The sequence below is a fragment of the Mauremys reevesii genome, linkage group 5 (assembly GCF_016161935.1).
Source record: "Mauremys reevesii isolate NIE-2019 linkage group 5, ASM1616193v1, whole genome shotgun sequence".
In the NCBI taxonomy this organism is placed as follows: Eukaryota; Metazoa; Chordata; order Testudines; family Geoemydidae; genus Mauremys; species Mauremys reevesii.
Window position 1 is genome coordinate 13,468,389 of NC_052627.1, and position 122,362 is coordinate 13,590,750.

The 122,362-nt window shown below is 42.3% G+C and overlaps 1 protein-coding gene and 3 long non-coding RNA genes across 4 annotated transcripts; 1 reads left to right on the forward strand and 3 right to left on the reverse strand.

Annotated features, from left to right (window-relative positions):
- Window positions 1–15,028: 15,028 nt before the first annotated feature.
- Window positions 15,029–76,386, forward strand: LOC120406530. The gene is made up of 4 exons (XR_005599336.1): window positions 15,029–15,156; window positions 43,228–43,285; window positions 58,283–58,345; window positions 76,174–76,386. It is a non-coding gene; the product is annotated as an uncharacterized LOC120406530 (long non-coding RNA).
- LOC120406527 (CAAX prenyl protease 2-like) lies at window positions 49,539–50,084 on the reverse strand. Its single transcript, XM_039541438.1, has one exon. The coding sequence runs from the start codon at window positions 50,076–50,078 to the stop codon at window positions 49,539–49,541; it is 540 nt and encodes a 179-aa protein (XP_039397372.1). The 5' UTR covers window positions 50,079–50,084.
- LOC120406528 lies at window positions 70,933–73,396 on the reverse strand. The gene is made up of 3 exons (XR_005599334.1): window positions 73,382–73,396; window positions 72,388–72,680; window positions 70,933–71,161 (listed from the first exon to the last, which is right to left on the reverse strand). It is a non-coding gene; the product is annotated as an uncharacterized LOC120406528 (long non-coding RNA).
- Window positions 76,387–76,462: 76 nt separating the features above from the next.
- On the reverse strand, window positions 76,463–78,287 carry LOC120406529. Its single transcript, XR_005599335.1, has 3 exons — window positions 77,848–78,287; window positions 77,068–77,238; window positions 76,463–76,870 (listed from the first exon to the last, which is right to left on the reverse strand). It is a non-coding gene; the product is annotated as an uncharacterized LOC120406529 (long non-coding RNA).
- Between the last annotated feature and the right edge of the window lie 44,075 nt (window positions 78,288–122,362).

Sequence of the window (122,362 nt, forward strand, 5' to 3'; positions counted from 1 at the left end):
TTGAGTGGCATTTGGCCATATGGTGGAAAGGTACGCTTAAATGGAAAATTCCATATGGTGGATTATAATGACCTTAGCTGCAGGGTGAATACTGGTCAATTTTCAACTCGGTGGGCAATAGTTTTCCACCATGAGGCAGGTTTATTAAAACTTCTAAAAAGCCTGCCAAAGATCACACTCTGGCACAAAGACTAAACTTGCCTGTGTGTAGCTCAGAGAGGCAGCTGCAATCGGCAGCAGGAAAGTGGGCACAAGGATTTAAAATGTAATTAATTTCATGGAGCAGCTGGATGTTTGAGTAGCATGCCATTAATTTTGCAGTAACTGTTACACATTTTACAGCTGAACTAAAAAGGGATCATGGTGGTGGTGGTAGGCAAATGATCAAGGGTGGGAAACGTGGTGTTGGCCTAACTCAGCTCCCACTGCAATCACTGGTAAAATTCCCATTGCGACTTCCATAGAAGAAGAGTTGGACCAGTGCTGAGCACTTTTGAAAATCCCTCCCCACTTGTCTTTAACTGCTGCTCAGTGGATGGTGGTGAAGTCTCAAGGCAATTTGGCAAAGTTCTGGAGGGCAGGAAGTTAAACAGTCCTGTTCACACCAATTGGATCATGAGTTTCAAGCGAAAGGTTCCCCCCCTAATTTAAATACATTGTAAAAACTACAACCATTTGTAGCTGAAACATATTAAGTTAAATGTCAAAATAGCATACAGTAGTAAAGCCAAATATACGCAAAAGCATTCCTTTCAATACCATCTTGGTCTCATTCCCAGAGCGATAAGCTTAGGGCCATAAATGCTGAAGAGTTGTCCTGTAGACACTTTCTACAGAAGGGTTTTTTCCATCACTGTAGGTAACTCATGTCCTCAAGAGGAGGCAGCTAGCTAGACTGATGGAAGAATTCTGCCATTGATTTAGCTACATCTACAACTGGGGTTAGGTCAACCTAAATACAGTATTGAGGGTACAATTTTTTTCACCGCGTTGAGTGATGTAGCTAAGTCAATCTAATTTTTAAGCATAGACGAGGTCTTATTATGCATGTACTCCTTACTCACAAGTGTATTCCCATTAAACTCAGTAAGATTAGATGCTTGATTGAGGATTACTTATGTGAGTAATGGCTTGCAGAACTGGGCTCTATAAACTGAATTTATACAAGAACTATACCGTGGCTCTATGTAGGCTGACTTGCAGTAATTCAATAGTATAGTACTCCAGATGGCCAGTGTATTGGTGGTGGTGGGGGGGGAGAAAAGCAAAGAATTATAGGAAGCCTGGTTATTTTAGGCATTTCAGAGTATTTCTCTAAATAATGAGCAGGAATAATTTATCCGGAACCATTCCATAAATTATTCTGTAGAGGACATCTCTTTACAAACAGATTCAAAAAGTAACATGGTTCCATCTCAATGATAAAAATTCCATTAAATGGTAGAACTCATTTTTATGTTCTATTACGAATTTATGGAATCTGAATTTCTACTAGAACTGTACCTCAGTAAGGTTGCAGCCTTACTTGCAATAATTCAATGGCATAATACCCCACATGGCCAAGGTGCCTGGGAGATAGAAAGAGAATGAAAAGAATTAAAGGTTACTTTAGGAATTTCAAAGTCGTTCTCTGAATGATGAGAGGGATTGATTTATTTTGAATCATTTTACAAATAAGTCTGTAGAAGGCATCCCTCAACGATGGCTTCATAGAGTAACAGTCTCAATTAGTGACACATCAAAATGTCCCATTAAAAAGATCTCATTTATTATGATATATTGAGAGTTAATGAAGAGGTATCTGAAGGAAGCCACTGTATTTTCACTGTCACTGTTAACAAAGTTCATGTGTGAACAGACTCTTTTATGACTTGCAGTGTCATTGTAGCTGTGTTGGTAGCAGGATATTACAGAGACAAAGTGGGTGAAGTAATATCTTTTATTGGACCAAGTTCTGTTGGTGAGAGAAACACGGTTCAGAAGAAGAGCTCTCTGTAAGCTCAAGAACTTGTCTCTCTCACCAACTGAAGCTAGTCCAATAAATGATATTACCTCACCCATCTGGTCAGAGGCGGCTCTAGGTATTTTGCCACCCCAAGCACGGCAGGCAGGCTTCCTTTGGCGGCTTGCCTGTGGGAGGTCCCTGGTCCCATGGATTCGGCAGCACGCCTACAGGAGGTCCACCAAAGCCGCGGGACCAGCGGACCCTCCGCAGGCAAGCCGCCAAAGGCAACCTGCCTGCCGCCCTCACAGAGACCAGCAGAGCGCCCCCCGTGGCTTGCCGCCCCAGGCACACACTTGGCGTGCTGGTGCCTGGAGCCGCTCCTGCATCTGGTCTCTCTAATATTCTGTGACCAGCCTGGCTGCAACAACAATGCATACAGAATATGGTAAGGGATCATTCAAGGTGAATTGGCGAGTTAACAACTCTGCAGTCACAGGACAAAAACAGGAGATTAGTGGGTTATTGATTGTTGTAATAAGCCATAAATCAAGTGTCTTTATTAAGCCCATGATTTTTAGTGTTTAGCATAGTTATGAATTTAAGCTCCAGGTTCATCTTTTGAAGGTGGTGCAGATTTCCTTTGAGAATGAGGACTGAGAGATCTGGTATAGAGCGATTCCTTTGTGAAAAGCATTCGCCAGCAATTTTGATAGGATGGTTTCGTCTTGTATCATTTTTCTATCTGAGTTCATTCAAAAAAGCATAGTGACTGTTTTGTTTCATCCACATAGTTGTTACTGGGCCATTTAGTGCACTGGGTGAGATACACAACATGTTGTGATAGATGTGTAGAATCCTTGGATCGTGACAGGTGCGTTATGGGGGGTATTGATCATCAGAGCATTGGAGATAAGCAGAACCTTATTCCACAGGTAGTTCCACTGGAATCAGTGGACCACCTATTTGTTGCACAGTGTGCTACTTAGTAGGAATTATGATGGAAGTGTCAGCTCCAATTTGAGGTCAGCTGAAGAATAAGCAGTAGGAGTAGATGATGTGTTAGGGGAAAACAAGCAGTCTTGTTCTTTTGTTAATGCCTTCAGTATCAATGGGCTAAGGTCCTCTTTCAATTATGCCATTTATCAGAGGGGTAGCCGTGTTAGTTTGGATCTGTAAAAGCAACAAAGAATCCTGTGGCACCTTATAGACTAACAGACGTTAGTTAGGTTGAACTGGACAGTCTCTAAGGAAAAGGATAAATGGACACAAATCAGATATTAGGAATGGCAATATACAAAAACCTGTAGGAGAACACTTCAACCTCCCTGGCCACACAATAGCAGATCTTAAGGTGGCCATCCTGCAGCAAAAAAACTTCAGGACCAGACTTCAAAGAGAAACTGCTGAGCTCCAGTTCATCTGCAAATTTGACACCATCAGCTCAGGATTAAACAAAGACTGTGAATGGCTTGCCAATTACAGAACCAGTTTCTCCTCCCTTGGTTTTCACACCTCAACTGCTAGAACAGGGCCTCATCCTCCCTGATTGAACTAACCTCGTTATCTCTAGCTTGCTTCTTGCTTGCATATATAAACCTGCCCCTGGAAATTTCCACCACTTGCATCCGAAGAAGTGGGTATTCACCCATGAAAGCTCATGCTGCTAAAACGTCTGTTAGTCTATAAGGTGCCACAGGATTCTTTGTTGCAATTATGCCATTGTGAATCTGGAGTAACTCTACTGACTTCAGTGGAGGTACTGGTGTAATTGAGAACAGAATCTGTTCCAAGATAAAAGGAAAAGAGAAATCCAAAAGATTTGCAGTAAAAAAACTTCCAGCTAGCGGGACCAATCCTGCTCCTTTTGCAATCAGCACATTTTCCACAAGACTCCAGGATCTGTATGTCACAATTCAAGGTATTACTGATATGAATACCAAAGGAAAAGATAATAAATCACTCTTTATTGTGAAGTAGTCTGTTCCCATTGTAAATTTATAACTGGAATCCTGAGGGACACTGGCTGTGCTCATTCAACAATCTACTTCACTCTAGCTTGAATTGATCCCCAGGTGACACAGGAAATCAGTGATTGTGTTTTATAATGAAATACATGAAAGCATATAATGAAATACAGGAAAATAACAATGGAGAAGAGCCCAGTTGTAGCTCCAGCTGCGTGGTGTAGTGGACAAAGTTGACACAGAGACAGTTTTGTTCCACTGAACCATGAACAGACTGCAATTATTGATACATTTCTAATAGAATTATATAGTACAGCTGTATTCCTTCCAGAACAGCATGCTAGAATTAATTTTGTTAAATGAGCATCACCATCAGCGTTACCTGAAATAAGCAGTAATTACGTTCCTCAGGCTTCGACAAACTAGCAAACTGGGGGAAGGTGAGCAAATGAGGCTTAACTCAGCTGCTCTCAAACATACGTACGTTTTACTCTCAAGCCACATACACACCAGGTTCAGGTAGCCTGACCTGAGATTCGATTTTGAGAGCAACAGTGGTAAGATCTACATTCACTGGTATGCAGCATATCACTGTATATTAATCTCTGTGTAATAAGATGTAAAATACTACAGAGAACATATTTTACTCCTATCAAGTAGCCTCTTTTGACCCTTATATTTTCCAAAATTGCTTTATTGCAGGATCCTTTGGGTGAGGGGGGGCGAACATTATCTAGTGGAAATAAACAGAAGACTAAGCACCAGGAATTCCTGAGTTCCAGTGCTGGAGGCGATACTCAGCATGTGAACGTTAACAGGGCAAGTAATTAACCACTGGAACAACTTACCAGGGTCACTCACACATTTTAAATCAAGATTGGATGGTTTTCTAAAAGATCTGCATTAGGAATTATTTTGGGGAAATTCTGTGGCCTCTGTTATACAGCAGGTCAGACTAGATGATCACGGGGTCTTTCTGGGCTTGGAATCTATGAATCTGAGAAAGTCACTTAACCTCACCTCTTCATTTCCTCCATCTGTACAATGGGGATAACAGTCAAACTTACTTACATACCTCAGATGGCATTCATGAGTCAACGAACCAATAGAGCCACAGATATAAAACCCTAAGGCAGTTGATTGTGGGCACCAATTTATTCTTGTTACTTTAGTTCTCTATGCTAACTAATGCAAAGAGATTTCTACAGCCTCCTACTTACAGTTGCCTGGTAGTAGCAGGACATTAGTGACCTCTACCTACACATCGGATGTACTGCCAAGTCCCAAACAGTAACGTTTTAGAAGCCCACTCAACCCATGAGAAATAAGCATCCAGCTGCTCTTGATTCTCTGTTTAAATAGACCAACAACTTTGCCAGCTTTTTTACATTGACTAAAAGAGAAGCTAATGTGATCTCTGTAGTCGAAGGAGTTAAACAACAGTAGCTGACAAATGTTAATTTGTTTCCCCTCATAGACTCAAAATTGTACTCCTGGTGAGCCCAAACCTCTCTTGAAGTCCATGAAGTCAGTAGGAGTTTTGGGTGCATACGCAATGCAGAATTGAACCCTCTAATTCCTGTATATCCTGATTGTCCCTTATTGCTTGAACAAATGGAAAAAATGAAGAGGTTTTGAAGTCACCCCTTTAGTGTCTCTTTGCAGAAAAAAGTGACCCTCTAATTTCACTGCTTTGAGTTAGAATCATAGAATCATAGAATCTCAGGGTTGGAAGGGACCTCAGGAGGTCATCTAGTCCAACCCCCTGCTCAAAGCAGGACCAAACCCAACTAAATCATCCCAGCCAGGGCTTTGTCAAGCCTGACCTTAAAAACCTCTAAGGAAGGAGATTCCACCACCTCCCTAGGTAACCCATTCCAGTGCTTCACCACCCTACTAGTGAAAAAGTTTTTCCTAATGTCCAACCTAAACCTCCCCCTCTGCAACTTGAGACCGTTACTCCTTGTTCTGTCATCTTCTACCACTAAGAACAGTCTAGATCCATCCTCTTTGGAACCCCCTTTCAGGTAGTTGAAAGCAGCTATCAAATCCCCCCTCATTCTTCTCTTCTGCAGACTAAACAATCCCAGTTCCCTCAGCCTCTCCTCATAAGTCATGTGCTCCAGCCCCCTAATCATTTTTGTTGCCCTCCGCTGGACTCTCTCCAATTTTTCCACATCCTTCTTGTAGTGTGGGGCCCAAAACTGGACACAGTACTCCAAATGAGGCCTCACCAGTGCTGAATAGAGGGGAATGATCACATCCCTCGATTTGCTGGAAATGCCCCTACTTATACAACCCAAAATGCCGTTAGCCTTCTTGGCAACAAGGGCACACTGTTGACTCATATTCAGCTTTTCGTCCACCGTAGGTCCTTTTCTGCAGAACTGCTGCCCAGCCATTCGGTCCCTAGTCTGTAGCAGCGCATGGGATTCTTCCGTCCTAAGTGCAGGACTCTGCACTTGTCCTTGTTGAACCTCATCATATTTCTTTTGGCCCAATCCTCTAATTTGTCTAGGTCCCTCTGTATCCTAGCCCTACCCTCCAGCGTATCAACCACTCCTCCCAGTTTAGTGTCATCTGCAAACTTGCTAAGGGTGCAGTCCACACCATCCTCCAGATCGTTAATGAAGATATTGAACAAAACCGGCCCCAGCACCGATCCTTGGGGCACTCCACTTGATACCGGCTGCCAACTAGACATGAAACCATTGATCACTACCCATTGAGCCTGACCATCTAGCCAGTTTTCTATCCACCTTACCGTCCATTCATCCAGCCCATACTTCTTTAACTTGCTGGCAAGAATACTGTGGGAGACTGTATCAAAAGCTTTGCTAAAGTCCAGAAATAGCACATCCACTGCTTTCCCCTCATCCACAGAGCCGGTTATCTCATCATAGAAGGCAATTAGGTTAGTCAGGCATGACTTGCCCTTGGTGAATCCATGCTGACTGTTCCTGATCACTTTCCCCTCCTTTAAGTGGTTCAGAATTGATTCCTTGAGGACCTGTTCCATGATTTTTCCAGGGACTGAGGTGAGACTGACTGGCCTGTAGTTCCCTGGATCTTCCTTCTTCCCTTTTTTAAAGATGGGCACTACATTAGCTTTTTTCCAGTCATCCGGGACCTCCCCCGATTGCCATGATTTTTCAAAGATAATGGCCAATGGCTCTGCAATCTCATCGGCCAACTCCTTTAGCACCCTCGGATGCAGCGCATCCAGCCCCATGGACTTGTGCTCGTCCAGCTTTTCTAAATAGTCCCGAACTACTTCTTTCTCCACAGAGAGCTGGTCACCTCCTCCCCATACCGTGCTGCAGAGTGCAGCTGTCTGGGAGCTGACCTTGTCTGTGAAGACAGAGGCAAAAAAAGCGTTGAGTACACTAGCTTTCTCCACATCCTCTGTCACTAGGTTCCCTCCCTCATTCAGCAAGGGGCCCACACTTTCCTTGACTTTCTTCTTGTTGCTAACATACCTGAAGAAACCCTTCTTGTTACTCCCTAACATCTCTGGCTAGCTGCAACTCCAAGTGTGATTTGGCCTTCCTAATTTCACTCCTGCATGCCTGAGCAATACTTTTATACTCCTCCCTGGTTATTTGTCCAATCTTCCACTTCTTGTAAGCTGTTTTTTTGTGTTTAAGACGAGCAAGGATTTCACTGTTAAGCCAAGCTGGTCGCCTGCCATATTTACTTTTCTTCCTACACATCGGGATGGTTTGTTCCTGCAACCTCAATAAGGATTCTTTAAAATACAGCCAGCTTTCCTCGACTCCTTTCCCCGTCATGTTATTCTCCCAGGGGACCTTGCCCATCAGTTCCCTGAGGGAGTCGAAGTCTGCTTTTCTGAAGTCCAGGGTCTCTGTTCTACTGCTCTCTTTTCTTCCTTGTGTCAGGATCCTGAACTCGACCATCTCATGGTCACTGCCTCCCAGGTTCCCATCCACTATTGCTTCCTCTACTATTTCTTCCCTGTTTGTGAGCAGCAGGTCAAGAAGAGCTTTTCCCCTAGTTGGTTCCTCCAGCACTTGCACCAGGAAATTGTCCCCTACACTTTCCAGAAACTTCCTGGATTGTCTGTGCACTGCTGTATTGCTCTCCCAGCAGATATCGGGGCAGGTTCTAATGTGTGATCCAAATCCAGGTGATAAAGAAACACATGAACATGATAAAGATACTCAGAAAGTCAATTTCTTTTAACACTGAACAAGGGACTGTATTAGAATAAGGAAGATAGCATTTTTCTCTAATTCTACTCTGTCTCTGCTTTACTGTAGAGCTTCCGCCTAGAACCTGTCCCATTTTCTCCTGCTTAGCTTCCTGCTACAGATTTAAGTATGCTCATAAAGCAAACTTAAAGTCTCCCTTCATTTACCTGTAAACCTCTTCTGCATACAAGGCTCTTACAAACTGAAATCTGCTTCACTCATTCCAAGAGGTAATACTGAACACATGTCCACTATTAACTGGCAAAATGACTGATGGGATGTGATAATACCTTTCTTGTCTTTATCAGTTTAATTCTTAATAATATGATGGGACTTACTGGTCATACTCTGGACACAGTTTCAACATAACTGTTTAATCACACTATTGGCTCATGTGATTACAAGGCACAGTTATTCCTTGCTCTGCACTCCCTGGGAAGCAAGGTAATATTTTTTTTTCAAATTACATGGAATCTGGGACCCTATTACATAACAATGCTGTGTGGTTGAAGATACTTGTACCTCCATGGTCGTATAAAATTAATATGTGTTCCTTTCTCATTTTCTAAAATCTTAAATACATACTTCTAATCCAGTTACACTTCTTCTAATAACATTTCAAATACTGATTTAATTTTGTCTTCCCTTAGGATTCTGGAGAATACAGATTCCTATAAGAAAAGGTAAATGTATTTTTAATTAGACTGTATTAATTTTCTTCTAACCTTATCTCTTCCATTATTTTCCTCTGTCCTCTAATATGCTAAGCAATATTGTATGTGGTTCATTAATTTCAGCAAAGAATTTGCTCTCCATTAGCTTAATCAAGTATTCAGTTTTCCACACACTAAATAGTTTAGCTGATTTCTGTCCACTATTAACTTCCTATAAGTATGCCCAGTAGGGATGCAACTAGGGTGACCAGATGTCCCGATTGTATAGGGACAATCCTGATTTTGGGGTCTTTTTCTTATATAGGCTCCTATTACCCCCTACCCCCATCCCGATTTTTAACACTTGCTGTCTGGTCACCCTAGATGCAACATGATGAGAAGGATGAGGGGGACAGGTAACAGTAGTCAAATATGTAAAAGGTTGTTCTAAAGAGCATGGTGATCAGTTGTTCTCCATGTCCACGGTGGGTAGGACAAGGAGTAATCAGTTTAGTTTGCAGCAAGGGAGATCTAGGCTGGGTATTAGGGAAACCTTTCTAACTATAAGGATAGCTATGTATTGGAATGGATTACCTAGGGAAGTTGCGGAATCCCTATCATTGGTTGTTTTTAAGGACAGGTTAGACAAACAACTGTCAGGAATGGTCTAGGTATACTTGGTCCTGCCACAGCAGAGGGGGATGGACTTGACTAGATGACCTCTTGAGGTCCTTTCAAGACCTACTTTTTTATGATTCAGTAACATGATTATAATATAGTTTGGTCTTGACCAAACCAATGCAGTCCCACTTCCATACGGATGACAGGTTCTACTCAATAACGTTCCAAAGCAGTGCGGACCGACACATGTTCATTTTCATCATCTGAGTCAGATGTCACCAACAGAAGGTTGATTTTCTTTTTGGGGGGGTTCGGGTTCTGTATTTTCTGCACGGTAGTAATTCCCATGCGTCTGACAAAGTGGGTATTCACCCATGAAAGCTTCTGCTCCAATACTTCTGTTAGTCTATAAGGTGCCACAGGACTCTTTGTCGCTTTTTCCAGATCCAGACTAACACGGCTCCCCCTGATACTTGGCTGAATGGTAGTGTTGCTCTTTTAAGACTTCTGACAGCATATTCCACGTCTCATCCCTCTCAGATTTTGGAAGGCCCTTCAGATTCTAAAACCTTGGGTTGAGTGCTGTAGCTATCTTTAGAAATCTCACATTGGTACCTTCTTTACATTTTGTCAAATCTGCAGTGAAAGTGTTCTTAAAATGAACAACATGTGCTGCGTCATCATCCGAGATTGCTATAACATGAAATATATGGCAGAATGTGGGTAGAACACAGAGCAGGAAACATACAATTCTCCCCAAGGAGTTCAGTCACAAATTTAATTAATGCATGTCCTCTGGAATGGTGGCCGAAGCTTGAAGGGGCATATGAATGTTTAGCATATCTGGCACATAAATACCTTGCAATGCCGCTACAAAAGTGCCATGTGAACGCCTATTCTCACTTTCTGGTGACATTGTAAATAAGAAGAAGGGAGCATTATCTCCTGTAAATTTAAACAAACTTGTTTGTCTTAGTGACTGGCTGAACAAGAGATAGGACTGAGTGGACTTGTAGGCTCTGAAGTTTTACATTGTTTTGTTTTTGAGTTCAGTTATGTAACCAAAAAAAAATCTACATTTGTAAGTTGCACTTTCACAATAAAGAGATTGCACTTCAGTATCTGTATGAGGTGAACTGAAAAATACTATTTCTTTTATCATTTTACAGTGCAAATATTTGTAATAAAAATAATATAAAGTGAGCACTGTACACTTTGTATTCTGTGTTGTATTGAAATCAATATATTTGAAAATGTAGAGAAACATCCAAAAATATGTATAATACATTTCAGTTGGTATTCTATTATTGTTTAACAGCATGATTAAAACTGCAATTAATTTTTTAATCTTGCGATTAATCATGATTCATTTTTTAATCGTTTGACAGCCCTAGAAAAAAAGAAAAGAAAAAGAAAATCTAACAAAACAGCGCATGGTCTGTCGAGGGAAGATGCTCAGACACCTGTAGCAAAACGGGCTAACTGAGAACAGTGGCCTTTTGAGTCAAAGATTTCACACGCCCTCTTCCAGGCTCAGCCTATATCACTGAGGACATCAATTATTATGACTAAACAAATCAAACTCAGAATTTCCCCAATCAAAGGACACAAGTGAGCTCTCCCTGGTCTATCTCTGCATACAAGGTTCAGGTGATGAAATCTTTCCCCCAAGCAGCCTGGGGATGAAATGTTGCACAATGAAATGCTCACCGTGGAAAGATGTGCTACAGGCAGGTGACGTCTGCCCCAGCGTCTGCCTGGGAATGATGATAAACGCCCTCTCGGGCTGATTCACTGTTGCCCTACACTTTGCGTAGTCATTTACACCTGCACAATAGGCATAAAACACTATTGATTATCATCATTATTATGTATTTGTAGGGCTGTCAATTAATTGCAGTTAACTCACGAGATTAACTCAAAAATTGATCGTGATTTTAAAAATGTATCGCAATTAATCACACTGTTAAACAATAGATTACCAATTGAAATTTATTAAATATTTGTGCATGTTCTTCTACATTTTCAAATATATTGATTTTTATTGCAACACAGAATACAAAGTGTACAGTGCTCACTTTATATTATTATTTTTTATTACAAATATTTGCACTGTAAAAATGATAAACAAAACATAAGAACATAAGAACGGCCATATTGGGTCAGACCAATGGACTATCTAGCCCAGTATCCTGTCTTCTGACAATGGCCAGTGCCAAGTGCCCCAGAGGGAATGAACAGAACAGGTAAATCATCAAGTGATCCATCCCCTGTCGCCCATTCCCAGCTTCTGGCAAACAGAGGCAAGGGACACCATTATCTCCTGCAAATTGTAACTAAACTTGTTTGTCTAAGCAATTGGCTGAACAAGAAGTAGGACTGGTGGACTTCTAGGCTCTAAAGTTTTACATTGTTTTAATTTTGAAGGCAGTTATTTTTAGTACATAATTCTACATTTGTAAGTTCAACTTTCATGATAAAGAGATCGCACTACAGCACTTGTATGAGATGATTTGAAAAATACTATTTCTTTTGTTTTTTACAGTGCAAATACTTGTAATAAAAATAAATATAAAGTGAGCACTGTACACTTTGTGTTCTGTGTTGTAGTTGAAATCAATATATTTGAAAATGTAGAAAACATCCAAAAATATTTAAATAAATGGTATTCTATTATTGTTTAACAGCGCAATTAATCATGCAATTAATCATGATTATTTTTTTAATTGTGTGATTAATCATGATTAATTTTTTTAATCACTTGAAAGCCCTATATATTTGTGTTGTGCTAGTACCTAGGTGCCCCAGTCATGGACCACGGCCCCATTAGGGGTGCTGAAACAATGTGTATAGTGGTGCTGCTGAGAGCCATTGAAGCAAACTGTAACCCTGTATATAATGGAAACCACTTCAAGCCAGGGGTGTGGCAGCACCCCCAGAGCCCCTAGTTCTAGCATCTATGGACCCCATTGTAGTAGATACTTGTAAGAGGTTGCTTGGCCCATGGGCTGGAGAGCCTGTGACTAAGCCAGCCTGATTACAGAATGAGCCCCATTGAGAGGAATCAGGCCATTCCCCAAGAAGAGCAGAAGGTGGCTGCAGTAAAGAGGGAGTGGCTAGGTCAGGTGAGGAAAGAGCTGGAGGGAGAGGTAGAAAGCTCAGAGCAGGAAAGATTCAAGCGCTGAGAGTGAGGAGAGAGACCAGGCTGGGAGAGACCCTGGCTAAGCAGGGAAGAGACTGGGAGAGACAGAAGGGGAACAAGAAGCCTCAGAGTAGGAGCACAGAGGGTAGAGGAGCAGCCCAAGAAGCTTTGAGCTGGGAAGTGGCCCAGAGAAAATGGCAGCACAGGAGAAGGAGCAGGCCTAGGTGCCCAGTGCAGAATCCCTGGCTGGAACCCAGAGTAGATGATGGGATTAGGTTCCCCCTGCTAGCCCCAGGGAAGGGGGCCATAAGCTGGCTTCAAGGACTATTATCTAGGGTGACAAAGGGGCTGCAGAATAAGGTCTGAAAGAGTCCCATGACAGAAGGATTTTTTTCTGTTAAGGACACGTGCCCACCTGGAAGGGTTGGACTTAAGATGGTGACCTGGCCAGAAGGCTGAGTTACTGGCAGAGAAACCACCTCAGCTTTGGAGCAGCTGTTGGCCTGAGGTTCTGGTGAAAGGAGAGAGCTGCTGTGCTGTTCCTGGCCATGAGGGGGGCCTAGCGGTTAGTGAACCTGTTTTCACTGCTGTAACAAACAGACCATTCCTGCCCTAATCTAAAACTATTGTTCTGGTCTGGTAGCATGTTACAGGTGTAAATTACTGCCCAATTCGCAGGGCAATAGTGACTAGGATCCCACATATTTATTGGGGTTAGCTAGATGCTGGGTGACGTGGGACGGCAAAGATGGTTGTGTCTCTTTGAAAACAAACACATTTTATTTATTGCCTGGCTAATTTTGTATACAGCCCCTAGAACGGTACCTTTTTTTTTTTTTGCCTTTTCATGCATCTCATCAATAAAACCTGTTTAGCTGGCATTCAAGAACCAGACGGTTAGCTCTGTCTTACTACTGTCTTCCCTTGGCTCGACCTCACTATGTGTGATGGTGCCAGTGGGAGGCAGAACTGGCAGGCATGCTGTGATGCCAATCACAAAGCAGACAAGGCATTAGGAGCTAGGTTTTCAAAAGAGCTCTGCAGCCATTTGGTACCTGAAAGAAGTGAGTGACCAGCCTTTCAGAATTGCTCAGCACCCACTGAGAACAATGAGAGCTGCTGAGCCTTTCTCCGAGGCTGGCTATTTCTATGAGCCTAATTACAGTGTCGCTGACTCTTGTAATGGGACACCAGCTGAGCCGGGAGTCAGACTGATGATAGTCTGAGTCTGAGATACTCCAGCCCTCTAACAAATTTCAACCCTGGCTGGGGGAAAAGCCCCTTCTGATTGGCCTTCCTCGGCTCCTGAGGTGGAGCAGCTAATCAGAGGTGCTTCAAGAAGCTGGCAGAGTTCCTCTTAGAAGCTGAGGCTGTTCTCACAGGAAGGGAGGAGGCAGAAAGAGCCTGGTAGCTGGGGAAGGGGGCCTCTGCTGCATGTCCTGTCCTGTCCTGAGAGCAATGGGAAGACTCCTCTGGTCCTCTCTCATTCCCTCCAACACCTGGGAAGGGAGCAAAGGGGTGAAGGACACCTGGAGTCCCTCCCCCTGCAATGGGGAGAGGAGATGCAGCTGCAGCCCTCAGGCCTGGGAGAGAGGGGTGGGGAGCCCCAGGAGGGGTAGAGAGGGGGTGGGGTGGGCAGAACTGATGCAGGGGTCAAGTGGGCAGAGGACAGAATTAGTTGCTGGGCAGAGGGAGGGGCAGATGTGAAGGTGAATGCTCCTGCAGTGGGAGCCCAAATGACCTTACCCAGTAAATTTGGGAGTGTTCGCAAGCATGTGCATGGACACGCACAATGAGCAGGGGGAGTTCAAAAATCAAGATAGGCCAAAAAACCCACAGCCCAATGCTTGAAAAAATAAGTCTCAGGACTTTAGGGGTCTGATTTGTTTCTGAGCCTTTGGGCTGGCAATGCTGTAGTTGGCAAGGGAAAATGCTGTCACCGTGTCAAAAAAAAGCTTCAGTAAAGCTGTTCAAAACACTCTCTGGGAAATGTACCGCAGGTAGAATTTGCAGAGTGTTGGTTGAAATGCAGCAGGTTGTACAGAGCTTTCCACAAAAGTGATCACTTCATCAGAAACCTCTCACGCTATGTGGGTGTCCTTGAAAAGGTCATTGCTGGCTTTAATATTCTTTTTGTGGGCAGATCTACTTTTTTTTTAATCCCCTGTCAGTTCTTGTGGGCTGTAGGTCAGCAGACTGGGTTCCTTCTCCTAGTCAATCGTGCATGGAGGTGTGGCATCCTTTAAAAGGACCTGTTCCATGATGGAGCTTGTTATCTCTCTGGCATGGCATGTGTGATAAATGAAATGGGGAGGGGGGGAAGGTAGCTCCCTTTGATGGACACCCAGTTAGCTGTAAAATCCCTCTTGGTAGCTGTTCTCTACTTGCTTTACCTGTAAAGGGTTAAAAAGTCCCCCAGGTAAGGAAAAAAAAAGTGGGCACCTGACCAAAAGAGCCAATGGGAAGGCTAGAACTTTTTCAAACTTGGGAAAGAAATTTTCCCTTTGTCTGTTGTTCTCTCTGGGCTGAAGAGACAGGCAGCAGGAATCCTCTGTAAAGTTTGAACCAGCTATGAAAACCATCAGATCATATCTACAACTACTTTTAACAACCCAAATATGTAAGTAAATTAGGAATGTTTAGGAAGATGCGATTAGGTTTATTTTTTAAGGCTTGTGGACTCCTTTGTGCTAACCCCAGATGCTTTTGTTTGCTTGTAACCTTTAAGCTAACTCCAAAAAGGCTATTTTAGGTGCTTAATTTTTGGAATTGCTAGCAAACATCTAGCCAAAGCCTAAGTTCCAGATGTATTTTCTTCCTTTTTGTTTTTAATAAAATTTACCTTTTTTAAGAACAGGATTGGATTTTTGGTATCCTAAGAGGTTTGTGCATGTTGTTTGATTAGCTGGTGGCAACAGCTAATTTCCTTTGTTTTCTTTCTCAGCTCTTCCCCAGAGGGGGTGGTAAAAGGGCTTGAGGGGAACCCACAGGGAGGGATTCCCAAGTGCTCCTTCCTGGGTCCAAGGGTGGTTGTTGGTTTTTGTTGTTGTTGTTTTTTCTTTTTGCATTTGGTGGTGGCAGCATTTACCAAGCCAAGGTCAGAGAAAAGCTGTAACCTTGGGAGTTTAATACAAGCCTGGAGTGGCCAGTATTAATTTTTAAAATCCTTGTGGGTCCCCACCTTCTGCACTTGAAGTGACAGAGTAGGGAATCAGCCCTGACAGCGTGGTGCAGCAGCATCAACAACAACCAGGCTCTACTAGGTGGGGTCTAACAGAAGATACAGCATACAGGTCTGAACAGAAGCGGATGACGGGACAGGGGCTGTGCAACTAGGAAGCTGAATAGAGGGATCTTGAGTGCATTGGCTGCAGCAGCTTATCTTGTATTAAGAGCACTAGAGGGCTGCTGCCCCCATGCATCCCAGACACTGGGGATTATTGTGGGAAAGGGGTCAGTGTGATCTGATCAGGTGTTAGGTCTGAAGAGATTGGGTTGCTGCACCCAAGAAGAGCAGATAGGAGGCAGAGATATTGGGTGGGGCTTGCTGCTTAATTATAGCCTGGCAACCTGCAATCTGGAGAATTAAGCAGAAAGGCTTCCAAAACAACACCCCAGGAGATGGGCCTGAATCTTGGCCAGTGAGATCTACAGGCCAATACCTAACTGCCCTCAAATGTAGAGAGAAACTAGAATGGGGTACCCCAGGTGCTAGGCCTGAATAGTCCCAGGAAGCCAGATTGCTCCAGGGGGACAAGTTGGGCATGATGCATTTAGCTTTGGCTGTGCCTGGGTAAACCTTCATCCCTAGGGTATTTTGCAGCCTTTCCTTTCTGTCCTCTCTTGTGACAAATCCTTCCACTTGAGCCATGCATGTGCGTGCTTATTGGGAACCCAGCAGATGTTAGTGCAGTCTGGCAGGCAAAGAGTCTTCCGTGCTGATTGCTGACACTGTGCTGCACCTGAGGCATTACAGAGCACCCACAGCTCTCCACTGTCCCCCTTTGGGTGGAGGGAACATACGTTGAGTTCTGGATTCCTTGTTGACTGGCGCCACATGGTGGTTGGTGAAGAGGTCTAGCAGAAGGCATTTTGACTCGCGTAGTCTTGGGCGGGGGGAACATCAGGCCAAATTCAGAGGTGATGTGTAAAGTCACCTCCCCTTACGCTGACTCTTAATTAACTAAACTCTTAATTACTCTCCCTCAGCAGTGTTGTGTGTTCTCACTTCTCAAATCACTATTCCATGTGGACTGTAGTAGAATCCCAGGAACACTACCATGAAGATTGCAGGAGGGAACCAGAAGTGGTTTTCTGTGTGTCCTGGGAGCATCCTAAGGCATCTCTCAAATTCTCCCATAAATGCTAAGCTCCAGCCATTGCCACTCAAATTCCGAGGGAGACAAAGCAATGTGCCAGTCAGCATTTATATGACTATTGCAATTACCAGGTGGTGCCTTCCATCCATATCTGCCTTCGGATGCTTCATGCCTGTGACTTATTCGTGAGGCTGACCAATTTCATGTGGCTAGATGTTTGTGTCATCCTCCTTGAAGGAATGATTCCTGCCAATATACCTGGATGAATTTTGTTCATGTGTCAATTATGGCTAGTCCAGGGGGAAATTTGCACCTTCCTACTAAGGCCAGGGCTATCCTGGATGACCGTTGCTATTGACAAAAAAAAAAATTAAAGCTCATATGAATGTTTTTCACGTCTACTTTCCCCTGAGCTGAATAGGCTAAGTGTTAAAAACATTGTTAGAGAAGACAGTTAACATCTCTTCTGTTCTCTGTCTAGTGTCAAACTTGCAGCCTTGCTTAACAGTTCCAGTGTTGCTCTCATTGGCTGGTCCCTGGTACAGATGGTGTCTGCCTTAACCTACCCCAGCGGAGTGGAAAAGTAAATGCCATTATGCCTTTTGTGTCGGATGCCTGCCTCCTGCAGAGTTTTAGTTTGAAGATGATTGACCTAATAGAGCTACTATTGTGTACTCTAGCTTGTTAGTGCATCAGCAAAATCCCACAGCGTTCAGGCTAGCGCTGCGGTAAGTGGTGGTAATAACTAGTGATTGAGTGCTTGAGTCTCTTCTCATGGTAGTTTTACACCATTGTAGTTTCCTTGATTTCAGTGATAAGAACCGGGTGCTGAATGTTTACAACAAAATTAATTGAGAGCAGGGGCGGCTCCAGGCACCAGCACGCCAAGCGCGTGCCTGGGGCGGCAAGCAATGGGGGCGCTCTGCCGGTTGCAGCAAAGGTGGCAGCATGCCTGCGGAGTGTCCGCTGGTGCCACGGCTTCGGCAGACCTCCCACAGGTGTGCCGCCGAATCCAGGGGACCGGGGACCTCCCGCGGGCAAGCCACCGAAGGCAGCCTGCCTGCCGTGCTTGGGGCGGCAAAATACCGAGAGCCGCCCCTGACTGAGAGTGTAGTATCCTGAAAAGAGAGCATTTTTCAGAGTTCTCTCTCCTACAAACAGCCACGTTAATTTCTGTGGCAGTTTGGAGGTGGACAGTGTGTCTAAAACTGATATCCGGTTGGTTTCATTGGTAGCTGGTTGAATAGTGCCAAACCTGATTCATTAACGGGCTACACTTACACTTCAAAGCGCTGCCGCGGCAGCGCTTTGAAGCGCTAAGTGTAGTCAAAGCGCCAGCGCTGGGAGAGAGCTCTCCCAGCGCTGTCCGTACTCCACCTCCGTGTGGGGAATAACGTACAGCGCTGGGAGCCGCACTCCCAGCGCTGGGGCTTTGACCACACTGGCGCTTTGCAGCGCCGCAATTTGCAGCGCTGGAGAGGGTGTGTTTTCACACCCTGCTGCAGCGCTGCAAATTTGTAAGTGTAGCCAAGCCCTCAGTGAGTTGAAGCCCCGTGTCATACCCCTACTATTCCTGGGGCCGTCTTGTTCATTATTTGCAAATGTTTGGACAAAAAAATGTGTGTGAATCCTGAAAGCTTCCTGAATTCTAGCAGAAAGGATTAATTCATCTGAGTATTCCTAGCGGAAGTTCATTTTCTATTTGTTGTTTGTTCTCTTATGTAAAACTTTCCAGTCATCCAAGCAGAAATATCACCATATGATTTAGATCAGTGGTTTTCAAACTTTTTTTCTGGGGACCCAGTTGAAGAAAATTCATGATGCCAATGACCCAACGGAGATGGGGATGAGGAGTTTGGGGTGTGGGAGGGGCAGAGGGTTGGGATGAGGGCTGCAGGGTGGTGGTCAGGGCTGGGGGTGCAGGCTCTGGGGTGGGGCTAGGGATGAGGCGTTTGGGGTGCAGGAAGGGGTTCCAGGTTGGGGGGGCTCAGGTCTGGGGCAGGGGATTGGGGCATGGACTTACCTCTGGTGGCTTCCGGTCAGCGGTGCAGCCAGAATGCAGAGGATGACTTCCCACCTGTCCTGACACTGCGAACCATGCTGTGCCCCAGTAGCAGCCAGCAGCAGGTCCGTCTCCTAGGTAGAGGTGCGCAAGCAGCTCTGCATGGCTCTTGCCTGCAGGCACCGCCCAGCCAATGGGAGCGTGGAGCCGGTGCTCAGGGCGGGGGCAGCGTGTGGAGCCCTGTGACTCCCCTGCCTAGAAGCCAGATCCACTGCTGGCCACTTCTGGTGCTGACTAGGGTCCTTGGGTGCTGAGCAAGGCAACCCAGTGCCTTTCATGCTGCTACCCAGTACTGGGTCACAACCCGAACTTTGAAAAACATGGATTTAGATGACTAGTCACAGAAGAAAAATGTGACATAAATGACTCTCATATTGTTTTCTGCGACTACTCAAATAATTCTGAAATAACAAGTATATCCACAGAAATAGGATTGGTTCATGAATGACAAGCAAATGGGAAAAAAAGCTCCATTCTTAACTTATATACCTTGCAATGACTAATGTGATATGCTCCATAAGAATGGACAAACTATGGTCCATCTAGCCCAATTTCCTGTCTTCTGACAGTGGCTTGTGCCAGAAGCTTCAGAGGGAGTGAACAGAACAGGGCAATTTACCAAATGATCCACCCTCTGTCATCCAGTGCCAGTTTCTAGCAGTCAGAGATTCAGTACTCCAATTACTCTTTCCAGTACCTAGGGGTGTTCCGCTGTGTGAAATGCAAGTCCCTTGGATAGCAATTATTGACTGTGATTCAGTATATCAGTTTTCCTAAACAATAGTGAAAATGTCAATTATAGTCATATCCTGGAATCATTGAATCAGTTCTTAATGGAGCCATTCAGAACCCATTAAATTGGGTTCTGTCCATGTTTATAGGTCGGTTGTTTTTTAAAAACACTTTTGCAGATTACAGAATAGGAACTAACATAATTAACAAGGCAAGCAAGCTAGATCTAAGAGTCAAAGTCTCTTTCTGAGTGTACTTTATACGATTCTAATGCATCACTGCTTCCTCTTGCCAAACATGTTTCACTATTCAGGCTAAAAAAATCTCTTCTGACTACAATGAGCCAAAATACTTCGTGCTGAACAGCTTAGAAAGAGTGGTCTGATGGGTAATTTTAATGGGCTCTGAGGATGAAGTGCTAACGGATTAGTTGCATCCTGAATATTAATTCCTTTCTTTCATCGGCTGCATTTGTACTTGTGCGTATAGCTTGTGGTATTTGCTATCAGCGCAAGATATTTTTGCTAGCTGTTATTTGCATATCAGTCCATCTATTTTTACTATTTAGGCCCTGATGATGCAAGTGAATCTTCAGTGGCAGACCCCTGTGCCTGTGCAGAGCCCCAATCACTTCGCTGGGGCTCAGTGTGGGCGGAAGGCTCTGTGAGGCAATATGGAAGGCTTGTGGCCAAGCTGTCAGTGGGTGGAGGCAGAGCACTAGCTCTGCTCTTCAGGGCCTTGGCTAGTAGAACTGAGCAGGGGTGGAGTTGGTAACGTGTTGGTATAGACCATCAGCAAATTACTCCCTTCATGGAGGAAGTGGGGAGCCGGGAGAGAACGATGCTCCATGAGCCTGAGATACTTCTGGGGTGGTGGTGTGACATATTCCCCACTGCCCCTTGGGCTCAATCTAGCCCTTATTAATACAATTTTTGGAAAGTTCCTCTTCTCAATGTAGTCGAAGCTGCCAGTCCATGCTTAAACCTTTTCTCTTCTTTATTCTTTTCTAAAGGACCATTTGGTTGATAAGATCTAAACTGCATTCTGGTTTACTGTAACATGTACATGTTGCAATGTCAAAAGCAGCTGGAAAATCTGCCAGACTTTCTCTTTTTATGTGCTAGAAGGGAAGATGTGTATGTAATGCAATAAGGTAGTTCAGGCTGGCGTAAGTATCTCCTGAGTAGGAGAGTTGCTTTTCTCAATAGTCTATTCAGGGACAGTTGCATTGTACCTCAGGCACAAATGGTCCTGTAATCTGCTTGTAATCAAATTGGCATTTGTTTCAGATTCGCTAGCTTTTCTTGTCAATGCATCTTAGTTATAACAGACATATAGATGACATAAACACTTTGTTAGATGGACTACATGGCCGATAGGATACATCCAACATGCAGACAAGGCCTCTTGGGCTTGCTGTAAGCCATGAGGACACATTTTCAGCCTCATAACTATATTCATGAAATTACAGCCTATAACATTACTATAACAACGATTACTATAACATTACCATAGCAACAATGCTCAGTACATCATGAGCCTTCCAAAGACACCCGACATGACAATCATATTATAAGGATGAACATGGGGGTGCTGGGTGTTCCCCCGAGATACACAAATATGTAGTTGGAAATGTTACCTGTTGATACAACATCACAACAGGAAAAATGCCAGAATCCGCATGGCAGTCTTTATTTTAATTTTCTTTACTGCTTTAAAAATGTTTAATAAAACAAAGATTTTTGAAATCTAAATGTCTAAGGACTACATTTTGCTACTCAGAATGAGTAATGTATTATTCTAGGCAAAACCCCACTGATCTAAATGGGAATACCCCGGGGCGGCTCTAGGATTTCCGCTGCCCCAAGCAGGGCGGCACGCCACAGGGGGCACTTTAGCGGTCGCCGGTCCCGCGGCTCCGATGGACCTCCCACAGGCACGCCTGCGGATGCTCCACCAGAGCCGCGGGACCAGCGGCCCCTCCGCAGGCACGCCTGCGGGAGGTCCGCCGGAGCCGCCTGCCGCCCTCCTGCTGGGACGCCGCCCCAAGCGCGCACTTGGCGCGCTGGGGTCTGGAGCCGGCCCTGGGAATACCCAACTGTGGTGGGGCAGATGACCCCACCCGCAGCAGTCAAGAAGGGGTTAAAGAGCTCCTGTGGTCATAACCACCTGCTACAGGCCAGAGAATGGGCTCTGTCAGCCTGAGCCCTCTGAGGAAAGAACAAGGCCCAGTTTGTTTCTTTTGTGGAAACCTCTGGGACTAAATCCTGAGAGCGGAGACTTCCTGGAAGACGGCCTCCCCTCTGCTGTGTGGGGGAGGGGGCTGGCCCTTGGGGGCTCTGAAAGTATTTTCCTTTTTGTGTGGATTCGCTCAGGGCAGGACCGCATGACTGCTATTCCCCAGGGCTTGCTCTATCAGGTCTGTGGCCTGCCTTCACGCTGACAATGTGACCCTGAGACATAACCATTGACATCAGTATTTCTCAGCGTAAGGGTGGCTGAACCGGGCCCTGTATTAGTAAACAGTATTATTTTTAAATGATAATGTACAAAACAGAGCATAATACAAAGCACAGGGAGGTATAGGAGGGTACACATTACTTCACTTTATCTGCAACTAGATGGTAAACGTAATCTGTTAGTAGCTAGTGACTAAAGTAAAATCCTCTGCAGAGAAGCCATATACATGACTATAAATGAAAACATCTCAGCTTTGAAGTGAGGTTAGGGAACGAGGCCAAGAAAACCTTGTAAATGTCCACCCCACTATTCTGTTGTAGTTAAAAGCAGGTACATGCAGGGGATTGTTTCACTAGAAGAATAATGCTGGATAAATAGACGAAGAGCAATGTTCTGGTGAACATACCATGGCATGTCCAAGCCTGATTCTCCTCTCAACAGTCTTATACCGATGTAACTCCATTGACTTTGGTGGAGCTACCTCTGATTCAAAGTGATATGAGAGGAGAATCGAGCCAAGGGAATATGTGGCTCTGTTTAGATATTTTGGGGTGGGAAGAACTGTTAAGCTACCTTTTTTTGGATATGACACCCAGAAATGGAGACCATACAGAAATGGTCAATAGTTAGATTGGGGGAAACATTCACAAATCATTTTTCTGACTATCCAGCCCTAAACAAAGCACCAAGCTGAGTTTGCTATGAGTTCTGGGTCATGTTTTTCATTACTCTTTAATGTTTAGACAACCACCAGCTTTGCACGACAGTGGCTGCAAGTCCCCCAAATCGCTCAAGTTTTGCATTAATTAATCTGAAATCCTTTGTTCGCCTGTTTTAAAAAGTTCTAATCAGGGAGTAGAAATACTGCCATATGACTTAGGGGATCGATTGCATGACATAAATAATGAAAATGGAATATTACAGGAGAACAGTTTGGTAATTTTTACCCTATTGATCGTTTGCAATCAGAAGTATTGAGTCCTTGTGAATAACAGATACGTTCAAAAAAGTCAAGATTGGTTTGCAGACAGGGGAAAAAAGGGCTGAATTCCCAACAAATACTCATAACATAGAATTCAACCAGGCCTACTTGTTTCCAAGTGGTAATCACTGTTCATTTCCTGCAAACGTGTAGAAATGGTCCACACTAGAAAACTAGATCAACCCAGCTACGCCGCTCATGGGGAGTGAAAAATTCACACCCCTGAGTGACATAATTAAGCCAGCCTAAATCCTTGTGTAGACAGCACTAGGTAAATGGAAGAATTATTCTGTTGACATAGCTACCACCTCTTGGGGACGTGAATTAACTACACCAACGGGAGAATCCCTTCTGTCGGTGCAGGTAGTGTCTACACTGAAGCGCTGCGGGCTGTGCAGCTGTAGTGTTTCAAGTGTAGACAAGCCTGTAGTATTACAGGGACAAATCCTGGAGCATTTATAGCTAATCCCAAGGATTTGGAATCCTTGGCAGAATAAGCACGGCATCATTTGGCAGAGAGAGAGAGAGAGAGAAGTTCAGTTACAGTAGGTTCTTGGCAAAAATATGTTTATCTGTTGCAGCTGTTACTGAGTCAGATACAAGAGTGTAAGAAAACAGTTTGTAACTTTCTCTTTCAATGGACCTTCATCACCTCCCATGTGAAAATCCTAACTTCTCATCTGAGACACGCATTTCACAGCTTTCCTGGGCCACTGAGAAATTGTTACATTACTTGTACTCGGATGTCAGCGCAGTGTGCTGTGCAGTTATTCACAAATGTACAGTGGCTCTTTCCTCCCATGTGAACTGTACAGCAATTAGTCTAAAGTCGCTACACTGACAAAACAGTAAAGCCAAACAGCTATTTGTGTCCTTAGAATGAATCCATGAGAAACATGAGATTACATTTTGCTGATGAAGTGCACTGTGATTACCTGGATCAACAGAAACAAAATTAGCGGTCACAAGGAAGTGAAACTTTACAGAAAACTAAATCATTCCTATGTATAGAACAACATTCTCCTAGAATTTCCATAGGAGGACAGATTTAGCAGTACAAATTATTTAGGATTGGCTTCTAATACACTTATTCACATTGACGAGTACCTTACTCAACATAGTCCCATTGACTTTGTTAGGATTATTCAACATGAGGAAGAGGATCTGGTGGGAGGGTTTGTTCTGTTTTTGTTTTATGTGGGGGGTGAGGTGCATGGGTTGTGCTTTCTAAACAGTGATGGAAATTAAAATATACAGGCTGAACATCTTAGAAGCACTGAAAAGTTTTATTAGGAATGAAATGTAAAAAAAAATAACCTGTATGTTTGTCAGCCTTAGATAAATGAAAGTACAATATTTCTTTCCCAAGAAATTATTATCTTGTCATATTAGGAGGATGGGGAGGAATAGCACATGCCTCATTAAACTTCTTTTGGTTTATAATACTGTCAGACTCATGGACAATTCCTTCATTTAAAAAAAAATGAAAGCATGAGAATGCCTCTTCCGTTTATTTCTTCAATATATCATTTGATCTTTTATTCCTAATGCAATATTTCCTCAGATATATGGTTCTGCAAACTCTCTTACATTTGATTTTGATTTGTGATGTTTCTGCCACGTCTTTTAAGAATTTGTTGTTTGGTTTGTTGGTTTTATATTCTTTGTCTTCAAGGGTTCCTGGATGACCATCGTCTAACAGTTTTTCTACCCTGAGCCCCAGGTATTAATGAGTTATGATTAATCTTAAGAATATTCATTTGAACAGTAAATTATAGCACGTTTCGAGTGAAAGGGGAACATTGGTAACACACACACGGAGCTTGATTCTTGTCCAACGCACGCTGGTGAAAAAGCAGTAAAACACCACTGACTTAATGGAGTTAGTCCTGATTTACACCTGTAAAATTGAGATCTGGATTAGGCCAAAGGGGATTGGGTAAACTGCAACAGCCACAGTCATGCCATCTAAATATAATAAGTCGGCTACATTGGTGCAAGCCAGCTGCTTTGCACCACTCCAGGGACTCGAATCAGCCAAGCCAAGATTGTGGCTGCTTTTCCTTGCCAGAATGGTGCACCGGAATGATGGTGTGTACCAGTCAAACTGGCCCGTTGTATTAGCTGGCCATGAACTATTCATTTTATTGAAACAAAAAATGCAAAATGGAAACTCTCTGTATATGCCCTGTTGGTTCACACGTGCAGTCAGATATTTCTTACATTAAGAGTCAGTGTTTATAGTGAATCTGTTGGCATTGCTGGAATTTACTATACACAGTAATAGTAAATACAGCGATATAGCATGTTAGATCAAAAGTGAGACCTTACAGTCACAATCATATCAACTGAATATTGTAAGGTACAAAAAAACTTGTAATGATTTCTAGCTGGATAACACTGTTACATCAGTGGTTTTAAAGAACACAATAGGTGTAAATAAGGATTAATTTCTTGTAGCCTGCACAATCTTTTTTAAAAAAAGGTTTTACTGGTTATTTAAAAAAAAAAACTCACTTCCTTAGTATCATCAGTTCCTCTCTGATTTACTGGTCTGGCTCGCTCTGTAAACTAGTCCATTGGAGGAAATTCTGCACAGAAATTACAAATACAGAAATGCTTGAAAACTTTTAATTGTTCCCAATAACTGACTATAATTGTTTCTCCTAAAATAGCTATTGAAAAAAGTTGGTGGAAAAAACAAAAGACATAAGACACACACATGAGGCACAATCAAAAGAAGCAGGAAAGTGTTCAGAGAACAACATGCACTGTGCAGGATGTGGAAATAAAGGAGACGCAATAGAGAAATGCCAGTGAAACAGGCAGGAACCTGAGGTGAAACAAAGAATATGAAATAAGGAGGAGCTAAAAGGAGGAACATATTGTTCTCATTTCTCTGAGTTTAAAGATAGATCAAGCATTCCAGAGATATTGAGATGTCCACTTCAAGTTCTCAGCTTTATTTTATTTAAGGTCCCAGCTCCTACCAAAAAATCCTCAAGGGAGACTACCATATTCATGGGAATGAGATATGGAGCCTTTAATCTCTGGGTCACCAATTTGTGCCTCTGTGAAGTGCATTGTTGGTCTTGGTTAATTTCATACCAAACCACCCTAACAAATTTAAATAATTGCCCCCTTGGTTGGCAGTCTGAGCAGAGCGGCCAAGCACTGAGTGGGCATAGGATGATTCAGCCCATTGCTCTTAGATGGTCTGTCTAGGGAGAATGGAGCATGATGGTAGGACAAGGAAGGGAAGTTTGGCCCCTTCCAGTAAATGGAAGTCTGTTCTATGCGATACAGGCACAGTGCAATCTGGCATTGTCTAAGTGTATAAAATTTACTAAAAATGAAAGTAAAAGAGAAAAATGTTTGGTACCAAACTATTTGCCTCTGCAGTCTGCTTTATTCATGTTTAGCTAGATTCCTGTTTTAATGAGGGATGGGCTGAGCCTTTTCAGAGAAGTTATGGATATTATCTAACCCAGGGGTTCTCAAACTGGGGGATGGCACCCCTCAGGGGGTCGCAAGGTTATTACATGGGGGGTCATGAGCTGTCAGCCTGCACCCAAACCCCGCTTTGCCTCCAGCATTTATAATGGTGTTCAATATATTTAAGTGTTTTTAATCTATAAGGGGGGGGGTCGCACTCAGAGGCTTGCTATGTGGAAGGGGTCACCAGTACAAAAGTTTGAGAACCACTGATCTAACCTAACACTGATAACGGGCTTACAGTGCCTGTCCTCTCGTGGTAACAATAGTGTATGAATATATTTTCTGTATTAAAATTTACATTTAAGAGAGCTGCCATAGGCTGTGGAAAAATTGCTGAAGTTTTATATAAGCACATAGCATCTGTGTAATGAAAACCAGAATGGAACCACTGAAAACATCAGCATGAAGGAAGTCACTAGCTTGCAGCTTTGAATGGCCAGATGAAAATGTGAGTGGATATAGCACAAAATTATAGTGACATCTATTGATGTCACTATAGCACATGGTCATCTTGCTAGTTTTGTTTTATCAGAATGTAAAGGAGTTTGATCTTGGAAGAAATGTTTATTACTAGATTCTATGCTGGGTATTGAGGGTGAGGGGCTGTTTGATCATGGGTGGGTTTTTTTGTTGTTGTTTAAAGCTGAGCATATCAGCAAAGTCTGTTCCAATGGTTGGGTCATTACACCAATTGATTCTATTTCTTCCACCTTTTCATGTTCTCTGTATGTATAAATATCTCCTGTCTGTGTGTTCCATTCTATGCATCGCTCATGCTACAATAAATTTGTTAGTCTTCCATTTGTTTCTCTGATAGACTTATTTCTTACATATAGCAGCTGCCTTTCATATTGTGAAAATGAGACTAGCTGATAGTTTTTAAATGTTAAAAGGCTTTCATTCCCATTCTGCACTTAAGCATCTGTTATACAATAAGAGGTTGTCTTTTCCTTTTATGGAACTTCAGCAATATGTAAGCAAGCGAGCATCTGCTTGACATCTGTCCCATGAGGGCAGGGTTTTTTTCATCCATTTTTTCCCCATCAGTTATCAATACAGAATCTTCCTTTGACAGTGTTGAAAACAATTGGATGCCTGTTTTGTTTTTTTTTGGTTTTTTTTTTTCCTACAAAATATTAATTGCATTTCTGTTTGTAGACATTTTATGCTCATGGAAAATCTCACTTTTGAGCTAGAGCTTTCTTATTGACTTAGACTGTAAGCTCTTCAGGGCCAGGGCCATTTTTGTTCTGTTTGTACAGTACCCGGCACAGTGAGGCTCTGATTCATGACTAGGGCTCCTAGGTGCTACTTCAATATAAATAGTAGTCCCATTGCGTTTCACTATCCGCATGACCAGTTGCTTATTTGGGGGTGAGGCTCAGGGGAAAGGTTAGCAAAAAGAACAGGAGGACTTGTGGCACCTTAGAGACTAACAAATGTATTTGGTCATAAGCTTTTGTGGGCTACAGCCCACTTCATCAGATGCGTGCAGTGGAAAATAAAGTAGGAAGATGTATATACAGAGAACATGGAAAAATGGGGGTTGCCATACCAACTCGAATGAGACTAATCAATTAAGGTGGGCTATTATCAGCAAGAGGAAAAAAACTTTTGTGTAGTGATCATCAGGATGGCCCATTTCGAACAGTTGACAAGAAGATGTGAGTAACAGAAGGGGAAAAATTAGCATGGGGAAATAGTTTTTAGTTTGTGTAGTGACCCATCCACTCCCAGTCTTTATTCAAGCCTAATTTAATGGTGTCCAGTTTGCAAATTAATTCCAGTTCTGCAGTTTCTCATTGGAGTCTGTTTTTGAAAATTATTTCGTTGAAGAATTGCGACTTTTAGGTCTGTAACTGAGTGTCCAGGGAGGTTTGAAGTGTTCTCCGAGTGGTTTTTGACTATTATAATTCTTGATGTCTGATTTGTGTCCATTTTTGCTGATGCAGACTAATTCGGCTACCACTCTGAAGGGAAAAGGTTATGTGTATGCACCCAGGAAGGTGCATGGCAAGTCATACGGTATATTTACTTGTACAACAAAGAAAGATACAAAAGGATGACCTGAAATATTTTGGGATTTTGCTATCTTTAAGCAACCCTAAGCATATTTTAATTTTTATTGCATAGTTACCAAATGTCCAGTCTCTCTTCACTTTCCTCATGCACACGCCAGTACTCCCCAGGGAAAATTCTCTTTAAAAGTATCTGATGCAGTCAGGGGTAATACTGATCAGGGCTGACCTTAAACCAAATGGCACCCCTGGCAAGGAGCGTCTTCGGCAGCACCCTCCCTCCATTTGTTAGACTTTTGAATGCCTTATTTTTATGGCATTTGTAGCCCATTTCACAGCTTTACATCGTTTATATGCATGATTTATCCCTTTATATGTCCTTTATTAGTTGCTACTTACTCTTCAAGTCTTAAAACACAAGTTTTACAATTACTCAATAAATTACCCAATAAAACAAGGTTCTCAATATCACAGCTGGGCTCTCACTTCACTTCGTCATTATGTCTCGTCCAGTGACTGGCAACACCCCACTCCTTATATACCCGCAAGGGTGTCGCTGACAACATTCTAAGAGGTTCAAGGAAAATGTAACTCTCAATCTGGAAGGTTCCACAAGATTCTACAAAGGTCCAGAATATTGTAGGAGGTTAGTGAAAAATGAATCCACATAAGAAAAATGTTTCAGGTATTCCTTCAAACACTCACTCAGGCAAAACAGACTGCATAAGGAGTGTATATTTTTTCCATTTCACATCAAGTAGAAGCTTCTCCTTGAACCCATCTCTATGGTTTGCTGGCAAGCTTATAGTCCCTGGGGGTCTTATTGTGATCACACATCTTAATACACTCCACCAGAAAGTGGTCAAAGAACTACTATTCAGTCTTTGTAAAAAGTACTGACCTTCTGGTACACAAAGGGGATAAATGGCAAGGAATGTCATAAATGGGAAGTAGCTGCTTATGACATAATGTGACTGTTTGGTTTTGTTTTTGTTTTTTTTAAAACTCCGGTGTTTCACTACTCTCTCCCATTGAACCCTCCATCCTCTGCACATGGCAGTTCCTCAGCCCATTTTTGCCTAGCAGGGAGCCGAATGAACTATCAGTGATGACTGTGGACTAAATACGGGTCCTTGTAGGATTCTACAAGTATTGTTCTCTAATTGGATTGATTTCCACTCCTGCTGAGGCTTACCTCTTTCATTCCCTAAACGGGATTTTTATTTTTATTTTTTGGGGTGGGGAGAGACATAAGAAGTTCATTTCGAAAGTAAGATAACTGGTACAACATTGTATGGGAGGTGTGCATGAGTCCTTTGTGCACAGAATATTATCACCTTTTAACCTTAAGTGAATGAATATCAGTTTTGCTGTACAATAATTGGAACAGCTGGGAGCACTAACACTCTGGCAATATTCCAACCTAAAGCACTTCCCGAAGAGAATAAGCCTCAGAGACAGAACTTTTCTATGAACTGGAATTCTAAAGTACCCATTTACACGAAATTCATGCAGGAATAGGACTCAAATTTACAGTCCTGAGACAAGGATGAGGGCTAAATCTTGGGAAAGAATTTACAAGTGACCGAGTGATGTAACATTAATGTAATTCAAAATCCTCCATTGTTTAAATTGGACTCCATCTAGGGTGACCGGATGTCCCGATTTTATAGGGACGGTCCTGATTTTTGGGGCTTTTTCTTATATAGGCACCTATTACCCCCCACCCCTGTCCCGATTTTTCACACTTGCTGTCTGGTCACCTTAACTCCATCTCACATGTACAGGCTTGGATTAAGAAGCAGCAATAAATTGTGGCAATGGCTTGCAATTTTTGGAGGCCCCCAAACACATGGGAAAGAGCGGTTGTTGAACTCCAGTGTGCTGTCAGTAGCTGCAAAAGTAATTGGAAAGTATGGCTGTAATCGTGCAAGCTGACCCATTCTATGCCTGTGTAGAGCTCTATTGATGTCAGTAGATGAATATTGATTAACGTATTTATTATAAATGCGGAAAAGTGAGTGAAGTGGGAAATCTTGCAGATATCACACAATCAAAACCAGGAGAATAAAAGAGGGAGGACAGTATTTATATAGGACCTTTCTTGAGCCCATGGAAGGCAATGGAAGTTTTGCCCTGGCTATAGTGGGAGCAGGGGTAGATGTAAATGGCTTATCCAGAACTGATATGCAGAGTACAGCATTATAAAGAGCTCATTGTGTCACATAACCTTTCCTTGTCCAGATAACCTTATTGTGGGTCCCCTATCATTCAACGACTGTATATACTTGTAATGAAGGCTAACCAATGGCCTGTGCCAGAATAGCAAACTTTTAATCCCCTGGAACCAATATCTAAGGATTTGGCTACTTGCAAGTTAGCACGGATTAAATCAGCCCCGGGTGCCCTAACTCCTGAGGCATCCACACTGGCAAGGCACTTAGAGCGCAGCTGGAGCACTCCTGGTAATCCACCTCCGTGAGAGGAATAGAGCTCGCTGCACCCTGGCTGAAATTCTCAGGTGTCAGTGTGGATGACATGTTGTATTACTGCACTGATTGGCCTCTGGATATGTCCCATAATCTCCTGAAGTCAAAGGGCCACTCTGGTCATTGTTTTGAACTCGGCTGCAGGCATGGGGCTATCCCCTTTCAAAGCTCCGTTTCTCCGGGATGAAGCAAACCATTACTGTGGAATACTGCTGCCAAAGGTGTGGGGGGGAGGGGAGGGAGGGAGAGAGAGACACACACCCACACCGGGCGGGTGGGGGGGTCTGCTGCTGTCTGAACTTACAAGACAGCATGCTGACACACTGTCTCTCCTCCCACATACACACAACACACTCCACCCCATTTGAAAAACACGCTGCAGCCACTTGCATGCTGGGATAGCTACCACAATGCACTGCTCTCTGTGGCATTGCAAGAGCTGCTAATGTGGCCACGCCAGTGCGCTTGCAGCTGGCAGTGTAAACACACAGCAACCCTTTCCCTGCTGCTGTCTCTGAAGGCTGGTTTAACTCCCAGCATTCTACATTTGCAAGTGTAGGCAAGCCCTAACGAAGGAGCACCTTATCTAGCTAGAGTGCGCCACATCACATCAGACATTAGGATTCCTCTCAGCTGAACTCCTGAGAATGCACGACCCAGCTCTGTATGAAAGGTGGCAATGTATTGTTCCAACAAGCTTTGTCACGCAGCTGGTGTAAAATGGCACCCTATCTGCATGGTAGCTTTTCTACACTCACTTTGCACTCCTCCAGTGGTATAAGTCTTTATAAGTGGTAAGACAGAGGAAAATCAGTCCCGCTCTCACTGTATCTATGTGCCCTATACACAGAAAAGCATCACTTCCATCTACAAGGATGCTGAACCTCCTCCGTTCATAATTTAATTTTTAATGAGGCAAGCTGATTTTGAACTCTCAGAAATAAACCAGAGACTGTTTGGGATATTATCAAGCTGCAAAGTAACCTAGATCTCCATGATGATAATTCTAGTTGTGGATAAGAATCTAGCTGTTTAGGGCAATTGTTTGGCTGCCTTCTCTCAAACTGCTTCGTTATATCATTCCATTGTACTATTAAACTTTTATTATTTCCTCTACCGGTAAAAGAGAAAGTTGTAGTGTTGTATTATTTTTTATTGACAATATGTCACATTGTCTCAGGAATTTTATACACTAGGGATAATAAAATGCCCTGGATGAAAATGGAAGGTTTACACAGATACCTTTAATGACCTGGATTTAGGATACCCATTTTGGGGTTTTATTAATCTTTAGAAAACTTTCTTCTCTAGATTTAGTCTCCAGGTAGAAAGAAATACTTGGGTTTATCTGTTCTAAGGGAAAAGAATCCATACCCGCCAGCTATAGCTCTTTATTTTGGATGACTTTCTGTTATTTCTATAGGGACAAAGTGATGCTGTTTAAAACTGTTGTTGTCTTCCTCAGAAACCCCAATCAGAATGGAGCCCATAGCGCTGGAAAATGTATGAATTACACAGGACGCTGTACACCCTGACCTGAAGGGCTTTGCCATTTTGTTTGAAACATGACACAAAAGGTGTAAGAATTAATGGGAGGCAAGTGAATAGGGAACAAAAGGTAACAGTAACTAGAGCACATAATTACTTAGGTTAGCGAAGGGTACAGCTTGGTGGTTCTGCATCACTTACATTCTTTTGTTTTTTATAAAGATATTTCAACCAGGGTACCACTGACTGCCCGTCAATCTAGCCAGCGCTGGTTGGTTTCAATTAACTGCATGCCCTAGATGCCCTTACTACTGATACTATCTCCTTCATGAGCATTCAATTGTTTAAACAAGGCTTTCTCAGATTATGGCCTGAAATTCTTCTCTGGCTTTATTTTCAAATGTGAAAATAAGAACATACTGCTGTGTAACCTGGCCATCTCCTTCTTGGTGGGTTAAGCAGGCCACATCCTCGCCATGTTCCTGTTTATCTGCACTATCCTGGCACTTATGGCCCAGGTGCTGAGATAGACACTCAGGATGTTTCAGAGTAGCAGCCGTGTTAGTCTGTATCCGCAAAAAGAACAGGAGTACTTGTGCCACCTTAAAGACTAACAAATTTATTTTAGCATGAGCTTTCGTGAGCTACAGCATCCAAAGAAGTGAGCTGTAGCTCACGAAAGCTCATGCTAAAATAAATTTGTTAGTCTTTAAGGTGCCACAAGTACTCCTGTTCTTTTTACTCAGGATGTTGGCACCAGCTCAGTAACAACAGACCATGTGTTGATTACTGGTAAGGGGGACGGAGGCAGCTTTTCACTTTGCCCCAGGCAGGAATCACCCCCTCTCCTGATTTTTCTCTCAGGGTTACTTCATGGGTCAGGGGCCCTCTCCTCTGGAAGGAACTATACCCTTCAGGAGCTGTCTAGGGCTTTGCAGCTGTCATGCATGCTGACCCAGCCACCTTGTTACAATACCATTGACTGCCTGGGATTGAGTCACTGGTGCTGTCGTTGAACATGAGGAGAATCTCCAAGCACTCCTCCTACAATTGCCCAGCTGGGGGAGGAGGTGCAAGAGGCAGCAGCTGGAAGCCTCCGGGCCCTTCTGACAAGGAAAGGTGACTGACAGAACAGGCGGGACGGGGACCCAAGAGGGAGCAGAGTGGCTTTGAGAAAGGAAAAAGCTGGAGGAATCCTAATGGGGACTCCCCTTAGCCATTGTCCCTGTGTTGTATCTCCTTTTCCTGGGAGACTTTCAGGTCACTCGCCGTCTCTGAAAAATTGCCACCAATTGAAGTTCAAGCTCAAAAAGCAGCTCCCTCATCACTGGTACATGCCACAGTAAAGTCCATGATAGCTGTTTCTATCTCAGTATCGTAGTGCTGTATTAATAACCGATATCTATGAATATTCCCCTAGCACAAATCAAGGTGGGGCCAGAGTTGATGTGCTTTGATAGAAGTGATGGAAAAATTTGAGAACAATTAGTTTATATCTTTTTGAGAACAAAACTCGCGTCTAAACAGCGCTCATTGGCTGTAAATACAGGTGGCTTCCCATTTTTGCTGTATGTGTGTTATGTTCCACAAATGGCATTAATGAAACTGACAAAATGCTGGTCCTAGGAGATTTCTCAAGGATTATGGAAGGCTGAAGTACTTGGCCTCTGATCTCTCAATGTTTTTGAGTGGAAATACATTAAATGAAACTGTTTGAGTATATATGAGCCTGTAAAAATAAGAGTCCCTGGACACAGAACACATTATAATATAATACAGAATTATTCACAGATATTTAGCAGGCAATTCACAAATTATTTCATTCACTTCCAGTTATGCTGTCAGCCAAATCCTTTCCAGCCAAATTTGTTAGATTGGCCTTCACATATCATATGTAAGGCTCTATTCATATCTGAGGCATTTCAAATGCTTTCTTCATGGAAAGCATTGTTAAAACTTTGCTTTTTCTGTAACTTGATTGTTTTGAAATTTCAGCCAGGGGCTCTGTGTGCAATTCTAGGTTTAAATGATATAACAACGCTCCTAACCATTGCCCTGACCCTGTTATAAAAAGAGTTGACTACTCAGGAACTAAAGTAAAAAAATATTTGTAATGCACCTCACAAGAATGTGCAGAATAACATTTGAATAATTTCATCATCATATATACGGCAGTGTAGTTTGTAAATAATAATAATTCATAATATAGTGTCTCAAAAATTTCTGGTTTACACACTTGCATCCTGATTCAGTAACGTACTTAAACACACGACAAACTCTAAAGTTACGCACATCGGTAAGAACCTTGCTGAACTGGAGCCTTAGTTTGACAATCCAACTAGATTTTTATAATTTCACGTATATGGAATTATAATTCCAACGTCACAGGGCAAATAAATGTATATTCAGTACCCTTGAATAAAACATGTACTGTGTTTCCAGTAATATAAGAATTATATTGCCAGTACAGTACAGTGTGCATTTTGAAATGGGGTATGGATGTAGCGATCTCTTATTCTAATTGGATTACCTTTCTTAGGGCAGTTGTCTGAAAATATCTGACACTTGGTGGTAAGTAGACCAGTAAAACCAATAATGGGAAAAGCATAGGAAATACCACGTTAAACGGCTGGCCTTGCTTAATTTAAACAAAAATGCATAACCTCCTATACAGAATAATGGCAGGCAAGTATTAGCAAGAAAAGCAATGCTATTGCTTTTCCGTCAATATATGTATCTTTTTGAGGTGCCGGACTTCTCTTAATAAATTTTTCAGTTTTTCTAATAGTTTGCAGGAACAGATCTCAAGAGAACCGAATTATGATGTTTTTCATCATCACATCTCTGCTCCAAAAAGAGCCAAAGGTCCCTACCCAAAGCTCACTGCAGTCAATAGACTCCTATTGGCTTCAATGGGCTTGGACCCAGCCCAAAATGCTGTACTGATGTTGAGCTGGTATAAAAGTCATAACATGAGAAAGATTCCAGGTTCTTGTTGATACCGTTTGTTCCTGAAAGGTCTATGGTTTGCCTGTCACTGTCTACTTTTATTCTAAGTAGGCAGCTATGCAATGTCTTTTAAAGGAGAAAAGGGTTTGTGTGATGTTGGCCCTGGAAGCTTTTGCCAAAACCGTCCCCATTATCTGTTTTGTCTTTATACTTGCCACTACTGAAGCTGCCATATCTTCTTGTAAATTGGCCCACAACAACATCCCAGAATCAAGCATTTCTGAACTTTAGAAATATTGGCCCTGCTTTTATGGCGAAATTCTCTAGAAGCTTAAAAGACTTTGACTTTGGAATGTTACAAAATGTAACATAATTCTGTTTCTATAGGTATTGAATTTCTCTAGTTCCAGCTTTCAGCCGCTGTATTTCATTCTCTGTCTACCAGATTAAAGAGCCCTCTAAATACAGAGAAGATACCTGATAGTAGGTACTTACATACCATGATCACATTGCCTCTTAACTACCCCTTCAAAAAAATAAATACATTACTGCCTTAAGCCATTTGAGGTCTGGAAAACCAGGCCGTGCTATCATTCTTTTATCTTTTTCCCTGCCGATTTCTCATCATCCTTTTTAAAGTGTAGACCCCAAAACTATACTTACTATTCCAGTCAGGGTCTCTTATTCCATATGCAGAGGCAATATCGCCTACTTGATATTCTCCTGTTTCTATGTATATGCATTGTGTTGTTTGTTGTTGTCACTCTGGAAGCTCATGTTCATTTGGTGATTTTTCTACATTTTCTTCTATTTGTTTTTTTCAGGCATCCCTTTTAATGTGTTACATTTATCAAAGGGCTTATCAAACACTCTAAGGGCTAGTCTACACTTACCAGCCGGGTCGACGCGGTGAGTTCGACTTCTTGGAGTTCGAACTATCGCGTCTAATCTGGACGCGATAGTTCGAACTCCGGAAGCGCCGCAGTCGACTCCGGTACTCCACCACTGCAAAAGGCGGTGGCGGAGTCGACCTTGGAGCCGCGGACTTCGATTCCGCGGCGTCTGGACGGGTGAGTAGTTCGAACTAGGGTACTTCGAATTCAGCTACGCTATTCACGTAGCTGAACTTGCGTACCCTAGTTCGACCCCCGCCCTTAGTGTAGACCTGCCCTAAGAGCAATGTCCTAGTAATTCTTTGTTAAGCTTTTCTGTGGTTGAGAATATAATGACATGCTTCTTCCACTCACCCCATTCTGTGGGTTTATTAAGCTGAAATTCTTGTGGAGGGTTGAACTTCAGGGTTTTGGGGTGTTTTTCCTCTTTCTTATGCCAGCTAAAAATGAGTCCACTTCTGACACTGTCATGTGACAATGAAAGAATCCTAGGAAAAAATAGTTTCTCCTAGCACTAAACAGGAAACTTTGTTAATATAAAGAAAACAGTAAGATCTCTAAAGCCTCTTTCCCTGCAGAGTTTCAGCCATTAAACTTCCCTGGCTCTCTGCTATAGATGTAAAAAAGTCCATATAGCCCGAGGCTACTAATGACCACAATAAGAGCACGTATACAGGCTGCTTTTGAAATCAATACGTATTTTAGCGGTGCATGTAAATGTTAGGACAGAATGTTTTAAATAAAATTTACAATTTTTTTTTCCATGAGTAGTTGTGCATTGGAAAAAACAAACATGCAGCCTAGATTTATGTCACTAGATCTATATCTTAAAAAGCTACAATCTTTTTTCTCTAGCAATCAGCATTTAGGAATAAAAGAACCCAACTGAAGAATAACTATATTTTTTACACATCCTTTTTAAAGAAAAGCTTCATCCTCAAATTGTCACAACCACTGGCATGTACGTTTTTGTTGTTGTTGTTCGTTTTTTTTTAATGCACCTTAACATTTCCAGGGAATGAATTTCTTGTCTATTTTAGTTTTATATGCAGACAAACTACAGCAAATCTTTCAATCAAAGTCTTAATTCTCTCCAAGTACACTTTGAGAGGGTAGGTGTATGCATGTCTTGGAAGAAATAAGACTAATCTGGTCTTGACAATTTGCAACAGCGTAGTGGAGTTATGCAACAGGAATACATTGGTAGTGATTGTCAGGCACTCTGGAGTGGTTCACGACCAACCGTGAGTGCCAACCTCAGGGCAGACTGTCAACAAACAGGACAGACCCCCCAAACTGGCTGTATGTTCTATAATTAGATTTCACCAATCCAGTAACAAATGTGAACTCCTGGATCACTATATGTCTTTCCATGGAGTCAGACCCCTTAGGCTCTCCAGTTTAACTTTACCAGTTTAGCCACCTTTTATACACACCTAGGGTGACCAGATGTCCCAATTTTATAGGGACAGTCTCAATTTTTGGGTCTTTTTCTTATATAGGATCCTATTACCCCGCACCCTCTGTCCTGATTTTTCACACTTGATGTCTGGTCACCCTATACACACCAATGGTCCCATTCTGTGATGGGAGTAAAGGGCCCAGCACCTCAGTCCCTAAGAGATGATAGGCCCTCTCACATTAGCCCATGTGCTGGAAATGAAGTACTGGGAAAAGGAATCTGGAAGAAACGTTATCCTTTCTAATCATTTTCACAGAGCATCAGTTTATATGGTGCTTTACAGCAATATACCAATGAAAAAGGAAAGTACATGACTGGGAAAAAACAGGTGCCAAATACATTTTTTTTGGACGGGGAGAGGAAATGATACTAAAGCTTGTAATTTAGGGTGGAAAATGTATAATTTAATGTAAGGGATAATAGAGCCCAGATTATCGCTATTATCCGCTTGGTTAATTACCACCCTGTGAGCGTTTCTCTCCAGTATAATAGATATTCACATAACCTTGTTGATGAGATAACTGATACTGGACTCTGCAGAGATTCCACCAGGCTCATTAAAGCATGAAATGGCATGTGGAATAATAGAGTTGAGAGCAATTACTACTTTTATCTGCTACTTTTCTAGCTGGCAATCTGCCAGAGCTGAAGGAAAATCTCCAGTACAAGACCTGGGACACTAGAATCAAATGGCAAATAATAACTTTTGGTTTTCTTTTTTCTTTTATGGATCTATTCTCTGGGGCCATCATTTGCTGTGGGGCAAGCAGGGCAGTTGCCCCCCCCCAAAAAAACTTGGTTTGTACCCCTGACTGTTCGTAGATCTAGATCTTTCATTATGTCTTCCACTTCATACTTCCCTCCCCAACTTTCCAGACTACAGTATAATCATATATAATGTTTAATATACTGACACAGCTTTGCCCACTCACTGAATATTTCTGAAATAATGCCCCTGCTATTCTCCCCTATGGATTCACATGCCTTAATGGTACTTGCATTGTTATGAATATCTGGAGGCATATATGAAATCAGGGATACTGGCTATGACAATCAGGGTCCAGACACCCCAAAGGGAGAACAGGGGATCAGAACCCTCTATGAATAAGCAATTTAATCATCTGGTTGTATACAATTCTATATCAAATATGGACGTGTATACAAGTTTGTAACGTTCTGAACTTGATGGTCGTTAGGAGATCTGTATATAGGTTACGATTACAAATGTCCGTGTGTAAAATGTTGTGATGGTACCTAAAATGCAACTGCAGCATCACCTCACAACATGGGGTGAAGAAATCAGGCAGGGAGGTTCACCTCCCAAATTAGTTTTTTTACACAAAACTAACTGCAAGCACCTAGCATTTAACAGCCCATGGAAAGACAAAGGTGAAACATTAAAGTAAATGGAAAGGGACTGAAAGTGAAAAGAGAACCCCAGTCTTGGAAAACTAAGGACGGGAGGCAATTTCTACTGCTCTGTGAAACCACTTGCAAACCCTGTTAAAAGGGAGAGGGTTTGAAGCGGCAGCTATCTAGAAACGGAAAGAGACAGATCTAAGTGGGCTGCAGTCAGTGAAGTGCGAGGACCCCTTTAAGACAGAGGGCACTCTGGGAAACTGTTTAGAAGCACTAGGTAGCTAAATTCCCTTTTCTAATACAAGTTCACATAGACGTGTAAAGCCTGAGTCCTGGTCTACACTAGAAAATAAGGTTGGCTTAACTACATCACTCAGGGGTATAACAAATCCACACTCCTGAGCAGTGTAGTGAAGCCAGCCTAAGTCCCTGTGTAGACAGTGCTAGGTCCATGGAAGAATTTTTTTGTTGATGTAGCTACCACCTCTTGGAGAGGTGGATTAACTACGCCAACGAGAGAGTCCCTCCTGTCAGCATAGCTAGAGGCTGCACTGAAGCATTGTAGCGTGTTAAGCGTAGCCAAGCCCTCAGACTGCATCCGTTTGTTTTCTGTGTAACTTGTCTGGGTTTTCTTTTCCTTACCACTTCATCTTTGAAGCTGTGTTCTTTCTAGTAAATAAACACTTTGTTTTTTTTCTCCCCAAGCACTTTCTCTGTTGTGCAAACTGTGAGCATGTGTGCTAAAGGGAACTGATTATTGGGGTCAGGTTTTACTCCTTCTGGGGTGATGAACCTGAGGGGGAACAGTCCATGGGTCTGGTAATTAAGAACTTGGAGAGATGGATGTGGAAGGAGTCAGGACCAGAAGGGCTAGTGAGGTCATTCTCCAGGAGTAACTGGGCTGCTGGAAGCCAGGGTTGAGACCTTTACTCTTCTAGACTGGTGTCAGAGCTCTGAGCCACAACAACCTAGCATTAAGGCACATACAGTTATAAGGCAGGTGGTGGCAGAACCCCTTATTGATCTGGGTAATCCCCAGAACATCACATCAACTAAATCACACAGGCAGTGTAAGAGAGAGACCTCAAATGTGTGCTCTGAAAGCACAGATCCTCCTCGTTTCCCTACTCGCCAACAGGCCCTTGGCTTCTCATTTTTAATCTCTAGACAGCTCCTAGATGAGGTCTGGTGGCTCCAGTGTCTTCAATGCACCTCTTCTCTTGGCCTTTCAGGAATGGCTCACTGGCCCAATTTCCCATCCTGATCCATTGAGGGGCCACATGGTAACCCTGATTCCTTTCTAAATCTTCCAGGAAGGATCTTTGTGGCAGGCAAGCCTGCCGCAGTCAAGCTCCCCGTCGCATCTCTTCTCTGTAGTGATAAGGTTCCTCCAATCCTGCAGCTGTTCCTTTACTACTAACTCTATTACTATGATGATGAGGTGTGCCAGAGTTCTCTGTTGATCCTGGAAAACTTTGTCCTTGTGTGGGAAAGGAATTTGCTTAGCCTAGGGCACTCCCGTGTATGTCTCAGCAGCAGAGTCAAAAGACCAGTTGTAATGGCAGCAGTGGACCAGAAAGGAGCCTATCTGGTCCTGCTACTGCAGAAAGGGGAAATGGGTTGACTTTGTCTTCCTTCAGAAGAAGCTGATGGGGAACTTGAGGGAGATGATGGGCGTGGGGGAGGCAGTTGGCTTCGCCTGACGACAGCTGAGGTGATGGTGAACAGAGAGAACACCACCTGGTTTCCTCTTCCACTAGTGATGGATCCCATCCCATGATCAAGGATGGTTAAAGTAAAATGTACAGGACCTGTTAGGAGAGCTGTCTTTGAGAATGCAGCTCCAGGTGAGTCTTGTCATATGAACACAAAGTTAAAGCAAAACTCTGGTGTCCTAAAATCGTGGTGGAATGGGAAGTCCAACAATGGTTATGGGTTTTTTGTTTTTGTCTTCAGTTGCTAAGCACAACGATCAGATTTTACAAAGATTTTATGTCTTTGTTGGCCAGAATGCTAATCGCATTAATTTCAGCAGGTCTGATATTCCAAGCAGCAGATGATAGAGAATCATAAAAAGAACCAATATTAGATGGGGCGATGACTGAGGGAAAATTGACAACTTAGGTCACAATTAAAGGGCAAAATCATCCATTTTCTGCATCCCATCTTCATCACAGATTTAAAAAACAATTTGTATTAGCGTAGTTGTGTTCGTGAATGCCAACCAGTGTGGACAGAGCAGTCATAATATTAAGTATAGTCTAATACAAATTTCCAAAGACCTGGCAAATAGCACACTTGAATCAGAATTCACTGCAGAAGTGGAACATCAACTGATGCCACTATCTTATTAAAGATTATACTCTACTGTGGGTATCAGCTAAAACAGCTGGTTTCAGAAAGCCCTTAAACAGTTCTGCCCATGCACGCTGATGAGGCAAGGACTACCAGTATACTTGTGATTACTTGCTGGAAATAGTTTCACAATTTATTCTACCTTTCAATAGAGCTGGAACCACAGACGATTTCTCATTTTTCAGCTAATGTACTGACACAACACACGCTGTTTCTGTATATCCTGCCATCATTGCTAGTGATGAGACAGCGGGCCCAAGAAATTAAATGGTTGGCTCTAAAATGACTGTGTACTAAACAAACAGTATTGATGAGCAGTGTTCATTCAGAGGCAACTTAATGCATGTTAATTAGCAGTTTAAATTGCTGCAAAAAAATAAAAAGGAGTCTGATCTTTTATTCAACAGTGGCATCAGTCTGTGTCATTTTTTCTGCAATGTATTATGAGCCATAAGCTAGCTGTTCAAACCACTGTGGAGACATTTAGTTTTGGTAGGTACCCATAAATCCATTATTTGTTTCTTACACATTAGAATTCACTGTAGGTTTCCTTTTCAGTGCAATATTATAGCAAATAGAGCTTAATGGAGTCTGTTGCTAAAGAAAGTATTATTTCTTTCTAAGTGTCTAAGTAGAGGGATTTTGAATGAAGATTATGTGTTTTGGTTTCCTGTTCTCCTGAACTACAGTTTAAATGACTAGTGGAGTGGTTCAGTCCTACTTATTAGCCTTTGTACTTTCTGTGGCTACACCTACATGAAACTTACCTTCATGACCGCAGGATAATACATGTGAAGTAAAATCATTCAGGTACTGCATGTGTGATGGATTGGACCTCCCTGAGAATCACTCCCTTCAAATGTTTTTAGTGAGAGTTACGATAAAATGCACATTCCTTTTTATGGATGATAGTAGCTCAGATTCTCTGGACTGACCAAGTTGTGCTCAGTCCAAGAATAGGAAAGGTCATTGGAGGCACCGAAGGTGGCTTTATGCTATACCTTTGTGATGCCCTGATACCGGGGATTTCCAGGGCCCAATTTGGACCACAACACAGCTAAGAGCTGCCAGTGGCCCCTACAGACTGTTTTGGAAATCATTCATCACTAGAGCAGAGTGGCACTTTGGCCACACGAACTAAGCTGCAGCATTGGTGGTTCAGTGGTAGAAGTCTCACCTCCCACACAGGAGGCCCCGGTTTGATTCCCAGCCTACAAGAGCAGGGTTTTATCGAGGGAGGGATAGCTCAGTGGTTTGAGCATTGGCCTGCTAAACCAGGGTTAGGAGTTCAATCCTTGAGGGGGCCATTTGGGGATCGAGCTGGGGATTGGTCCTGCTTTGAGTAGGTGGTTGGGACTAGATGACCTCCTGAGGTCCCTTCCAACCCTGATATTCTAACTCCCACCATGTCCTCACAGAGCCAGAACATCAGGCATATGCCACCTGTGCAGATTTCCCTTATACAAAGGAAATGCCCTTCAATTATTTCCTTGCTTTTAAGTAGGCTTTGTAAATAGTTGATTAAGGATTGCATTGTCACTTAACAACCTTAGCTATCTGAAACAAAGCTCTCTGTGCTAGAATTAGGACAGATGCATTTTTATCTCTTTCTGTTTGTATCCAAGGGATATTTAAAGCACCATTACTAAGGAGATGGACCCCAGAAGGTGCGCTAGAAACAAGGTGATGATCTCCTGTAAAATGATGAACACAGTAAAATATTTTAATTTGCAATATACCTTGTGCTTGTCCAGGCTCTTAGTACTGCACTTTAATTTAAACCTTTTAAGAACTCTGTTAAAAAGATTATTCAGTAGATGTGCAATAAACCGTTATGATATAATAAAGATGTCATGCTGCAATGAAGGAACTTTAAAAAAAAAAACATAATTGAAAGACACAGTAATTATGATAGATTATGATCTCCCTCCAGGAGATTATGATCTCTTGGAGAAAGATAGGGCCAATAACCTAATTATCTCTTGATCTTCTGACATATTTGCCCCGGGAGTCAATAAATGTTAGCAGTAAATGTCACTGGGGCAATTTAGGAAGATGAGTGTCATTATTTTCATTTATTTCTTCACAGTGTACAGCAGAGTTTTTCAGTATATAATCCTCTGATGGTCTTATATTAGTCAGCTTGTCCATTCAGAATGACTTTTGAATTTCCTAATGATAAATAAAAACAGATGAGTTCTGGCCTTCAAGTTATAAACATAATTTACCTGAATGATATAAAATGTGTGACTAAAAGAAGTTAGAGCTCATGCTTCAACCATTTCAGTGTTTAAAGCATGGGAACATATTTGTATAAAATAAGAAAACAGAACCCTAGTCAGAGTATAATTCTCATGTTATAACTAATTGGTAAAGATTTAAACTTCCCAGTGTTTCACTATCAAGTTATGTTACTTGCTTGAACACTTGTATAACCTTTATACAAAAAGAACTTACTTCTAGTTCCTTAGGTTCATTACATTTTTCATAAGGCCTCTGACTGGTAAACATGTATGTCTAAATTATTTTAGCCAAACAGGATTAGACATCATCGATGTATCTCTTTGCATAACAGATTAGAACTCACACAGGTGTTAAAGGAGACGAAAGTTTGTTTATTGCATCATAAACTTTATACCGCACTTTACAACCATAAAGACCAAGGGCCAGCATCCAAGTGTAAGTCCAGGGTTCGTGGTACTCAAGTCAGCTCACCCTGAGTTAGAGAACTGACGTCTTGAGAATCTACAGTGATTTTTTTCAAACCTGGGGATCTAGCATCCACACTTCAGCACGCAGGCCTGAGACAAACCAATCATATCCCAGACTCCCTAGTGCCCTCCTGAAATGTGGCTTCCCTTTGATTTTCATGCAGTGTGGGAAAACGTGACTGTCCACCCTGCATATTACAGGAAGTTTGTACAGCCCACTAACACATCCTGCTGAGCAGTCACTTTGGTCTGTATGCTCCCAGCAACTGGTGAAAGCAACATGGAGGTGGCGCCTTTTGAAGAACTTCTCTTGCTTGAGCTTTGTCTCCTGTGTCAGGAAACAGACAGAGCTTCCGTGAGACACTGGTGGAAATTTTGGCAGAGTTTTTGACCCTGACACAGGTTATGATGGACGAAGAGGAGGAGGAGGAGGACACAGACATGGCAGACTTGATCTAGCAGCTTGCCCCCACCCTCCAGCATAAAAAGTCAGACAAGGGCAACCTTGCCGGTCCAGTAGTGGGTTTGCTATAGCCGTCTGGAAGCTGGTTACCCCGGACAGCTACAGGTCCACTGCCAGCCAGTTTGGTGTTGGAAAGTCAATGGGGAAAGTGGGGATGGAGGTTTCTGAGGCAATCAGGCATGTGATTTACCCCAAGGTGGCAGGCATAAAAGATATTGCTGAGGTAACTGCTGGCTTTGAGAAAGTGGGCTTTCCAAACTTTGCCTGGGCCATTGATGGGACTCGTGCCCATAGGTTGCCCTCCTCGAGGAGCGCAGGAGCACATGTATCACAAAGGGTGCGACTTCACTGTGACGCAGGACTTCGTGGACTTTTTCTACTGAGCCAGTTGTCTGGGGTTTTCTATGGAGTTGGCATCATTACGTAGCTACTGAAGAGATGCTAATCTCTTGGAGTAGCGTATTAGGGTATGTCTGTACATGCAGTGCTGCAGCAGCACAGGTGTACCGATACAGCTGCACCGCTGAAGTGCATGTGGTGAAGACGTTCTATGCTGACAGGAGAGAGCTCTCTCCCATCAGCATAAAAAAACCCACCTCTGCAAGCGGCAGAAGCTATGTCAGCATTCCCGCCAACACCGTGTTGTGCACACGAGCACTTATGTCTGTGTAACTTATGTCACTCGGGCCGGGGGGGTGGAATAGTCACACCTCTGAATGACGTAAGTTTTGCCACCATAGGCTGTAGTGTAGACAGAGCCTTAGTTTAAAGACTTGTTTCCAACGGTGACCCTAAAGGCTTATCTACACTTGAAACACTACAGTGGCACATCTGCAGCCCTGGAGTTGTGCCGCTAGAGCACTTCAGTGTAGATCCTACCTCCACTGATGGGAGAGGTTCTCCTCTTGGCGTAGGTGATCCACCTCTCCAAAGGCAGTAGCTAGACTGATGCAAGAATTAGGTCGGCTTAATCATGTCACTCAGAGGGGTGGATTTTTCACACCCCTGAGCGACCGTAGCTGGATCAACCTTATTTTTTAGTGTAGACCAGGCCGCAGCGAGATTAAAATGCAGCTACTGAACAAGCTAAAGCAAATGTGTGTTGTAAAATGTAGACGGCAATTTTTACTTTGATGTTCCTCCCTTCAGGCAATTTTTATAAAGACCTAAAAGAGCAGACGAATCTGTTCAGCAAATATATCCAATTCAGGTTTAGCCAGGAACTTTATTATTTTGATTGATTTAAATGTATTACTTTGTATAATAGATGGTAACAGTGTGGCAGCTGTCTAAAGTAATGGATTTTTACCTATATTCCAGTCACATTGCAATACTGGTTGAGTGAAGGCTATATAGCAACATACTCATTATAAACTCTACCTGCAGGTTTACGACTTGACCATAATAGTTCAGTCAGAATCTTGCTGAGCCAGGCCTCATCTTTCTGAAGGAAGAAATGTTTGCTCAAGCAAACAATAGATAGGGAAAGAAAAGTATGTGTGATGGAATCGTAGGACATATTTGTAAGTGACAGAACAGGCTCCTGGAGTCATTCCAGTCTGTTAGCTACGCACAGCTATCTAGTCCATGGAGCAGAATGGCTACAGAGGAGCAGTTATTTGGGATGAATTAGTATGCCTTCATAGGTATATACAGCTTACTACATTTAAAAAAAATGTTACAAGAATGTGAGGGCTGCAAGCTCTCAGAAGTTAGGAAATTCCAGGCCTGGGTGGGACATTCCAGTTCCAAAGATTTATCCAGTCCTCTCCTGACTTGGAGGGGCAGTTCCCACAGTTCCTTTTCTACCCTCTTGCCAGGGTGGGTGTTGCAGCACTGGAGAGGCTTAAGCAGGGAGCAGAGCATCTGCCAAAATGCCACCGACAAGCTGCGTCATCCAGAGGTGGCGTCGCCAAAATGTTGCCAATTTTCAGCGGTATTTCGGCGGCAACGCCTCTGGATGACGCAGCTTGTCGGCAGCATTTCGGCAGCGATGCCTATTGATGTCGCCGCTTGTGAGCGGCTGCTCTTCCGCCGCCACAGTCCTCAGTGGCTTGTCGTCTGGCACCCGCCGGACGAAAAAGCTTGGGGACCACTGTTCTAACGCTTTCATCAGTGTCCACTAGGACCACTGTTCAAAGTCCACTTTAAACATAAGTGAGGGTGAGGAGGAGGGGAAGGAACTTTAAATAAAATGAGGGGTGAAATTACATATGTTGAAAGCAGCAATTGAACTGACCAAAAAACCCAAGTCCTACAGAAAAGGATTAAATAAATTCTAATTCAAATTGCACTTTAGTGAGATGATTAAGCACATGATTCTGTCACAGAGGTCCCTGATTCTGTGACTTATTTTTTTTCCCAAGGCCTCTGTGACTTCTTCAAGGGCAGAGCTGCAGCCAGCCCTGGCGCTGCCAGAGCAGCTGGCCAGTGGTCGACCCTGGGGCCACTGGAGAAGCAGCCCCAGGGATGAAGCAGCATTCGGGGTTGGGTCAGCCCCTCTGGGACTGGAACAGTGCTCGTCAGCTCCTGTCGCAGCAACAGTATCGGGTTTACAATGGTGCCAGTGGCACCGTGGTGCAAGGCGCCTCAGTGCCCAGACCGTGGCCACCCCTGCTCCTCCTGCACTCTGCTTTGTGGCCCCGCTCCCACTTGCCCTGTTCCCCTTAACCTCCACACTCGCTCCCCCTAACCTCCCCCCGCCCATGCAAGCAGCAGGTGGAGCCTCGAGGGGAAGAGGCCAAGCGGGGGTGGGGCCTCAGGGTGGAGAAGGGGCAGGGCCCACAAAAGGTTAATCCAGCTTTGCACAGGAGCAGTAGGGTTAACAAGCCTCCCGGTTTTACCATAAGTCTCCTGGAATCGGGCTCTATCTCCCAGAGGCTACTGAAGCCAAACTGTGAGATTTTAGGCCGTTAAAAGCCCATCTGCGAAGGGAGGCTCCCTGCCTGCCCTGCCTCTGTGCTGCTACCAGAAGTAGCCGGCACATCCCTGTGGCCTCTGGCGGGTGCCAGGGGTCTCCATGCACTGCCCCCGCCTCAAGCACTGACTCTACAGATCCCATTGGCCAGGAACTGCGGCCAATGGGAGCTGTGGGAGCGGAGCCTGCAGGCAGGGGAAGCACACAGAGCCCCCTGACCCCATCCCCCAGGGGCCACAGGGATGTGCCGGCCGCTTCTGAGTGGCATGGGGCCAGGGCAGGCAGGGAGCCTCCTACCTTAGCTTGCTGCATCACTGACCGGGAGTCACCCGAGGTAAGCACCACCCGGCCAGAGCCCACACTCCTTACCCCTTCCCATACCCCAAGTCCCTGCCACAGCCCTGAACCCCCTTCTGCACCCAAACTCCCTCCCAGAGCCCGCATGCCTCACCTGCTCCCACATCCCAGTCCCCTGCTCTCGCCCTGAGCCCCCTTCTGGAGCCTGTTTTGTGTTTGCTGTCTGTGAATATTTTAGCCAATGAATTGGCTGTCAGGAATGGCTCTTTTTTTATCTAAATTCTATGTTGGGATTTGCAGAAAGAAAATGTGGCTTCATCATTTTGTATCTCTATAGATACCAGATTGCAACAGGGATAGTGTAAGCCCTCACCACTTGAGCCAACGTTTTTATTTAATAGTAAGTAGCAGGCTCTTGTTTTCCGTGGGCCAGCTAGGAACAGAGACATGATTGCACACACTTAGCCAGTGTATTACGTGCATCATTTATTAGACAAACATCTGAAGGCTACAGAAGTTCAAATCACATCTGAGTGTCGTTTTGTAATCCATCCATGTGCTGTAGGCAACAGACATGAGATATTAGATCAATCAGAGGCACGGGCAGGCAGAGATTAAACTACAATTTGAGCTAAAAGTGGTCTCCTTTCCTTAACATATCTGTGAGTCAGTCACTCCAGGATAATATGTCAATATCCACTTAAAAACAGGATGGATTGACATCACATTGATTTAAATCGAGGCTTTCTACTGGGTGATTTAAATCACTTTGGATACATTTTTTTCATTTGTACTTCAATTATTTTCTAAAGAAAGGTGCATTCTCATTGGTTGATATAACCATTAATGCATGTTGATTTACAGCTCAATGGAGCCTTTACACTAGCTTTGGTACATCATTTTACTACCTAGCAGGAAACACTATAACTATGTACATTTATTTAAGCAATTATATAGCTTAATATTTTTACGTTCTTCTTAATGGTATGTTTTTAGTATGTTTGAAAACCATGAATGATACATTGCATAATTACTAGATTAACTTTTTGCTTATGATTTGTGTCAAGCTGCATTAGGATGATAACTGGAACTTAATTAAGCATACAACAGCGCATACAATTTATTTTTACTAAACAAAACAACCTTAAATGTTTTGGCTAGATAAACTTCTTTTATCAAAGCATATTTCACACTTATACATAGATGACTTATTAAATGAACAGATGGATTAACCGTTGTCAGTGAATTTCAGGTCAGCCCAAGGAACATTTTCAGATATGTCTTAAAAAGTGATTGGACCTTAAGTTCCTACTTGCTTAAGTCTCTTGAAAATGAGACAACAGTCTCCTTAGGTTTTGGTTTTTTTTTCCCCTTCACCTTCCAAAGTACTTTAATAATAATAATAAAAAAAAATCTCTTGCTCTCAGTGGAGTTGGGGGGTTGCGGGGGAGGGTCTGAAACCCATGCCCCAGGTGTCAGGAGCGCACAGAGAAGCCAGAGCTGGCTGCAGACAGAGAGTAAATAAGGATGTCTCCAAAGAAAGCTGGGTCAGTCATGGGGTGCAGGAGCAGGAGGAAGCACCATGCCCAGCACGTAGAAGATGACAACAGTGAGGCGCTGAGGATGCTCCGGGGCAGCACAGATGGCAGGGAAGCCAATGTAGTTGCAGAAGGAGTGGCTTAACACAGGGCCAATCAGGCGTCCTGTCCTACTGAAGATGAACGCTGCGTAGGCCCCGAAGACAGCTGTGTATGAGAACTGGAAAGCTGCCGACAGGAAGATGCTGGTCACACTGCCCTGGTGGAACCGTAGCTGCTCAATAACGTGGTGGAAGTGAGCGACACTGAAGAAGAGCGGGCAGGTGAACATGGCTGGCCCCAGGCCAGTGCAAGGGATGAGCACGGGCAGCATACAGGCCCAGAACACCAGCTCCTCTGTCAGGGGTGTGGTCACGTGGTTGCAGAGCCAGCGCATGTCACTCAGGCACAGCACCCAGAAGGGAGAGTCAAACATGACCTTCAGTCCATCAACCCAGTCCCAGGGACAGTCCATTGAGAGCTGAATGAGGGGCCCAAGGAACAGGACCATGGTGAGCAACAAGGGCAGTAGAGTTGCTGGCACGATGCCCTCCACTCATTCTGCTGGGCTTCCTAGCAGGGATGTACCTGGCTTAATGCCTGTCAGCTCCTTCCAGAGCCAGACGAAGAGCGGCGAGAGGCCGGAGACTATCAGAACACTGGTGAATCGCTGCTTGATCACGGCCGGGTGGTCTCGGGGCAGGTGGCTGTTCCACACGCAGAGGCTGCCCACGTAGGCACAGGCCAGGCTGAGGCAGGCGAGCAGTGTGGCCCAGCAGAGCATGGGGGAGCCGGGGCCCAGCACCAGCCCGGCAGCGGGGACCCAGGCGAAGTTGGCCAGGCCCAGCGCCTCCGGCCCATCCGGGGCCACATCGGCTGTTACTTAGGCTATCCTTCAAATTTTTAAAATCAGTAGATCTCATCCCTTCCCTCCCTCACTTTCATTCATAGGCTGGATGAGAAAAAGCAGGAAAAATTGTGTTTTAACTCCCCATCAGTTTCTCAGCTTTGGTTGAATTAGTCCAAATGAAGAAAGTATTCTTCTGGTGCAGAAGAATCTACTGTTGTCAAAAGCTGGTTAAGCACTTCAACAGACTCTGGTTCCAGGTGCTTTAACTAGTGACCTCCACCAGTTCAGTGGTGTGACTTTCTTTAAAACATCAGCAAACGTGTTGCTTCAATGCTTCACCTCCAGCCCTGAAATTTATTATGGTTGGCATGACTGAAGGGTGATCACTAAATGCCCATGTCATAGCAGCAGCCTCTTCTTCATTAGTTGGGTAGCTACCCTTGTAGTTTGGGTAAAGAATATTGGCAAGAAAATGAGGTGGAATAAGTGCTTGAGCCATCCGATTCTTTACTGCCTGCAGTTTAACTTGGTTACTAGGTATTTTGTTCCTCAATGTCTCTTGAAGTTCTTTTAAAATTTCAGCAGCATGAGCAATACAGCAGCAATCTTTCTGCAATTTGTCTAAGACTATGGAAAATAGATTCAACACAACTTCTACGTTTCTCTTTAGTCCAATGTTGACTACTTTGGCTGTGATCATTCCATCTATTTTAGTCCCAATTTTCTTCACAAATTTTCATCAGAATAGGTCAGTTCTTAAATAGTTTAAAACAGTCAACCATTGAATTCCATCAAACATCTCGGGGGAGAATTCATTTAGATCCTTCTGCTCTCTTCATTGAAGCTGAAGCAAAGTGATTGTTATGGAAGTATTTTTTTGCAATTTCAACATTTTTCCTTTGTTCCTGGAGTTGTACTTAAGCCTTTGGTTACAACATACATCAAATAAGCCCTACACCCATATATTATTAATTTCAGATTCTGTTCATTATCTTCTTCTAAATTGCTTCTTTGCTGCATTTGCAGCATTTTCTGTAAGAAAGCTATTTACTTGACACTTGACTTTTTGTTCACAGTTTTATAGCTTTGACAGCTGCTACTTTTAAGTATTCTGCCGTATGGGCATTTCAGTAACATAGACAGTCCGGTTTGCTGTTGTCACACAAACACATATTACTGGATTATTGTGTGTATTGCGCCACCCATCAAGACTCAGATTAACAAATTTCTAGTCAATGATTTTTTGCACACTGTTCAATTTCCTTCTCTTACATTGCATTCACCAGTGTCTGCTCTGCCAGGTGGAGCCTGGTCAGAATGATTGAACCATGTCCATGAACAAGAAAAAAAAATTTCATAAATGAACCGAGAAATCTTCTCATATATAGAATCTTGCAGATTCCAATTATGAACTTCTCTGTGGTTCTACTAGATTAACAAAGTCTCTCTTTTTTTATACAAGTAATTTACTGTTTGACACATGTCTAGTTACAGCACTGCTGGTGGTACTAGCAGATGACTCTGAAGTTGTAGACGTTACAGATGATGGACGTTCATAACCCGTATACAGGGCTGGATTACTCAATAGGCAGACTAAGCATGTGCTTAGGGCACCAGCAAAGCAGGGGGCACCAAAAAAAATGAGATTTTTTTCTAAAAAAAAATTGATATTTGATATTTCAAAAAAAGCATGGAAGCAGTCATCATGGGAAAAATCAGAACTTTGTTAGACTTCCTTACACTACACTACATACTCTTCCCGTTTTTCTGTTCTCTTTTTATTACTTATCCCCATCTAAACCAGGGGACTGTCCTACTAATGTAGATCGAAATAATGCGAGGAAATCAGATCCTGTCATGTATTGCAATAAATTTGTTTTATTATTGATATTCTTTTGTTATACATCCTTGATTCATTTTTATATAAATTTATATACATAAAATAGTGTATGGTGTGTGTGTGTGTGTATATATATATATAAGTTCAGATAACTGAGATAAGGGGCAGGATGAAACATAACCAACTGAAAGGAGCACAGAAATGTAAACTGGGGGAAGAAAAGAAACAAAAAACTAGTGAAATTTTCCAAAATCTTCCAAAGCTGACATCATTTTTCAAAGTGAATCCATCAGAAGCAACATCTTCTCTCAGTAGCACAGACATCGTTCCAAAATCTGTAGGTGTTTCAGAGACTGACCCTTCTTCTATTGGTGAAGCAAACACCATTCCAGAACATGTGGATGTGTCAGAGACTGTAACTGATCATCCTACTCCCGGTGGTAAAACAGACATTGTTCTAGAAGGTGTGGATGTGTCAGAGACTGAATCTGCTCATGCTGTAAATAATAGGCGAAAAGATCCTGGTATGTGGGTTGATTTCAGTACCGATGATGTAGCTTACTGGATAGATCGTGGACCGAATGATTGTCAAAACCACACTGGGCCATTTGAGAAATTACATCAGACTCTTACCAATGGCAAACAAACAAGATATTGTCCACAACAAATATTTTTCGGCATGAAAGCGAATGGTGAGAAATGCACTACTGTATTGACCATCAACAGGGTCTGGGTACTGTTTTGTTTGCAAACTTTTTGCATATAAACCTTCAACTGTTGATTGTTGTCCGGTGGCAGTAAGGTTTTTCTCAACAGTCGAGTTACTTTATACATTTTTCTCTGCCTCAACACACCGATGGGCAGTTCTTAAAACCTATTTGGGCAATGATCATGTGTAGAAATCTCTTTCTAATACTCACTAGAAGGCACATACAATGGCAACAAGTGCAATTCTGGAGTCCTACTCAAAGATTGTGGATGCATTAGAAAGAATAGCTGAAGACCAATCACAAAAGGGAGAAACTATATGAGAGGCAGAAAACATTGTAAACAAGATGCAAGAACTAGAGTTTGTATTCACGTTGACCATGTGGAATGAAATTTTACAACACTTTTACCACACAAGTCAAGCTTTCCAAGAAAAAGAATTGGATTTGAAAACATGTGCAGATCTCTGTCAATCATTAGCAGACCACTTACACACTTTGAGGAATGATTTCGAAAGATTTGAAGACATATCAAAAGAGATCTTGCCTGATACTAACTACAAAGAAGCCCAGTCCAGCAAGCAAATCAGGAAAAAACAAGCAAATGATAGCAGTGCAACAGAAACAGCATTGAATCCTAGAGACAAATTTCACGTATCTACTTACTATGCTATAATTGATACACTTGAAGCTCATATGAAGAGGAGAGATGCAGGGTACAAAGAAGTATCAAGTAGATTTTCTTTTCTAAATGATATGGACTTATCTGATGAACAATATTCACAAGGCTCCCAAAAGCTAGTTGACTCATACCCTGTTGACTTGAACATGAATCTCTGTGGAGAAGTACGGCAGTTCCACTGTTATATGCATGCAAAGTTTAATGAAACAGGAAAAATGAAATTCAGTCACATTGAGCTGCATGACACAGTACTGAAAGACTGAATACAATGTGTATTTCCAAATGTAGAGGTCGCACTACGTGTTTTTCTAACATTGATGATTACTAACTGCTCCGCAGAATGCTCTTTTTTTTTCTCAGCTGAAAAGAATAAAAAACCCTCAGAACAACAATGTGTCAGGACCGACTTGATTCACTTTCCCTATTGTGTACGGAGGTGGACCTGCTTCATCGCGTCAGCTTCGATGAACTTATCCAGAATTTTGCAATCAGAAAATCTAGAAAGAAGCTATTTTAATTTCTACATAGCAAAACTGGGCACTGGCTAGCCTACCTGGGCTAGCTTGAATCCAGTAGGGTGGGTAATTACGCAGTGACAACAGCTCAGCTTCAGGGCAGGTAGCATGAGGCTGGCACAGATCCTGGGTACGTACTTGGCTCCCTAGCCTGCTCTGATGCCTGTGGTGCACAGTCTTCACTGTTAGTGTTACTCACCCCAGCTGGTTTCAAGTTAGCTCAGGTAGATAAGAACATGCTTTGCTATATAGACAAACCTTAGACACAGAGAGCTAGGTCTGACAGGGGAAATATGTAATGTATGTAAGCAGGGTGGATAAAAATCGTACATCTAAGTTTTGTGTCATTTTGAAAAATAAAATTTTTATTTTACGGTATAGTATTGTTTTTATTTTGAATTACATATGGGAGACACCATAATCTTTTCTGTGCTTAGGGCCTCTAAAGGTCTTAATCCAGCCCTGCCTTTATATCTAAGCTAGTTCTGGCGACAAAACGGTTTTGAACAAAGTCATTCTCACTCACTGCGTATAACTTAGTGTACTGCTATTAAAAATGAGAGTGTAAATGAAAGAGTCTTCCTACTGCAGCTGTTTGTACCAGTTTGTTTAAATTATTTAATTCATTCTAAATCATTTTTACTGGAAAAATAATTAGCAAATCCTAAGGGTTACCTATATCTACTTAAACCCTTATCTCTTGCAACATACCAAACAGCTTGAAAAAAATTGTTTTAAATGTAAACATTCATAAATGGCTAATCAAACTTTACTTTTAAATAAGAAATCTTCACCTAGCATGTTTGATTATCTTGAGCAATAAAAAAATCATTTCAAACATCCAGCAGGAAAAATAAAAATGTAATCGATAAATACCCCCCGACAAGCATACCAATTATATTTGGACACAAATATTTTGAAAATCATAAGCAAGCCACGCAAACCACAAATTTAGGACAATCTATGTTATCATTCACTGGCATAGTAAGACATGGTAGGCAGCCCACAAGGACGGGGCAAAAATAAGTATGCTAGCCAGTTGCTCTGGGTTGTTCAGACATGTCCACATCATCTTCTGACTCACTGCCTTCTGAGACACACGTTTCATTCTGACACCCAAGCCTTGCATCCCTTTGTTGCACTGTTTACATTTGGCATGTGTTCCTTTTTTACACAGAGGTACTGGAATTTACTGAAAATATTTCCAAATAGGATCTCTTTTTAGGATTTGCAGCCATGGCCGTTCCTTCTCCAGTTCCCAGGTGTTGTGGCTAGGGGCAGCACTCTGAAGAATACTGTCCCTTCTTCCCATAGTGTCCTGCTTTGACACCACTGGTGTGGCTCCTTTTTCTGGTTGCACACTCTGCTCCTTCTCCTTTGTGATATAACTCCCCATCCCCATCCCACCCCCAGGAAAACAAAAGAACTAACAGTCCAAGACTTCTGCTCCTGTACCTGCATTGCAGTACAGTACTCTCTGACTTAGGTGTATTATCCCCCCTGCTCCTGCCCCGCACTTTCCCCATCTCCATAGAGCAGGGGGAGGACACAACATGGCTCAGGGTGCAGGGAGTTTGCTGGCAGCAGCTGCTGTCTCAACTTGCTGATCTACTTAAAAAGGCAATGTACCTAGAGTGGGGTCAGCCTCCTTAAAGGGGCAATGCACATATCTCTCTCTCTCTCTCTCTCACACACACACACACACACACACACACACACACACACACACACACACACACACACACACACACACACACACACACACGGTCTGTGTCTCTTTCTCTGTCTGCCATGCTGTCCCCCCTTCCTCCATTTGTGCTGCCTTGTAGAGTGTGTGGCTACATTAACAATGAGTTAACCCTTGAGGGCTCAGCCAAGTGCTAGTTCGTCTTTTAGCAGTAAGGCATCCCCTGGGAAATATCCCACCCTCTGACTTCACCACCTCAACCAAGCTTCATAATCATCATTGCTGTGTACAATATTTGTTTGTTTAAAACTTTGTGTGTGTGTGTATGTGTGAATAATATTTCCCTGGAACCTAACCCCCCTTATTTACATTAATTCTTATGGGCAAATTGGATTCACTTAACATCGTTTTGCTTGAAGTCGCATTTTTCAGGAACATAACTACAACGTTAAGTGAGGAGTTACTGTATTTTATTCTTTTAGACACAGAGGGCAGCAGTTGAGAAATTAATGGATTTCTGTTTGTTTGTATCTGTCTGTGTACAGTTGCAAGGAGACAGAAGAAGGCTGTTTACCTGATGTATCCTGAACTATCCAGAAATAATGGCTGGTTGTTATTGGGTAGATCAGTGTTATCCATGAGCTAGAAAGTAAGTTTCCATGGTGGGTGGAGTCATAAATGTTCATAACTGGAGAACTAAGCCAATCAGAGCTCGAGGGGGGGGGCAGAGAAGCTATAAAATAGGAGTAGGAAACAACCCAGGTGGCTTGGTGGATGATCCTGGAGTCAAGGCCAGGTCCCAAAGGTAATAAAGGTAATAATTGGAGATATACCAATCTCCTAGAACTGGAAGGGACCTCGAAAGGTCATCGAGTCCAGCCCCCTGCCTTCACTAGCAGTGATGACTTTGCCAGGCTATTGAACCCAGTAGCCCAGCCCCTGGGTCTCCCACGGGTCAAGCCTTAAATACAGTACATGTCCTCTTGTGTCATATTTATAAAGCTTGACCTCCAAAGTTGGCTGCTTTTTTCCCCGATTTTATTTTTTTATATATATATATAATTTGATAGAGGCTCATGGATTCAGTATATTTATTTTTTATTTTAAAGTTTTAAGAGATTATAATAAGTTTAGGCCTTAACATATTTTGTATTAAATTCAGGTTTCATTTTAAATGGGTTTATTTTTAAATAGAAAAACTAATTTTAATTTAAATAACAAAATAAATAAATATTAATTTAGATAACAAAATTTAAAAAATCAAAAAAAATCAATTTTTATCCACCTTGCTTACATACATTACATATTTCCCCTGTCAGACCTAGCTCTCTGTGTCTAAGGTTTGTCTATATAGCAAAGCATGTTCACTAACAGTGAAGACTGTGCACCACAGGCATCAGAGCAGGCTAGGGAGCCAAGTACGTACCCAGGATCTGTGCCAGCCTCATGCTACCTGCCCTGAAGCTGAGCTGTTGTCACTGCGTAATTACCCACCCTACTGGATTCAAGCTAGCCCAGGTAGGCTAGCCAGTGCCCAGTTTTGCTATGTAGACCTACCTGAAGGTTCATGAGCCATCTGGGGTGTATTTCTATTTCTGCTGAAGTTCCATAAATTCTTATTTGCACTGATGAATATGATGCCTATATATTCACAGCCACAGATGGGTAAAGACCATCAGTCTTATTTCCCCCCTATTGGGGCACCAAACGTGTAGCTCATAGCTTGGCAAACTAGTTTGTAAAGTGCTTTGAGATCTTTTTATTTACAAAGCTGTATAAACTATACACTAATCTTCCATCAGGAAGCAAAAATGATATGTCTTCCTTTTTAGATAGCAAGTCAGAAAAAAGACTGTTCCCACTCTTACTGAGGATTAGAATAGTAGGTTTTCCTGTTCGTGGGCTGCAGAATCTGCTTGGACCTGCATGTCAACCAATGTACTGTCATGGTAACCTAAATGTATTACTGTCTTGTAGAGAGAGAGAGAGTGTCTCTTTCAAAAATTTGAAGAAATCCCCACACACGCACACGTGCCAATAATCCCCTACAAGGCGATAAAATGTAGGTGAACACAATTTGTCACAGAGGTAATGGGTTAGTTGTCCTTGAAGATATATAAACACAAGAGTATATATTTTCATTGGAAATTCACATAACCTCTTTGATAAGAATGGATCACCTTAGGGGAAAATATTTTCCAGTGGTTTAGCAGTCAGTTGGGTTAATAATTTAAAGTTGCAACTATATAAAATTACATGGTTCAAAACATTTATACACGTTTTGAATGATATTGTCAAGAAGCATTTACTCACATATGTTTGAAACCTTTTTGACTCAATTTCATTCATATTTCTATTACATATAAGGTAACTTTTTTCTTAGACTGAGCTGACTTCTGATAAATGTATATGCTTTTTATTCTCATTTGTGCAGCTCTACTAGATTAGACTTCAGCAAGTTAAGCGAACAAGACAGATTCTGTCAGCCCTACTCACGGTGAGTAATACGCTAATCTTCAAATCGCCCAATTGAAATTAAGGGGACTACCCAAGGAGTGAGCACTACTCACTGTAAGTAAATCTGGTAAAATCTGATGGTAAGGAAAGTTCTACAGTGAAACTATATTTTTAGACTACTGTAGCGGGAGAAAAATTGTATGCATAATGGAGGGGGGTATTAAAAGTGCAATAACTGTTATATCGGCCAAATCCTGCACCGACTTCATTCGGTTTGCATAAGGTGTAAGTCAAAGCAGGAGTTGAACCTCGTGACAAAGTTTTAGAAGCTGATAGTATTTTTACTGTGTATGTATATGAAAATATACATTTAGAAATTTTTTAAATACTAAAGAAGTGCTTGCTAAACACACACACTCTAAGGGTTGCTTCTGAGTTTCAGGGCACACCCACAAATATGTATTTGAAATACACCGATGTGTTAGCAGAAGGTTAAAATTTATGGGCCCATTTCACTGTTGCCCTGCACCTTATGTAGTCATTTATACCAGTAACAAGTGGATATAAAATGCTATCAAATCCTAGGCATGTATCTAATTTCTGCTGCTCTTGATAGGTTTCTTGTGTTGAAAACTTAAAGCTCTTATCCTAGTTCCCAGTTGGCAATATCACTAAGTCAGTTTACAGACTGGCACAATTTATGATGATTGCCAAGCTCTGTTCAGAGGAAGCCAAAGGTTTAATCATGAGGAAGCTCAGATGTGTCTGCCTGCAGCTGGCACAAGCTTGTGCGGATTAGAAGGTCTATTTCATATGCTCCAACGGGCTGATCATTCATCACTCATTAAACCCTTTGGAAAGGCTCCCATTGAGTTCACTGGGAGTTGGATCAGGCACTGAGTTAAGACAAAAAGAACCCTTAAGGTATAAGAGAAATATGCTTTAGTTCATTGCTGTATATATATTTTGTGTGGAATACTTTTTCCATTACTCACAGGTGAAAACAATTGGACATGGATTTTCAATACTCATGGAGGAAAGGATCCCATGTCTTTACTGTTCACAGCTCATTGCTCCCAGTGCTTTACCTTCTTCATCTCAGTAAATATATTATTTATTCTTGTTACTGATTAACAGGATTCTATTCACAGTGACAGGTCTTAATATCGCCTCTGAAATAAGAGCATGAGTAATGTCAAATTCGCACATTCAGATTTCAAATCATTCCTCCTTCACAATTCATTTTTTGTGAACTGGAACTGGAATTGGTCAAATTATTTGTTGTTGATAATTTCCATCACATTTTGGAATTTTTTCTTTAAAAAATTATGAATACTATCCCTAGAACTGGAATTGGTCAAATTATTTGTTGTTGATAATTTCCATCACATTTAGGAATTTTTTCTTTAAAAAATTATGAATACTATCCCTAGAACTGGAATTGGTCAAATTATTTGTTGTTGATAATTTCCATCACATTTTGGAATTTTTTCTTTAAAAAATTATGAATACTATCATTACTCTAGTACTCTGTAAATGACTCAATATCTTTCTGCAAACAGCTTATTTGATTGTTTTAATATTGATGATCAAATTTATTTAGGATTTATTCTCATTCTTCATGCAGCTGTTCTGAAAACCAATGGAATTGTACCTTTCCTCCTGTCTCTTCTCCTTACTTACCTTCTCCATCTCAGCTCCTAAATGAGTTAACTAGTTACTCCCATTAACGTCTCATGTTGAAGCATGTTCTTAAGTGCTTTGCTGGATCAGGCTCTTAACTACCAGTATATTGGGAACTACTAGACCTCTATGACCCTTTTTTCTAATTTTATTTTCTTTATGCTTTTTGCTAATGCTTGTTCATTTTTTTCCTTGTATTTGGCATGCATTGTTGCTTCACTCATTAATGTTTGAGGTGGTTCTTAATTACCCTTGTCTTTAAAAAATTCAATATTTCTTTTCTGTTGCATGCATACTTTGTTCGTTTTGGGGGAACAAGGAGAGAGTGCTCTCTTTTTAGAAATAATTAAAGAAAAACAGTTGTGAGGAGGGAATCTTTAGAAATGGGAATACATAGATGTGAAAGCCAGTCGAGCGGAAATAGAAGGGAGGCAGAGAAGTGTGATGCACAGAAGACTAGAGACAGAGCTCTGTATGAGAAGAGATTGGAAAGACTAGGAATATTTAGAAGGGAGATCAATAAGAGAGGACATGTGTTATATGTACAAACTAATGAGTAATACAGTGAAGGCAAATCAAGTGTCCCTATTTACACGTACACTTGCTGAGCATCCACCAGCGCCTAGTTAATTCACTTTGAACTTTGGGAAATCAGCACCTTTTGCAAAAGTGAACCATTGATTCCTAAGCGTGGATTTAGGAGTCTCGGCACCCATTTTCTAAAAACTTGGCCACAGCATGTAATTTCTGCAAGTGCACAATATTGGGCTATATATTGAGTACACACTGGAGCTAGTGCAGGATGCTGGTGCTTGCGTATGACGTTTGTACTCTGGGTTCAGTATTGGTTGCCAGTCAGTGTCCAAGTGAAATTCAGGGTGTTGGTATGACTTACGTAGCCCCCTTGCCAGTTTAGGCTTTTGATGGTAGCAGCTCCCAGCATCATAAAAGCTGAACTGAGATTGCCTGCTTCACCTGCGCTTGAAGGGGCACAAATGGCCTGCAGGGCCTGGACGAGGAACCCAAAGGACAAGCTAGGCAACCAACTGTAGGCCCCAGATAACCTGCACATGTCTGGGACTGCCCCAAAGTGGGAGCTGAGCCAGAGCAGAGACAGTTGTGTGTGGGAGAGCTAGTTGCAGGGGATTGGGTTACAGCAGCAACCCCAGAGTTTTGCCTGCAGCAAGCGGGCAAATGCCATTTTGTTTCTCTCAGCCAGAGGGGCTTGAGACTGACCTGGCATCCCCAGCTTCACAAAGAGACAGAGGCTCAAAACTGTGCTGCTCCTGTGATGACTGACTACCAGCTAGACCTGGTAGGTCTTCAGGAGCCAGAGGACAGCAGAGGCATTGGTTGGATCCTTGTTCATTTGATATCCTTGATTTGCTGTACTTATAAATTGTATTGTCTTAGAGGCTGTATGGGTTGCCTGTTACTTTGAGCCCAGCCACCAGGTAGAGGCTCTAGGTGCAAAGAACTCAGGGCCCAGTGGTCCTAAGGTTGGCCACCAAGCCCCTGAGGAAGGAGGAATAGCTGGACCCCTTGGAGATCAGGGGTGTCTCAGGAGGGGGCTAAATTTAAATCTTTAAGGCTGAGATATTCGGAGAAGCCTAAAGGAGTTAAATACCTAATGGTTTTGGGCCTGGTTACCTGAGGAAACTACCTCTCTCCCTGTGCCACCCTGCCACAGGTGAAATTAGCATGTACTTAAGTCTACCTCTAGAAATTTGAACTGTATTGAGTGCAAGTCTGCAAATATACATTGGGCTTGGCTACACTTGCAGGTGTGCAGCGCTGGGAGTTAAAGCTGTCTTCGTACAGCTGTGTAGGGAAAGCGCTGGAGTGTGGCCACACTGCAGCATTGTTGGGAGCGGTGCATTATGGGCAGCTATCCCAGCGTTCAAGTGGCTGCAACGTGCTTTACAAAAGAGGGGGGGTGGGATGGAGTGTGACAGGGAGCATGGGGGGGGAGAGAGAGAGTGGATTTTTGAAGCCGACAGTGTCAGCTCCCTGCCTTGCAAATTCCAACCACTTCCCCAACCCCTCATTCACTCTTAAATGCAAATAGCCTTCAGACCAGATAAGCAGCTGCTCCGACGGACTCCCTTTCCCCCCTCCCCCCCACCGTGCTGTTTCTCTCCTCAAGCAAACACTAGCTGTGGACATTCATCCCCCTGCCTGCCTCATTCACAGCAAACAGTAGCTGTGTTTTGTTTTTTAGATAAGCAGCTCCGGAAGCCCCGAGTTCACAACAAAACAAAGAGAAGCATCATAACAAAACAAAGAGAGTTCTTTAGTTAAAAGCATTATGGGAAAATTCCGGAGGTCAGTTACAGCATAGTAAGATTAATCATTGTTTACACTGGCACTCCAGCGCTGCAGTCGTTATTCCCCAGGCAGAGGTGAAGTACAGCCAGCGCTGTAGCCAGGGAGATACAGCGCTGTATGTGCCTTGCAAGTGTGGACGGTGAGTGAGTTGCAGCGCTGTAAAGCCACCACCAGCGCTGCAACTCTCCAGTATAGCCAAGCCCATTATGGAAGCTTCCACCACAGTTCAATAATTACGAAGTTGAGTTTTGCATCTAAAGCAGAGATATAACCAGTTTATGTATGGGAATTACAGTGCTTATTTTCTGAATACAGAACAAATTTTCTAAGGCCCTACAAGCAAATCTGTTAACTAGTTTAGGAGCTAAAAAATAATTTTTATAGTGGGTTCCTTTAAGAAATTTAACACCCTATGTGATAGCACTACCTTTGTCCAAAAGAAAATAATACCAACTCTTCAGACCTCACATATAGTTAAAATTCATTGAAATGTCATATGCTCAAGCCACATTTGATGAAAAAATATAGGATTAATGATCACTTTTTGCTGTTTTTCTTCATAATTAAGTTTCTTCTTCAGCAAGGCTGATGAATTTTGTTCTTCTGCAGAGAATTCCACAAACAATCGCCTTCTTTCAAAAAGGCTGCCCTCTATTGTTCTCAATGAATCAGAAGCAACAAGGTGCCTTCAGGGAAGATGTTATCTCTCCTTTTTCAAAATGGCCACTACCTTATATCGTTCCTAATGGGAACTGTTATGTTGCATAGCAACTTGAGTTCTTTCATAGGGACCTTCATCCTGGGTGTTCATGTATCAGAGACCCCTAATGGTCATGCTATTTAGCACCTCTCAAAATAACAATACTTACAGAAGTCTGCTAGAGAAATCACACAATTATATATAATTGGCTGACAATTCTATTTCAGTATAATCAGGCTGCAGGGGCATTTGTACACTTATTACCCAAATGTATAATCTTTACCCTGTGGTTGAGAAGGAGAATAAGTGTAATTTAAATAATGACTTCACAGTTATTTGTCAATAACTGCACAGTGTGCAAATTTCTGTACTCTGGTTGGCAGAGGGGCATTATTAGCCTGACAGAGTCCAAAGATATGCATAGTTCTCAGGAACTCTGTGTAACTTTCCAGAGAATAAAGAGTCCACCGTCACAAGGCTACGGCTACCTTAAATTTTTGAAATGGCAGTGTGATGTTTCAATATGCAAAGAACAAAACATACTTCCAGTTTAAATGGAGTTTGAGTAAGGAAAGCACCAGCAGGAATGAGCAAAAGTAAGATATCTATGAAAGAACACAACATGTCTTCTCTGTCACAAGCTACAACAAATTGGAGAACAAAGTGTCTGCTGATTGTTGAACTCTACAATAGGAGAGTTCTAAGAATGGCCTGACTGCATTGCTATATACAACACAAGTATCAGCATTAAATCTGTCTGGATGAAAAAAATAGTGAACAATGTCAATATGTAAAGTATCAGAGGGGTAGCCGTGTTAGTCTGGATCTGTAAAAGCAGCAAAGAATCCTGTGGCACCTTATAGACTGCAAAACATCTGTTAGTCTATAAGGTGCCACAGGATTCTTTGCTGCTTTTACAATGTCAATATGTACTATAGAAAACAGACCATCCCCTCACAGCATTGTTTAACATAGGACCACATTGACATTGTTGGAAATAAAATGCATTCCAGCATAATACCACTACATCTTTCTGCAGCTAGGAAATTGTCTTTACCTGTCTTTCCTCGATGCTGGCTTCACAGGAGAGTGAATATCTTCAATGTCATTGTTCCAAAGTCTCTTAGTATTTGCAGTATGAGAAAGAAGCTTCTTGAAGAGAAAAGAAAGTTGGGAATATGGCAGCAGTGAAAGAAAATTAGAGGAATGCATATGGGGAGAAAAACAGATTAAAACACTAGTAGCAAAGGAAAGCAAACCCACTTTGGCTACAACTGACCAGAACCTGAGAGAAAAGACAGTTTATTGTTGCAGTAGGTGAGAGAGTCACTAAAGAACCTGAGTTAAATGAAAGTCACTATAATGGTGGAACTTCTAAACTGAAATTTTTGAATACTTTGCAGCTGCAAACTCCATATGGAGGTCTTGATATGTACATTTTCACTTTCCATATTGCGATGGGAGAAAAAATTTTCATCCTAATATGAGCTGACAGAATTGGAACAGACACATGTTGGTCTTATGGAAGTACTCTTGTCACACTTTTATCTGGATTCATTGTTAATTGCTGAGAGATTAGTTTCATTCAAGAAAATAAAATAGGGGTAACTGGTTTTACAATGTACAACAGCCTGTACGGTGAGCTTCTTGAAATGTCAATGAGGTGCTCTGTTAAATGATGCTATGAGACGCTGGTCTGTTTTCTACAGTACAGGACTGGTAGTACAGAGATGCCTGCCTTGGGTCTTGCATCCCAGAAGGCTGTAGAAATTGCACTGTCTATGAAACTGCTACAAGAGACTTCTGAGAGCTAAATGTATCTCCAAGAAGTACAAGAGGACAGTTGAATCATCATCTGGTACAAAGGAATGCTACCAATGTGGCAAACTAGGTAATTCAGAAGCAAAGTACTGGTATAAAGACCAGACGTGCCAACAACATGGTGAAAAGGATCCCATTGAATGCACATTCATAGAACCATAGAATCATAGAATCTCAGGGTTGGAAGGGGCCTCAGGAGGTCATCTAGTCCAACCCCCTGCTCAAAGCAGGACCAAACCCAACTAAATCATCCCAGCCAGGCTTTGTCAAGCCTGACCTTAAAAACCTCTAAGGAAGGAGATTCCACCACCTCCCTAGGTAACCCATTCCAGTTCTTCACCACCCTACTAGTGAAAAAGTTTTTCCTAATGTCCAACCTAAACCTCCCCCTCTGCAACTTGAGACCATTACTCCTTGTTCTGTCATCTTCTACCACTGAGAACAGTCTAGATCCATCCTCTTTGGAACCCCCTTTCAGGTAGTTGAAAGCAGCTATCAAATCCCCCCTCATTCTTCTCTTCTGCAGGCTAAACAATCCCAGTTCCCTCAGCCTCTCCTCATAAGTCATGTGCTCCAGCCCTGAATGAAGACTGACTGCAGGAAAGACTGTCTCTTTTTAAAAACAAAACAGAACCACTTGCAATAAGAATGTGGCCTGGTCTCGACCTAAAGTGAGGTTCACCTAGCTACATCATTCAAGGGTGTGAAAAATGAGTTAGTTAAGCTGATCTAAACCCCAGTGTAGACATTCTAAGTCAATGGAAGAATTCTTCCATTGACCTAGCTACTGCCTCTCGAAGGTGTCAATTTACTAAAGTGACCGAGGAACCCTTTGAACCCCATGATATACCCAGGGAGACACAAGAAATGTTGCTTTGCCCCAGTCACGTGACATAAGTCAGATTTAAAAAGATTACTGTCCCTGTTAGATGGCAGGAGTTAGTAGCCATTGGCTACTGGTACCGTGGTGTGGCAAGGGAAAAAAGGCTGATATTCTCTGCAGCAGGATCAGAAAGATGTTACAGTATGATTCCTAAGAGGTGTAAGAATCCTTGGCTCCCACAGGAGTTTTGGGTGCTCAGTAGCCATCAAGTTCAGGCCCATGAAACAAATAACTTGGAACAAGAAAGGTCTTTGCATCTCCTCTTATGCTGAAGGATCATGGCCTAAGAATTCCCAAACATAAATGTGAAATATTTACAGGTACTCCAGCAGCTGATGCAAACTGATGAATATGATATGGCTGAGGACTCATTGCTAGGTATGGGGTGTTAACACACTTGGATTCCAATTTCCCAGTACAATGGATTTGTGATGCCTCCCTATATGGGGTGGAAGCAGTCATCCCACATGATACCAACAGGAAAACCATTTGCTTGTGTTTCAAGGGCACTGAGCAAAGCACAAAGCAACTCAGGCAAATGTAAAATGGAAGAGTTGGGAGTGATCTTTGCAGCATACAAGTTTCATCCGTACCTCTATGGATGAATAGCCTGGGAGAAACAAGACTTAATCAAACTTCCAAATCCCAGTGCATAAAGTTAGGCAACTAAATAAGTGGCCTGGGAGCAGCAGATGCCCAGGACCTCTGATAATCAGACTGCTCCCCAGTTACTTAACTGCCCAAGTGTTTACACTCAGGTTTAGAAATCTGAACCATAACCTCGCTGTGCCTCTGTTAAACCATCTTAGGGTTAAATGTTTGTAATATTGATATCCTGGAATGAAAGGCATTATGGAAATGTAAAGCATTATTCCGTAGCAATGAGAAAAGTAATATTGCAATATTAAATCAATTCCACTTTGTTCCTTTCTACTCAGAAAATTACTAGCCTGAGGTGGCTCTCACTGTGGTGTAAATTGGCAGTAAATCTACTGAAGTCAATGGCGTCACTGAGATGAAAAACCAGTATGAGATCAGAGTCTGGCCCACATCTTGGACAAGCCTTTTAAGTTATCGTTTTAATTGGGATTTGTGCTTTGTTCCCAGGAGTCCTGTCACCTTTTCCTTTGCTGTTCTTCTGTGCTTCAGCAGGTTGTCTGGATTCTTTAGTTACTGAGGAAATTAGTTGTCTGCTATGGCTTATCGCTTAAATATGTCATCTTCTACAGTGCTCATCAACAAAACCTTATTAACTGGGAACACTGATACTGAGTTGTAATGAAATTTCTTGGCTAATAAGAAACTCGTCTGCAATACTCCAAAAGGCAGTCCACTTTCTGCAAATACATCAATGAGTTGATAGGCAGGAATGTTTGCAGAAACAATGAATTTTAAGCACATATGGGAGGCTATTTGTGGAAAGTGAATTTTGCATTCACAATCGAGAATGTCCACGTATAATATTTACCTGCCTTCAAGTTTTGTTAACAAACTCAAAACTTAGACCAAACTCATGGAAAGGTTTGCTAAGGTTCATTGATCTTTCAAGAGAAGCTGTGCTAATTATGATTTTGTATCAAAATAATGTGAAATTCTAGATATTGACAATATATATAGGTGAAACTTGGTGATTTTGACTAAGTTCTGGATCTGAGATTTTTGAGTCCATTTGAAACAAACGCAAGTGGTGTCAATCCATGTGGACTGAAATTGAAGAAAATATTTATCAGAATGTATGTGAAGCAAACTGCTGTGTTTCATATAGATCCAGGGGTCCAATCAACCACCTATTGAAATCCATGGAGATACTCCCCTGAATTGACCCAATGGGTTTTAGATCAGATCCTAAGTCTTATCGTAGGGGGTTGTGTATAGGTTTAGAAAATGTGATGATTTTTTAAATGGTTTTGGCAGATATCAATGTTTATTTTTAAGCATTTTTAGCGATTTATATACCTTTACATTTTCACAGTTTTGGGAAATTATGCAGGGGTCAGACAATAACTTAGTAACAATAGATGTTGAGATACAAAAAGTTAATGGGACTATCCACAGATTAAGGCTACTGGATGTAAGAGGGGAAGAATTTGGTTCTCGCTGTCTAACGTGATATTTAAAGCAAACTAATCATTATACAACTGTTAACTAATAAGCCATCGTACTATCACATACATTGCAGACTGCTATATTTGAGTAGTTTTCTATATTTGGGGGTATATAATAAATCACATATTAATAGATCAATTTATCTGACATTTCTGGCTGCTGCTGCAAGCAAATCTATTCGGCTTTATTGAAACTGGGTCCATTTCTATTTTTAATATCAACCTGAGATGAGCTGCTGTATTCTAGTGCCACACAAAGGTTGCAGGATAAAACATCAAGAAAGCAGCTTTTGTCTTGTCCTCTCTATGATATTGTTCCCTGGATAAAGGCAATAGACGATGGAAGCAGGCAGTTGTACATTATACTTGCTTACCTACTGTATCGGTATTAACAGTTTTGGTGTTATATATTCCCGCACACTTGTACAATGTGAAATCTGCTTTAAAATAATTAAAAGAAAAATCAAACATGGGGAATGTGCTTCTAAGCATATTCACCTTGAGCTGCTCACATACAAATGCAAATCTTCTTTACATGTTTATGCCCAAGCACTAACAGCAGAGCTGCCACCAAAAAATTTGAAGATGTTTTGGGATTGGGAATAAAAATGGAACTATTTCTTTACATTTTTGGAGATTCCAAGCCCACAGTAGAAGTAATAGTGATTAGAACCACTAGTGTGCACTGCAAAATCTTCTAAATTGTCCCCCCTAGTTCCCAGGACTTATGTGACTTTTTCTAATTGTATCAAAAATGGAAGGAGACAGCTGTCTGGTCAATAGAACCTTGCATTCTGTTGCTGAACTGTATAACATGGGAAGTGGGTAATTGGTGCAGACGTCTAGCACAATAGTACATAATTGAACTCAGTGGCATAATAACTCTGTGTGAATATGGTATCTGAGCTTGGGCAAAGATCTGCAGGGAAATGCAATCATTTCATCTGAAGAGCTTGCTCCTTGAAACCGGTCCAAAACATTTTCTAAGGCGTTCCATTTGGGATATATTTTGTGGCTTTTAAAACCAAAAGTGCTTAGGGGCAGGGAGCCCTGCAGCAGTGACAGCATGGCTATAGGCATTCTGCCTGTGGAGAAATGTGGTAGGTAGAATACCGCTGGGTACATAGGGGAATACACTTCTTCCCCCGATGAAAGGGTACAGTGCATCAGTGCCTGCTATTACAACCCCCCACATGCACACAGTGTTTTCCCTCAGGGATCAGAAGCACCAGCACTCTGGCTGTTCCCTGTGAGAAATAGTGCTGGCAGGAGCAATGCAACTTTATTTTGTATAGAGATTGTCATACAGATGGCAGCATCCCAGAAGAGTTACCTCACGGAGCTAAACCCACCAGTGTTCCAGAGTTAAATGAAAATAGTAAGAGGAAGCAACGCTACAAGGCGGACAAGGGAGAAAAGCTATGAATGGGCGTGTACTGTGCTGTATTCAGGAGTACTAGGAGGATAGAGAGCACAGGGAAATTTCCATCGCATCAGACACAATGATATTCCCAGCATGCCTGTCAATGTAGCTGCTCCTGAGTCTGGGTAGGCAGGTGAGTTTGGGAGCACACTCGTTGTCTCACACAAAGAAGTGCCTTTCAAATGTAAAAGGATAAAGTCTCTTTGTTTTGATTAAGCCAAGCAACCCTCAGCTTAAGACTGTTGGTCCTTGATGTGTAGTTGTTTTTTTAAAAATGATGTCCCAAGTATATGTTCTTACCAGAGAACAGTAAAGTATCAGGGTGGAGACAGTCAGGGGTTTTTCACAGCAGTTGGGGACTGTTTGTGTAAGAGAAGCCATCTGGAAAGATTCCCATTGACTTGGATGGGCTTTGGATCAGGCCATATGTGCGTATAGTCCCTTTTCAGTAAGGTAGCACGTGCATAGATTGAAATAGGAGTAGTCCCATTGACTTTAAAGGGACTGCTCATGTGACTTAGCATTAAGCATGTGCTTAAGTTTCGTGCTGAAATAGGACTATGGTAAATAATTGTTTGAATATCATAGGAAAAAGAGCCTTAGTTTGTGTGCATTCATTTCTCTCCCAAAAGAGAATTAGCCCGTGGCAAAAGTTCAACCCCCTACTTAGAAGCTGGAGAACGATATCTTGAGTTACATAGTATAGTTCATCGTGGAGATAAATGTGGCAGTACAAGCGGCACAGAAGCATTATAGTTAGTGGACCAGACTGAGAATGGGGAGCTAGAAACTTCTGAGTTTTAAATCCATCTCTGCCACACCTTGGGAATGCACTCTTTGGAAAATCACTTACCCTCTCTGCCTCACTTTACCCACCTGTAAAATGGGTATAATGTTATTTGTCTACCTCACCACTGTGAAGGAATTCTCTGCCTGCCTCCTTGTAGGAGGAATAGGAGAAAGAGACACCCTGGGGGGTAATTTTAATTGTCTTATAGCCAATGTTAAGTCTAGAATCCACCCATGGTGTGATGCAAAGTAGCTGCACTCTACCCCTCCTACATCTGGGCTAAATGGATTTCTTTATAGCAATGCTAGCAGCTTTGCCCCTTTATATGTGAGCTAAGTATTATTACCACCATTGCTATTTACATCGGCCGTAGAGACCTTAGCAGTCACTCGAACTGAGCAAATGTTTCATAGTGATTTATTGGAGACTGTTACTGAAAGGTGCTATAAGGCCCTTTTAGCATTTTTCTTCTGCATAGTAAAGTTCAAAAGCTGTAGTAAGTCAATGTTCAATTGTAAACTTTTGAAAGAACCACCATAATGTTTTCTTCAGAGTTACGAACATTTCAGAGTTACGAACAACCTCCATTCCCGATGAGTTCATAACGTTGAGGTTCTACTGTAGGTCTTTATGCATCTTGCTTTCTTTCATAAGTTATGGAGCCGTTAAAGATATCACTAGCTATGAAATCTGAAAGAAACTGGACTACATCAAAATCAGGGATTTCCCGTTTGTAGCAAGAATGGCTTTGCATTTTATTCTCAAATTAACTTTAAATTCACCCCAATTAAAACGAAACATCTTACTGAATCATTACTGAAAAATCTTAAATAGTTCAAACAACTAGAAAATAATAAAATCTGTAAGAGGTGACACTCCACACCACAGAAAATATGCATTTTATGGGTTTATTGACAGGTCTGGCATTCTCCTTTACTAGGAGGGGCCCTGGAACTTGCCAAGTCTTCCATCTGGCTATCTGGTCCTTGGTGTCTTGTGCGATGGAACTGCTTGTTTTCACAATGAAGATGGTGGTGATGATCAATGGGAATGAGAAAAGGAATTGCAGGAGGTTATCTACTTCTTTTCCAGTAGTAGTACGTGGCACAGACACGTGTGTACCCTGTTAAGAACATACAAGGAGGAAATGTAACTATTTGTGAATCATTGGGAAATAGTGTGTGGGAAGTTTAAAGCACGTGGATATCAAACTATTCAATCTTCCTTCAGACAGGTAAATCGACCCTCCCAAATCACATATTTGCTGATGGCTTCTTCTGAAATTATTTGATATACCAAAACAATTCATATAAAGAGGCTAAAAGACAATATTATGGAGGTGCTAGTTTCAGCTCTATTGTTAAGGCTGAGTTTTATTTTGCACTTAAAGTAGGGATTCAACATCTCTTTTACATGGAAAAAGTACATCTCTCAAGTAGTTTGTTTACAATTAATTAAGGTATTTAAAGAAATGTAGCATCTGTGTCTGTCTTAATGGAATAACATATATAGGTCAAACTTTGCCTATAATCAAAATTCACTGAAATCTTATGCATAGGCTTTATTTGAAGAAATTAGACTGTAATGAAGCTTACTTATTGGTCCTTCTATCTAATATTCATGATTATAAAAAGCTACTGAGAGGCTCAGATTACTCTTAAGTAGAGCCATTGTGACATCAGAGGTAACTCAATCATCATCCTTCCTGTACTGCTAACTTGCCATGAGGAGAAAAATATGGGGGAAGTGGAGAATCAAATATGTCTTTAAATATCAGTTTAATCTTATCTGGGGCCACAAACTCTAAAATGCCCTAATCATAATCACGTTTATTCACAACAGTACAGAGATATAGTCAGTACTGGGCAGAGTTAAGGTAGTGTAGTCCCTTCACTGTGGATTCCTTACATTAACTTGAGGAAACTTCTTTTTTGGTGTAAATTTAACTCTCAATTTCCTGGGGTTATAAGGCTTGGTTTGGGGATAATTACACCATCTCTCAATTTTTATTTTTATTTTACCCTAAAAACCAAAACTTAATGGTGAGAGGAAGTAAAAGGCCAGAGGGTCAATGGATGATTCATCAGAACTGAGGTTGAAATCTCCAAAGTGCAGTGGCAATGCCACAGAACGACTCCATGTGCAGTGCACCGAATGGAAACTGTATCTTTTCATAAAGCTACTTCAGTTCTGTATATTGACACTCCATATCTTGGGCTTGTTTATATCCAACAAACAATTACTCCAACGATTTCTAGGAGGGAGAGACATCTTTTATTTGCAACTCTCAACTGCAATTCAATTTTAACATGGTTTTGTTTGAGAATATTAATATGAGTTGGCCTTTACCTTTCTTCTTTCCGAGTGGTTCATTATAGAACTTCCTGTTCTTCCTGTTCCTTCTACTTGGAGGAACTTTCCTCTCTCTTCTGCCGCGGGTGCGGCGCTGTCGTCTGTATCTTGCCATCCTCCAGTGAATTTAGTTGTTTAAAGATTCCAGAAGAAGAGAGAGAGCATCTCTTGGCCGAGCCAAGCCAACCTGCCTGCTCTGATGGTACTTTTGAGCTTGTGAAGTGAAGTGAAGCCAGTATGTAAATTTAAAGGGTCTGGTACTATGAACACACAAGAGGTCTCCTTTGTTGCTGAAAAATGACCATATATGGTAATGAAACTGACATTTTATTAGTATTCCCTAATAACCCTAATTTACTGAGTAGTAGGCAAACCCAGATTGGATGTGATCAGTGTTGCTTTCACCCTTATGCCCTTGTTTCTCTAAACTCCTTTTCTTCCGTAGTTCTGCCTTCTCCTCATTATCCTCTTGCTGAAGCATAATAATAAAAGAAACAACCTTCACTAGAAAGCTTTTAAACTGAAGATCCCAGACTGCTGTCACTTCACAACCAATGTGGAGTAGCAACACTTTACAATAATTGAGGACATGATGTGTGAAATCCCCCCATTTGTTCTAGAAAATAATCTAAAATTACGGACAGATGGCAAACCTCCAGCTGAAATGACAGAAGATTCTTTATTATCCAAAATAGACATCTAAGGAATTGCACAATATGAAAACCTTAACATGTTGTCGTGTCTTTCTCTCTCAGGTGCTCAGCGTTTCACAACGTCAGCCTTATCACAACACTTACAGAATTAAGAGCTATCCTGTCCCTGATACAATTATTCCACCAATGTAATCCAAAATACTTAGATAAGTGCTAAATAAATATAACAATCAAATATGAAAAATGAAACATCTTAAACATGTAATGAATCATAGGCTTATCTGAGTGGACTTTACACCTGACTGAGCTGAGGAGAGCAGAAAGAATGGCTAAGCTACCTTTTTACTTTTCTCCTGATCCTGGGCCAAGCAGGAGCTGTTATGGCCCCTGGCAAAATTGGCATCCCAGGGAACGCTGCAACATCCAAGTATTGTTACTTTGCCCCATCTCTGCCTCTCACCCCCTCCCTTCACCTGCCCTTCGGACACAGAGCCAGGGGCATGTGACAGGAAGCTAGTTATGCCAGCTCAACACCATCTGAACACTCCTTTCTGTGAGGAAAAAATCCTCGGCTGCCTACTCTGAGTCGTTGGAGCCAGGGCCAAGAATCTGGCCTGGCATGTCTTTGTTTTGTTGTACACTGTCATCACTGATGTTTGGCTCCCTCTTGCCCTAGGTATCAAGTTCAAAATTCTTGCTGTAGCTTCTGCCCAACCTATATCTCTGACCTTGTCTCTCATCTCATTCCTACTGTGTGATCCATGCAGGGTGACCATTGAACACGTGCAGAACAAAATGCAGAACTGAGGTCTAACAGTTTACCATGGGCCCCTTGGCCAAATTCTGTCACTGCTGTTTTTCAAATTTAGTCACTGTTGTTGTTGTTGTTCACTATAGACTTTATGAGTTGAACCTTCTCTTGAATAAACTAAAGAAACGGAACCTGTTAAATCTCTCACTATCAGGCAGGGTTTTCTAACCCCAAATCATTCCTATTTTGTGAACCCTTTCCAATGTGTGGACATCCATTTGTATTCCTGACATTGTGTTACTCACAGTACTTTGCTTTGCCATGTCAGGTAATAATTGAATTTCCAGATTAAAAATGTAAAATGTAGGACGCACTTGAATTATACGTTTTTGAAAACCGATGGTAAAGTTGAAGTCTTGATTCCTTGCCCCATCTTGAGATGCTTCTTAAAGTAGGATCTAACCCGTAATCATGTATCTCATGACTACCACCTAATCAGATAGTCCATAAGAATGGCAATCTATTAACTAAAATTGTCTTTCCTGTATGTGGTCACTTTAAAATGACATAGGATGATACAAGTGTAACGGGGCCCCTTACTGAAACTTAGTGGGGGGTTTGGTTGGCCCTCTTCCAGTACCAAAAGACAGGGGAAGAGCCAAAGACAAATCACGATCCTGAGACTGACAGTACGCGGGGTCAGTGGGGAGAGGACAGTGCTCTAGGTCTGCCTGATTGACAGGGCAGGTAGGTCACTGAGGGAGTCAGGAACCCAGGGCTGATATACAGTAGGGAGCTGCGGGGCCAGAGCCAGGATAGCGGACACCGGTTGTGCCGCAAGTAACACTGCAGCCGAGCGCAGTGAATGGTTGGGGAGAATGAAGTGAGGACCCTGGGCAGAGAGGACTCAGTGCAGAGAGATGTCATAGAATCATAGAATATCAGGTTGGAAGGGACCTCAGGAGGTCATCTAGTCCCACCCCCTGCTCAAAGCAGGACCAAACCCAACTAAATCATCCCAGCCAGGGCTTTATCAAGCCTGACCTTAAAAACCTCTAAGGAAGGAAGTCAGACAAGAGGGCCTGGGAAGCTTTTTTTAAAGTCACATAGACTGTTGTTTGTGGTCTTCCCCATGCCCAGGGTGGGGGGCCTTTGTTTCCTTCAACCTTTTCCATTTTTTTCCTTGTTTTTCTTACCGTCGCTGTTTAATCACTTGTATTTGGTTTGAACTTAACGTAGTGAGCAGGGGGTCAGGGAAGTGGCCGGTGTGCAGTGAGTGCCCCGGGGTGGGGACGCCCCAGTCCCTGTCCTAACTGACCATGACGAGACGGGGGGTGAAGTCTCCCAAGAATCCTGGGCCCAGCCTTGTCAGGGTTACGAGGACTCTGCCACACAGGAGCATGGAAGGGGAGTCATAGAATATCAGGGTTGGAAGGGACCTCAGGAGGTCATCTAGTCCCACCCCCTGCTCAAAGCAGGACCAATCCCCAGACAGATTTTTGCCCCAGATCCCTAAATGGCCCCCTCAAGGATTGAACTCACAACCCTGGGTTTAGCAGGCCAATGCTCAAACCAGGGTGACCAGATGTCCTGATTTTATTTGGACAGTCCCGATATTCGGGGCTTTTTCTTATATGGGCATCTATTGCCCCACACACTCTGTCCTGATTTTTCATACTTGCTGTCTGGTCACCCTAGCTCAAACCACTGAGCTATCCCTCCCGCTCAAGGTGAGGCAGACATCCAGCTAGTGTAGTGCAGAAGCCAGGAAACTTCCCCACAACAGTGGGATCATTCCCCTGCTTACACAAGCACTGTATGTATTGATAGGTGCCAGCCCCTGAAATGAGAACCAGCTGAAAGTCATCTCAGAGGCTCAGAAATTGCATCAGGAAAGGCAGGTTTGGTCTGGCTGAACCTAAAACACATTCTCCTTTGTCTGGAATTTTACCACAACAACTGCCTTGAAATGGTAGGATGGCCCTGTAGGCCTCCTCTTGCCAGTAGGAGGAAGAGGAAGAGACTAGGTTAGCAAGAAAGAGAAAGAAGTAAAGAGAATCTGACTGAATGTATTTAATTTGTTTATTCTAGCTATGGACATTGGGGGGGAGAGGTATTGGATAATTTTGCAGTAAGATCTCACTAAACCCAGGAAATTAGCTTGGCAATTTCTTGGCTAATAAAATAGCTTCTATCTAATCTGTTTAATTTCCCACATGCTCTACTGATTCTAATTAGAATTTTAAACTTTTGAATTGTAAGCAGGTGACCTTCCAAAACACTTTACTTATTCATTCTTTCTTCCCTCTGCCTAGCAACCATTGCTCACAGTGTATATTCCTCCAGCAAAAACAGATAACCTCCTGTTCTCATGCCTAGGGACTTCTGAAAAGTCACTGAATCAACACCATCGAGGCAATGGAGTATCTTTTCAAGATTCAGGAACCCTTCTACCAAAGGAGCAATGGTCAAACCCGTCATTAAACCTGAAACTGCATTGCTTTTTTCTGACTGGCCTAGTTATTTTCATCACACTCAGAACCTATTGTTTTAAAGAAGAAGACAAGTATAAATAGGAAAGCTTGGGATAAGTTTGGGCTAAGGGCAGGTGCCAGCGAGATGACTCGCCCCTCTGGCTACCCCTGGGAAGCATCACAGTGGACTTGTAGAATCCTATTGTTGTTTATTGATGGTTTTCCAGCACATTCAGTAGCATCTATTTATTATCAAGCCATGTTTTGTAGCTGCACCAATTATGACAAATGCATAATCGTATTGTCCTTAGACTAATCTTAACCCTGGAAAACGAAATCCTCTTAATAAGGAAACTGAGGGAGAAAGTTTGCAGACAAAAGCAAAAGTCACAGCAAGAATTGCAGTCATCTGATTTATCGGTCACCAGCTTCTATTGAAGGGAAAGGGTGGTTTCTCTTGGATTTTGACAAGTTGTCCAGGTTTTACATCTGTTTTGTTCTGCGATGGGGCGGCAGCTCACCCATACACTGCAGGAACTGGAAGAGCAGATGTGACTGACCACTTCAGAACATCACACTAGTGTCACGGTAATGGGGTCTTCCTGGGAAGAAAAGTGAGAAAGGCACAAATACAGTCCAACCAGAAGAAACGTGGGCAGAATCCCTGCTCAGGTTGGTTGGGACAAATTGCTCTTGTTCACCACATGAAACACACACACCTTTCTCTCCCCCTCCCCCCGCCCCTAATTTTAAATAACTTCAGACACGAACGTGAAATACCAAAGTCATGAGTATTTACCTTCTCCTGAGTCTCCTTCTCATGGCTCTCCTCCTGCAAGGCCTCGCTCTCCTTCCAGGCCTCCTTCACCTGCGTGTGCTGAGGTAGCGTATGTATCTGACCATTGTCATTGTTCTCAGTCTCAAGTAGAGCCTCTTAGACTTTTACAATGGTGATGTTTTACTGCCTGAGCTAGTGAAAATAAACACCACTGGTCTTTAAATGGCGAGATGGACAGGACATACTCCCAATGATTAGCCTCTCTGCTTTGCATCATAATTATGTATTTGAATTAGCTTAAGACCATAGCTCGAAATTAACCTTAACAATGACCTGAATGAATTAACCTATCCCAGTGTCCTTCCTTTTTAAAAGTGGCCTCTAATGCTGAGCATCTCAAGGGCATTGATTTTAATTGGAAATGGAAGTGCTCCGCAAATCAGGCCTTAAGAGTCTCGAGTTGGACACATCAAAATTGAGGCACCCAAAATTAGAGGCCACTTCTGAACCTTCACCTTTGACCATTTTAATAACACAGTAAATACATAATATGGAACAAGCTCCTCCAATAACAGAGGCCAAATTGTGGATCCAGTTTTGGGTACGGGTACCTGAGAAATGGGATATGGACTCATGACCTGAAACACAGAGGTAAATATTTGTATAATGGTTAGTAAAGATTTGTATCTTCACATGAAGTATAATTACTGTGTTTATTACTAATGTATTACTAGAAGTCACTCTGTACTCAACAATTTCCAAAAATATGGGAAGATGTGGACCCTCGTCCCAAGAGCTTACAGTTAATGAAATCCAAGTTAGCTGGAGTAGGAACAATATTTAAATTAGCTTTTCTCAGCCAACATGCAGTGTCTCTTTCTGGAAACTTGAATTTGTGGTTTTCAAAGGCTCCTTTACACTTCCCGGCTTTCAGACCAGACCAGGATCATAAGGGTGTAGGAACATCCCAGTATATTAGTCAGCTCCTAGCCCTGTAATTCTTCTTCCTTTTTGTGCCAACTCTCACTGGCAGCCTTGATCTTAAACATATAATCACCAAGTCCGGGAAACCCTGCCCTGAGTGTGATCAACTTCCTTAGGTGACAGGGATGTTGCAGGGCTTAATTATTGCTATGCATTATTGTGTATGGCTATAAAGCCAGAAAGGAAAGAACTGTAAAGTAGATGAAGGTGACAAGTAGCCAAGAAACTTCCGGGAAAACAGCTAGCTGGGGAAGTGAGGAGATGTGTAAGGCCAGGTGATGCGTAGCTGACTTCATTGTGATGTCACAATCCTATTGTATTAGTCTGTCTCCTTTGGCTTCCCATGCCAACTATTAACTGGAAATTATTTGCCTTTAAAACTGTTTCCGTTTATTAAATTTGTGCCTTCTGGAGGAAGCATCCAGCTCGGAAACAATGGAGACTTCATTCTGTACATTACCCTTGGGTAGAAGGCTTAATTTTGAAAATGTTTAGATGATTTTATTTAAACCATGAGTCTATTCGGGATATGCAACTTTAACAGAACTTATTCAGTGTCTGGAAGTTTTTGCATATAGAAAGTGACCAAGTGATTCATCATAGTTTGTAAGAATCTGATTTTTTTTTTAAGCTTTTGAAACTTTATTTTGGAAATTCAAAACAGCCAGGGTGTGGGCCAAAAAAATAAAGAAGAGCGTCTTCTTTAGTCTATGCTGTCATCTTCTCCCTCCTTTATACCTTCCTGCAGTACTTATCTCCTGCACTGCTTCCTGCTCCAGCTGCATCTCCAGCTTGGCTTCCAAGTTCTCACCAGTTGGAGCACTACCACCATTCACCTCTGGGTAGAGATAGGAACCCTGTCTTTGGTGGGATTTCCTGGGCTTGTGAGATGAACCAGCAGTTGGCATTTATCTAAACAGACTGATAAGTGTGGCCGGCAATGCAATGTCACACACTAGTGATGATCAGTAACGGGTTTGTAGTGCTGTCCATATGGGATCAAAACCTCAGGTTTTTTTCCTTGTATGCCCATCAAATACTACTTTTAATAGATGTGTACATTGGTTTATTAAGTTTGTGAAGTGCTTTTGGACATAGAGCACTAAATGGTGCCATAAAATAACATTGAAATTATTAATGGAACTTGAAACAATATGATATAATTGTAAGGCCTCTTTGGGGGATTGCAGAGAACCACCCTGTAATTCTCTAAGACTAAATGATCATGCTCTGAGCTTCTTTCATGTAGTGGAGTCCCTTGCATTCCCTCTCTACTTTGGTATCAACCTTGTGTTATCTTTTCCCCTGTGCGCCTATTAATCTTGGGAATGCACTTTTCTATAGTGGTGACATGAGGTGGCCCAGCAGAGGGATGAGTGCTATCCACAGAATGTCCAGCCCCACTTCTCGCATCATCTAAATGATCCTATCTGTCACCACTCACTGTAGTATGTGAGTATCTGAACTTTCTGAACATGGTCCATGGACAACAACAATTGTCATCTTCAGAAAACAATCTGATTCCAGGCAGAGCCAAAGATTAAATTTATTCATTGCATCACAATGTGTTGATTTGCTGTGACATCATGTAATGACTGTTCCATGGATGCTCACAGGAATGGTTTGGGTTGTTCACTTCAACATTTGCTACTGGTAAGTCTCAGACGGCTGATTTACCTTCATAGAACTAGCCCCAAAGAAGAGCCCCTTTCATTTTCAGCCCATCCTGAGAACTGAACCTGAGCTATACCAGAAATTTAGGCTAGGGTGTGTTCCAAAATGCCAAATCCAATGAAACTACAGGGGGATTTTATGGCAGAACATATTAGAACAGCAGAAGTAATATTTCTAACTCTTCTGAAGTGCCCTAGGATTCTTGATGATCAGAAATGTTCAGGATCTCTGTTCATGTACTACATCACTTATAGAAAAGCACTTTGAACATTGCACATTTCCCCCAAATACCATACAGGGATAATGGTGTCAGCATTTGCTCTGTGTCACCAACACATTTCCTACAGCATATTGTTATTTATTGCAGATAAACAGTCTTCTGCAATAGGAACATAAGTATTGTCATGCCTGATAAGTCGAGTATCCTGTCTTTGACAGTAACCATTATTAGATGCTTTAGAGGAAGAGGCAAGAAATGCTCTAAAATAGGCAATTGATACTTGAAATCAATGGGAGCTTTCCTGTTTTCAGTCAAAGCAGGACCTTGTGGTGTGACCTGCCCAAAGTTAAACTTTTTTCCTAGCCTTCCCCGTCACAGGTTAGCTTTTGTCGTGAAGCATGACGGCTTATATCCTTTCTAATTGTGACGATGTTGGAAATCCTCTTCATTAACTTCTGAATTCCAGTTTGATTTTATGAACTCGGAGTGTTTTATGACCACATGGTTGTCTTGTACTGCAATATTGCATCCTACCTCTTGTATGGAGGAGAAGGGGAATGTCATCTGGATGTCTGTCCTGAATGAGTCTGTTGTTAAGGATCATCAACAATGGAATAGCCTGCCCTAGCAGAACAATGGGATCACTAACCTAGGCAATACCAGTTTTCTCCAGCTTATTTGCAGGGAGTGGGAGTTGGAACAGTGGAATTTCCCCAGCCGGACAAGAGAACACACAGAGGTCTTAGAACTGGCCTTTAAAAACTGAGAGGTTCAGGGGACAACAAAATAGGAGATTTTGGCAGGACTGAGAGGAAACTCCATGGCCTGGAAAAGAAATCTGAGATAGAGAATGGTGGTCCAGAAGAGGGGACCTTGGATGCTGGAAGTATACTGACCAAATCCCAAGAAATGCTCAAGCCTCATGAGGAAACTTAGCCTGGGTCTACACTTAAAAGTTAGGTCAACATAACAATGTCAGTCGGGGTGTGAAAAAACCCACACCTATGCTGACCTAATCCCCAGTGTAAAGGCAGCTATGTTGGCAGAAGGATGCTTCCATTGATGTAGCTAACTTTGTTCTAGGCGGTGGTGTTCCTATACCAATGGAAAAAACCCTTCTGTCAGTGTAGGTGGCCACTACACTGCAACATCACGCTGGCATAGCTGCACCAACTATGCTGGTCCGGTCTCCGTAGCGTAGAAATGACCTATGGCAGGACTGAGAGGAAACTCCATGGCCTGGAAAAGAAACCTGAGAGGGAGAAGGGCACTCCAGAAGAGAGGACCTTGGGCACATACATGTGTTTATTTTCCATGGATCTGTATATCTCTTGCACTGTCTAAAAGTAAAGAGTGACTGGTGTAGAGCTCCTTTTGCAAAGTCTATGTGTTCTTCCTTCAACTATCATGTGTCTCTAGAGCGTTAAACTATAATCCAGAGTACCCACAAGACTGAAGCTCAGGGAGCATGCACTTAAACTACTGGGGAGTCTTGGGGGTGTTCAGCACTGCTCTTGGGGGGGCTAGAGCAGCTGGACTGCAGGGCCCCACCTCCAAAGAGGGGTGCCAATCTTAGAGTATATGTTCAGGCACTGAGCTTAGAGGCCAAAGAAAGACAGTGCCTGGAAACTACCCAGACCAAGAAGATCTTAGAAGTGCATGAATCTAGTGCTTGGATCTAATACACCTGCCTGGTGAATGACCGACAAGGGGAGTTTGACCAGGTCTGTGACATCAATCTTTTAGTACAAATGACCAATCCTTTTCTGAATCTTGGTAAGCTCTTGATGTCAATGATATCTCAGGGCAGTGAGTGCCACAAGCTTATTGTAGGGGGGGAAATTCATATGATAGTTTTAAATTTGCTCCCTTTCATCTTATTGAATGTCCTTTTGCTCTTGTGTTATGGGAAGGTAAATGGAAGGGCCTGATATATTTTCTCAATTCAACCTATTTTTATATATATTTTATCACATTCCCTTCTTGTCATTTGATCACTGCAGAAAGTCCCAAATGTTCAGTCTTTCAGAAGTCTCTCCACACACCTCTATTCATTTTCTTCCCTGTTTCTGAACGCCTTCCATTTCTGATAAATCTTTTCTGAGGCATGGTAGGTAACCAGAACTAAATATGGGTGAGTGAATGCCCTTTACTTAAATAATAACTTTATATTTTCAGCATTTTTTTGTCTTTCCCTAGGAAGCCTAACATTTTGTTTACGTTTTTGACTGCAGCTGCATGTTGAGCAGGATTTTTCATTGAATTGGTCACAATGACACAAAGGTCTTTTTCGTGAATTATTGTAGGTCAACCACTTTTCCAGATCATTAATACATATTAAAGAACATCAGCCAAGACGCAGAACCTGGTAGCAGCCCACTGTAAACCTTTCGCCATGACAAAGATTGATGACTTATCCCTATATTCTGTCTCTTAATCAGTTTCTGATTCATTGAACCATGTATAACACGATGAATCACAGAGAAGGCTGACGTTTTTAATGCCTTTTTTTACTTTAGTCTTCACTAAAAAAGTTAATTGTGACCAGATGCTTAACACAATCTTCACAGCAAGGGAGAAGGCTCTTGGGCCTAAGAGGGACAGAACAGATTAAAGACTACACGTCTGTCGCATCTTAAGCGCATTTAACATGTGCGATTTCAGCTTTTAGGCGGTCAGCAAAAACAAGAAAAAAACAAACAAAAAAGAGAAAAATCACAATTTAAATACTGTTTCTGTAGTGCAGGCGATTCCACCCGCCATTACACTCAATGTAATTTTGACTATACACGATTTTCGCTTTACGCGCTGACTGCGGAACGTAACCCCAGCATAAGATGAGAAGACCTGCACTTTGGCCTTGTTGACATGTACAGCACTGCAGTGGCACAGCTTTACCAATACAGCTGCACTGCCGCAGCATGTCTGGTGAAGATGCTCTACACCGATGGGAGAGAGCTCTCCCGTAGGCATAAAAAAAACTGCCTCCTCAAGCGGCAGAAGCTATGTTGGCGAGAAAAGTTCTGCTGACATAGCACTGTGCAAACAAGCACTTTTGTTGATGTAACTTGCGTTGCTCAGGGGGGTGGAATATTCACATCCCTGAGTGACGTAAGTTTTGCCAACATAGGCTGTAGTGTAGACAGAGCCTTAGATAAGTCAGATGCATGGCCTGATGAAATTCACTCAGGAGGAGGAGGAGAAGAAGGAGGAGTTTTTAATTTCCTGATTTCTCCTGTGCAAGTCATCGACCCTTCACTCTGCAATGTCTGCTATGGCAAAAAGAAACAACCCTTCAGTGACAACACCCCGCGATGACTTCCTAAGATGCAAGGAACCAACTACCATTTCAACAATGCCACCTCTCAATAAACTTTGAAATTTCATTCTGCAGTCTCATTGGGTCTTTGCATTGGTTTGGAAATATTGGGTGTATTTATAACAGTTTATAAATTCTTCCTAGCGTCTCAGCCAGAGGTTGGTTATTTCCTGGAAGGATCAGGATTCGAGCATCCTTTTTACTACCTTCTGCACTAAATATTTATCAATCATGTACCGTTTTTTTTCCTCAATAAAACTGTCCCGGTTTTTTTTCTTTTTTCATATGGAAGTTTCTCTGCCTTTGATCCATTATTTTCAACCATCTCTGAAAGTCAGATGACATTAGCTGCCCAGAATTTGAACACTGTTGTTAGACAGTCTTAATATTTGATGATGGAATATTTTCTGTATTATCCATTCCATTCCTTCTTGAGATTTTTTGGAACAGTGCTGCAACATTCTTCCGATGCCTTCTGATTTTATAATGGGCATTATATTTTCAGTAATATCCCATTCCTTGTCTCACCTATCAGTTTTGCTTCACATCCTGACAAACAGCCTATATATATTCTCCAATATATGCATATTTTCAAGTCAATCTGTTGACCTATACCCTTAATATAGACTATATGGCCTTGCCAAGATATGAAAAATTACGAATTTTATTCCTTGCAGTTTGCCTGTAGAAAAGTATGTGCTGTTCCAAGCATGTAGTGATTAGTTCTGAACCCTCTGTAATTATTTGAATGATACAGTAATGTAACTGTTTACTTCGCTGGCTGGGTAAGTCACTATTTATTCACACACCCACAAAAACATCCTCTAAAACAATATGTTTCAAAAACAATGGGTTGTGACCCACCAGTGGGTTGTGGGAAGTTTCTACATGGCTCACGGTCCTGGTGTGGAGGGAAGGCCAGAGGAGGGAGGGTTGAAAAGCAAAGTAACCCCACATTAGCAGCCCCTCTTCTGCAGGGCTGGGCCCGACTCCCCATTCCAGGCATTGTGAATTGGTCCATGAGGTCACAGCACACAGTTTTCCCCCAGCTGCCCCTCTGTGGTAATGGAAGGTCAGCGAGACAAATTTAAGGGAGTGGCAGCGTGACCTGGAGCACAGGGTCGCAGAACTCACTCACTCAAATTTTGCCAGGCCACCCCACCATCATCGGCCATGTATGTATATTTCTGGTTGAGACTGTGCCATGAAGACAAGATTCTAGGCAATTACCAATTTCCATTCCAGTGATCAGTTCCTTCTCCCCCCTGCTCCCCGCCCCTCGCATCATACTGAGGTCTAAACTAGTTACCCCACATTGGGTGAAATACCTTTTGTGTTAGAAAATTCACATCTATAAATTACGGGTAACTACTCTCAGGTAAATGAATGACACCACTGTATGAACACAGTGTGAGATCAGAATCAGATCCATGGACTTGTTACTCCTAATTTAAACCAGTGTGAGATTAGATTTTGCCAAATCCCTGCTGAAAACAAACCAACAAACAGACAAAAAACCTCCACGTTGAAACCTTTCCTTATGGTGATTGATGCACCTGGTATGGAAAAAAACTACCATTTCCATTATCCTTTTTCTCCTTCCTCTGGCCAGGTAGAAGGAAAGACCTTAAGGCAGGACCCTCGCTCCTGGGGCAGAGGTTGCGGGGGAACAGCTGTGGCTTGGAAACCAGGAGCATCAGAGAAGCTGGATCCATGGAGAAATCCCCAGGGAACTGTGTCTAGGGCAGGCATCATCAGAAGCTGGGGGACTGCATATGGAATAGGGTGTGGCTGGAGGAGATTGCAAGTGGGAGTTGGCCTGTGCATGTGGAAACAGCAGCGACTGAGCAGGAAATCCTGGCAGACAGGCTCCAGTGAGAGAAACCACTAATTGCAAACCTATAAACTCCTGTTTGCTTGGAATAAGAGACTGGACTGGACTATCCAGCAGTGACTAGGCCTGAAGAACCTTAGTCCTCTATTAGGTTGCCACTTCTTCCACCCCACTCCCAATCAGGGGCCCAAATAAGAACTGCTCTTGTTTCTCCAGAGTTGTAACTGTTTAAGACACAGTACTTGGGGTATTTGCAACCCTTCCCAGTTTAAATAATCCACTTTACATTCACACCTTCAGTTCATTTGGAATATCTTTTTGGAGTGTTCCCATGTAGACTGTCTCTTAGAACAGCTATAATATTTTCAGGGGTGAATCTGTTGCATCTGTGACAGACATTCATTCCCAGCTCGTCTAACCGAGCAAAATTTTCTTGAGGGGAAAGATTACTTGCCTAGGAAAAACTGGAAAACATTAATCTGTTTTAACTAGGGAGTGTATTTAGTGATGGGTTCTTCCCAGTAGAAATGTTATTGACAGTTTTATAAATGTATTGTGCAATTTTGAGATATCTGTTTAAACTAATCCCTTATGGAACTGAGCTGAAAAATATTTGTCCCTAGCAAAATTACCTGAATTTTCACCATGTTTCTTTTAATTGGACTTTACTTACTTTTAATTCTCCTCTCTTTTCTCTGCAAAGAGATGTCGTGGTCATTGCGGAGAGATTTTTCAAAAACATTCTCCCTAAAGGTAAAGTGAGCTATCCGTCCTTTGTAAGCATTCAGCATCCAGAATATTCTTTCTCCCTCTGCAACATGAGAAGCTCATCAAGAAATCAAATCAACACACACAGATCAAACCCCACCCCCGAAAATATATATATATCCGCCCTACTTTCATGTTGTTTTATACAGTATGTGTCACACTTGCCGAAGTAATTGTATTTAAGAAAATGCCATTTCTCTCTGTACATTTATTGTAGCAAAACTCTCAGTAATGCAAATAGGAAAAGTGTTTCTGTCAAGTGAAGGCATGTATTTCTTGTTCAAGAAGGTATCCATTTGCTTAAATGATGGATTCCAGTTGGCCTGTGAAGCTTTACACAAAACACAGCCTCCTGAGAGACTGAGGGCTAAAGTTTTCAAAATGCACGTTATAATTAAAATTGTAACTGCAAGTCCATAAATCTATTCAATTTGCTGCAAGCTTCAGTAATTGGATAGATATAATTTCCTATTGTGGTCACAACAAATAAAGGCTTGGATTCTGTAGACTTAATCTGTGAAGATGGCCAACTGAGACAAGCTGTATGTCTCATTTACCACTACATGTTAAAACAGTATTATTATTGATTTTTAATAAATTCCAAGGGTTGTAGTCATTCCAGATAAATAGGTCCTGAGTTTTTATAACTGCAGAAGGCCAGCTCCTCAGCTCTTCTTAAATCCCTCTTGTGTCACTCCAGAAGAGTAAATGGGACTTAAAGCACTTTCTGTGAGTTCACTAGCTCATTCTTTTTTCCACACTGATCTGATCACCACGGGCTGAATTCAGTGCAAAGGCCTCTGTGAGGTCACTAGCTCACCAATTATAGCATGCTGGGTTGATGTAAATGCAACTGGCTCAACACATTCTAGAATGATGGCTGGCTTCATACTGCACTGTTTTATTTTTTCTGTGAAAGCCAGAGAAAGAATGTGGAGAAAGAAGGCTCGTGCAGTAAAGTTGACTGATGACTCCCATCTTTTTCTTGAAGAAATCGAATCTGGGCTGCCCTCAGGGAATGTGATTGTAATGTGGCTCTCTCTGTTGTTTGGAAATTGGACAGGAAACTATGAGGGAGCAGGAAAACATGGGAAGGAGGAAACAGACTGGGGGGAGTGTAGGGAATGGGGGGAAACAGAAGGAAGGCTCAGAGAGGTGTGAAAATCAATAAAACATAGCAACCAAACTGAGGCAGCCAATTAATGAAACACATACACAATGATATCTAGGATGGAGGCTGGGTGCGATGACCTGATCCTATGACAGAGGAGGGAACTATTTTGCCTCGTAATGATTTTCTACTCACATAGCCATTTGTTGATCTGAAAACAGTCCTTCTACAGAGGCCTGTTTTGTTATTGAGGTGGATCTGTTTTGTAGAGTCTGTATGGTTCTTGTGATTAAAACTGTCAGTGACTACGTGAATTTGTGCATACTTGCCCTCCAAAAGATATGTTGTCACCCCTCCCTCAGGAAGAGGGCCTCCAAGATGTTCCATCTAATGCATCATGAGACAGATGATTTGCAAGCTTTCTCAGCTTTCATACATGTGTGAAAAAACATGAAAGAGCCTAGGATTTCCTGAAGAACTGAGTACATTCAATCTATATTTTGAAGGCCAGTGAACATCCAGCAAGTTCTAGAGTCTTTGACTGTGAATGCTTTGGATAAGCACAAGGACAGCATTTATGGAAGACGGAGTACTATAGAGGTGAATGCCACATCAGTTCAAAGACGACCTTGTCCAAATGGAACAGACAGTACTGATTCTATTGAGGTTTCCTTATTCTGAGACTTGCCCGGTCAGATGTAATAAAGGCATGACAGGAGCGAGTGTGAGTGCATAACTAATGGTACGCATCACACAGGTGACTGAGAAGAGGGATAAAGCCAAGAAGATTTTGTAGAATATGAAGTGGAGAAGTCTATAACATATTTGTTTTAGACATTTCCAGTGAAAAGGATTGGCTTGATCATTCTCTCAGTTATACCAGTGTCAATTAGGAGTTAGCTCCATAAGAGTTTATAGAGTTATAGTGATATAAAACTGGTGTGAATGGAGAATCAAGCCTATTATTTTCAAATTGTAACAGCTGCTATTGAAAGACTGTTCATTCTAGTGGCAAAAATACCTTCCTTTTTACTACAAATGTAATGGGTTACATTCCTGCTTGCTTGAAATGGAAAGGGGAATTTGGCCCACTGTATTCAAATCATGGGTTTGGTTTTAAGCTTTTGACCATTTTTTCATAAAACTTTAGTCCTCTCAATGACACACGGATCACAATGTTTCAACACTTAATTATTTTATCACCCCAAAATACTACACTGTGCATTTGACAACAATATTGAAGTTATTCATTTGCTGCAGGGAAAAAGATACACACAGTATAAATCAGCCATCTCTTTTAACGTGTAATTCACATGCTGTTTCAATTGCCCTCAGGAAACAAATGTGAAACTTTTGGGGGCCATAAACTACTTTTTCTCACTTTGCCAAAAAAAAAAGAGGCACTAGATCCAAAACATTTCACATGATCTTAAAAACAACCTTTTTAGGTACATAAATGTTCAAGGTCAAGAAAACACAATTAGGACTGAGTTAGTGCCATCTCCTGGAGATCATAAATGAACACATGGGTAGTAATCAAAGCAGATCAAATTAGGAAGGGCAACTTCTCATTTCTGATGGTTGGGTGTCATGAAGGGTGTTGCCATTATGTAGTGAAGAGATATGATAGTATCAAATGGTCACTGCTTTCCCCTCTGATAAGTGTGACCTACATACATTAACTTCCAAAGTGTTTATAAAAAGGGAAAAATCTATTTGTTTTCTTACATAGACACTTTGCTGTACAGTAAATTTGATGGCCATATATTGCTTAATTCTAGTTTATCACAGCTGAATAATAGGGCAATGTGGGTCATACTTATCAGCCTCTCTACATAAAGGTCAGAGTGCCAGCTCAACTAACAAGCTCAGGAAATTCCACCAAAGACAGGTAGGCCGAATAGATCCACCGTTTAAATCAAGTCACCCAAACATTGACAAAATTAATCCAGCAAGGCAAGGGTAATGCGGAGACAAACAATTCCATAGCTTCATAGTTGGCTGCGTCCTCCTAACTTCAGGGTGTTTGTGATGGTGTTTTTGTGGTTATACTGTCATTTCAACAAAGAACCATTTTATGTCCATATAGGGTCAAAACTTGTGGCTTTGTCCTTATATAGTCATTTCAGTGGAAAGTGTTAATTAATGACATGATCAGGACAGCTGGTATTTTCCTTATATGGACATTTTGCGATACAGTAAAATTGATGCCCATGTCTGAACAAGCCCATTATACTTCATCACAGGTGAGTGACCCGGCAGGTTTTTGTCACAGTTATCAGCCCCTCTATATAAAGGCCAGAGCTGCCAGCTCAGCTCACAAGATGAGGACATCCCACCAGACAGGTTGGCTGCCTCCTACGGAGCTGGTGCTCCCGCTGCAGAGATCTTGAAAGCCATAATCTTCTCCGGAAATGGCAAGGTACAGACGCAGCAGGAGCAGAAGCAGAAGCCGTCGCAGAGGGCGACGAAGGGGAGGCCGCGGGGGTCGGCATGGAAGGAGGAGAAGACGACATGGCAGAAGGAGAAGAGGTCGTAGAGGTAGAGAGAGAACTCGCAGGAGGAGGAGGAGGAGAAGGAGGAGTTTTTAATTTCCTGATTTCTCCCATTCTCCTGTGCAAGTCATCGACCCTTCACTCTGCAATATCTGCTATGGCAAAAAGAAACAACCCTTCAGTGACGACACCCCGCGATGACTTCCTAAGATGCAAGGAACCAGCTACCATTTGAACAATGCCACCTGTCAATAAACTTTGAAATTTCATTTTGCAGTCTCATTGGGTCTTTGCATAGGTTTGGAAATATTGGGTGTATTTATGACAGTTTATAGTTTCTTCCTAGCCTCTCAGCCAGAGGTTGATTATTTCCTGGAAGGGTCAGGATTCTTACATCCTTTTTACTATCTTCTACACAACCTATCTATCATATATCTATCATTCATATACCTTTTTTTTCCCTCAATAAACTGTCCCAAGATTTTCTTTTTTCATATGGAAGTTTCTCTGCCTTTGATCATTATTTTTTTCAGCCATCTCTGAAACCCAATGAGATAAGCTGCCCAGAATTTGAACACTGTTGTTAGACTGTCTTATGATTTGATGATGGCATATTTTCGGTATTATCCAGTCCTTCTTGAGAATTTTTGGAACAGTGCTGCAACATTCTTCCAGGGCCTTCTGATTTTATAATGGGCATTATATTTTCAGTAATATCCCATTCCTTGTCTCACCTATCAGTTTTGCTGCACATCCTGACAAACAGCCTATATACATTCACCAATATATGCATATTTTCAGGTCAATCTATTGACCTATGGCCTTACTATGGACTATATGGCCTTGCCAAGATACGAAAAATTAGCAATTTTATTCTTAGCTCTTTGCTTGCAGAAAAGTATGAGCCGTATCAAGAATGTAGCGATTAGTTCTGAACCCTCTGTAATTATTTGAATGATACAGTAATGTAACTGTTTACTTCGCTGGCTGGGTAAGTCAGTATTTTTTGACACACGCACAAAAACATCCTCTAAAGGAATATGTTTCCCAAACAGTGGGTTGTGGGAAGTTTCTACATGGCTCACGGTCCTGGTGTGGAGGGAAGGCCAGAGGAGGGAGGGTTGAAAAGCAAAGTAACCCCACATTAGCAGCCCCTCTTCTGCAGGGCTGGGCCCGACTGCCCATTCCAGGCATTGTGAATTGGTCCATGAGGTCACAGCACACAGTTTTCCCCCAGCTGCCCCTCTGTGGTGATGGAAGAACAGTGAGACAAATTTGAGAGAGTGGCAGCGTGACCTGGAGCACAGGGTCGCAGAACTCACTCACTCAAATTTTGCCTGGCCACCCATCCATCATCGGCCATGTATGTATATTTCTGGTTGAGACTGTGCCATGAAGACAAGATTCTAGGCAATTACCAATTTCCATTCCAGTGATCAGTTCCTTCTCCCCTCTGCTCCCCGCCCCTCGCATCATACTGAGGTCTAAACTAGTTACCCCACATTGGGTGAAATACCTTTTGTGTTAGAAAATTCACATCTATAAATTACGGGTAACTACTCTCAGGTAAATGAATGACACCACTGTATGAACACAGTGTGAGATCAGAATCAGATCCATGGACTTGTGTCACTCCTAATTTAAACCAGTGTGAGATTAGATTTTGCCAAATCCCTGCTGAAAACAAACCAACAAACAGACAAAAAACCTCCACGTTGAAACCTTTCCTTATGGTGATTGATGCACCTGGTATGGAAAAAAACTACCATTTCCATTATCCTTTTTCTCATTCCTCTGGCCAGGTAGAAGGAAAGACCTTAAGGCAGGACCCTCGCTCCTGGGGCGGAGGTTGCGAGGGAACAGCTGTGGCTTGGAAACCAGGAGCATCAGAGAAGCTGGATCCATGGAGAAATCCCCAGGGAACTGTGTCTAGGGCAGGCAACATCAGAAGCTGGGGGACTGCATATGGAATAGGGTGTGGCTGGAGGAGATTGCAAGTGGGAGTTGGCCTGTGCATATGGAAACGGCAGCGACTGAGCAGGAAATCCTGGCAGACAGGCTCCAGTGAGAGAAACCGCTAATTGCAAACCTATAAACTCCTGTTTGCTTGGAATAAGAGACTGGTCTGGACTATCCAGCAGTGAGTAGGCCTGAAGAACCTTAGTCCTCTATTAGGTTGCCACTTCTTCCACCCCACTCCCAATCAGGGACCCAAATAAGAACTGCTCTTGTTTCTCCAGAGTTGTAACTGTTTAAGACACAGTACTTGGGGTATTTGCAACCCTTCTCTTTTTTGTCAGCTCTAGAAAAATACCTCTTCACTTTCGCCATTCATTCAAGCTGTTAGGGGAAGCAACTAGGGCTGGTGCCTTACAAGACCAAGCAGCTGAAATGTCTTCAGCGTTTGTCTCTGAGTTGTGGTACACCTCTCATGCTACTCGAATTTTAGGACTTGTCTATGCAGGAACACTGAGGAAAGTTAATCTGAATTAACTACAAGTATTAATTTAGAGAGGATTAGTTAAATTGCATTAAACCTCTTTGTGGTTACTCTAATTCAGAATTAAGGTGGCTGGCTTTAATTCGGCTTAGCTAAACTAAAATAAGTTAAACTGAATAAAGCTGCTTTAATTCTGAATGCAATTCAGTTTAAATAATCCACTTTACATTCACACCTTCAGTTCATTTGGAATATCTTTTTGGAGTGTTCCCATGTAGACTGTCTCTTAGAACAGCTATAATATTTTCAGGGGTGAATCTGTTGCATCTGTGATAAAGACAGACATTCATTCCCAGGTCGTCTAACCGAGCAAAATTTTCTTGAGGGGAAAGATTACTTGCCTAGGAAAAACTGGAAAACATTAATCTGTTTTAACTAGGGAGTGTATTTAGTGATGGGTTCTTCCCAGTAGAAATGTTATTGACAGTTTTATAAATGTATTGTGCAATTTTGAGATATCTGTTTAAACTAATCCCTTATGGAACTGAGCTGAAAAATATTTGTCCCTAGCAAAATTACCTGAATTTTCACCATGTTTCCTTTAATTGGACTTTACTTACTTTTAATTCTCCTCTCTTTTCTCTGCAAAGAGATGTTGTGGTCATTGCGGAGAGATTTTTCAAAAGCATTCTCCCTAAAGGTAAAGTGAGCTATCCATCCTTTGTAAGCATTCAGCATCCAGAATATTCTTTCTCCCTCTGCAACATGAGAAGCTCATCAAGAAATCAGATCAACACACACAGATCAACCCCACCCCTCTCCCCGGAAAAAAAATATGTATCCGCCCTACTTTCATGTTGTTTTATACAGTATGTGTCACACTTGCCCAGGCAATTGTATTTAAGAAAATGCCATTTCTGTCTGTACATTTATTGTAGCAAAACTCTCAGTAATGCAAATGGGAAAAGTGTTTCTGTCAAGTGAAGGCATGTATTTCTTGTTCAAGAAGGTACCATTTGCTTAAATGATGGATTCCAGTTGGCCTGTGACGCTTTACACAAAACACAGCCTCCTGAGAGACTGAGGGCTAAAGTTTTCAAAATGCAGGTTGCCTACCCCTGTGCTAGTCCATAAATCAATTCAATTTTCTGCAAGCTTCAGTAACTGGATAGATAGAATTTCCTATTGTGGTCAAAACAAATAAAGGCTTGGATTCTATGGCCTTAATTTGTGAAGATGGCCAACTGAGACAAGCTGTATGTCTCATTTGCCACTACATGTTAAAACAGTACTATTATTGATTTTTAATAAATTCCAAGGGTTGTAGTCATTCCAGATAAATAGGTCCTGAGTTTTTATAACTGCAGAAGGCCAGCTCCTCAGCTCTTCTTAAATGCCTCTTGTGTCACTCCAGAAGAGTAAATGGGACTTAAAGCACTTTCTGTGAGTTCACTAGCTCATTCTTTTTTCCACACTGATCTGATCACCACGGGTTGAATTCAGTGCAAAGGCCTCTGTGAGGTCACTAGCTCACCAATTACAGCATGCTGGATTGATGTAAATGCAAATGGCTCAACACATTCTAGAATGATGGCTGCGTCCTCCTAACTTCAGGGTGTTTGTGATGTTGTTTTTGTGGTTATACTGTCATTTCAACAAAGAACCATTTTATGTCCATATAGGGTCAAAACTTGTGGCTTTGTCCTTATATAGTCATTTCAGTGGAAAGTGTTAATTAATGACATGTTCAGGACAGCTGGTATTTTCCTTATATGGACATTTTGCGATACAGTAAAATTGATGCCCATGTCTGAACAAGCCCATTATACTTCATCACAGGTGAGTGACCCGGCAGGTTTTTGTCACAGTTATCAGCCCCTCTATATAAAGGCCAGAGCTGCCAGCTCAGCTCACAAGATGAGGACATCCCACCAGACAGGTTGGCTGCCTCCTACGGAGCTGGTGCTCCCGCTGCAGAGATCTTGAAAGCCATAATCTTCTCCGGAAATGGCAAGGTACAGACGCAGCAGGAGCAGAAGCAGAAGCCGTCGCAGAAGGCGACGAAGGGGAGGCCGCGGGGGTCGACGTGGAAGGAGGAGAAGACGACATGGCAGAAGGAGAAGAGGTCGTAGAGGTAGAGAGAGAACTCGCAGGAGGAGGAGGAGGAGAAGGAGGAGTTTTTAATTTCCTGATTTCTCCCATTCTCCTGTGCAAGTCATCGACCCTTCACTCTACAATATCTGCTATGGCAAAAAGAAACAACCCTTCAGTGACGACACCCCGCGATGACTTCCTAAGATGCAAGGAACCAGCTACCATTTGAACAATGCCACCTGTCAATAAACTTTGAAATTTCATTTTGCAGTCTCATTGGGTCTTTGCATAGGTTTGGAAATATTGGGTGTATTTATGACAGTTTATAGTTTCTTCCTAGCCTCTCAGCCAGAGGTTGGTTATTTCCTGGAAGGGTCAGGATTCTTACATCCTTTTTACTATCTTCTACACAACCTATCTATCATATATCTATCATTCATGTACCTTTTTTTCCCCTCAATAAACTGTCCCAAGATTTTCTTTTTTCATATGGAAGTTTCTCTGCCTTTGATCATTATTTTTTTCAGCCATCTCTGAAACCCAATGAGATAAGCTGCCCAGAATTTGAACACTGTTGTTAGACTGTCTTATGATTTGATGATGGCATATTTTCGGTATTATCCAGTCCTTCTTGAGAATTTTTGGAACAGTGCTGCAACATTCTTCCAGGGCCTTCTGATTTTATAATGGGCATTATATTTTCAGTAATATCCCATTCCTTGTCTCACCTATCAGTTCTGCTGCACATCCTGACAAACAGCCTATATACATTCACCAATATATGCATCTTTTCAGGTCAATCTATTGACCTATGGCCTTACTATGGACTATATGGCCTTGCCAAGATACGAAAAATTAGCAATTTTATTCTTAGCTGTTTCCCTGTAGAAAAGTATGTGCTGTACCAAGCATGTAGCGATTAGTTCTGAACAATCTCTATAATTATTTGAATGATACAGTAATGTAACTGTTTACTTCGCTGGCTGGGTAAGTCACTATTTATTCACACACCCACAAAAACATCCTCTAAAACAATATGTTTCCCAAACAATGGGTTGTGACCCACCGGTGGGTTGTGGGAAGTTTCCACATGGCTCACGGTCCTGGTGTGGAGGGAAGGCCAGTGGAGTGGGGGTCAGAAAGCGAACTCATGCCACAGCAGCAGCTCCTCTTCTGCAGTGCTGGGCGCAACTCCCCATTCCAGGCATTGTGAATTGGTCCATGAGGTCACAGCACACAGTTTTCCCCCAGCTGCCCCTCTGTGGTAATGGAAGGTCAGCGAGACAAATTTGAGGGAGTGGCAGCGTGACCTGGAGCACAGGGTGCAGAACTCACTCACTCAAATTTTGCCTGGCCACCCCGCCATCATCGGCCATGTATGTATATTTCTGGTTGAGACTGTGCCATGAAGACAAGATTCTAGGCAATTACCAATTTCCATTCCAGTGACTTGTGTTACTCCTAATTTAAACCAGTGTGAGATTAGATTTTGCCAAATCCCTGCTGAAAACAAACCAGCAAAAAGACAAAAAACCTCCACTTTGAAACCTTTCCTTATGGTGATAAGGGTGATGTACCTGATATGGAAGAAACTACCATTTCCAGTATCCTTTTTCTCACAGTACATCCCCTTCCTCTAGCCAGGTAGAAGGAAAGACCTTAAGGCAGGACCCTCGCTCCTGGGGCAGAGGGTTGGGGGGGAACAGCTGTGGCTTGGAAACCAGGAGCATCAGAGAAGCTGGATCCATGGAGAAATCCCCAGGGAACTGTGTCTAGGGCAGGCAACATCAGAAGCTGGGGGACTGCATATGGAATAGGGTGTGGCTGGAGGAGATTGCAAGTGGGAGTTGGCCTGTGCATGTGGAAACGGCAGCGACTGAGCAGGAAATCCTGGCAGACAGGCTCCAGTGAGAGAAACCGCTAATTGCAAACCTATAAACTCCTGTTTGCTTGGAATAAGAGACTGGTCTGGACTATCCAGCAGTGAGTAGGCCTGAAGAACCTTAGTCCTCTATTAGGTTGCCACTTCTTCCACCCCACTCCCAATCAGGGACCCAAATAAGAACTGCTCTTGTTTCTCCAGAGTTGTAACTGTTTAAGACACAGTACTTGGGGTATTTGCAACCCTTCTCTTTTTTGTCAGCTCTAGAAAAATACCTCTTCACTTTCGCCATTCATTCAAGCTGTTAGGGAAGTAACTAGGGCTGGTGCCTTACAAGACCTAGCAGCTGAAATGTCTTCAGCGTTTGTCTCTGAGTTGTGGTACACCTCTCATGCTACTCAAATTTTAGGACTTGTCTACGCAGGAACACTCAGGAAAGTTAATCTGAATTAACTACAAGTATTAATTTAAAGAGGATTAGTTAAATTGCATTAAACCTCTGTGTGGATACTCTAATTCAGAATTATAGTGGCTGCCCTTAATTCGGTTTAGCTAAACTAAAATAAGCTAAACTGAATAAAGCACATTAATTCTGAATGCAATTCAGTTTAAATAATCCACTTTACATTCACACCTTCAGTTCATTTGGAATATCTTTTTGGAGTGTTCCCATGTAGACTGTCTCTTAGAACAGCTATAATATTTTCAGGCGTGAATCTGTTGCATCTGTGACAGACATTCATTCCCAGGTCATCTAACCGAGCAAAATTTTCTGGAGGAAAGATTACTTGCCTAGGAAAAACTGGAAAACATTAATCTGTTTTAACTAGGGAGTGTATTTAGTGATGGGTTCTTCCCAGTAGAAATGTTATTGACAGTTTTATAAATGTATTGTGCAATTTTGAGATATCTGTTTAAACTAATCCCTTATGGAACTGAGCTGAAAAATATTTGTCCCTAGCAAAATTACCTGAATTTTCACCATGTTTCCTTTAATTGGACTTTACTTACTTTTAATTCTCCTCTCTTTTCTCTGCAAAGAGATGTTGTAGTCATTGCGGAGAGATTTTTCAAAAGCATTCTCCCTAAAGGTAAAGTGAGCTATCCATCCTTTGTAAGCATTCAGCATCCAGAATATTCTTTCTCCCTCTGCAACATGAGAAGCTCATCAAGAAATCAGATCAACACACACAGATCAACCCCACCTCTCCCGGAAAAAAATATGTATCCGCCCTACTTTCATGTTGTTTTATACAGTATGTGTCACACTTGCCCAGGCAATTGTATTTAAGAAAATGCCATTTCTGTCTGTACATTTATTGTAGCAAAACTCTCAGTAATGCAAATGGGAAAAGTGTTTCTGTCAAGTGAAGGCATGTATTTCTTGTTCAAGAAGGTACCATTTGCTTAAATGATGGATTCCAGTTGGCCTGTGACGCTTTACACAAAACACAGCCTCCTGAGAGACTGAGGGCTAAAGTTTTCAAAATGCAGGTTGCCTACCCCTGTGCTAGTCCATAAATCAATTCAATTTTCTGCAAGCTTCAGTAACTGGATAGATAGAATTTCCTATTGTGGTCAAAACAAATAAAGGCTTGGATTCTATGGCCTTAATTTGTGAAGATGGCCAACTGAGACAAGCTGTATGTCTCATTTGCCACTACATGTTAAAACAGTACTATTATTGATTTTTAATAAATTCCAAGGGTTGTAGTCATTCCAGATAAATAGGTCCTGAGTTTTTATAACTGCAGAAGGCCAGCTCCTCAGCTCTTCTTAAATGCCTCTTGTGTCACTCCAGAAGAGTAAATGGGACTTAAAGCACTTTCTGTGAGTTCACTAGCTCATTCTTTTTTCCACACTGATCTGATCACCACAGGTTGAATTCAGTGCAAAGGCCTCTGTGAGGTCACTAGCTCACCAATTACAGCATGCTGGATTGATGTAAATGCAAATGGCTCAACACATTCTAGAATGATGGCTGCGTCCTCCTAACTTCAGGGTGTTTGTGATGTTGTTTTTGTGGTTATACTGTCATTTCAACAAAGAACCATTTTATGTCCATATAGGGTCAAAACTTGTGGCTTTGTCCTTATATAGTCATTTCAGTGGAAAGTGTTAATTAATGACATGTTCAGGACAGCTGGTATTTTCCTTATATGGACATTTTGCGATACAGTAAAATTGATGCCCATGTCTGAACAAGCCCATTATACTTCATCACAGGTGAGTGACCCGGCAGGTTTTTGTCACAGTTATCAGCCCCTCTATATAAAGGCCAGAGCTGCCAGCTCAGCTCACAAGATGAGGACATCCCACCAGACAGGTTGGCTGCCTCCTCACGGAGCTGGTGCTCCGCTGCAGAGATCTTGAAAGCCATAATCTTCTCCGGAAATGGCAAGGTACAGACGCAGCAGGAGCAGAAGCAGAAGCCGTCGCAGAGGGCGACGAAGGGGAGGCCGCGGGGGTCGGCATGGAAGGAGGAGAAGACGACATGGCAGAAGGAGAAGAGGTCGTAGAGGTAGAGAGAGAACTACTTGGGAGGAGGAGGAGGAGAAGGAGGAGTTTTAATTTCCTGATTTCTCCCATTCTCCTGTGCAAGTCATCGACCCTTCACTCTACAATATCTGCTATGGCAAAAGAAACAACCCTTCAGTGGCGACACCCGCGATGACTTCCTAAGATGCAAGGAACCAGCTACCATTTGAACAATGCCACCTGTCAATAAACTTTGAAATTTCATTTTGCAGTCTCATTGGGTCTTTGCATAGGTTTGGAAATATTGGGTGTATTTATGACAGTTTATAGTTTCTTCCTAGCCTCTCAGCCAGAGGTTGGTTATTTCCTGGAAGGGTCAGGATTCTTACATCCTTTTTACTATCTTCTACACAACCTATCTATCATATATCTATCATTCATGTACCTTTTTTTCCCCTCAATAAACTGTCCCAAGATTTTCTTTTTTCATATGGAAGTTTCTCTGCCTTTGATCATTATTTTTTTCAGCCATCTCTGAAACCCAATGAGATAAGCTGCCCAGAATTTGAACACTGTTGTTAGACTGTCTTATGATTTGATGATGGCATATTTTCGGTATTATCCAGTCCTTCTTGAGAATTTTTGGAACAGTGCTGCAACATTCTTCCAGGGCCTTCTGATTTTATAATGGGCATTATATTTTCAGTAATATCCCATTCCTTGTCTCACCTATCAGTTCTGCTGCACATCCTGACAAACAGCCTATATACATTCACCAATATATGCATCTTTTCAGGTCAATCTATTGACCTATGGCCTTACTATGGACTATATGGCCTTGCCAAGATACAAAAAATTGCCAATTTTATTCTTAGCTGTTTCCCTGTAGAAAAGTATGTGCTGTACCAAGCATGTAGCGATTAGTTCTGAACAATCTCTATAATTATTTGAATGATACAGTAATGTAACTGTTTACTTCGCTGGCTGGGTAAGTCACTATTTATTCGCACACCCACAAAAACATCCTCTAAAACAATATGTTTCCCAAACAATGGGTTGTGACCCACCGGTGGGTTGTGGGAAGTTTCCACATGGCTCACGGTCCTGGTGTGGAGGGAAGGCCAGTGGAGTGGGGGTCAGAAAGCGAACTCATGCCACAGCAGCAGCTCCTCTTCTGCAGTGCTGGGCGCAACTCCCCATTCCAGGCATTGTGAATTGGTCCATGAGGTCACAGCACACAGTTTTCCCCAGCTGCCCCTCTGTGGTAATGGAAGGTCAGCGAGACAAATTTGAGGAGTGGCAGCGTGACCTGGAGCACAGGGTCGCAGAACTCACTCACTCAAATTTTGCCTGGCCACCCCGCCATCATCGGCCATGTATGTATATTTCTGGTTGAGACTGTGCCATGAAGACAAGATTCTAGGCAATTACCAATTTCCATTCCAGTGACTTGTGTTACTCCTAATTTAAACCAGTGTGAGATTAGATTTTGCCAAATCCCTGCTGAAAACAAACCAGCAAAAAGACAAAAAACCTCCACTTTGAAACCTTTCCTTATGGTGATAAGGAGTGATGTACCTGATATGGAAGAAACTACCATTTCCAGTATCCTTTTTCTCACAGTACATCCCCTTCCTCTAGCCAGGTAGAAGGAAAGACCTTAAGGCAGGACCCTCGCTCCTGGGGCAGAGGGTTGGGGGGGAACAGCTGTGGCTTGGAAACCAGGAGCATCAGAGAAGCTGGATCCATGGAGAAATCCCCAGGGAACTGTGTCTAGGGCAGGCAACATCAGAAGCTGGGGGACTGCATATGGAATAGGGTGTGGCTGGAGGAGATTGCAAGTGGGAGTTGGCCTGTGCATGTGGAAACGGCAGCGACTGAGCAGGAAATCCTGGCAGACAGGCTCCAGTGAGAGAAACCGCTAATTGCAAACCTATAAACTCCTGTTTGCTTGGAATAAGAGACTGGTCTGGACTATCCAGCAGTGAGTAGGCCTGAAGAACCTTAGTCCTCTATTAGGTTGCCACTTCTTCCACCCCACTCCCAATCAGGGACCCAAATAAGAACTGCTCTTGTTTCTCCAGAGTTGTAACTGTTTAAGACACAGTACTTGGGGTATTTGCAACCCTTCTCTTTTTTGTCAGCTCTAGAAAATACCTCTTCACTTTCGCCATTCATTCAAGCTGTTAGGTGAAGTAACTAGGGCTGGTGCCTTACAAGACCTAGCAGCTGAAATGTCTTCAGCGTTTGTCTCTGAGTTGTGGTACACCTCTCATGCTACTCAAATTTTAGGACTTGTCTACGCAGGAACACTCAGGAAAGTTAATCTGAATTAACTACAAGTATTAATTTAAAGAGGATTAGTTAAATTGCATTAAACCTCTGTGTGGATACTCTAATTCAGAATTATAGTGGCTGCCCTTAATTCGGTTTAGCTAAACTAAAATAAGCTAAACTGAATAAAGCCGCATTAATTCTGAATGCAATTCAGTTTAAATAATCCACTTTACATTCACACCTTCAGTTCATTTGGAATATCTTTTTGGAGTGTTCCCATGTAGACTGTCTCTTAGAACAGCTATAATATTTTCAGGCGTGAATCTGTTGCATCTGTGACAGACATTCATTCCCAGGTCATCTAACCGAGCAAAATTTTCTTGAGGGGAAAGATTACTTGCCTAGGAAAAACTGGAAAACATTAATCTGTTTTAACTAGGGAGTGTATTTAGTGATGGGTTCTTCCCAGTAGAAATGTTATTGACAGTTTTATAAATGTATTGTGCAATTTTGAGATATCTGTTTAAACTAATCCCTTATGGAACTGAGCTGAAAAATATTTGTCCCTAGCAAAATTACCTGAATTTTCACCATGTTTCCTTTAATTGGACTTTACTTACTTTTAATTCTCCTCTCTTTTCTCTGCAAAGAGATGTTGTGGTCATTGCGGAGAGATTTTCAAAAGCATTCTCCTAAAGGTAAAGTGAGCTATCCATCCTTTGTAAGCATTCAGCATCCAGAATATTCTTTCTCCCTCTGCAACATGAGAAGCTCATCAAGAAATCAGATCAACACACACAGATCAACCCCACCCCTCTCCCCGGAAAAAAAATATGTATCCGCCCTACTTTCATGTTGTTTTATACAGTATGTGTCACACTTGCCCAGGCAATTGTATTTAAGAAAATGCCATTTCTGTCTGTACATTTATTGTAGCAAAACTCTCAGTAATGCAAATGGGAAAAGTGTTTCTGTCAAGTGAAGGCATGTATTTCTTGTTCAAGAAGGTACCATTTGCTTAAATGATGGATTCCAGTTGGCCTGTGACGCTTTACACAAAACACAGCCTCCTGAGAGACTGAGGGCTAAAGTTTTCAAAATGCAGGTTGCCTACCCCTGTGCTAGTCCATAAATCAATTCAATTTTCTGCAAGCTTCAGTAACTGGATAGATAGAATTTCCTATTGTGGTCAAAACAAATAAAGGCTTGGATTCTATGGCCTTAATTTGTGAAGATGGCCAACTGAGACAAGCTGTATGTCTCATTTGCCACTACATGTTAAAACAGTACTATTATTGATTTTTAATAAATTCCAAGGGTTGTAGTCATTCCAGATAAATAGGTCCTGAGTTTTTATAACTGCAGAAGGCCAGCTCCTCAGCTCTTCTTAAATGCCTCTTGTGTCACTCCAGAAGAGTAAATGGGACTTAAAGCACTTTCTGTGAGTTCACTAGCTCATTCTTTTTTCCACACTGATCTGATCACCACGGGTTGAATTCAGTGCAAAGGCCTCTGTGAGGTCACTAGCTCACCAATTACAGCATGCTGGATTGATGTAAATGCAAATGGCTCAACACATTCTAGAATGATGGCTGCGTCCTCCTAACTTCAGGGTGTTTGTGATGTTGTTTTTGTGGTTATACTGTCATTTCAACAAAGAACCATTTTATGTCCATATAGGGTCAAAACTTGTGGCTTTGTCCTTATATAGTCATTTCAGTGGAAAGTGTTAATTAATGACATGATCAGGACAGCTGGTATTTTCCTTATATGGACATTTTGCGATACAGTAAAATTGATGCCCATGTCTGAACAAGCCCATTATACTTCATCACAGGTGAGTGACCCGGCAGGTTTTTGTCACAGTTATCAGCCCCTCTATATAAAGGCCAGAGCTGCCAGCTCAGCTCACAAGATGAGGACATCCCACCAGACAGGTTGGCTGCCTCCTACGGAGCTGGTGCTCCCGCTGCAGAGATCTTGAAAGCCATAATCTTCTCCGGAAATGGCAAGGTACAGACGCAGCAGGAGCAGAAGCAGAAGCCGTCGCAGAAGGCGTGAAGGGGAGGCCGCGGGGTCGACGTGGAAGGAGGAGAAGACGACATGGCAGAAGGAGAAGAGGTCGTAGAGGTAGAGAGAGAACTCGCAGGAGGAGGAGGAGGAGAAGGAGGAGTTTTAATTTCCTGATTTCTCCCATTCTCCTGTGCAAGTCATCGACCCTTCACTCTACAATATCTGCTATGGCAAAAAGAAACAACCCTTCAGTGACGACACCCCGCGATGACTTCCTAAGATGCAAGGAACCAGCTACCATTTGAACAATGCCACCTGTCAATAAACTTTGAAATTTCATTTTGCAGTCTCATTGGGTCTTTGCATAGGTTTGGAAATATTGGGTGTATTTATGACAGTTTATAGTTTCTTCCTAGCCTCTCAGCCAGAGGTTGGTTATTTCCTGGAAGGGTCAGGATTCTTACATCCTTTTACTATCTTCTACACAACCTATCTATCATATATCTATCATTCATGTACCTTTTTTTCCCCTCAATAAACTGTCCCAAGATTTTCTTTTTTCATATGGAAGTTTCTCTGCCTTTGATCATTATTTTTTTCAGCCATCTCTGAAACCCAATGAGATAAGCTGCCCAGAATTTGAACACTGTTGTTAGACTGTCTTATGATTTGATGATGGCATATTTCCGGTATTATCAGTCCTTCTTGAGAATTTTGGAACAGTGCTGCAACATTCTTCCAGGGCCTTCTGATTTTATAATGGGCATTATATTTTCAGTAATATCCATTCCTTGTCTCACCTATCAGTTCTGCTGCACATCCTGACAAACAGCCTATATACATTCACCAATATATGCATCTTTTCAGGTCAATCTATTGACCTATGGCCTTACTATGGACTATATGGCCTTGCCAAGATACAAAAAATTGCCAATTTTATTCTTAGCTGTTTCCCTGTAGAAAAGTATGTGCTGTACCAAGCATGTAGCGATTAGTTCTGAACAATCTCTATAATTATTTGAATGATACAGTAATGTAACTGTTTACTTCGCTGGCTGGGTAAGTCACTATTTATTCGCACACCCACAAAAACATCCTCTAAAACAATATGTTTCCCAAACAATGGGTTGTGACCCACCGGTGGGTTGTGGGAAGTTTCCACATGGCTCACGGTCCTGGTGTGGAGGAAGGCCAGTGGAGTGGGGTCAGAAAGCGAACTCATGCCACAGCAGCAGCTCCTCTTCTGCAGTGCTGGGCGCAACTCCCCATTCAGGCATTGTGAATTGGTCCATGAGGTCACAGCACACAGTTTTCCCCAGCTGCCCCTCTGTGGTAATGGAAGGTCAGCGAGACAAATTTGAGGGAGTGGCAGCGTGACCTGGAGCACAGGGTCGCAGAACTCACTCACTCAAATTTTGCCTGGCCACCCCGCCATCATCGGCCATGTATGTATATTTCTGGTTGAGACTGTGCCATGAAGACAAGATTCTAGGCAATTACCAATTTCCATTCCAGTGACTTGTGTTACTCCTAATTTAAACCAGTGTGAGATTAGATTTTGCCAAATCCCTGCTGAAAACAAACCAGCAAAAAGACAAAAAACCTCCACTTTGAAACCTTTCCTTATGGTGATAAGGGAGTGATGTACCTGATATGGAAGAAACTACCATTTCCAGTATCCTTTTTCTCACAGTACATCCCCTTCCTCTAGCCAGGTAGAAGGAAAGACCTTAAGGCAGGACCCTCGCTCCTGGGGCAGAGGGTTGGGGGGGAACAGCTGTGGCTTGGAAACCAGGAGCATCAGAGAAGCTGGATCCATGGAGAAATCCCCAGGGAACTGTGTCTAGGGCAGGCAACATCAGAAGCTGGGGGACTGCATATGGAATAGGGTGTGGCTGGAGGAGATTGCAAGTGGGAGTTGGCCTGTGCATGTGGAAACGGCAGCGACTGAGCAGGAAATCCTGGCAGACAGGCTCCAGTGAGAGAAACCGCTAATTGCAAACCTATAAACTCCTGTTTGCTTGGAATAAGAGACTGGTCTGGACTATCCAGCAGTGAGTAGGCCTGAAGAACCTTAGTCCTCTATTAGGTTGCCACTTCTTCCACCCCACTCCCAATCAGGGACCCAAATAAGAACTGCTCTTGTTTCTCCAGAGTTGTAACTGTTTAAGACACAGTACTTGGGGTATTTGCAACCCTTCTCTTTTTTGTCAGCTCTAGAAAAATACCTCTTCACTTTCGCCATTCATTCAAGCTGTTAGGGGAAGTAACTAGGGCTGGTGCCTTACAAGACCTAGCAGCTGAAATGTCTTCAGCGTTTGTCTCTGAGTTGTGGTACACCTCTCATGCTACTCAAATTTTAGGACTTGTCTACGCAGGAACACTCAGGAAAGTTAATCTGAATTAACTACAAGTATTAATTTAAAGAGGATTAGTTAAATTGCATTAAACCTCTGTGTGGATACTCTAATTCAGAATTATAGTGGCTGCCCTTAATTCGGTTTAGCTAAACTAAAATAAGCTAAACTGAATAAAGCCGCATTAATTCTGAATGCAATTCAGTTTAAATAATCCACTTTACATTCACACCTTCAGTTCATTTGGAATATCTTTTTGGAGTGTTCCCATGTAGACTGTCTCTTAGAACAGCTATAATATTTTCAGGCGTGAATCTGTTGCATCTGTGACAGACATTCATTCCCAGGTCATCTAACCGAGCAAAATTTTCTTGAGGAAAGATTACTTGCCTAGGAAAAACTGGAAAACATTAATCTGTTTTAACTAGGAGTGTATTTAGTGATGGGTTCTTCCCAGTAGAAATGTTATTGACAGTTTTATAAATGTATTGTGCAATTTTGAGATATCTGTTTAAACTAATCCCTTATGGAACTGAGCTGAAAAATATTTGTCCCTAGCAAAATTACCTGAATTTTCACCATGTTTCCTTTAATTGGACTTTACTTACTTTTAATTCTCCTCTCTTTTCTCTGCAAAGAGATGTTGTGGTCATTGCGGAGAGATTTTTCAAAAGCATTCTCCCTAAAGGTAAAGTGAGCTATCCATCCTTTGTAAGCATTCAGCATCCAGAATATTCTTTCTCCCTCTGCAACATGAGAAGCTCATCAAGAAATCAGATCAACACACACAGATCAACCCCACCCCTCTCCCTGGAAAAAAATATGTATCCGCCCTACTTTCATGTTGTTTTATACAGTATGTGTCACACTTGCCCAGGCAATTGTATTTAAGAAAATGCCATTTCTGTCTGTACATTTATTGTAGCAAAACTCTCAGTAATGCAAATGGGAAAAGTGTTTCTGTCAAGTGAAGGCATGTATTTCTTGTTCAAGAAGGTACCATTTGCTTAAATGATGGATTCAGTTGGCCTGTGACGCTTTACACAAAACACAGCCTCCTGAGAGACTGAGGGCTAAAGTTTTCAAAATGCAGGTTGCCTACCCCTGTGCTAGTCCATAAATCAATTCAATTTTCTGCAAGCTTCAGTAACTGGATAGATAGAATTTCCTATTGTGGTCAAAACAAATAAAGGCTTGGATTCTATGGCCTTAATTTGTGAAGATGGCCAACTGAGACAAGCTGTATGTCTCATTTGCCACTACATGTTAAAACAGTACTATTATTGATTTTTAATAAATTCCAAGGGTTGTAGTCATTCCAGATAAATAGGTCCTGAGTTTTTATAACTGCAGAAGGCCAGCTCCTCAGCTCTTCTTAAATGCCTCTTGTGTCACTCCAGAAGAGTAAATGGGACTTAAAGCACTTTCTGTGAGTTCACTAGCTCATTCTTTTTTCCACACTGATCTGATCACCACTGGGTGAATTCAGTGCAAAGGCCTCTGTGAGGTCACTAGCTCACCAATTACAGCATGCTGGATTGATGTAAATGCAAATGGCTCAACACATTCTAGAATGATGGCTGCGTCCTCCTAACTTCAGGGTGTTTGTGATGTTGTTTTTGTGGTTATACTGTCATTTCAACAAAGAACCATTTTATGTCCATATAGGGTCAAAACTTGTGGCTTTGTCCTTATATAGTCATTTCAGTGGAAAGTGTTAATTAATGACATGATCAGGACAGCTGGTATTTTCCTTATATGGACATTTTGCGATACAGTAAAATTGATGCCCATGTCTGAACAAGCCCATTATACTTCATCACAGGTGAGTGACCCGGCAGGTTTTTGTCACAGTTATCAGCCCCTCTATATAAAGGCCAGAGCTGCCAGCTCAGCTCACAAGATGAGGACATCCCACCAGACAGGTTGGCTGCCTCCTACGGAGCTGGTGCTCCGCTGCAGAGATCTTGAAAGCCATAATCTTCTCCGGAAATGGCAAGGTACAGGCGCAGCAGGAGCAGAAGCAGAAGCCGTCGCAGAAGCGACGAAGGGAGGCAGCGGGGGTCGGCGTGGAAGGAGGAGAAGACGACATGGCAGAAGGAGAAGAGGTCGTAGAGGTAGAGAGAGAACTTCGCAGGAGGAGGAGGAGGAGAAGGAGGAGTTTTTAATTTCCTGATTTCTCCCATTCTCCTGTGCAAGTCATCGACCCTTCACTCTACAATATCTGCTATGGCAAAAGAAACAACCCTTCAGTGGCGACACCCGCGATGACTTCCTAAGATGCAAGGAACCAGCTACCATTTGAACAATGCCACCTGTCAATAAACTTTGAAATTTCATTTTGCAGTCTCATTGGGTCTTTGCATAGGTTTGGAAATATTGGGTGTATTTATGACAGTTTATAGTTTCTTCCTAGCCTCTCAGCCAGAGGTTGGTTATTTCCTGGAAGGGTCAGGATTCTTACATCCTTTTTACTATCTTCTACACAACCTATCTATCATATATCTATCATTCATGTACCTTTTTTTCCCCTCAATAAACTGTCCCAAGATTTTCTTTTTTCATATGGAAGTTTCTCTGCCTTTGATCATTATTTTTCAGCCATCTCTGAAACCCAATGAGATAAGCTGCCCAGAATTTGAACACTGTTGTTAGACTGTCTTATGATTTGATGATGGCATATTTCCCGTATTATCCAGTCCTTCTTGAGAATTTTTGGAACAGTGCTGCAACATTCTTCAAGGGCCTTCTGATTTTATAATGGGCATTATATTTTCAGTAATATCCCATTCCTTGTCTCACCTATCAGTTCTGCTGCACATCCTGACAAACAGCCTATATACATTCACCAATATATGCATCTTTTCAGGTCAATCTATTGACCTATGGCCTTACTATGGACTATATGGCCTTGCCAAGATACAAAAAATTGCCAATTTTATTCTTAGCTGTTTCCCTGTAGAAAAGTATGTGCTGTACCAAGCATGTAGCGATTAGTTCTGAACAATCTCTATAATTATTTGAATGATACAGTAATGTAACTGTTTACTTCGCTGGCTGGGTAAGTCACTATTTATTCACACACCCACAAAAACATCCTCTAAAACAATATGTTTCCCAAACAATGGGTTGTGACCCACCGGTGGGTTGTGGGAAGTTTCCACATGGCTCACGGTCCTGGTGTGGAGGGAAGGCCAGTGGAGTGGGGGTCAGAAAGCGAACTCATGCCACAGCAGCAGCTCCTCTTCTGCAGTGCTGGGCGCAACTCCCCATTCAGGCATTGTGAATTGGTCCATGAGGTCACAGCACACAGTTTTCCCCCAGCTGCCCCTCTGTGGTAATGGAAGGTCAGCGAGACAAATTTGAGGAGTGGCAGCGTGACCTGGAGCACAGGGTCGCAGAACTCACTCCTCAAATTTTGCCTGGCCACCCCGCCATCATAGGCCATGTATGTATATTTCTGGTTGAGACTGTGCCATGAAGACAAGATTCTAGGCAATTACCAATTTCCATTCCAGTGACTTGTGTTACTCCTAATTTAAACCAGTGTGAGATTAGATTTTGCCAAATCCCTGCTGAAAACAAACCAGCACAAAGACAAAAAACCTCCACTTTGAAACCTTTCCTTATGGTGATAAGGGAGTGATGTACCTGATATGGAAGAAACTACCATTTCCAGTATCCTTTTCTCACAGTACATCCCCTTCCTCTAGCCAGGTAGAAGGAAAGACCTTAAGGCAGGACCCTCGCTCCTGGGGCAGAGGTTGAGGGAACAGCAGCTGTGGCTTGGAAACCAGGAGCATCAGAGAAGCTGGATCCATGGAGAAATCCCCAGGGAACTGTGTCTAGGGCAGGCAACATCAGAAGCTGGGGGACTGCATATGGAATAGGGTGTGGCTGGAGGAGATTGCAAGTGGGAGTTGGCCTGTGCATGTGGAAACGGCAGCGACTGAGCAGGAAATCCTGGCAGACAGGCTCCAGTGAGAGAAACCGCTAATTGCAAACCTATAAACTCCTGTTTGCTTGGAATAAGAGACTGGTCTGGACTATCCAGCAGTGAGTAGGCCTGAAGAACCTTAGTCCTCTATTAGGTTGCCACTTCTTCCACCCCACTCCCAATCAGGGACCCAAATAAGAACTGCTCTTGTTTCTCCAGAGTTGTAACTGTTTAAGACACAGTACTTGGGGTATTTGCAACCCTTCTCTTTTTTGTCAGCTCTAGAAAAATACCTCTTCACTTTCGCCATTCATTCAAGCTGTTAGGGGAAGTAACTAGGGCTGGTGCCTTACAAGACCTAGCAGCTGAAATGTCTTCAGCGTTTGTCTCTGAGTTGTGGTACACCTCTCATGCTACTCAAATTTTAGGACTTGTCTACATGGGAACACTCAGGAAAGTTAATCTGAATTAACTACAAGTATTAATTTAAAGAGGATTAGTTAAATTGCATTAAACCTCTGTGTGGATACTCTAATTCAGAATTATAGTGGCTGCCCTTAATTCGGTTTAGCTAAACTAAAATAAGCTAAACTGAATAAAGCCGCATTAATTCTGAATGCAATTCAGTTTAAATAATCCACTTTACATTCACACCTTCAGTTCATTTGGAATATCTTTTTGGAGTGTTCCCATGTAGACTGTCTCTTAGAACAGCTATAATATTTTCAGGCGTGAATCTGTTGCATCTGTGACAGACATTCATTCCCAGGTCATCTAACCGAGCAAAATTTTCTTGAGGGGAAAGATTACTTGCCTAGGAAAAACTGGAAAACATTAATCTGTTTTAACTAGGGAGTGTATTTAGTGATGGGTTCTTCCCAGTAGAAATGTTATTGACAGTTTTATAAATGTATTGTGCAATTTTGAGATATCTGTTTAAACTAATCCCTTATGGAACTGAGCTGAAAAATATTTGTCCCTAGCAAAATTACCTGAATTTTCACCATGTTTCCTTTAATTGGACTTTACTTACTTTTAATTCTCCTCTCTTTTCTCTGCAAAGAGATGTTGTGGTCATTGCGGAGAGATTTTTCAAAAGCATTCTCCCTAAAGGTAAAGTGAGCTATCCATCCTTTGTAAGCATTCAGCATCCAGAATATTCTTTCTCCCTCTGCAACATGAGAAGCTCATCAAGAAATCAGATCAACACACACAGATCAACCCCACCCCTCTCCCGGAAAAAAAATATGTATCCGCCCTACTTTCATGTTGTTTTATACAGTATGTGTCACACTTGCCCAGGCAATTGTATTTAAGAAAATGCCATTTCTGTCTGTACATTTATTGTAGCAAAACTCTCAGTAATGCAAATGGGAAAAGTGTTTCTGTCAAGTGAAGGCATGTATTTCTTGTTCAAGAAGGTACCATTTGCTTAAATGATGGATTCAGTTGGCCTGTGACGCTTTACACAAAACACAGCCTCCTGAGAGACTGAGGGCTAAAGTTTTCAAAATGCAGGTTGCCTACCCCTGTGCTAGTCCATAAATCAATTCAATTTTCTGCAAGCTTCAGTAACTGGATAGATAGAATTTCCTATTGTGGTCAAAACAAATAAAGGCTTGGATTCTATGGCCTTAATTTGTGAAGATGGCCAACTGAGACAAGCTGTATGTCTCATTTGCCACTACATGTTAAAACAGTACTATTATTGATTTTTAATAAATTCCAAGGGTTGTAGTCATTCCAGATAAATAGGTCCTGAGTTTTTATAACTGCAGAAGGCCAGCTCCTCAGCTCTTCTTAAATGCCTCTTGTGTCACTCCAGAAGAGTAAATGGGACTTAAAGCACTTTCTGTGAGTTCACTAGCTCATTCTTTTTTCCACACTGATCTGATCACCACAGGTTGAATTCAGTGCAAAGGCCTCTGTGAGGTCACTAGCTCACCAATTACAGCATGCTGGATTGATGTAAATGCAAATGGCTCAACACATTCTAGAATGATGGCTGCGTCCTCCTAACTTCAGGGTGTTTGTGATGTTGTTTTTGTGGTTATACTGTCATTTCAACAAAGAACCATTTTATGTCCATATAGGGTCAAAACTTGTGGCTTTGTCCTTATATAGTCATTTCAGTGGAAAGTGTTAATTAATGACATGATCAGGACAGCTGGTATTTTCCTTATATGGACATTTTGCGATACAGTAAAATTGATGCCCATGTCTGAACAAGCCCATTATACTTCATCACAGGTGAGTGACCCGGCAGGTTTTTGTCACAGTTATCAGCCCCTCTATATAAAGGCCAGAGCTGCCAGCTCAGCTCACAAGATGAGGACATCCCACCAGACAGGTTGGCTGCCTCCTACGGAGCTGGTGCTCCCGCTGCAGAGATCTTGAAAGCCATAATCTTCTCCGGAAATGGCAAGGTACAGACGCAGCAGGAGCAGAAGCAGAAGCCGTCGCAGAAGGCGGCGAAGGGAGGCAGCGAGGGTCGGCGTGGAAGGAGGAGAAGACGACATGGCAGAAGGAGAAGAGGTCGTAGAGGTAGAGAGAACTCGCAGGAGGAGGAGGAGGAGAAGGAGGAGTTTTTAATTTCCTGATTTCTCCCATTCTCCTGTGCAAGTCATCGACCCTTCACTCTACAATATCTGCTATGGCAAAAAGAAACAACCCTTCAGTGACGACACCCGCGATGACTTCCTAAGATGCAAGGAACCAGCTACCATTTGAACAATGCCACCTGTCAATAAACTTTGAAATTTCATTTTGCAGTCTCATTGGGTCTTTGCATAGGTTTGGAAATATTGGGTGTATTTATGACAGTTTATAGTTTCTTCCTAGCCTCTCAGCCAGAGGTTGGTTATTTCCTGGAAGGGTCAGGATTCTTACATCCTTTTTACTATCTTCTACACAACCTATCTATCATATATCTATCATTCATGTACCTTTTTTTCCCCTCAATAAACTGTCCCAAGATTTTCTTTTTTCATATGGAAGTTTCTCTGCCTTTGATCATTATTTTTCAGCCATCTCTGAAACCCAATGAGATAAGCTGCCCAGAATTTGAACACTGTTGTTAGACTGTCTTATGATTTGATGATGGCATATTTCGGTATTATCCAGTCCTTCTTGAGAATTTTGGAACAGTGCTGCAACATTCTTCCAGGGCCTTCTGATTTTATAATGGGCATTATATTTTCAGTAATATCCCATTCCTTGTCTCACCTATCAGTTCTGCTGCACATCCTGACAAACAGCCTATATACATTCACCAATATATGCATCTTTTCAGGTCAATCTATTGACCTATGGCCTTACTATGGACTATATGGCCTTGCCAAGATACAAAAATTGCCAATTTTATTCTTAGCTGTTTCCCTGTAGAAAAGTATGTGCTGTACCAAGCATGTAGCGATTAGTTCTGAACAATCTCTATAATTATTTGAATGATACAGTAATGTAACTGTTTACTTCGCTGGCTGGGTAAGTCACTATTTATTCACACACCCACAAAAACATCCTCTAAAACAATATGTTTCCCAAACAATGGGTTGTGACCCACCGGTGGGTTGTGGGAAGTTTCCACATGGCTCACGGTCCTGGTGTGGAGGGAAGGCCAGTGGAGTGGGGGTCAGAAAGCGAACTCATGCCACAGCAGCAGCTCCTCTTCTGCAGTGCTGGGCGCAACTCCCCATTCAGGCATTGTGAATTGGTCCATGAGGTCACAGCACACAGTTTTCCCCCAGCTGCCCCTCTGTGGTAATGGAAGGTCAGCGAGACAAATTTGAGGGAGTGGCAGCGTGACCTGGAGCACAGGGTCGCAGAACTCACTCACTCAAATTTTGCCTGGCCACCCCGCCATCATCGGCCATGTATGTATATTTCTGGTTGAGACTGTGCCATGAAGACAAGATTCTAGGCAATTACCAATTTCCATTCCAGTGACTTGTGTTACTCCTAATTTAAACCAGTGTGAGATTAGATTTTGCCAAATCCCTGCTGAAAACAAACCAGCAAAAAGACAAAAAAACCTCCACTTTGAAACCTTTCCTTATGGTGATAAGGGAGTGATGTACCTGATATGGAAGAAACTACCATTTCCAGTATCCTTTTTCTCACAGTACATCCCCTTCCTCTAGCCAGGTAGAAGGAAAGACCTTAAGGCAGGACCCTCGCTCCTGGGGCAGAGGTTGAGGGAACAGCTGTGGCTTGGAAACCAGGAGCATCAGAGAAGCTGGATCCATGGAGAAATCCCCAGGGAACTGTGTCTAGGGCAGGCAACATCAGAAGCTGGGGGACTGCATATGGAATAGGGTGTGGCTGGAGGAGATTGCAAGTGGGAGTTGGCCTGTGCATGTGGAAACGGCAGCGACTGAGCAGGAAATCCTGGCAGACAGGCTCCAGTGAGAGAAACCGCTAATTGCAAACCTATAAACTCCTGTTTGCTTGGAATAAGAGACTGGTCTGGACTATCCAGCAGTGAGTAGGCCTGAAGAACCTTAGTCCTCTATTAGGTTGCCACTTCTTCCACCCCACTCCCAATCAGGGACCCAAATAAGAACTGCTCTTGTTTCTCCAGAGTTGTAACTGTTTAAGACACAGTACTTGGGGTATTTGCAACCCTTCTCTTTTTTGTCAGCTCTAGAAAAATACCTCTTCACTTTCGCCATTCATTCAAGCTGTTAGGGAAGTAACTAGGGCTGGTGCCTTACAAGACCTAGCAGCTGAAATGTCTTCAGCGTTTGTCTCTGAGTTGTGGTACACCTCTCATGCTACTCAAATTTTAGGACTTGTCTGCAGGAACACTCAGGAAAGTTAATCTGAATTAACTACAAGTATTAATTTAAAGAGGATTAGTTAAATTGCATTAAACCTCTGTGTGGATACTCTAATTCAGAATTATAGTGGCTGCCCTTAATTCGGTTTAGCTAAACTAAAATAAGCTAAACTGAATAATGCATTAATTCTGAATGCAATTCAGTTTAAATAATCCACTTTACATTCACACCTTCAGTTCATTTGGAATATCTTTTTGGAGTGTTCCCATGTAGACTGTCTCTTAGAACAGCTATAATATTTTCAGGCGTGAATCTGTTGCATCTGTGACAGACATTCATTCCCAGGTCATCTAACCGAGCAAAATTTTCTTGAGGAAAGATTACTTGCCTAGGAAAAACTGGAAAACATTAATCTGTTTTAACTAGGGAGTGTATTTAGTGATGGGTTCTTCCCAGTAGAAATGTTATTGACAGTTTTATAAATGTATTGTGCAATTTTGAGATATCTGTTTAAACTAATCCCTTATGGAACTGAGCTGAAAAATATTTGTCCCTAGCAAAATTACCTGAATTTTCACCATGTTTCCTTTAATTGGACTTTACTTACTTTTAATTCTCCTCTCTTTTCTCTGCAAAGAGATGTTGTAGTCATTCGGAGAGATTTTTCAAAGCATTCTCCTAAAGGTAAAGTGAGCTATCCATCCTTTGTAAGCATTCAGCATCAGAATATTCTTTCTCCCTCTGCAACATGAGAAGCTCATCAAGAAATCAGATCAACACACACAGATCAACCCCACCCCTCTCCCCGGAAAAAAAATATGTATCCGCCCTACTTTCATGTTGTTTTATACAGTATGTGTCACACTTGCCCAGGCAATTGTATTTAAGAAAATGCCATTTCTGTCTGTACATTTATTGTAGCAAAACTCTCAGTAATGCAAATGGGAAAAGTGTTTCTGTCAAGTGAAGGCATGTATTTCTTGTTCAAGAAGGTACCATTTGCTTAAATGATGGATTCCAGTTGGCCTGTGACGCTTTACACAAAACACAGCCTCCTGAGAGACTGAGGGCTAAAGTTTTCAAAATGCAGGTTGCCTACCCCTGTGCTAGTCCATAAATCAATTCAATTTTCTGCAAGCTTCAGTAACTGGATAGATAGAATTTCCTATTGTGGTCAAAACAAATAAAGGCTTGGATTCTATGGCCTTAATTTGTGAAGATGGCCAACTGAGACAAGCTGTATGTCTCATTTGCCACTACATGTTAAAACAGTACTATTATTGATTTTTAATAAATTCCAAGGGTTGTAGTCATTCCAGATAAATAGGTCCTGAGTTTTATAACTGCAGAAGGCCAGCTCCTCAGCTCTTCTTAAATGCCTCTTGTGTCACTCCAGAAGAGTAAATGGGACTTAAAGCACTTTCTGTGAGTTCACTAGCTCATTCTTTTTTCCACACTGATCTGATCACCACGGGTTGAATTCAGTGCAAAGGCCTCTGTGAGGTCACTAGCTCACCAATTACAGCATGCTGGATTGATGTAAATGCAAATGGCTCAACACATTCTAGAATGATGGCTGCGTCCTCCTAACTTCAGGGTGTTTGTGATGTTGTTTTTGTGGTTATACTGTCATTTCAACAAAGAACCATTTTATGTCCATATAGGGTCAAAACTTGTGGCTTTGTCCTTATATAGTCATTTCAGTGGAAAGTGTTAATTAATGACATGATCAGGACAGCTGGTATTTTCCTTATATGGACATTTTGCGATACAGTAAAATTGATGCCCATGTCTGAACAAGCCCATTATACTTCATCACAGGTGAGTGACCCGGCAGGTTTTTGTCACAGTTATCAGCCCCTCTATATAAAGGCCAGAGCTGCCAGCTCAGCTCACAAGATGAGGACATCCCACCAGACAGGTTGGCTGCCTCCTCTGGAGCTGGTGCTCCCGCTGCAGAGATCTTGAAAGCCATAATCTTCTCCGGAAATGGCAAGGTACAGGCGCAGCAGGAGCAGAAGCAGAAGCCGTCGCAGAAGCGACGAAGGGGAGGCGCGAGGGTCGACGTGGAAGGAGGAGAAGACGACATGGCAGAAGGAGAAGAGGTCGTAGAGGTAGAGAGAGAACTCGCAGGAGGAGGAGGAGGAGAAGGAGGAGTTTTTAATTTCCTGATTTCTCCCATTCTCCTGTGCAAGTCATCGACCCTTCACTCTACAATATCTGCTATGGCAAAAAGAAACAACCCTTCAGTGACGACACCCCGCGATGACTTCCTAAGATGCAAGGAACCAGCTACCATTTGAACAATGCCACCTGTCAATAAACTTTGAAATTTCATTTTGCAGTCTCATTGGGTCTTTGCATAGGTTTGGAAATATTGGGTGTATTTATGACAGTTTATAGTTTCTTCCTAGCCTCTCAGCCAGAGGTTGGTTATTTCCTGGAAGGGTCAGGATTCTTACATCCTTTTTACTATCTTCTACACAACCTATCTATCATATATCTATCATTCATGTACCTTTTTTTCCCCTCAATAAACTGTCCCAAGATTTTCTTTTTTCATATGGAAGTTTCTCTGACTTAGATCCTTATAATTTTCAGCCATCACTGAAACCCAATGAGATAAGCTGCCCAGAATTTGAACACTGTTGTTAGACTGTCTTATGATTTGATGATGGCATATTTCGGTATTATCAGTCCTTCTTGAGAATTTTGGAACAGTGCTGCAACATTCTTCCAGGGCCTTCTGATTTTATAATGGGCATTATATTTTCAGTAATATCCCATTCCTTGTCTCACCTATCAGTTCTGCTGCACATCCTGACAAACAGCCTATATACATTCACCAATATATGCATCTTTTCAGGTCAATCTATTGACCTATGGCCTTACTATGGACTATATGGCCTTGCCAAGATACAAAAAATTGCCAATTTTATTCTTAGCTGTTTCCCTGTAGAAAAGTATGTGCTGTACCAAGCATGTAGCGATTAGTTCTGAACAATCTCTATAATTATTTGAATGATACAGTAATGTAACTGTTTACTTCGCTGGCTGGGTAAGTCACTATTTATTCACACACCCACAAAAACATCCTCTAAAACAATATGTTTCCCAAACAATGGGTTGTGACCCACCGGTGGGTTGTGGGAAGTTTCCACATGGCTCACGGTCCTGGTGTGGAGGGAAGGCCAGTGGAGTGGGGGTCAGAAAGCGAACTCATGCCACAGCAGCAGCTCCTCTTCTGCAGTGCTGGGCGCAACTCCCCATTCAGGCATTGTGAATTGGTCCATGAGGTCACAGCACACAGTTTTCCCCAGCTGCCCCTCTGTGGTAATGGAAGGTCAGCGAGACAAATTTGAGGGAGTGGCAGCGTGACCTGGAGCACAGGGTCGCAGAACTCACTCCCTCAAATTTTGCCTGGCCACCCCGCCATCATCGGCCATGTATGTATATTTCTGGTTGAGACTGTGCCATGAAGACAAGATTCTAGGCAATTACCAATTTCCATTCCAGTGACTTGTGTTACTCCTAATTTAAACCAGTGTGAGATTAGATTTTGCCAAATCCCTGCTGAAAACAAACCAGCAAAAAGACAAAAAACCTCCACTTTGAAACCTTTCCTTATGGTGATAAGGGGTGATGTACCTGATATGGAAGAAACTACCATTTCCAGTATCCTTTTTCTCACAGTACATCCCCTTCCTCTAGCCAGGTAGAAGGAAAGACCTTAAGGCAGGACCCTCGCTCCTGGGGCAGAGGGTTGGGGGGGAACAGCTGTGGCTTGGAAACCAGGAGCATCAGAGAAGCTGGATCCATGGAGAAATCCCCAGGGAACTGTGTCTAGGGCAGGCAACATCAGAAGCTGGGGGACTGCATATGGAATAGGGTGTGGCTGGAGGAGATTGCAAGTGGGAGTTGGCCTGTGCATGTGGAAACGGCAGCGACTGAGCAGGAAATCCTGGCAGACAGGCTCCAGTGAGAGAAACCGCTAATTGCAAACCTATAAACTCCTGTTTGCTTGGAATAAGAGACTGGTCTGGACTATCCAGCAGTGAGTAGGCCTGAAGAACCTTAGTCCTCTATTAGGTTGCCACTTCTTCCACCCCACTCCCAATCAGGGACCCAAATAAGAACTGCTCTTGTTTCTCCAGAGTTGTAACTGTTTAAGACACAGTACTTGGGGTATTTGCAACCCTTCTCTTTTTTGTCAGCTCTAGAAAAATACCTCTTCACTTTCGCCATTCATTCAAGCTGTTAGGGAAGTAACTAGGGCTGGTGCCTTACAAGACCTAGCAGCTGAAATGTCTTCAGCGTTTGTCTCTGAGTTGTGGTACACCTCTCATGCTACTCAAATTTTAGGACTTGTCTACGCAGGAACACTCAGGAAAGTTAATCTGAATTAACTACAAGTATTAATTTAAAGAGGATTAGTTAAATTGCATTAAACCTCTGTGTGGATACTCTAATTCAGAATTATAGTGGCTGCCCTTAATTCGGTTTAGCTAAACTAAAATAAGCTAAACTGAATAAAGCCGCATTAATTCTGAATGCAATTCAGTTTAAATAATCCACTTTACATTCACACCTTCAGTTCATTTGGAATATCTTTTTGGAGTGTTCCCATGTAGACTGTCTCTTAGAACAGCTATAATATTTTCAGGCGTGAATCTGTTGCATCTGTGACAGACATTCATTCCCAGGTCATCTAACCGAGCAAAATTTTCTTGAGGAAAGATTACTTGCCTAGGAAAAACTGGAAAACATTAATCTGTTTTAACTAGAGTGTATTTAGTGATGGGTTCTTCCCAGTAGAAATGTTATTGACAGTTTTATAAATGTATTGTGCAATTTTGAGATATCTGTTTAAACTAATCCCTTATGGAACTGAGCTGAAAAATATTTGTCCCTAGCAAAATTACCTGAATTTTCACCATGTTTCCTTTAATTGGACTTTACTTACTTTTAATTCTCCTCTCTTTTCTCTGCAAAGAGATGTTGTGGTCATTGCGGAGAGATTTTCAAAAGCATTCTCCTAAAGGTAAAGTGAGCTATCCATCCTTTGTAAGCATTCAGCATCCAGAATATTCTTTCTCCCTCTGCAACATGAGAAGCTCATCAAGAAATCAGATCAACACACACAGATCAACCCCACCCCTCTCCCGGAAAAAAATATGTATCCGCCCTACTTTCATGTTGTTTTATACAGTATGTGTCACACTTGCCCAGGCAATTGTATTTAAGAAAATGCCATTTCTGTCTGTACATTTATTGTAGCAAAACTCTCAGTAATGCAAATGGGAAAAGTGTTTCTGTCAAGTGAAGGCATGTATTTCTTGTTCAAGAAGGTACCATTTGCTTAAATGATGGATTCAGTTGGCCTGTGACGCTTTACACAAAACACAGCCTCCTGAGAGACTGAGGGCTAAAGTTTTCAAAATGCAGGTTGCCTACCCCTGTGCTAGTCCATAAATCAATTCAATTTTCTGCAAGCTTCAGTAACTGGATAGATAGAATTTCCTATTGTGGTCAAAACAAATAAAGGCTTGGATTCTATGGCCTTAATTTGTGAAGATGGCCAACTGAGACAAGCTGTATGTCTCATTTGCCACTACATGTTAAAACAGTACTATTATTGATTTTTAATAAATTCCAAGGGTTGTAGTCATTCCAGATAAATAGGTCCTGAGTTTTTATAACTGCAGAAGGCCAGCTCCTCAGCTCTTCTTAAATGCCTCTTGTGTCACTCCAGAAGAGTAAATGGGACTTAAAGCACTTTCTGTGAGTTCACTAGCTCATTCTTTTTTCCACACTGATCTGATCACCACAGGTTGAATTCAGTGCAAAGGCCTCTGTGAGGTCACTAGCTCACCAATTACAGCATGCTGGATTGATGTAAATGCAAATGGCTCAACACATTCTAGAATGATGGCTGCGTCCTCCTAACTTCAGGGTGTTTGTGATGTTGTTTTTGTGGTTATACTGTCATTTCAACAAAGAACCATTTTATGTCCATATAGGGTCAAAACTTGTGGCTTTGTCCTTATATAGTCATTTCAGTGGAAAGTGTTAATTAATGACATGATCAGGACAGCTGGTATTTTCCTTATATGGACATTTTGCGATACAGTAAAATTGATGCCCATGTCTGAACAAGCCCATTATACTTCATCACAGGTGAGTGACCCGGCAGGTTTTTGTCACAGTTATCAGCCCCTCTATATAAAGGCCAGAGCTGCCAGCTCAGCTCACAAGATGAGGACATCCCACCAGACAGGTTGGCTGCCTCCTACGGAGCTGGTGCTCCGCTGCAGAGATCTTGAAAGCCATAATCTTCTCCGGAAATGGCAAGGTACAGGCGCAGCAGGAGCAGGAGCAGAAGCCGTCGCAGAGGGCGACGAAGGGGAGGCCGCGGGGGTCGGCATGGAAGGAGGAGAAGACGACATGGCAGAAGGAGAAGAGGTCGTAGAGGTAGAGAGAGAACTCGCAGGAGGAGGAGGAGGAGAAGGAGGAGTTTTAATTTCCTGATTTCTCCCATTCTCCTGTGCAAGTCATCGACCCTTCACTCTACAATATCTGCTATGGCAAAAGAAACAACCCTTCAGTGGCGACACCGCGATGACTTCCTAAGATGCAAGGAACCAGCTACCATTTGAACAATGCCACCTGTCAATAAACTTTGAAATTTCATTTTGCAGTCTCATTGGGTCTTTGCATAGGTTTGGAAATATTGGGTGTATTTATGACAGTTTATAGTTTCTTCCTAGCCTCTCAGCCAGAGGTTGGTTATTTCCTGGAAGGGTCAGGATTCTTACATCCTTTTTACTATCTTCTACACAACCTATCTATCATATATCTATCATTCATGTACCTTTTTTTCCCCTCAATAAACTGTCCCAAGATTTTCTTTTTTCATATGGAAGTTTCTCTGCCTTTGATCATTATTTTTTTCAGCCATCTCTGAAACCCAATGAGATAAGCTGCCCAGAATTTGAACACTGTTGTTAGACTGTCTTATGATTTGATGATGGCATATTTCCGGTATTATCCAGTCCTTCTTGAGAATTTTTGGAACAGTGCTGCAACATTCTTCCAGGGCCTTCTGATTTTATAATGGGCATTATATTTTCAGTAATATCCCATTCCTTGTCTCACCTATCAGTTCTGCTGCACATCCTGACAAACAGCCTATATACATTCACCAATATATGCATCTTTTCAGGTCAATCTATTGACCTATGGCCTTACTATGGACTATATGGCCTTGCCAAGATACAAAAAATTGCCAATTTTATTCTTAGCTGTTTCCCTGTAGAAAAGTATGTGCTGTACCAAGCATGTAGCGATTAGTTCTGAACAATCTCTATAATTATTTGAATGATACAGTAATGTAACTGTTTACTTCGCTGGCTGGGTAAGTCACTATTTATTCACACACCCACAAAAACATCCTCTAAAACAATATGTTTCCCAAACAATGGGTTGTGACCCACCGGTGGGTTGTGGGAAGTTTCCACATGGCTCACGGTCCTGGTGTGGAGGGAAGGCCAGTGGAGTGGGGGTCAGAAAGCGAACTCATGCCACAGCAGCAGCTCCTCTTCTGCAGTGCTGGGCGCAACTCCCCATTCCAGGCATTGTGAATTGGTCCATGAGGTCACAGCACACAGTTTTCCCCAGCTGCCCCTCTGTGGTAATGGAAGGTCAGCGAGACAAATTTGAGGGAGTGGCAGCGTGACCTGGAGCACAGGGTCGCAGAACTCACTCACTCAAATTTTGCCTGGCCACCCCGCCATCATCGGCCATGTATGTATATTTCTGGTTGAGACTGTGCCATGAAGACAAGATTCTAGGCAATTACCAATTTCCATTCCAGTGACTTGTGTTACTCTAATTTAAACCAGTGTGAGATTAGATTTTGCCAAATCCCTGCTGAAAACAAACCAGCAAAAGACAAAAACCTCCACTTTGAAACCTTTCCTTATGGTGATAAGGGTGATGTACCTGATATGGAAGAAACTACCATTTCCAGTATCCTTTTTCTCACAGTACATCCCCTTCCTCTAGCCAGGTAGAAGGAAAGACCTTAGGCAGGACCCTCGCTCCTGGGGCAGAGGGTTGGGGGGGAACAGCTGTGGCTTGGAAACCAGGAGCATCAGAGAAGCTGGATCCATGGAGAAATCCCCAGGGAACTGTGTCTAGGGCAGGCAACATCAGAAGCTGGGGGACTGCATATGGAATAGGGTGTGGCTGGAGGAGATTGCAAGTGGGAGTTGGCCTGTGCATGTGGAAACGGCAGCGACTGAGCAGGAAATCCTGGCAGACAGGCTCCAGTGAGAGAAACCGCTAATTGCAAACCTATAAACTCCTGTTTGCTTGGAATAAGAGACTGGTCTGGACTATCCAGCAGTGAGTAGGCCTGAAGAACCTTAGTCCTCTATTAGGTTGCCACTTCTTCCACCCACTCCCAATCAGGGACCCAAATAAGAACTGCTCTTGTTTCTCCAGAGTTGTAACTGTTTAAGACACAGTACTTGGGGTATTTGCAACCCTTCTCTTTTTTGTCAGCTCTAGAAAAATACCTCTTCACTTTCGCCATTCATTCAAGCTGTTAGGGGAAGTAACTAGGGCTGGTGCCTTACAAGACCTAGCAGCTGA

What these genes read in the sequence shown, in the direction of transcription:
- LOC120406527 (XM_039541438.1), bottom strand. Translation starts at nt 50,078, where the DNA reads ATGGTCCTGTTCCTTGGGCCCCTCATTCAGCTCTCAATGGACTGTCCC.